Genomic DNA, 126,055 nt, shown 5'->3' on the forward strand with positions numbered 1-126,055 from the left:
AATTTAAATACATATAACTTCCTAAACCTATACCTATAATTTTTATTTATTAATTTATTATTAATTAACTGCAAGGAGTAAAGGTTCAGTAATTTCTTAAATACTTAAGTTAAAATTATTAATACAAAAACTTAATATAACTTAAACAACTAGGTAATTAAATACATACAATTTTAATTTATTATCATATTTTATTTATTGTTACAGTAAATACTAAATGTATAATGTAAACAATCTTATCCTTTTATTTTAAAACCCATGAATGTTAATAGACTATTGTATGTGAATTATATTCATAATAAATATACGCATAAGGATTCCTCTTTATTAATATAGAGTTACCTAAAATTAAAAAGAATTATTAATAGGCACCTAGCTAATAATTTGACGAATTCTAATATTACGACTTATCGACAATTTCTCTGGACTATTAAGTTAAGTAACTGTGTAACTCTTGAAAACCATGAGATATTTTTTTTAGGGGTGCTATTGCATTGAGTCGATTACTGATAGGTTTGTGATCATATTTTTAAACTGTAGAGATAATGAAAAAATAGCTGATTACTTCAAATCGAGCGTAGCCGAATTGATCCGAAATCCAGATTCCCTAAAATAATGCTCAGTACTAGTATATAATATATATATATATATGTATTAATTTTACAATGTATTTTTTCAGTTTTCTGTCTCGTCACTTTTTGGGACAGTAAAAATATTTCAATCTTGAAAAATGGGAGTTTCTGATAGGAAATTGTATTTAAATGATATTTAGAGTATCTAAAATAAATTATAATCGGGGAAAATAAAAAAATTTAAAAAAAAAAACAGTAATTTTTAGGCGTATCTAATTTTTGAAAAAAAAATTTTGGTATAACTTGAAAACAAATAACCGTAAATACTAGAATATTTTACCTGTTTATATTATCATTTTAAAAATTTTTAAAATATTTTGACTGTTTAAGTTATTCATAGACATGATAAATTTTCAATTTTTTTTAGTTTTTTTTCTGTTAATGACAATTAAAACTTATTTACTGACTCGAAATTTTTGAAAATGTAGGTATTATAGGATCTTAATAAATTAATCTTACATCTATACAAAAATATTAAAAATATATAGGCACAATTTTGTTTTATATGCATTTGAGATTTAGAATTTTGACGAAATCCTAAACTATTTTATAGTTAAAAATTCATAAAAATGTTTATTTTTATACCTTAGTTTTAAAAGTTTGATACAGACTTCCTCATAAGTAGTTTATAGTGATCCTATAAAATCTAAAAATAGCATACAAATTAAATTATTTTTAAAGACATTTAAAATTGAAATTTGGAAGAAATTACTTATTTATACGATAAATAACAATGTTAATTATTTTATTGTACTTAGTTTACAAATATATTGTTATGAATTATACTACATTGACATTTTTAATTAATTTTAAGATGTTCACATAAATAATGATATCATTATGACCGTATCCATACCGCCCGGTCGGTGTCCGAAGTTTTTATGTTGTATAACATACATTACACATTTGTCTTCTCAGTAAGGCCCAATACTCATATAATATGTATATGAAATTAAATTAAATTAGATGAATTAAAATCTTACGAACTTAGAGTTACTTAGTTTATACCCGAACTTAGTTTTCAACAAAATATTAAATAGTAAATTGTTGCATTTTAGTTTTAAAGGTTAAAGTTTATTTGATTTTTTGAATCAACGAACAATTATTAAAAGATGCAAGAGAGTACGTAATGTTGTAAGATTTATATCACTCTATTAAAAATATATAGACAGTACACACAAAGATTCTATTTGGTAAGGAATCGATCAAGATCAAAACTCAAGAGCTATAGATAATAATTTTAAAAGGGACTAGAAAATGGTTTATAAAAACAAAGTGCTTAGTACTCTACTTAATACTTAGATACTATAACTTACTATAGAACTATACTTAGAACTATCTAAATACTATTTATGGCTTATACTAGAGATAGATGGGACATCTATGACTATCGTCTATCTGATTAGAGAATAATTTTTTAGGTAAGTACTCGTCACGAGGAAATTTTTAGATTAAATTTTATTATTTTATACCAATCAGCTGTCCATCGTACACACATTGCAAATTGTCTCACAACAAGAAACCTTCGCCCCATTCAAACAGAAACCAAATAAAATTCATAAAACATCTCCAAAAGCTCCGTTAAACAAGGTTCAAGAATAGCTTACGCTTAACCTTGAACTAAATCCTATGCCGAAGCCGTACTACTGATAACTTTCGCCTAGAAATCGTCTTAACTTTGATATCGCAATTTATTTCTAATTTAAATTTTTTAATTGGTCCAATAATTTCCCTTTTACATAAACATTTTTCTCTTTAGTTAATATTTCACTTATTATCCAATTATTACTCATTATATTATATTAATATATTTTGTTATCGTATGAATAATCTTATATTTTTATTTTATACTTGTCATCATGTAAGATATATATAACTATATAAGTATTACTATGTACCTAATATTATCCACCTATATTTTTATTTTACATAATTGTCGAGCTGTAATAGTTTAGTACTGAAAACCATAAATAAATATAAAAAAAAAATTTTAATATGCTTGGATTAGGTACTTAATTAATCTGTTCTACTTAAAAGAATTTTTTAGTCACAATTATATTATTTACATAATCCAAAAATCTGAACGTATAAAAAATTCATTTTTATGAAAACAATTTTATTTTAACACTTTTTCATTTTACCATGGTACAAAACTAGCTATTGAATTAGAAAAATTTTTTTTACGTAAATCCACGACTTCAGAGTTTCTGGACGATCAATATCAATAATCATCAACATTCATACAGACTGATGATCCGTCTCCGCTCAGAATCATTTGTTCATGAACAATAAATCGTCATTGAATTAAAATTTAACACATCTATTATAGTAAGATATCTATATTGTATAGCAGAGCCGTATCAACGTGCTTGCCTATCTTTTTTGTATTATATATGTTACGGTAAATGATGTTAAATGGAAATTAACGTTATTCACCGGTTATTAACGTTATTTACCAAATATACAGGTAATTATCGTTATAAACTGGATAATCACGTTAATGACCAAATACACAGGTAATTGATGTTATAAATCAGATAAGCGCATGAATCTCAAATACTACAATTTGAAAAATTATGTAAGTACCCAGATATTTTTAAAAATAGAATAAATGCATTATTATTTTTTATTTATTTTTACAAGTTTTACTCCCATGACATTTAATATAACATAATTTTTCAGCCCCAAGGTAGGCACAATGTTTATTATTATTACAACTAGTCTTGCAATGACAACGCTGGTACCTTCGAGGGCTCGCAACCGAATTATTACTAGCTATTTCCCTCAGTGTCAACTGTCTACCATCTGCTAATTTTATCACATTGTCCATGTCTAATAGATTTTATTTGCAAACAGCTATTTTTGGCATGTGAAATAATATTTAAGAAAACTATATTCCGTACTTATAAAATAATAAAACAAATTTTAATATTAATAGTATATTTTTTCATTAAGAATTAACTTACAGAGTTTGTATAAATCATGTTCAACTTGAGTGACAACTGATAGTATATTTTGCATAGAACCACGAGCTCTATCAACGTTTGGTATAAATACACATACAGTTAAGCCTATTTCAAGCTGAGGAAACTTTTCTTTAGAAAATTTCATCATTTCCTCTCCTTGTTTTTTTAAATTTTTTTTTGAATTTTTACATGCAATACAAATATTTTCTTGACAATCATCAAAAAAATATTTAAAATAATTTTCAAATATTTATATTTTAGTTTTATTTTTGTTATATTTAAAATTCGGAAATTTATCGTTAAATAATTAAAAAATATTTAAGTACCAAGTTCTGAATTTTTTTCTGCGATTTCTATGATTTAATTTCCGATTTTGTCTTCTTTGATGATTGGTTATTTGGTTATTTTTTTAAATCTTCCGCAATAACCTCTTTTATTTTATAATCAGATCAAAATTTCCCAAATCATACGGTTATTAACGTTATTCACTAGAAAATAACGATAATTCCCACATTCGTAGGTAAATAACGTTAATAACCGGCGAATAACGTTAATTTCTGATATAACATCATTTACTGTAACATATATATATATTTATATCGAAATAATAATGATATTGCATTATAACTATAGGATTATAATCTTTAGAGTTGTTTTTTCCGTAGGTTTTCATGTTTTATTATTTTCAATTTAATAATATATATATATATATATATATTTTTTTACAGTAAGTACAAATGATGAAAATATGTTAAAGAAATAAGATTAAATAAATTAGATAAATTTAGCTACATTTTAGAGACTGAAGACTATTGAGAGAAGAAGCCGTCCAGTTATGGAACTTCGTAACTTGCCGAAATGACAAGGTTAATTAATTTACAATAGGTCACGACACAAAGTTCGTCTTATGCACCTCCTGAGGCCACCAGGAATAGTGGAGTCGCGAGCCGGGCAATTTTGAAATTATGAGGTAGCAATGGTTGTGGAGAATGAATAAGGTAGTTCATTTATAGAATAATATGTCATGGTAACGTATTGTGCTGTTGGGAAAAAGAGATCTTTGTGGAGAGTATATATCATCACTCGAGACATAGTATGGGGCTTTAGTTATTTGCATTTTTTTTTCGTTTTTCTCGATTATTTTGATAAATAGGTACTTGAAATCTTAACGTACCGATTACATTAAATTTGTAATCAGTAATCACTCTTTAACTTAAAAATCTAATCATTTTTATTTTGCCTTAAAAGATGACGACTGGCACAAAAAAAAAATATTAATAATAAACACACATCAATATAAAATCAAAACATTTATTGCTCCGCTCAGAATCTAAAGTATACAATTCCTACTACAACTCCGAAAAATGGTCATAGTATTATGCAATATAATATTGGGAATTTGAATCGATGATATCCACAAATCTATTCTTCAAAATACCAGTAGAAAGTGATGTAGGGAAAAGTATTATGAAATTTACGTTTCAAAGGTAGGTATGTATAATTTTTCATTAGGCAAATAGGTCGATACGGTAGATACCTATCTATAATATTTATGCATAATTCCCTTTTTTTCCACACGATTTCGTGACACAATTTAATAAAAATTTCAAATCATCAATAATTGAATGATCGATTATAATTAATAATAAATGCTAAGCTCATTTATCTTTATTGCTTAGTTCAAAAATTACATAGACAATAATAAAATACTGTTGAAATACACTGATTATTAATAAATTATTGTTAACGTGCGGTGTACGTACATGTATTTATTAAAAATAACAAAGAACTGAAGTGTTATAATAGTACTTACGAACTGTGAATGTTAGGGTTAATCACATAACAATTATCGTTGGAGAATCGTTTTAATTGTAAAATTAACATGTAAAAAGATAAATACCTATGTAATATATTATAATATACGACGATCGAAACTAAAATCCCGATTAAATAAATAACGATTAGCATAATTCAATCAATTAAATTTTATTGAAATGAATTATCGTCTTACATCATATTATCGCTGGACAGTAAGTCATTTCGGTAGGTACATAGTATTCATTGTTTCATTTGACGTTGATCTCTAACGGTTGATTGACGCACAACAATCCGTGTAACATCATTATTTGCAACACACATACATATTACTACGCACGAATTCCTACCGAGAACAAAAATGAAGACGTCTTTAATAATTGTATCGATCGCGCTGTTCGCGGTTTTTACTATTCCAGGTGAATATAAATATTTTTTATTTTTTGCAAATGAGACGACATGACGTACCTAACTTGTTCCCATGTATAGGTACATACAGATACGAAATAACTATTTTGTATTTTTACACATTTAGAGGACTAATGTTAAACACGTATAGGTAACAATGAGGACGTTCACTGCTGTCGTTATGTTTATTAATCGTACAATTGAAAAATTGTATTAGGCTCAGGCGTATAGGCATTTATACATAGGTATATATATTTATTTATATATTATATCAAGTAATTTAATTTACTATCCATACGGCATTCATTGATATATGTTTAAACTTTTACGTTTTGGAAATTGAGCGTACTTACCATCACTACGGTGTGTAAAAAGTACGTGCAAGAATATTTTCAATAACATTATAGCGGTATAGAATATAATATTATTATATTATTAAGTATCTATATTTAAGTGTTTTTGTGTTTTTAGCAAATGGATTAAAATATTATCTGTTTATGTAGGTACAAAGCGAGTAAATCGTTACATTTATAATAAATCAATGTTTAAATCAATTTTGAATTACTGACAGTTTCTCCAATCAGGGATATTTTCAGTGCATTTAATGGAAACTACGTCTTAATTACATTTTTTGTATTCTTCTTTCATTGAAATTGGTTGTTGATAGGTACCTCGTAACTAGTACCTATGCATTGACATTAAGACCTCGTTATTCTTACTTTAATCATGATTGACATGATTATTACTTTATTAGCAACATTGCAAGTCTCAATCAAATATTTAAATTCATCCCGAAAATCGTCTACCGAAAGCACGAGGTAAAAATTGTTTGTAGGCGGGTATCATAATAGTTGTGCACTGCATTCTTTCTTAATATTGATTCTTAAATTGTATCCATAAAACTATCTAAAATTGGCTATTTTTTTAAAGATACCTTCAAAACATTTACAATTTACCTATTTAATAAAATTGTATTACTATTTTTTTTTCTTTTTATTTAGGTAAGTAGGTATTAGAAAAAAATACCTTTAATTTAGGAAAACAATTATTTTCATTATTCATAGTTTATTTTTTAAGGTTTTGTTTGAGACTCGTGGTGAATTATAATATGTAATTAACTAATTAATATAAATAAGTAATTATGGTAAAATTAAGACCGCAGACGCATCAACGTGTCTATATGTGTGTACATCCCCTAAACCTCTATACGCGTACGGCGTACATATTACATGTCTATCGTCGTATTAGTATAATAATTTGTATTTATAAACAATTTCAGAAATAACCTGTAGCGAAAACAGATGCGCTGATTTCGGAGATAGATGTTTGGCAAACAGTGACTGTTGTTCTGACAATTGCCGTTTTACAGGCAATCCACACACCAGTTTTTGTTTGGAGAGTAAAAACATAACACAACATCCTAGAAGTATTAATTTAGAAATATCATTAATACAACACAACGGAAATAAAATTAACTGTTTTAATAATATTCGTTTTATTTTTTTTTCATGACATAAAGTTGAAAAGGGATTCTGTTTTTACAACAGTTCGCTCAACAAAAACGAATCCAATAATGCATTCGTTATGTATGGGATTAACGCAGCTCACTCTTTATTGCTACCTTACACACAAGTCGAATTAAGTTACGGGAACAAGACCATAGATGTTACAATAAATGGCTTTGAAAAAAAGAGTAATGAAACCCTTTTGGAGATATCCAGAGAAGCGGCATTACAGTTAGGTATTGAAAAAAATGGGGAATTTCCTTGTTCTATAAAAGTAAATGTGCCCGAACCTAATTATTCTTCCTTAAAAAAAATAATTGGGATAACTTCATCATTTTTTGTAGTCGTATTGGTCATAATGTATATTTTGTAAAAATGTAGATACCAACTGAATACGATAGAGTTTACACATTTATCTCGTAAAATAAATGTTTCTATCATATTATTGTTATATTGACCTTTATTTTTAAATATCCAATTGATTTAAACTATTAAAACTGTTTATAATAAGTCTATTATTAAAAGTTATTTCCACATTCTGCTACTGTAACTCTTTTCACGTGTTTATCGTACAGGATTAAATTGGAAAATGAATGTAGTGTATTTTATTTGCGAAACATTACACAACTTGACCGCGGAAATCACTTCGTAAATATTATATTCACAGCCAATAGAATACAATGTATAATATACATTAAAATAGCAATTGAAAATTCGTGTTCAATAATAATTCAATCATGCAATATAATACCTATTGAGTTATGGTGTATAAATGTAATGAATTTAGGTTATTAATCGTTGTATAGGGCCATTATAATAGGTACATATGTATATGGGCTATATGTATAATTATAATAGACTTATTTTAATACTATGGAGTTTAAACAAATAGAAAGTATATGGAGATATTTTTCCACACAAGTCATTAAAATATTAAACTGTTGACGTTTTTAATTCAAACGTAATTTGAATAGTTCTTCATAGTTCAATTATCTATGGGTATCATATTATTCACTTTAAATATACCTACTATTATTTATAATCAATGTCATTAATATAAAAATAGAATATTTATATCTAGTTTTAAAATAATTATCTTTTAATACTTTTACTTTTATTTTAATTCGCATAATTTTAAGTTTAATCAGCGTAACTAGGGGGGAGGGACTAAGTCCTCGGTATCTAAGTTTTAAATCAAGTCATTGGAAAAAAAAAACTTTGCCACAGGTTCAATGCGTTTAATAATTATGTATAATAATATATATATATATTAGATTTATGGTTAGAAGTACATTTTGATCAATGATTATTTTAGTTTTTGTAAAAATAGTTTTAACGATTCACGTCGATATTATAAAATAGTATTAGACATAAGTTATTTTGCTTTTATCATCATTTTATCAGTAAATAATAATATGCTGGGACGTTTGGCAAAGGGAATTTCAGTCATACACCGCCCCCTCCCCCCAAATGAAATCTTAAATACGCCAATGATTTGATGGATAACATTGAATTAAATCCTGGCTACTTATGTATTTGAATTGAAATCTGTTAAACTTCGCACGACGTCAACGGCTTAGTGGCATAAATACGTTCAAAATCACCAAAGATGTTTTGAATACTTTGTGAATCGTAAACACTCAATTTATTACGAGTGTGAAATCATGGAATGTATATGTGGATCAAAAACTAAAAACAATTTTAATTATTAAAAGGCTTATAAATTTCTATTTCAAAAAATGTTAAATAACGATGAGGTTCAATGGGGGACTTGTTCTAAAAAGTCTTATACTATCTAGTGTTTTTTTTTTTAATTATCTTTTGATCTATTTAATTATTTTATCATGATTAAATTTTTACTTATGTTATCTAAAAAAATTTAAACGAACACAATTGTGAAAAATGCGACGAAAGAACTTACTAGACAAAAAATTAATAACTGTGTTAAAAGGAAAGTTGTGTTTTTTTTTTTTTTATCAGTTATTATAAACGCTGTAAACTAAAACACACAATTTTTTGAAAGATTACTCAGCTAAATTTTACGTGGTGTCTCTTGGATAACTATTATAGGCTGAAGAGACAAACAGCCAAAAAATATTAGTCGGGTTCAATTTTTATAACCCAAAAGTATTCATAAAACTCAATTCAATTTTACTGCATTTGATATGTACTATTGTACTAACTTTATAGGTACAGCAGAGTGACTTAACCTTCTTTCAAATAAATATATTTACAATCTACCTGTTGAATATAGTACAGTAAGTTAATTTGACAACAGGAATAAAATTGAAATAACACAAACAGACGTAAAAAAATATTCTTTAATATTACCATTGAGTATTTTAATATATATTCTCAATGATATTACCTACTCAAAAAATAAAATTTGTTGATATAATATAAAGAATTATATTCTTTTAATTTGCACTATACATTATTTTATTAGTAAACACTATTATTATACCAAAAAATAATAGCGTTTTAGGAAATATTGTTTCGTGTATATTTTGAAAACATTTCTTTTCTGAGAATTTCAATACTTATATAATATATACTATACCTATTTATGTTACTTTTTATGGCATTAATAAAAATGATAAAAAGAAACATATATAAATATTTTCTTAAAATGTAAAATATATTATATGTATAATATAAATGTTTTTTTTTTTTATATTTATTAAAAAAATAATTTGAACTTAACCGGCCGAAAGACGACAATTATAGTTTGATACTTGAATGCTACATGCAATATTTTTTCATTCAACTAGGTAGGTACCTAAATCTAAAAATCTTATATACGGGCTACGGCATTTATTACTGGCTGACATCGAATAAACAATAATTGTGCTTTATATTACTAGCCCCACTAAGTACTACATACTGTTCTTCGGTAAATTGATCTCTCATACATGTTATGGATAATCATGCAACAGTTAACAGATAAGTAATCCATATTATCCATAATAATACTAATAACTGATTGGTATTACTGATTTAGTTTGGGCGAATCTAAACGTGTGATTTGTTTGGTAATTTGCTATGGAAAATTCATTTTCAAGTATAATTATTTATTCAAAGTACATTTATATTTTTATAAAGACAATGTTATACTCGATTTTAATTGGTTAAAAAATAACTTATTTTTATTAGCTAATGGATAGCATTATTAGTGGTGTATTAGAGATTAATACCAAATATTGTCTAATTATTTAAAATCTGTTGAATTATGATTCTTGAACATTATAATAATGTGAAACAATAATGTATTACAATTACAATTACAATATACATTAGGTATAGTATTCTATCATTCCTATCACAATCGTCCTTCATAACTAATGCAACACCGAAACCAGAATCATTAATATTATATTTATAAAAATATTTTAATAATTCACTTTAACTTCTAATTTATTTAAGACTCAATACCTAGTTAATGTAATGATCTAAAATTGTATTTACTGTAAAAATATACTTTGTAATCTAAATCATATTGTAAGAAGTATAGTAATATTAGTAATACATGTAATTTAAAATCTATTGCAAATATTAAAATGCAAGTTGCATCTACAATTGTATAGAGTGTTTTTTTCTGAGTAGGTACCTATAATACGATACAAATAATAATAATAACAAATATTTGGAATTGCGTTATGAAAAATAAATTAATAAAAATATATTTAGGAATATAACATTATGTCCCACAAGTATAAAAACAAATGTAAGATACTTAAAATTATTAACAAAAAACATATTTATAAATAATTTCAACTTTGGATTTGGTATGTAGGTAGTAGGTACTTATACATAATTAAGAGGTATATTATATCAGATCGATTTCAAAGGCGGTTTCACAGGACACGAACCTTTCATAACGTTAGTAACGTAAATAAATCGCCCTAATTTTAACGCGAACATTCTCTCAAAATTAAATACCAGAAATCTTTCGAATCGTAATATAACCGGCTTAAATGATTACGGATAGTGTTTACAATTAATGACAAAATCAATATAAAAACTATTTCAACTAAAGTGTAATAACTATTAATTTATTACAACAACCATAATTATAAAATAATAAATTAATAACAGTTGGTTTATTATTTATCAATGTGTTTAATTTGTAATATTAATAGAAACATTCACATTACATGAAATATAATAATTCCAATGGATTTTAGAAGAGGATAAAAATCCACATTTGAAGTCACTAATTGCAAGTTACAATAAAAAAAAATAAAAATATTAATCATTTTTTATAATAACATAATAATATATAGATGTAAACATTTTATATGTATATTTATCAGTGATGTATACTCGTACATTTACAATAAAGTTAAGTAATAATAATATTCATTTTATATCAATTTTTTCAGTTTGTTCAAAATCAACTATAAAGCTTATTTTCTTATATGAAAATGAAAATATTAAGTAATGTCTATATTTTTCTTCCACATATTTTAACAATAATATTTCAAAATAAAATATTCAGTAAATATTTTCGTTAAACATAACTTGTAGTATAAAAAATAATAAAATAATTTTTATTTACTTGATATAGTAAAAATTACGAACTACGCAATTGAAACAACTGGAGATTTCTTCATTATTTGAAGTCTGATTAATGATAGTGTCAATGTGATGAATATATATTATCTCAATAATGCGTAAATTAAGTATAGTGATTGACATCAAATTAAACAACAAGCACAGAAACATAATTATAGTTTATTAGGTTTATTTTATGCTGCAGCCAAAGTTAGATATAGTAAATCGATTGAATTCTACTATTATTAGTCACATACTTAATGACTTGGTTTCCTTCAACTATTATTAGTGGGCATAATATATTACATATTTGTATTAAGTCTAAAATAAATAATTTAATCTATAATTAAAGAAACAATAATCATTATTCATCAACTTAAATAACACCTTGTAATTTCATAAATAAAAGCGGCTCAGTTATCGAATCTTGACCATATCTAAACTTTTTGAAATAATTGTGATAATAATGACTTACAAACAATACAAACTATTATATTCACTCAACGACACCAAATTTTTCTGTTCTATCAAACGTCCACCAATAAAGGTTGAGGTAATTACATCTATATTTTTAGTTGTCATCCAATCGTTTGAGAAAAAGGACTTTTAATGTTTAAAGTTATTTAAAGTTTAAATTAAAAAAAAAAAAAAACGGAAACTTGTTGTGGTATATATAATAGGTAAAATAAGTGTAAAATTTAACAATAAATAATTAATAGACTATGCTTCTGAAAATATGTTATCACTTATCACATATTAATAGCTAATTTAATATAACCTAACGAATACATTAATCGATTTGTTCAGAATTAAAAATCTAAATATTTTAATAACAAATATTAAGAAGTAAGATCAATGTATCTACTTCACCCTTGCTTGATCTAAGACATTGTATATCACAACTTTTAAATTTAAATGAAGGCTTGCATTTGAAAAAAAAATTTGTTATACGTTATTTACAATTAAAATGTTTTACAAATTTTGCGTTTATCGTTCTTCAGAATTAAAGCGTTATTCAACTTTTGCGTTTTTCGTTATTCAGAATTAAAGTTTTTATTATATTTTATAATTTATTAATTGAATAATTGAAATTATTTTTTTTTTTTAACGATATACTTACTATATATAACGTTTTGCGTTATGTTTTGTTTGATGATATATCATATATTTTGTTAATCGTTATGTTTTGTTTTGTATTTTTCAATTATTTATGTTTATCATTTTCCGTTATAATTACGTTTACAAATTTCAATCGTTTTTAGTCAAATATAACGTTGTAATAATAACGTTATTATAACATTTGCAAGTCCTGATTTAAATTGTTTAAGATTACATTGAATTATTATAACAAATTTTAAGTAAAATTAACCTTTTTAAAAGAAGCACAATATTATCAACTTCTCTAAACCTCTCAAACATCCTCGATTTAAACGAGAAAAATTTAACATTTACACTTATTATACCTCAATTTAATATTACTATAATATATTATAATTATATTTTTCTTACATTGGCAAATAGCGCTTATACACTTATGCTATCATTAGAATAATAATGATTATAAATTATTATTATTATTATTATTATTATTATTAGAAACAATTACCAATAGCTATACACATGTTACTATTGTCTATTTTTAATCAATGTTAACAAATTCATAATTTATCATTGAGCTTAGACAAAAAAAATTCTAAATGATTCTTAAAGTACATTTTCTGTAGGTATGTAAAAATTCTAACACTTTGAATTACTAATAGAAATTGTCAATTTTAGTTTTTAAGTGAATTTTTCCATAACTTGTGAGAAGTATGAAAAAATACTTATTATTATCTATTATTATATAGGTTATATTAAATTAATACACAAAATAAATTAACTATAGTCAATAACACTTTTGAAAACTGTTATTATTGTTTTAAAAACATTATTTAAAACTTAATTATCAAGATAGTACCAAGTTAATTAATTGTAATATAATGCATTTACTATATTGATGGTATATAAAATATATCATTTTTTTATTTTTTTTTTTAATTACAATGGATTTAAGCGTCTCATCTATACTCATAAATCGAAATAATATATAATATGATATTAGTGTAAATCAACAAAATTAGTAACGCTTATTGCTTATATATTTTCATGTTTGTTAACTATTCATTTTTTTAGATTAACTCTGAAACGGAGCGATCAATTTATTGATTTTATAATGATGTATTGTTTTTAGTGCTTGTATACATAATTGCACGATAAGCAGTTAAATAATTACTTCATTCTTCAACTTAAAGCGTGGTTTCACATAGAAAATTGGATTTACTTAGTGCTTTGAAGGATCAGAAGTAAAAAATTCTCAGTTCTCTGTAAAATAACTGGGGAAAACGAAAGAAAATTAAGGGAAAACAAAAGTTTTTACGTAAAATTTATAATTGATAAATAAATTTTAGTTTTTTGATGTAATTAAAATACAATCAAAGACATTTAAAATTTGACAACATTTTATTATTTAAAATTATACACAAAATAAAATATTCAAAATAGTTTGATTCTTTTTAAGCTATTTTAAATTAATTTTAATATAAATACTCGAGGATCAATGTCCTAAACAATTAAAATCTCTGATAGTTATTAATAATTGTATTATTATATGACATACTTTTTCGTATATTTCCAAATTAAGTATATCATTTAGTCATTAAAAATTTATAATAGAAAATTATAAAAATTTAATTAAAACGATTGAATTATTTGATTCATTACATTATTATGTATGATTTTTAATTGTAAGCTTATTGATTTCATCATATTTGTTGTTTAACTTTTTAGTTTCGTTATAATTGCGGTTGATTCTATCTAAGTGTAGACTTATTAATTTACATGAGTATTGATTGTAAAAATTAAAATCTAAATGTTCTGCTGTTATCTTGTAATCAGTTAGTTATATTTTTCCGTGGATTGTTAGTTATTCTACTTTTAGCTTTTGATTTTATTGTTACTGGTTTCATATATACACCATATATAGTAAAAATATATGAAGATTAACGATTGCTAAATAATACTTTTATAGTTCCATGTTAAAAATTACACAAAGAAATACGAGTACATAAATTGATTGTAAAGAGGAATTTTAAAAATAGCAATAAACCTTTCTTCAAAACTATTATAATTTAAACACTAAAACGCTTTATACAAATATATAATTTAACAATAAATATGTAGCAGTAGTCTTTTTGTGATACTACACAGAACATAGCAACTATAGCGTAGTATGGAATTCTAATAGTGATCGACAGACGGTTAGATACAGTCACTTATCGGTCTGTTCAATATTCCAACTTTAAATTGACCAACTGTCCAGCTGGCAGCTATATTTATCGTTAGTTTAAGTCTACATACATTTTACTAACAGTTTAACTTTAATATATACTTCTAAACATTTCAGACTTTTGCTCAACTTCACAATAAAACTATATCAAACTCGAAGTTTATTACAATTTACAATTAAGAAAATAGACAGTCAACTTCAGTTGTTTTGTAGTACGTTGGTATAATGTTATCCAAACAAAGTTGAAAAATATGATTCATGAAAATATAAATTTAGAAAGTTGTACTTTATAGACTAGGACCTATCCCTAATATAAATATTTTCAAAATCGTATTAATATCTATCGGCCAAGTGGTATAAGAATACATCATAATATTGTTATCTATGTAAATAAAAATTAAACGCTAATTTTTGAGAACGGCTGAAATGAGTTGACTCATTCTTTTTTTTTAATATTTTGAATAGCTCGGAGTTAGTTAACAAAAAGAAAAATTGGAAAAATTTTGAAATAACTGAAAATGATTTCTATGGAATTACCTTTGTAATACTATTATAATAGAATGTATCGGTTGTTAGAAAAATCATACAAAAATCTTAACATGAGAAAAATAGTTGTATACAGATTTGACAGGTCTTTTTTTGTATTTTATAGTAACTTAATAATAATAATAATAATAATAATTTTTTATTAACGCAATGAATTCTACTTATCTAAAAATATTCTGTGAGGTGTAGTGATTATAGAGTACTCGTATATGGGGAATGTAACGATTACTAGGGGACACCTAAATAGTGTAACATAAAAATTATAAATTTGAATCTACATATATTATTATACTATGTACCTAGGTACATCCTGAATCAAAAAATATTCTCGTTAATTTTAAATGGTTTATTATTCTCTTTCTTTCCAATTATATTTTCTAGTGTTAAAGAAATTCAGGAATAAAATTTCATCAAAAAAATTTAGACTTTTTAAGCGATTTATAGATAATTTAAATTTTCGGGTTTTAGTTGTTTTTTTTTATAAGTACCGAATAAAAGTTATTCACTGGATAGAAATGAATATAAATTTAATAAGTATAAAGCTCTTCATAAGATGTTCATTTATCAGTTAAAAAATATTAAACATTTATGTCCATAATATTTTTTTACATATTTTGATAAAATTTATAAAAAATTTATTATAAGGTACTTTATAAGTTTTATTATTAATAAACTTGAAATAACATGTAATATGTTGACACATTTTAAATATAATAGAGAAAAAAAAATAAGTTTATTTACTTTTACGTTTATTATATTATTATGAATTTTAGCTTTTAGGTTTATTTTATGATGTTACCTATGGATCTTTTTTTATTAATTTATATACACATCATGTAATATCATTAGAGATATAAGCTGATAAAATGTCTCCAATCATAATCATTTTTTGTATATCATTGAATTCAAATTTAACACGCCCATAATAGTGACCCACTCAACGCCTTATATAAAATAGAGCGTTAAACCCACTTGCTTTTTTTTTTTTTTTTTAACATACATTATAGAAACATAACTATTCAGAATGAAATAATTTTCGTTGATTTAATTCTTTGCTACCCTAATAAATTTTATTTAAAATGTTTTAAATTTAAATTTATCTTTGATTATTAAAATGTAACATCAATTACCAATCTAGGCACCAACAATAAGTCTCAAAATAGCTATCTTCATTATGTAGATCATGTTCATATCTTATCAATAGTTTAATATAGCTATTAATTATTAAACCTATATCTACAATGAAAATTCGAAATTCAAAAGTAGAATAGTTTGGGAAAACAATATTTTAACGAAAATCTTTTCATATGTCTTACATGTGTGAATTCTATCTGACGAAAATTACATAGAACTGCAGGTGTCCCTTGTTTATATTTTTAAATTATTTTTTGGATTTGAAGTTGTTGATTTTGTCGTGTACAGAAAAGAATGACCAACAGATTAATGCCATTTTAAAAGTATTGATAACTGTCAATTATTTTAATAGCTAGAAAACTTAGTACATGAGTAATTTAAATAAATTAATCCGAAACAAAGTAATTGTACGTTCTAATATTTATAACTTTGCGTATTATCTACAATTATGTAGATATTAAATATAATTAGAAATGTATTATGTTTCTTAAATCAATTATTATTTGTAACATTATGATAAATAATGTTTTGAAATATATTTTTATCACATAATATAGAGCCCACTATTAGTTCAGAATCTTAGCACTTGTTTATTCAATAAAGTATGCATGTGATGAACCTTAAATTATTATACCTCGTATTTTACTATTGTGTTTGCTTATCCATTATCCAATTTAAATTTTAAAATAGAGACTAGCTATAGAAAGCGTAATAAATATGATATTTATTGTACTTAAAAAATTTTAACATTGGCTAATACCTCACTTGGTCCTTGATTTGATCATTTGAACAAACACCAATTTTATCATTTTGTTTTTTAGAAAGACCAATTTGTCAACTGTTCTATTGGTAAAAACAAATGCAGAACCGTAGTTTGAATAATGAATAAGTATCTTTAACCTATTTAATTATCAATCATTTTTGCTTAATACGATTATTTTAGGAACTAATTTTGTTTTTTTCATCATATGAAATGATATTATACGATAAACAAATATTATAGTTCATTCAAATTTTTCAAAAAATTGAAAAAATTGGATTAAAATAATTTATATTTGTATTTAATTTTTTTTTTTTTTTTGTTTAATTATTTTACTAATAATTATTATGATATTATTGATATTTATTTATTTAAATAAGTGATAAGATATTAGATAAATAAATACTTAATTAAAAATAGTTGAGTTCTTAGATTAAACACAATATGTAAACTTTTGCAATATTTGAGCTTAAAATTTAAAGTCTAGATCAAACTAACTTATTATCCTATTAGAAGTGAATTTATAATTTTGAAATAAACTTATTTATTTTTTTTGATTACATTTAATAAAAATTGAACACTATTAAGAATAAACTAATATAAGGTAAAACATATTTAATATATTTAATATATTGGCTATTCTGAAATCGGGGTACCGATAAATTGCAAGGCATTATTTTCCCGTTTTGAATATTTAATACCTTAGCTACTTCTTTGGAGAACTTCAAAAGTACTTCTTCATCTTTATGAGGATCATCGTTTATTGTGACCATTAACTTTTTATTGTCCAGATCCACTTCAACTACTGTGCCTGGAGGTAATAAAGTGTGGGCAGCATTTAAACCATATCTGCGATACATTCTTTCACTATACGCATCTGCCGGTTCGTTATATGAACACATTCCAATTTGCACTAATTTATGCACAGTAAAAACAAAACAAATTATTATTGTTATCGGTTTACATCATAATTATACATACATATAAATATGTATATTATATATACGTACCATTAGAACTGAAGAAGGATGTTATTGTACTAAATACGTTAGTGTTATCATTACAATATGAATCAAAGTAAAACAATGAGAAACTACATTTTCGATAACAACAGTCATTGTCTACTGAACAAACCTCATTTATACTTTTACATGAATCATTCCTTTCAACGCAGATTATTCCTAAAACAATTAAAGACAAGACATTTTACTCAATAATGTTTGATTTCATGCAAATGATTTTTAATAATTATTTTTAAGTTTAAATTTAGAACGAATAAATCATAAATGCATAGTTTTGGGGTCATAGGAAATCTTAATATTTACTCCTCCAAATTTTTTTGCTAAATATGGTTTCTTCGCTGTAGCCGTAAAAGTAAAGATATAAAAATTTTAATTGCCCATATGGCGATACATTATAATTATTTAATTTTATTCTTAATTTTTTTTTGAAATTAAAAAAATCTTTCCATATTTTTTACAATAAGCTTAATTTATTACAAGAGGAGTTTTACAGAAGACTTTAAAGGAGAAACTGTCCTCTGATGACACTTCTAAATTAAAACTATGAAATTAAGCTAGAGGAGTAGGTAGCAAAATCATTTTTTTTTTTTTTTTTTTTTAAAGCTTTTGGGCGGGTCCCGAGCATTGATTTAATTAAGATTTTTACTTAAATATTTGGGTGGTTAGGTCAAAGAGAAAGTTGTAGTAGCGTGAATTGAATTTGACAACAGTTTTAAAACATTTTATTCTTTTAAAAAAAAGTAACAATTCCTCAAGGATTAAAAAAATAAGTATTACCTGAAATTGTGGATATCAAATATAATGTGATAAAAACACCTGCTGATTTCTTCATTTTTCTTTTAATGTTAAAATTATTTATGAACTGATAATATATTTACTGGTATGCTCATGAGTTGTAAATACAACAATGAACAGATTAACTTCTGATTTATGTGTAAGATGTTTTTGTCCAATGGTATTTAGATTAAAATTAATTAACAAAAATTCAGAACTCTATAATGATAGCAATTTTGTAATTAATAACTAATCTTTATATACTTTTGATATGTTATATTAATGTTAATGTTTAGTTATTGTAATATCATAAAAATTATTATGTGATAAATAATAACTAAAATTTAATTGAAATAAGTATCGTTACTAAAACAATAACTTATAGTAACACTTTATAGATCAGTGGTTCTCAACCGGAGAGAAAATGAAAATCAGTTTCACTAAGGGTAAACTTTAGAAGAGTTAATACAGTAGTAATGCAGTTGCAAGTATGGAATTGATGTTATAAAATAAAGATGGAAAATTGTATAAAATATAAAATAGATCCAATATATGCTACAAAAAAATATCCGTAAGATTGAAAATCAAAAGATTTTTTTCTTCTATAAAAATTTCTTTGGAAACAAAAATAAATAAAAAAAAAGGTAGGCAAGTGGGTACCACTTTGCTGTGCATAAGATTTCGAGTGCGGAGCGTGTCACTATTATGGGTGTATTAAACTTTTAAACTTGAGTGTAATGATATAATATCATTGTATGAAAAAAACAGTTCGAGCGGAAACAGTCAGTCTATACCATAATTAGTATATTCCATATGGTTTTTTGATACAAGTAGTTATTAAAGTTAAGTATTTATTTTACTCTTAGCATTAAAGTGAGTGATATCATTTTTTCTGAAAATATTGCATTTATTATATTATAATAGTGTTTAATTATCATAGTAATAAATATTTTTACCATATTATATCAATTTATATAACTTGGAATTTAATATTATCTTTCTGTAAATACTGTAAAAAAATAAAAATAGGTTTATGCTGTTTATAGTATAAATAAGTAATTTGTATCTTAAAATAAGTTAAAAATTTCATTTTGTAAAGTAAAATTTATAATAATATAATAAACGTAAAAGATGAAGTCTCCATCTCTCCACGAATAATATTTTTGATTCATAACAAAATAATTAACATTGATGTTCATAGTTAAAATATATAATTTTGTTCACATTTCTATAATATAAATTGTGATACTACATTTTTTTTTAAATTTTTTCTACCAAAAATTATTCCAAATATCAAAATTTATCAATTATAGATATTTTTGATAAATTTATCGATGATAAACTTAATATATTTTCAAGAAAAAATAAAAAAATATGCATTATTTTAAATTATTTTGAGTTCCTGATTTCATTATAATTGGTGAAAAAATAGGATGTTCTTTAGTGATTTCAATTTTTTTTTTTTTTTTGATAAGAAATCACTAAGTCAAAAACTTGAAAATTAAATACAGGATTTCTAAATTCTAGTATGTATTGTTATTATAGTTATTTAAAAATATTGAATAAAAATTTAAAAAAAAAACAATAACTAGATTTATATTTTGTACATTAATTTACATAAATAATTTACTTAACTCCAAATATCTTACTTATTATTTACTAATGAAATAATTCATCCAAGTAAAAATTATCTCATTTAATTTTACTTAAAATTAATATCTGTTTAAAAATAAAACAATTTAATTGTATAACTTAAGTTTTTATGGTAAATTAGTATTTTGTCATCGAAATACGAATAATAAACTTCAATAATTCGCAAATAGCTTTCTATGATACATATCTAGTATATTTATTATTTATGCTATATAAATGACTTCTCATGAACTAAGTTAAGTTATAGTACTAAAATACTGAGTAAGCCATTAATAATAATATAATGCTACTTTACATTATAATAAAATATACTGTACGGAAATTACTATTAAAATACAGTAAATGTTTTTTTTTTTAATTTATAAAAAAAACTATTTAAACCTAGGAATAAAATTATTCAACTTAATTAGTATAATTATTCATTTGTTGAATATTTTCAAAAGTAAAACTATTCTTAACTATAGTATAGTAAATCATTAATTACTATTGCAAGTTTTTCTAATAGTTTATCCGATATAACTATTTTAATACATAGTCATTTTTGTAAAGATTAAAGGGTATTTAGACTAGTAATTTAAGAATAATATATAGGTTAGATTAACCCAGGAAGGGAGACGAGCCAACCTAAACAGTGGGCCTCGTGTTTGAAATCAAAAATATTAAAATTGGTTTAAAAATGTTATTATTTTCTTAAAGTTGAAAATTGTATGTTGTATATAATTAATAAATATCAATAAATCATCGGTGTTTCGTAGTGATACATAACAAACGTAACTCTCCACAATAATTTAAAAATTCAAATACTTTACAAACTTGTAAAAAAAAACACTACAAACGCGTTTGTGTTATAAAGGAAAACATTGATAATAATTAATAATATTTATTGACTAATAGTAAGTAAATCGATTTTATTAGTAGTATAATAGTTTTTTTATTTTTAGTATGTTCGTTTGTTGTTAATATTGGATCTGGATTACAATAATATTATAATGGGTTAGATATTAGTTGATAGACTAATGATATTACCTATTGAAAAGTTTTCAGAAATAAAAGCTAAACAATAGAAATAATTTTTTACTGTTTTCTTATTTTAATATATTAAAGATTATATTACTTTATTAACACAGGATCAATTTATATTTTTATTGTGTTTAACTGATTAAGATTAGGTAATAATTATTTATATCGTTTTATAAAAATCAGAGTTCTATGGTTCTATTTGTTTATTATTCTTATTTTATTGAAGTAAAACAAATTTATATAAATACTAATAAAGTAATAAATGACAAGTGACAACTAATGACCAATGAATGATTGAATAAAAAAAAAAAAATCATGTAATTTAAGTCTACTATAAAATTTTTTTATTTTCTTTATCTATGTATATTATAATATTTTATAAAAAAAACCTCTAATTGTTTATTTGATATTACTAATTATTTAGGTACCTACTCAACTTTTTGTGAAATAAAAATGATCGTGTTATCGTGATATCGTGAAATACAAATGGACTGAAATAAATAGAGAAATTTGGTAGAAGCGTGCAAAATATTTCTGTAGCCCGCATAACAGCATATAATATTAAAAATAAAATGTAAAATAAGTATATAACATAAATAAAAACAATAATTAATTTCAACAAATTTTCATTCTAAGAAATACCTTAAATAAATAAATAAATTAGTATATTTTATAAATTAACTATAACTATGAAAAATAACAATACTGGTATAGAATATAAAATCATTTTTAGAATAGGATTATGATGCATCACTTTTTCGATTTTACACGGCACAAATTCTTCATTTTTAATATGTAATCTAAGAGCCGCTTCATTGGATAAATCTAAAAGTGTTCCATTTGTTTTAGGAATGCGATCGTTTATTGAGATGACTATCGACCTTCTTTTGTATGACACTTTGATTAGTGTATATGGAGGCAAAGTATTGTGGGCTGCATTTATGATACTAAATTCATCATTCAGATAATCGTTGTCATTTTCATCAATCTGCATGTGGAATTCGCAAATTCCTTCTTGAGCTAGTCATAGTATAAAGAAATCCAAATTTTAATAAAATTATTGTTATAAATTAAAATAGATCAAATGAATTAAGTATATTATTATATACCTGTAAGGTTTGAATCTAAATCAAATTCCAATGATGATTGATCTTGATCACAAATGCCATATGACCACCAAAATGATTTTGAACAATATTGAGAACAACAATCGTCGTGATTATAACATAAGTAACCTAAATGTCCACACAAAGTAGTATTTGATGCATCGCAGGTTCTATCTAAAATTTATAATAACAGATATAATAATTTTTTTTATATCTTAGTAAAATAATTTAAAGGATAGCTACAATTGATAACAATCTGCATTTGTAACTGGGTATTTTAAAATAATATATTTTTATTTACTATTTTTGATTATTACTTATTTATTTATGAATTATGTGTAGTGAATAGTAATGATTTTTATTGTCGAACAACTCAGATAAGCGATTTCCCTCATGCGTATTTTTAGTGGAAACCTTACGATATCAAGGTCTTAACACTCTTAACTCAAAGGTTATGAGTTATGACTAATGAATTTGTAGTGGTTTACCGATTTACTTTGAGTTTGGTACTATTTTTTACTTCAATAAATAAGAGTTTTAATAATATAAAATCAAATTTTAAAACATAAAATTTGTTTACAATATCTCAATGGAATAATAATATTACACACATGTATCCATTAATGGAGTATACACAACAATTTTCAATTGAAGAGTAAAAAGGGGACCAAACTCCCATGTGTAAGCCACTATGTATCATTATGCTTTTTCTTTAACTTAATGAACAACAGTGACGCTGCGGGAATGTTTTATCAGTACATTTACGACATGATATAATAATTATGGCTAATAAAACATTTTTGCTTTTAAAACATTAATACATTTACGAAACATTGATCAAATAATTTTTAAATAACACATATTTCCGAATTCATGAGTATATATTTTAACAATCCCTGTATATAAGTTGGGTATTTTAGCAGGATTTCCTATTCATGTATTTAAATATTATAGTAAAAAAAACTAATCTAATTTTCATACCATATTATTATGTACATTGTATAAATTGTGGTTATTCAATTAAAACAAATTTATAAACCTTTAATAATTTAAGCAATATATTTGATGTGAATTCTAAGTTTTATAAGACATAAAACTCAAAATACTTTCAGCAACTCTCCTCTATTCTAGTTATACTATGAATGTAGTATATAAAAATGTATTTACCTGAAATATTGAAAATTAATATCAATACAGTCAAGAAAACTGAAGGTTTCTTCATTTTTTTTACTCACGAATTTCATTTATGGTTTTTTCGTTGGTGTTATGTTAAATTATTAACTTGTTTCAATGTGAATCAAACAGTGAATGTATGTGATAATACTTTTTTTTTGTTTCATATCAAGTCAGATAAAATAATAAATTACTATCGTCTTTTAATAAGGATAAATTAAATAGCTAATTTTGTTTATAGTATGCGCAATTCGTTTAATAATAGCTACGTTTAATAACGCAATAAATATGTTAATATTCATTTAAGTCCTCTTTCGCGGATCTCACGCGGTTTATACTTAGTGTGCAATTCAAAATTTGACAGTTGTGCATTTAGTTTTTTTAAATATCTACCTATTTAGAATATAAATTACAGTGTTTTATCAATTATTGTTTGTTAAAAATTATTATTATTAGAATTCTATAAATATGTATTTTATTATTTTGGATAGTGGATGCTAATAAAAGATATTATACTTGTATTATGTATTCAACGATAGGCAAAAATTGTTGTCGGCTAAAATAATATATTTTTATTTCTAAAATGAAGATAAACTATAATTATTTCGGAATTATAATATTTTCAAAAATTAAACTTTTTTTAGTAGATTTAATTGTATATATTTTCATAAAGAAATACTCACCACATTAATCAAATTTGTTTCGTTTTAGTTTTTACTTAGTAACAAAATATTTATTATATTCGCAAAATATATCAAAAACTTAACATGATTTAATTTGTCAATTGCTTTTCAATATTATATGCTATTTATTGGGGGGTTTCAACACATAATCGAACACTGCCTACAATATATTATTATGTATTTTTATTATTATATTTCAAAATATTTGAATAATGATAAGAATAAATTAGATACCTACTATAATATTATTGATATTTGTGATTTCATTAAAATAATGATTTACTTAGAATTAATATTTGCTAATACTATATTTCATAATTTTATTACTTTTAAAACAATTCCTTTTTTTAAAGTTAACTAATACCAAGTACTAACACTTCATTTTCTTCTTCTTCTTTGAGGTTATTGACCATTAGAATTATCCCGTGACACATGCTCAATCTTCCAATTCTCCTTTTCATGTTATCTTGCTATGTAAATTTGTACACTATCAGGTACATGATTCCTCAAACATTTTTTGCAAAAATAGAAATCGAACTTTTTTAGTTTCGGAACAAATTATTTACTATAGCATAACGAATATTGCATTCCCGAAGTAAATACTAAAAAAAAAAATTATGTGATATGAAATATAAACTTTTTGTTTATTGAAAGCACATGTAATATTTATAATTTTTTTTTTGATTAACTGTTAAAAATTATATGGTCAAACGAGGATAGTTTGAAAGAGATAATTAGAAATCTCAGGTTTAGGTATGTACTCCCGTACAAAAGAATTACGGGGACTAAAATCAAGGAATTGAGGAGTCGAAGTGTTTTCCTGTAAGATCAAGCAATCAGGGAATTATGCACTGTAAAATAAAAACGACTGAAAAAAAAAATGAAAACCACTTCCCTCTACCACCGTTTAGCGATGCCAAAGCGATAACTTGAAAAGTGAAATTCCATTATGTCGCACTATATAAATCATACGTAATATTACATTATAATGTAATCAACTAAATTATCAATATTAACAATTATCACTCTATTGTATTTATTCTATTTAATATTAATTAATTTAAGATAGTAGTGTAGTATATATTGTATATTATTATAGTAGTATTAAAATAGCATGACTTATATGTTTATTATTATATAGTACAATTATATTAAATTGTAATGTCATATAATATATACAATTTTAAATGGATGCCGATTTACTTATTAAAATATATTTACACATCTACATTAGGTTATAATTAAGTGACTATATGCTATGAGTATATTAAAAACACTAAAGGATCGATCAAACAGAAAGCGGACTGTCCGTGCGGATAGATCGCCGGTCCGCTGTGGACTCTGTTTTCTATGTAAAAACATTATCATGATTAAAAACAGACAGCGACCTACCACGGCGGACTATACCTACTATAATTCACCACGGATAACCGGCTGGTTGTATTTGTTTACAAAGTTTGTGGTAGACCGGAATAATTGTGTAAGCGTCATAAAATGAATGTATTATTACCTATTTGTCACATTAAGTCATTAAATATATTATTGTTCGTTTCAACGATAAAAGTGGGTTTTATCAGAGTTCAAATATAATAATAATTGTAATCCATATAATTACAACGATAGCGAGTAAAACTGATTTTGTTTCATGACATATTCATTTCACTGTGTTGTAGTGCTGTGTATGATATATTATACAGTTTGAATTGACAAAATTATCTGAACGTGGACGTTTTAAAGCAAAAATGAAGGAAGCCACAGTCGTTTGGGCCAAGTTATTTCTTATACTCATCATTTCAAGTAAGTACACATGCACTTAAAAAAAAAAAAATAGAAATAAAAAGTGATCAAAAACTTTAAAATAAACTATCTGTTATTCATATTCATATTCAAGTTTTTAATTTCTATAAAGTAGGAACGAATCTTATTTTGTAATTTGGTTGCGATTGATAATACGGATTTATGTTTTCACCACAACAATTTTAAATCGTTCAAAAATAAGTTGTAATTTGAGTGTTTGATAGGTGAAATTTAAATTTTATATTTGGGGCGAATAAGTTGGAGAGGGGGGGAGATAAATTAGTTTTTTAAGTAAGCCCATGGGAACTTATAAACTTCACATCCACCTTTTTTTAAATTAGAATTAAATTACTAATTTAAAAAGTAGGTAAAGGTACCGATTATATACAATTTTTTAAGCAATTTAAACATAAAGTGTACTATATAAAAAATTACTCTGCTAAACCTCAATATATAATATTTATAAACAATCTAACACAGTCAACAGGATACTTAAATGTATCTTTTATTTAAAAATACTAAAAATATGTACGATATATTTGCACGTTCTGTATAAGGTTTGTCGTTTATGTTCTTTAAATATACATAAATTTAAAACCCCCTATTATTTAGGGGTCACAGTAGTTACTAATTAATAATTATACTTTAGTCAACAATCACTGAGAAATATTGTAATATTGTTTATTAATAAGTTTATCCGTGTATACTGTATAGTCATACTGATATTATACAATATATACTATGTTTTCTTGTTTCTACAGCTAAACCTCTTGGTCTCAACGGCCTCAGTGAATGCAAGCACCTAGGAAACAATTCGTGTCTAGGCCACAATGAATGTTGTTCTGGTTATTGTTATAAGGAACCCGGTTGGGAATTGGGAGTGTGTAAAAGAGCAGAGAGTGCCGAACAATTAGAAGATGAAGAAAACGTTTGTAATTATCCTTATTTTTTTTTGAATTATTGTAAATTCTATTGATTCATTTGGTTCTTATGTAATTTTTATATATTATTATTATATATATATATAATGTAGGTAGCTATATGACATATCAAATGTGATATTATATACCGTCGTGTTTTCAATTTAGTCGAAAAAGGCGTTTGTGCGTTTTACAAAGGAGGCAATACGACTGCAAGCGGTGACGTATTCGATGAAAACGAGATGACCGCCGCTCACCGGACATTGCCGTTTAACACGATGGTTAAAGTGGAAATTATGGGCGCCAGCGTGGTGGTCAAGATCAACGATCGCACGAATAATTCGAACCCGCATACTTTGGACATGTCACTTGCGGCTGCTACGAGTATAGGCATCAATGATAGAGGCGATGTACAATGTCAGTTAATACTTGTAAACTATGTGGGTTGCACGCCAGATTTAGGAAACACGTGTGTGATGCATCACGAATGCTGTTCACAAAACTGTTTCAGGGAAATGTTTTCTGAGGTAGGGTTTTGCATACCAAAATAATAAGCTGGAATCTGAGTGCAGTTCAGTTTAACGACAATGGTCAGCTAGTGGAAATTAAATAGTATTATAATATATAATTTGTTGGTTCAATTTCCGCCTTTGAATAATACCCCTCTGTAGTAACTATAATATAGATTGTAGATAATATCATATTATTTATAAATAAATATTTGTTTGGAAATCATCATATAAAGTACATAGAGTAATTATTTCATATTTTCATTCAAAATAAAAACTTTGTATATTCAATTTTTTATTGAATACACATATGTGTTTTAAATATTTGAGTTTTACAGGAGTGATGCGTGACACATATAAACCATAATTTATAAATATATATTAATTTGACATATAGGTATCTTTAAAAATATTGATTTAATATTAGAATACTAATTAAAATTATACATTTAAAATAGTAGGTGAAACAAGTTATAACTGCAGAATTACTTTAAACCTGTACATATTCTATTCAGATAGTTTTAATAGTGAAATTAAAATACATATTAAGTTTAAAAAAAAAAACCCTTTGGTCGTCTATATCTTTGTTTTTTAAATACCTATTATTAAAATGTGAAACGATTTTTTGTCAAGTCATATCTGAAGTTCTACTGGACCGATTTTCATTGTTTTTTTTTTTTTTTTTTTTTTTTAACGCAAGTACTTGGTATGCAGATTAACCATCTAATAAGAAAATTCCAAAAATTTATCAATTAAATTGTTTTCGGAAATATTTAGTTTTCCGTGTATTTGCGTAGCGACGCGTGTTATGGTAACCTAACGTGTACACACACAATATATTTACACCCCCCCCCCCCTGACCCTCGCCACTACTTCTAAATCTAGAGCAGTCTGCAGTACTGCTACGCTGTCATTGTCGGCAAAACTCATAAATCATAATAATAACACCATAACCAAAAAGAGTTAGATCTTTTGAAAAAATAAAAATACAAATAATACCGAAAAACAAAAAAGATGCAATGAATGTAACTTATAAATAAATTTTAAATTAATAATAATACACAAATACATTAAAATGTTCATTTAATTGTCAATTTGTTTGTGTTGGGTGAAATATTTGCAGTTTTTTCCGTATGTTACGTGTATATTTATAAATGTTATATCAACTTAAGAACTTAAATTAATTTCCATTTTATATTTTTCCTAAACATTATTGTCGTGTTATTATAACTTTATATTTATTATTCATATTTATGCATCTATATATTATAATTATTCAATATTTTTTTTTTTATTTTACTGTAACTCGACAACAACGGGTAATTCAGCTAGTCTCATTTATATATTGACATGAGTCATTTCTAATCATTTTCAAAACAACATAAATAATTAACGTAATAAGCAGTAACTAAAGTTTCACATTGAATCATTTTCAAATTCAATAACGTATATTTCATAATAGCTTTCAAAATAAATTTAGAATACTCCAAAATTTTAAGTTTAGTTAGAGATGTCATCCAAGCCAGGCAAGTTTTACTTTTTAACATAAAGCGTTGAACGGCGTATTGTGTAGGCAATAAAGGTATATATAAAATAAAAATTGTTATTATTGCGAATTGCAATATTTTACATTTTGTAATAAGTACAAGTTTATTTTAAATCAAATAATATTTTATTTATTCGATATTAAGTGGCTATCTCATATCCAGTACGGTAGTTTATTTTATACATTTATTATTTTGGTTTCAATTATAATTTTTAACATAAAAACGTAAATTGATAATTGGAATGGATATAAATTAATATATTTTAATGTTTAAAGTCCATAGATTAAATTACTTACTCGATTTTTGATACTAAATAAATCATAATTTGTGCATCATGACACCAGCTATAGAGAGTATTGTGAATGTATAGAAGTTAATATTCCATTGCCCTTTGGTGCTATACTTAACCAAAGGAAAAACAATAAGATGAAACACTTCACAATATTGGTAATGTAAACCTAATCCAATGCAAATCAAGACTTTAGGTGTTGCTCACATTTATTTGGAGTAACTTAATAACAATAAAGATGAAAATATTATTTTATACACTTAAATATCTCGTAAACATTGTATACATAATTATGTCATTCATACGCTATTATTGGGTGCTGTTTGAGAATTTTATTCATGGTTCAAAGGGATACCCAAGGGATTATTTTAACATTGGTACCACTGTGGTCCCAGCTGTTATCTACAATATGATTTTCACAGAGGAGTCCATCGTCGTTTTCTTGCAGACTATAAAATTTCATACTTTCATCCCTGCACGTTTACACACTTAAAAGTACAAGTCTAGGCTAAAATATGATCGCCTCAAAGGGACTTCAGTTAATGAGAAACTTTTCAACAACAGCAGTTCGAAATAGTCATGCATATGGTGGACCTGGATCTAATTTGCCGTTTGACGTGTACAGCAAGTATAAATTTACAGCTCTACTAGCTGTGTTTTTTAGTACCGGATTTGGACTTCCATTCCTGATGGTTCGGTTTGTTAAACACAGGTCACTATAAATGATCCAAAAACAACTAAATGTAATTGACAATGTAGATTGTTTATGAAAAATAAAAATAATGCTAACACACTAGTCAGTAGTTTTAAGTAAAATGTAATTTTTATGTTTTGTTTGTATTTTGTAATAATTTCTTTAATAATGATCAATCAAAGGAAATTGTACTTAATAATTTTGTTTAATAAAATAATTAAAAGATTTTATTCGTGTAGTTATTATTTATTAGATGAAATTGTCATGAGAAAAAATAAATAAAACAATATGATTTCAATACCCCAATTTTAAATAACCAAAAAAATATTAGCCTCATTTATTTATGTTTAATGGTGACATATAAATAGTCAGATGAAAATAATTCCATGTTTTAAAGGTAATTTTAATGTACCATGTGTAATTATTATTATCTATTGTTCATTATTTATTTTTAATAATATGTAATATAATTTAAAAACGAGGTATACATATTTCACTCTAAATGTCTATTTTTAGCCAATAAATTGAGTTATTTAATTAAAAAAAAATGTTAAAATAAACAATTGGAGTATTATAGAAGTAAATATTTTTAAAGGGAAAAAATTATACAAAAATAAAAATACAAAACATTGCTTTCATGTTTAATTATAGAACGGATTATACGTAATCCAATGAGCTCGAGTTTGATTCTTGTCGTCTTCGTGACTTGTGAATAATGACTTATATACATTGGTTGCAGTTTGGTCTTTAGAAATGCTGTGTGTAAGTTTTGCTTTTTTATACACAGGGTCTTCTAATTTACGGCAGTTAGCAGAAGTAACGGAGGAACTTGATCCTGCAGCACTAGGGATTGGTCCTAAATCAAATTTAATATAATTAATATTAATAATTTTAGTGAATACAAATTATTTTTAAAAATTGTTATACTTTTTATTTGTTCTTTCTTTATTTGTTCCTTTTTTATTTCCTTCTTAATATCATTTTCAGTTTTGATAGGTAAGATTGGTGGAATGATTGGTTTTTCTTCTTCATCAACTGGTTCTTCTTTAACTACAACTTCTTGTTTGACTTTATTTTTTTTACTCTTAATCTTATCTTTGCGTTTAGCCAACTTAGTTTTCATTAACGCTATATCTTCTTCGGTTGGATTCAATACAACAATATCATCATCTTCATATTCCATTACACAATTAACACACTTGTTATCAGCACCAAGTTTAAGACCTCTTTCAGAAATAACACATCCACACTTCCATAAGAAACAGAATTTTGATCTGTCATTCATTTCAAGACCAACTAGAGGGCATATGAAAGGTGAACAATTATTATCAATATATCCTCCTACACTTTGAGCTTTTCCGTTGAATGCTGGATTGGGAGTCAATCTCAAAGCTTTAATGTCCTACAAAAAATATTAATACAATTTAAATTATTAAACATTAAACGATAGATAAACCAACATACTTTTAAACTCTTGATGTGCGCTGAAGCTTCAGGAAATGGAGTTTTATTAACTAAATACTGTAAAACTGATTCTTTATTGTACAAAAGACCCATGCCACAAGCGACTATTGGTGGTCGAAGTGGCCCTTGAGTCAAGTGACAGTTACGCCAACGGTACAACTGCATAGATGATTTGTCTTTCTAAAATTTCAATAGCAAATTAACAAAAATATAATTCAAATAGTACAATTATAATTAAAAAAAAAAAAGTATTTCACTGTATCTACTAATTTATTACATAAGATTTTGATTTAAGGGTTTTTACCTTTTTTTGGGACATGAACTTCAATAATAAATAAATTATAGCCTGAAACTCTGATTATTTTTTGTGTTTACTATTATTTAATAATTTTATGTTAATTTAAACTTCAGTGTGATACCTATTGTTATTTTAATTGTATGGTTATATTGTTTGCATGAAATCTGAAACCATCTTGGAAAAAGGATTATCATTTATCGTTATTGTCTTCCTATTTTTTTCACGATCTATTTTTTATTAATGAAGAATATTTAGACTTTCAAAGATATTTAGTGGCAAATCAAATAAAATATATCAACTTTTCAGCTTGTGTAAAGGTATTTGATATCGTACGCAAAATTCAATGTCATAAATTTTATAATTCTGAGCCAATTCTTTGACTTACTACTTGTTCATAAACCACTAGTTAAGAGTCCCAGATTAAATATGAAAAAATTAATTAATTTACGTTTCATAAATATATAATGAAATTGGTAAAATTGTTTATTAATTGGACACACATTGCTATACATTATTGAACCACAAAAAATTAATATTTAAGTATTGACTTTTATTTTATTACTTTTTTACTAGTCTAAACTAAATGGCTCATTAAATATTACCAAATTTCTATGCAGTATAAATTTCATTGTTCCTGTGTGTTTTTCTAAAACCTGTTCTCTCCTAATCTAGATTCCTGCCCAACCATATTGGCCTAAGATGTCACAGTAAATTGATGCACAGAACGCAACAGTACACTAATTCCAGAAATTTGAATTTTTAATCGTATTCTGTGGTCCTAATTTGTTAGATATGATTCAAATTGATATATTTTAGTAAACTTATTTATATGCACTATTACAATAGTATTTGTGACTTGAATATACTACACAATACTACTATAACTTATGAGTGGAGAATTAACATTGTTGGTTACAAGAACTTTTAATGATTCTACTGGAATAGCACTGACGTTTGGTAATCATAACCCTTGTGTATAACCATTAAATCATTTGTTACCATATAAAATCAATGGTTTTACATAAACATCGGCTATGGATTAATACTTGATGAAATACAGTACATACCTGTTCGGGTTTCTTTTTGGTCCGTACTAGTTCGTCCCTCTTGGGTATAGTTCCACCGTCGCATCCCATCGCAAACGATTATAATTCTTCTTGGGACAGGAAAATACACTATTACTTGCAGTTGTTAATTAATATTTAAACGTCCGAGTCGGAAACGAAACACAAAAACTATGTTAATATTCCATAATCTATACTATCACTTATCAGTTATCATAAAATAAACATAGTCTAATGTTTTCACGTCCTGCTCCCTGATTGGTCTCAGTAATGATAATGACTTGATATCAAAATAATATAATGATATCGTACAAGAAAATATTTCGAGCATAAATGCATAATATTCGTAAAACTCATAAATGCCAAAGATTCTAGAATCCTTAAACAACTTTTTTTTTGCTTAAATCTTGGTTTTTGTGATTTTAGTAGGTAAATAATTATGTTTACTAAAGACATACTTAATTTGTGAAACAATTTTGGTATTATTGTTTACTTGAATATTTTACAGATTTATAGACTATATTTTATAAATTATATACCTAAATCATTTATGTCCTTATTTTTTTTGTTTGGCTACTAAAATAGTGAAATTAACACAATTTTATAGTAATATATATATATATACTTAACAATTAATTCTTACCAAATTTATAGACACTACATTCTAGATATCCGATAGACTATCATAGTATTTTACTTGAGCTACTTTTAATTGATTAAATTTAAATTAGCTTTTTTTATTATTATGAATATTTCAACCAATCTAGTATATTTACATAATTTATATGTATATATTGATTTAAAATATTTGATTATATCATAAAGTACAAAACATCATTAAATGGAATTATGGAAGTATACAGTTTATACATTATATTTGATTAAAAAATTACAAATAATAGTATTTATAAAAAATATAATAATGTATGTCTGATATAGATAAAAAATAACAAAGTTATTATATATTTAACAATCACATTATTATGTTACGTACTGGGTGCTAATCTATTGTAGAAAGCTTGGTACTCAGGTATTAGACATTTTTTAGGATCTGGTGATGGATCTTTAATAAGAAAATCAGCCAAAAATGGAGCTGGTAATAGTAATATACCCTTGACAGCAATTTCATTTAAAGGAACAGGAATATTCCCAAACCCTTGGTCAACAATACAATGAGTAGACTGCAATAGTTCTCTAAATAAAAATAAAAGTTATCAAACAAAAAATGTAACCATAAGTTAATAGTTAGTAACTAACTTTTTATCCAATATCGTTCCACCACCTGCTTGTATAAGACGCGTTAAAGCTTGATATCTATTTTCAGAAGTCATTAAAACAGCTTTCATACCACTGAATGCTGCGGCTTTACCAGAACGAATTTTAGAACGCCATCGATAACCTGCTCCGTGTAATGGTGTTGATAAAGTTAAGTCAGATAAAGGATTTCCCCATTCATATTTATCTTCCTACAAAAATAAACAAATTAAAATACATATAATTTATTCAGCTATATTTAAAAGATTTAAATTGTACTTACTGACAGAAAACAATTTTCCTTTAAACAATCATCAATATAGCTCGGATGTAATATCCATTTTCCAGAAGCGAGTGAACATAAATATTTTTCACTTCTACTGGGTTGGTGCATAAGAACATGAGTAACATCTTCACAAAAAATTGCACTTCGCAATACTTGAGCACCAAGTTTTTCAATAGCATTTTCATACTTTTGTCGCTCCTATCGAAACAAATTAATATTTTATAACTTTTTTAATTAACTTTAAAATATTGAAAATAAAAAAATAAATATTTGATTACATTACTATTCACGCTGGTTAATATAAACTTTTTATTGCATTCGGACAGTCTTTTTAGCTGAAATGTATGAAATATTTTATAAATATTTGTATGACGTGTATGCATTAATTAATTAACTTACTCTGGCTTTTTCTTGTTGTTCAGTTGGATCTTCCCATCCAACAGAACATTGTTGAGATGATTCTACAACTCTTTCTTTAAATAGAGAATTTCCTGAAAAAATAAACATTTATTAATTATTGAAAAATTAAAAAAAAAAAAAAATTTTATAAAGGGCAAGTAAAATAGGAATACTAAACAATTTCTTGCTTACAGACATTGTAAATTTCAATGTAGGCCTGCATATGATATATTATTAACATTTTAAAGCATTCATATTGTTCTAAGCAAATGTGTTATTTTAGATTAGACATTCTAATAGAAAAACACTCAATTAATGTAATTATAAAGATCATCTCCATAGCAATATAGTTATAGTTTAACACCTTATGGCATAAACTCAAAAATTGCAACTTTTTGCTATTGATTGGCAAATAGTGTACACTAGTTTGGTTAAATTGGGCTCATGTTAAAAAAGTTGATATTTGTCTCAATCAAAGGAAACGTATCTTCATAACAATGATTAAATATACCTCTATCAAATGATTACCATTCTCAGTAACATTGCCTCTTTACAAGTGTTGATATGAAATGCATTACTCAGATAATGGATTAAACATAATAACTCCACATTATTGATTTATGATTACTACAAATTCAGTTGTGACTCACATAAGTATATACCTTGAAAACTGCTGTAGCACTCAATAATGTGCAAGTAGCGGAAAAGAAAAATGGGAATTGTCTAAGCCTAGGACATTTATTTTTTCTTGAGGATCCCATAAGTTTAATTCCTGATCACAATTTCTCTGGAAGGTAAGGTCAACTTTACACTGAATTTATATAGAAATAGAAATATTAAAATTTAATTAATATGGCAAAAATGTGGACATATCATAAATTAATTGGACAATGTTTTTAATCCAAGATGAGGCTGTGCGGTCACTCTATCTAGAATAAAGTATACATTTTACAAGAATACCTCAAGAGAAATTTTAAAGAAAACTTAGAGAAGATTATAACTGGATTTTATTTGAAGCAATCAAATGGTTAAAATCAATTTTTACATTAATTTATAATTTATACAGACATTATTTCATTCATTGTGTAAAATATTTAGTTTATTTTTTTATCACTACTGTTATTATAATTTTTAATTTGCTGTTCACGTGACATATGAATAAATTAAATAAATAGTTAAAATTCAAGATTATTAAAAGTAATCTAGTCTGGTTTACTAAATTAGGTTTTCATAGTTATTTATTTATTTAATAACTGTGATAAGTACTATAAAAGATTATGGAGTACCTACCGATAAAAATTTAAAATTAAGTATCAATTAATTTAAATAAATTCTTGAAATATTATAGAAACTAACACATTTATATGCTATATATATTTTTTTTTATGTTATTTTGATCACTGTATAAAAATTTTAAATTAAGCACTTACTTGCATAATCATCTTGACTTTCAGAATCTGATCGGGAAAGAGGAATTTCTGGTTCTCTTGATGCACATAGATCTTGTTGGAGTTCTTCTATTGTTCTAAAATACGTAAAAAACAATTTAAAAAATAATAAAATGTTATAGTTAAAAATTAATGACAAACCTCCTAAATTCTTGTTTATCTAATGATTGTTGTTTAATATCCTAAAAATTATAAATTATTTAATTAATACTGTTAAAATAAGTAAATTTTATTATTTTCTCACAATATTTGGTGATACAGTATTAGATTTATTATTTTGAACTTTTGATATTTGTGATGTGTTATGCAAGCTCTTTGACATACTTGGAGAATGGTATGACAAACTTAAACTTTTCAATGTATCATTTGAATTAGTGTTTATTGAACTTATGTCATTTGTTTCCTAAACATGAAAACAATTATAAAATTATATTTAAATAAATTACATAAATGGTTTTTGAAATTGTACTGTTTTAGAATTATACTTGGCAATTTTTGCATTTATTATAATATTTTATTAAAAGTAATTAACCTATAAAATTATAAAAATATTAATTATTATATAATTATTAATAAATATTTATATATTTAATTCTATGGGTTTACATTAAAAATTATATCATAAATAATTACTTTTTGTTGACTAGTATTAGCATGTGGATATTGTGGATGTAAAGATTTATTCCATAATTGGCGCTTAAGCTCGGTTAATGGCTAATAAAAAACGTAAAACATTTAAAATAAAAAAAATAAAAAACTTAAAAAAAACTTACTGTGCTATTTCGATTTTTTAACTTGGGTTGTGATAGTTCATCAGAACTATCTGGAAAAGTGTCTACCCATCTGAAAAAAATCAAAATATATAATTATTGTAAATAACTAAAATATATTATTGCATTAATTTTCAACAGAATTTAACTAGTAAAATTAGATAACAAATACTTTATATTTAATCAAAATAAATAGTAGAACTTCATTAATATCATGCCATAAAAAGAGAAATATTATATAAAGTAAAAACATGTTATTTCTATGTCATAAACTATAAATCACAAAATTGATAATTACAAAATATATACAGTGGCTTGGTATGGCGCGTTGATTGTTGCCAGTCGCAGAATGCGACTGAGAGTAAGTAACGGCCACAGCTACTAGTTCTCGGACATAAAGGTATATTATTATGCTGATATATTATAACTATCAAATATTGTTAAGAAAATTACAGGGGGTTGCATATAATTTTTATGAAATTTTCATAGTTTTTACAATAAGTAATTTAGATTAGTCTTTATATTCTTTAAAATATAACCTATTACAAGTGATCACTAAATAAAAGGTAGACATATATTAACATTCAACAGATAGTCTTGTGTTCCGTTTTTTAGTAGCCATCACATTAAATACAAAAATGATATACAATAACAATATTTACTAGAAAACCATTTTGTGTGGAAAAAACCACACAAGTTTAGATAAGACACCCATTTACATACATTATATAAGAAAATACAATTGCATTGTTCTTATAGATGGACATTTGGTTGAATTTATAGTGGGGGAGTTAGAATAATCAAATCATTAATACCAGTAATAATAACATTTAAAATAGATTCAATATTTTTTTTTTTGTGGAGAAGGGGAGGGTTATTGAAATTTTTGGGAAGCTAAACTATATAAATAAAATATAGCTTGTAATCTACAAGTTACAACATAATGAATGCCATCTTATAAATTAGTGGATACATATTTTGTCTTTACTAGGACTATAGAACGGTAACCATGCAGAATGAATTTTACAAACAATTCATGTGGACATCCAGTTAATAATCTAATAATCAATCACCGTCATTATATAATTTAATTTTAAATAGATGTAAATTTATTAATTAAAGTTAGTAGTTTTAGTTAGTATTAATATTAAAATGATTATTTAAAACATATTTTACATAATTAGTTGATAAAGTAACAATCAACTTTATTAGAAAGAGTACTTTTAATAATAGTTAGGTACATACTTTTTCCATTTTTTTTTTGTTTCTGGTGTAACAGGGTCATTATAAAATATTTGTCCATATGGAGTATCTGGAGTTTTTAAATTCTCAATGAAACTATTTGAAGCAACTGGCGTGGAACAACTTGATTTTAAACGAGTTATTGCTGGCTTAAATTTGTTTGAAGGCGAATCTAAAACTTGAGAGGTAGGAATCATAATTTCCATTGAACATTTTTTTTTTAGAGGTGGTTCAATATCATCCTCAGTATCTTTAAGTGGTACAGCTAATTCAGAATCAACATCATTTTCTTGTAATGCAAGTATTGTTAATTTTTGAGTAAATGATGAAGAGCTATCATTATGATTATCATTTTTAACTTTAGAAGATGGAGTAACTGTAGAATCCAGCGATGAAGATTTATTAGCTAATAGAAATTTAATCATTTTAATTAATATTTTTGAAATAATATTAAAATTTAAATAATTAAACTAATACATACCATTGGAAACAATTGGAAATTTATTTTCTGGTAAACGATGTTTGCATGAAACACATTTAAGTAGCCATTCTTTAGATACAACTGGTACGCCCCATTTTACTGAAGCTTCATATTTAGGCCCTTCTGGTGTAGAACAAATAAGATGAGTTGTCATCATAATGTTCTCATCTGGTTTTGATTTTCTTGACAATGCATCTTGAAAACTAAAATATGAGTATGTGTTGAAATTAATTTAAGATTACAAATAATTGAATTATAAATTATAATATTTTTACTTTGCTCCAAGAAGTAGTGAAACTTCTTTTAAAAAATACCGTTCAGATCCTGTATAATTGGTAATGCTAATTACGCAGTTTTTTAGAGGAGTAGACCCACTAAAATTTACTGGTTTATGATAATATTCAACAGGAATTTGTTCAACATTATTATAACAATCTTCCTAATAATAACAACAAGAAAAATAATTAATTATAATAAATTATAATTTTATAAAAGTTTAATATTTATAGATACATTAAATTTTATCTGCACCAGAATACATTTAGGTTCAAGATATAGTGCTCAGACTAAATATTGTCTCATTTTAGTATGATACATAAATATAGTTGATAATAAACTTACTATCCAAAGACAACTAACTATGGTGGCTTTAATACTTAAAGATTTTTCATTGAATACAATAGGAACAACAACATAATTAATTTTTCCTCGATAACTACGTGTATTAACTGCTACACCGCCCATAGATATTATTTTACTTTTTATGGATGGCAATTGATGAGAATCCAAATCATGCAGAAGGATAGTTAATCCTATAAAAAAAAAAAAAATAAATAAGCATATAACATAAACATATAACATAAACATTATTTTATATTGAAGTTAGTAGTTATTAATAGTAATAATAATACAACCTTCTAATACAGATTCAAGTTTACTGTCTTGAGTGGACATAGTATCTTGTGTTGTACAAGAAGATTTTTCGCTTTGAGTATCATTAAAATTAGTGTTTTCTAAAAATTATAATAATATAATAATTATTATATATTTATTTTATTGATAGAATGCATGTAAAATATTTAATAATTGAAAAACATTCAAGTGTTGAAATTTAATTTCTAGTACATTTGATTAAATAATTTTTATTAAAATAAATAAATACAATTAAAATGTTAGCATATAAATTGAAAAATATTAAACCATATGATATACTAACCAACATTTAAATATTGATCAATAAAATTATCCAATGGCGGATTACTGGTTACAGCTGAAGTTAGTAGTTTAGGTTTATCTACAACTTTTGGTTGAGAAAGTGTAGAATTTTTCATCATGTACAATCCCTAAAAAATAATTATGAATTATACATATAATTTGTAACATTATCAAAAAACTAGCCAAAACTAGTATCTATATAATAAGTTACTGAAATATTTTAGATCACTTTAGATACATTTTGAGGTGAGTAATACATTTATATATGATAATTAGGGCCCAGATTTATATGCATTTGAATGTTTTTCCTGGAGAGTCCAAAAAATAGCTAGGTAAGCTACAAGCTTGATTTGTAGTCAATAGATTTTAAATATAAAATTTTATTTTGCATATTTTGTCATTTTTTGACATGTACTGTATATTTCTGTATTTTAGGATTTTTTCATTGGTTTTTAAATGCAAATATGTAATATTTTGCTTATTTAAATTAAAATAATGTATTTATAGTTATATTTATAGTCCATGTAATTTGACAAAATAATTTTCTTATCTTATCTAACACCTATAGGGAAAAGTAGTAATCTGTTATTGAGTAGATTTTAGTGAATCATACATTCATCATGACCCGTGTGTGCATAATTTTCATTCGATTTTATTTATTTATACTTAATGAAAATAAAAGACATTTTTTAATCAATTTTTTCGCATATTTTTGTATATTTAAAGTGCATATTTGAATGATAATCAGTACATAAATGCATGTATATTTAATACATTTTTAGTGCATATAATTCCAGGTCCCAATGATAATTTATTAAAAAGATTTGAATTATAATACAATAAAAAACTAATTTAAAAAAATAATAATAGCAGAATTAACATAATGATTCCACTTCACTTGAAATTATATAAGTATCTTTTTTTTGTGTATAATGAGTATATTAGTTGATTTGTCTGTAAATATTGTAAGTATGAGTTAAAATAATACCTTTTTACTGAGAGGAGATGGAGATTCTGGTGTAAATGAATGAGATGAATCCATAGCTAAGAACTGTTCTTCTGGAGCAGTACATTTTAAATTTATACTTTCAAGTAACCAATTAAAATTCACTACATGAGGCCTTAAAATATAATATAATATGCATTTTAAATTACAATACTAAAATATAAGGTTTTTAAATTTTAATAGTGTTTATTAAGAAGACACCACACTTTTAAAAGTTTAGATATAGGTAATTATAAGAATAAATAGGAAACTTATGATTGATTTCACCCATTTACAATAGCTATTTATTGAATGATTACAAAATTATATTGAAAATCAATTTCATTAAGGAAAGAACCAAGAAGACTTTTTTATTGAATTTTTAATACTAAAATGATAAACAAACATGGATTACAATGTTGATTTTGTTTTTTTTTAATACTCCTTTAACTTAAATAATTATTTAAGTTAATAAATTATAAACACAATTCATTTTAAAACTATAATAATTTTTTATATATAAATGATATCAAGAAATAAAATATAAAAACAATTTGGTAGACCTAGTTTTTTTTCTGTTTTGATGAAAATATAGTTTTTTATAACAAGAGTTATAGCCACACTAGTTTTTTTCCTACAGATAATTTTAAATAATTATTTAGTGGGTATGCAGTGTTTTCTTAATTATAAGTAATTATTGCATTAAGCACAAAAGGTATATTTACTTTTCTTGAATAGAGTGTAATAATTTTGCAAGTGATGCAGAAAAATCACCAACTAAAATATGGGTTATAGATGCATTTAGCTCTGTATATCTAATTCCGCCAGTAGAAATTACAATACGTTTTAATTTTTCTTCTTCGCTTAAACTAAATCCACTAAAATAAATCTAATACATAAAAAAATTAATTTTTAACTAAGTATAAATTATCTAAAGAGCATTTTTATAAACTTACTTTACAACCATCCAAAATTGTGCCTGCTTTTTTAACTTCTGCCAAACTTAAATCATTTAAAATATCTTTATAATTTATTTGTTTTGAGTGATCTATAATATGATTTATGCATAGTTTTGAATTTTAGAAAAACAACAATTTGATGTACTGATTACTCATTAAAAATAATAAAATAAAATAATATACTTACATTGCCCATTATTTTTTTTTGGAGTAGTACAATTCTCTTGTGATCCATGATTATTAATTTTTTGGCGCTTTAGCAATTCACTGTTATTTATTGTTTCTTCAACTGTAGATTTTGGTTCAGCAACAATTTCACTTATGTCATTTTGAGAAAAGTTAGCTAAAAAAACATATAAATGTAAGAATTATAAATGATATCACAACAGTTTAACTTATTTTAGGTCATACGTTTAACATTTGATGAGGCAGGAGTTGAACTTAGCATTGTATTTTTGACAATATAGTCTTGAGTATCAGCTATGTAACCCTTTACAACACTGTCATAAATCCAAGATGGCTTTAAACAAAATAAACCCCATTGTTGTGCATAAGTATACTTTTGGCCTGTTGGTTTCATTATGATCAATATGTTAGTTTCATCTTTCTTCATTTGAGGGGTATATTTGCCACCTAAATGTAAAAAAAATCTATGAACATGGGATAACTCAAATGTGTATTAAACAAATTGTTGATAGCTTAAAGGAATTTCTTGATAATTTAAATAATGTTATTATTATTACCATTTGCATTAATTAGAGAAATAATTTTTTCTCTATCTTTTCCTTCTAATCCAGAAGTAGTTATTTCAAGTTTATAAAATGGAGGACATTTGTATTTATCAAACTTAGTTTCTGTGGCTACTACGTTACATATTAAACTTTCTTCCCAAACAGCATCAACCCATTCTTCAGTCATAATATTTATTCCATTTTCAATAGCTTTCTAGACAAAATCATACCATATTAAATGAATACAAATATGTCATATTATTATTGTTTACTTACAATATGTTTTTGAGATCCTGCTTTTCCAACCATTAAATGAGTAGTACTGTCTCGTAAATTATGAGAGAAAATTCCACCCATATATTCAACTTTTTCCTTTACTCTTTCCTAAACATTGTAATAATTATTAATTTAAATAAAGGAAAGCACAATAATGATTGTTTACTTTTTCTTTAGGACTTAGATTTGAAATACTAAGTACAACGTCTCGCATTGCCATCGTATATATTGGTGAATTATTTTCTGGTATGGAAATTGCTTCAATAAAACATGTTCTTAAGCATATTGGACTAACAATTCTGGAAAAAAAATAATAGTAATAAAATTAAAACATAAAGATAATGGAAGTTTTTCTTATGCTTAAAATGTAATATTTTACAAGTTATAATAAATTATTATATTCTAAAATACATTAAATTATTAAATTATTAAGGAACACATTAAAAGAATTATAAACAAAAATATTAATGTTAAAATTATTTTTAAATAACACAAATTCAATCAAAGAATAATTTTTATTACACAACATAGTATACTGGAATAAAAAGAAATACACATAAAAAGTATAAGTTTGTTGTATAATCTGAGACTAAATATGTTAACTTAAATAATAGATCAGAAAACTAATTAAGTTATACTTGTTCATAAATATTATGTTTTTTTTTTTTCAGAGAAAGCTGTACAAAGTCTTAATAAAATCTCAGTGTTTAACATTTAAGTATGGTTAGGCTAACGAGTATAAACAAATTATTTATTCATAATAGGATTAATATTATAAATAATTATGAGTTAATTTACAATATAAAAAAATTAATCAAAATGTTGTACTAACACAGCTTTATTTTGTTTAGCAGCTATTAAAATATGTCGAAAAGCAGGTCCTTCAAATTTATCATAAACAAAAACTTGACTTTTTTTCAATGATTTCATATTACAAACATCTGACTCAGTGATCACATTAGTAGTAAGTTCATGGTTAATGCAATCCTATAATATAAATAAGATCTAAATATTTTATATTCTTGATTTGTAAACCCCAAAAATATAAACGTCACCACTCACTTGCAATGCCAGCTGCATAGTTTCAGACATATTTTCAATATCTGTCCTATCTTCAGTAAGGACAAAAAACACTTGAATGGTATTTTTTTTTAATGACCACATTGTTATATGAATTTAAATAATACAGTTACATTAAATACTATTTAAAGAGACACATTGTTAGGCAATACTTGTCTCAAAACTACAATATTTAAAAATATCGGATTTTTTAAATGAACAATAAATAATATTTAGCGGGAGTGAGATTAAGTTCTTTTATCATAATACTGTATTGTGTGATAACGTTTCTGATTATTTCGAAAAATAAAATCTCCTCACCATGGTTACCATACTACTACCGCTGTACAGTAAAAAAAATGCGGTTGAAGTTTTTTTTTTAAATATCTTAGAATACGTTTTATTTTATTATTATAAAATAAAAATGTTATGTAACGCTAATAAAATTGTTAACGTTATGTGCTCATGTTAATTTCTGTTAAAAATTTAACTTCAATCATAGTTTACGACCACCTTCAAGGTTGTTACTGTATTGGTTGTACTATTACTACTGGTACTATTTCTGATATCTGTTGATGAAGTTTAATTTTCACCAAATACTATAGTATTTGACATCACCTGCGATGTGAGTTAATCGTTTTCTAATTTTTTCTCTATCAACATATTTCATTCAAAACACAATGTAAAGAATTATCAACTATGATTAGCGTTCTGCAGTTCGTACAGTTGTGTGATTTTATAATTAGGTACTTCATGAAAATACAAATTGTCTGTGTTAATAAGTAAGTATACTTACTTCCTAATAACAACTTTTAATAGTTATACTTAAAATTTTACATAATTGTGTTAAATAAAAAAATAACACATACGGTTAAACTTTAATACATTATTTATATAAAAACATCGAATTTACATTGTAGTACCTATAATGTTTTACCATATCATGGAGATTTTTTGAATGTCCATTATTTTTGTAAATAATATACCTAATAGTCCTGTAAAATAAGATACCATCGTAGTATTTAATACATCAATTAAATTTAAACTTAACAAGATGGATGCTTTATGAATACCTTAAAAACTTATCGGGGATAGGTACAGTAGTAAGCGGAGACTATATAGTCCCTGATAGCAGTTCAGTCTTATTCTATTTCTTTCTCTGTATATTGGACATTGATAAGGGATTATTAGCGCAGCATCAATTTAATTCAACCAATAGGTAACTGTTTATGACTGGTAATAGACAATAGTAGTGTAAAATGCACCTATATATAAGTATACATTATTTAGACTATACGCCTCACTACACCCTGCTATAGATTCTCAAATGCCAACACTCAATATTGTAAGAAAGATATATAGGTAATATCTGTGCATATGATATGAGACCTAAAGTGTACTTTAATAGTATATAGTTTACCTAGCTTGGTATTGTGATTTTTCCTACCCCGGCACCTTGCCACACGGGTAAGATTAAAAATATTATATTATATTTAATAATTAATGCTAATACACAAACTATACATGCAAGTCATATACTTAAAATAGTTTTCGGTGAATATTATGTTATGTAAGATTTACTGTATATTACGTATTGTTTTACAATGTTTAATAATCTGTCAGTGTCATTTCCTTATACATATATGTTTAGTAAAACAAATGGATAATTTAAAAAATGATATGATTAAACTTACATCTGGACGCTGTTTACGCAACTGACTATAAAATGAGATGAAATGAGTCTATTGAAATACTTTCAATAATACCTATTCTAATAAACTGATAATCAAATAGTACTTAATTTGAGATACATGATCGGCATACGGGATATCTTTTCCTGTTTATTTTATAGTGCATAATAAAAATATTTTTATTTTTTTTTAACTAATACGATAAAACATAACGAGTTTAATTTCAACTTAGATTTTAAAACGAGTATAAAAACAATAACAACCAGAAAACCACTCCATGCAGATTTAATATTAAATTGGTAGATATCTACCTATAACGTTACGACATATATGAAATAATATATATTTGAGCATGTAATATAAAACTGGTTTAAAATTTTATACATGTGTGATATCTATATTTCATACACATTTTAATATTTATAGGTACGTGTCTAATAAATTGTCATTGTTATGAAATTATACTGAAGCGTGAAATATGTTTTTAATCTCATTATTCATTAAACATAAGTAATAATATCATTTAATCATACAATATTTTTACTACCTTTAGGTAATAGGTTGTACTATAGATGTATAGTATGTGTGTTTTAAAATAACGGAAATTAAATCGTCTTGACAAATGCATAAAATATCGTAATGCAAAAATCGAAAGTTGTTAAGTTTGGGATTATTTTTAGTCACAGTTCGCAGTAATACAATATATTTTTAACTGTTTTACATTCAAACTCAAGGTAGTTTAATATGGATTATAATAAAGTAATTATAAATTTTATATGCTTTTATTCTTATTATACGTGGGAAAAGTGCATATTAATGTAGGTATTATTAAGTACACAGTATATTATGATTTAGAACGCTTTAGATACCTACAAGTGAACTTTAATTATCTCATCGTGAACTGAAAAACAGCATTTATTAAAAAGAGTTCAGACTTATTATACTTATATATTATTATAAATGTAGATCGGTATAAGTGTACGGCTATATAGTTGCAGCGGAAATTAATTTGCAGAGTAGTTGCTCTTAATTTTTTTCTTCTTATCGTAAACGAAGTAAATATAGAACATTTTTTGTTAACTTTAATCGTTGAAAAACTAATTCAGACAGATACAAATGTAGAAACAGTATCGATCAGTTTAAGTGTGCTTATGTATATGTGAATCATCATAATGGCTGTAGTGGTGGCGCTAATTAGCAATTAATGTCAATTTTTTTTATTGTTTTCAAGGTATCCTAAACACGTTTATTTTACAATCGCCAGCGCGCGCGCGTATATTCATAATCATAATGCATGTGTATATAATATATACACATACATAATGATGATGGCCAGTAGGGGGCAAAAAGGGCAACTGCAGGTATTATGTATACTTATACTGTCAGTTGCGAATGAAAACAAGTGGCGAGCGCTTCTAAAAAAAAAAAAAAAAAATAATAATAATAAATTATTCAAAACAATATGTGAGAATAATCTAATATACTGTACGGTTCGCGTAAAATCATGTTCGGACTTTGGATCAAATATTTTTGATTCTTTGCACAATTTCAGTTCACGTGTCATATGAATTATATTATTAATAAACCCTATATTATTATCTATACCTACATAAATTGTGATCGGGTTACGTATGTGTTGTTAAAAAATAAAAAAATAAAACTATTACAAATTCGATAATCTTGTATTTATAACTACAGTCTATACTTGTCACTATGCACGCTACTATGTATGTATATCTAGGTTGATATTATTTATCTTCGAAATTGTCGGTTATCTCGAGTGTCGCCGCCGCCATCACCGCCGTTTGCGATTTTACGTCCTACCTTTTATATCATATTATTATACCGATCTACTTCTTTATAGGTACTTATAAGTTATAATACACCGTCAACCCATCGGCTTAACAATCGCGAAACGTAAATAAAATAATTACTATAATCCTAAGAACGACCATCGTCACCGCCTCTGCCGTCATGTTAATCACGGCCGCAATCGAATTCACCATGGTGTCCGTATGCATGTTCGCGTCCAGCGCCGGTGTGGCGATTGCCGTCGTCGCCGTCATCGCGTATACGGTATATGGCAGGATCAACAGGTGAGTGCTTTTTTGAATCACATATTACACTATATAAAATGCATGATGTATCTCAAGTTAAACTTGCAGTATATGTGTGACGGTTTCCTGAAGGAAAATTTTTAAATATCTACTTTTTGTAAAATTTGAACAAATTTATAATATCATATAACTAAACTCCTATTGTGAAAACGTACGTTTTCACAAAAATAGGGATTCATGTGTTTACTGTATATATTATAATATATTATTGGATAGTGGGAACTCAATTTTTATTTAAAATTTACATCACCTATAAAAATGTATCTAGTATAGAAGACTAGAATAACTTAATAAATCTGACCAAGAGTAGATTTTTAGGAATTATTTTATAAAATCAACTCCCTAGCCCTTTCAAAAAAAAAAAATAAAAATAATAAGAAAATAATTGAAATTTGATTATCAGCTAATATTTAAATTTACAGTTTATTAGATCTCATAAACATAAAAACATGTCTATTATTAGCTGTAATAGCAATACATTAATTATTATTAATGATTAATATAAATATATATAAATGACTATAAGTGAACACAGTGGTTGATCTAAATATTACACATAATTATTATTATTGTTGTTACTTGTTGCGCATTGGACTTTAACCAATAACTTCCGAGTCTTGTATATGTACAATGTGTACATATTGTCCAAATAATAACAATAATATTGTACGCACGTATATATAGTAGATACGTGTAAATCTGCACAATTATATTTATTCAGTTATGTTCGTCTAGCACCCATCTTAATGAAATAAAATAAAATAAAATAAAAAAATTTTAATATTTAAAAAAATATATTTACATGATGTGTTAAATAACGGAAAATTAAGAATACAAAAAAAAGATTAAAGGGACTTTTTATCTTACAGAGTATATTTTTTAAAACATGGTTAATTTATGATCTGGTATAAAGCTTATATTATAAACTGTATACTTATACCGTTTTACTCAATACCGACAATATATCTATTCAAGTTCATATAAGAGGATAAACTTTTGAAAGCTGATAAGTGACTAAGAAACTGAGCGTTTTCAGGTTTTTATAAATTTTGCCGGAAATTTTGTTTATGTTGGTTCCGATGACTATTAATCCCATGTATATAAAATGGCAGAAAAAACAATAAAATATTAAATAATTATAACTACGAATAATAACTTAAATACTGATAGAGGTTATTATTTAATTATAATTTATTTTAATAAAGTGATTTAATGTCAGTCTTATAAAAAATAACCTGTCAATTTTTTTTTATAATCATTAAAAATTATTAAATACCTACATTTTTTATTTTATAATTTTTGTTTTTGCTGATTTTATGGATGATAAATCTTCTTATTTTTATATTTAAGTTAATTTATATTTTTAAATTCAATAGACGTGATAACAAAAATATATTAAAATGGGCTTTAGTAAATTGTGAGTAAAGTTTTGAATGGAACAATTTACTACTAGCTGTCGATATTTGTTTGATGATATTGAAGACGATGTTAATATTTTTGGATTAAATTTAGATATATCATCAATTTAATAATCACGTAAATAATCATACATTTTTTTCCTATCTCATTATCAATTTCTAGTGAGAGTGTATAATAATAAACGAGCTAGTGGAATCAACATATAAAAAGTTTCAGCGAGTCGATAGTCATTAACCGGTGCAATCGATAAGTTTCTTACATGTTAAAATTTAATTTTGGTAGGATAGATACCTATAATATGCCACTTTTCTATTGTTCTTACATAATATTATGTTATACCTTTATATAGATGACATTTTTCGATTGTAAACTTTAGTATTCTCTTGCACTATTGCATGTTTGTATAGTTGTCGATTTCAACGTAATTCATTGGCTTTTTTATGTCCGCGTGTCACGTATACGTACACTATCCATGCATGTTTTTTATAATATTATAATAGTATATTAATTATATGTGTAAAATTTAAAAACCTTAGAATTCGGTTTGTGTATGCATATAATATATTTTACTATACCTTCATAGTTTTTAAAAAGTACAGTTAGATTTAATGTTAATCATTTTTCCCATGTCTGTTATAAACACGATTTGATGCGACTTCAGTGGAGTACTGCAATGGCATTTTACTATTTGACGTCTCTAAACAGTCTAAACTTACTAAAATCTATAAAATATATTCAATGTATTATAATTTATTATTTTTAAGTACATCTAAATCTAAGTACCTTGCTTAAAGTACTCTTTATATTTATTAGGTATCATTAAGTATCATGAATTATAAGTACTATTTGATTTCTCAAAATTAAAATAATGATGCATATTTATAAACCTACGATTAATATAAGACAAATCAATAATTAAGTCTCAAATATTTATCATTTGTGTGCAACGAATACAAATTAATTCCATAATTTTTTACCACATCTTATAATATATACTTATTTTAACTTTTAAGTTAACATTTTTTTAGAATACCTACTTATAACAAATATAGTAAAATTAATTGATGACAAATACAGTTTTTATGTCTTTTATTTCGATATTACTTGATTGGATTTTTTTATTAACTATAAGTGGTGAATAAATATTTTGAATAGCTTAATTTTCTTTTATTCTAAGGATTATTGTTAATTCTGTGAAAAATATCTTTTTTTTCCATAAAAGTCTTACTCAATTATTGTTAATTATTTTATGTATATTATAGTAATAGCTAGATTGTAAAAATAAAATACTTTGAATGAAGAGAAGAATGTATTTTGAATTTAAATATATATTTACTACTTATAATTATGAAACTATTTAACATTTTTATTTCAATAGACTATAATTTATAACAAAATAAAACATTCAGAATTTTCAAAAATGTATATAATATTTAAATATAGAATATATAGGTATATAGCTAACTAAATATTTGATATATATGAATATTAATAGTGGTTACAACACAAAGTACAAAATATGATATTATTATTAATATTTTATTTTAATGTAATATGATTAATAGAAAAAATTGCATTTTTTTGATAACTTTATTTTGTTCAAATATATATTCGTTGTTTATATTATTTTAACTAAAATATAATCTATAATCCAATTATCTAAGTACCTACATTGAATGATGATACAAGATAAGATTAATATAATTGGGGCCATTGAGGGGACAACTTAAAATTATATAAAACTTTTTTGTATTTTATAATAATATATCTATAAAATATATGACTAGTTCTAAATAATTGTTCTTGTAAGTAACACGTCATATATTAAGCTCACGCCCGCATGTGTTGTCTCCATCAGAAATGTACAACATAGAAAATTTACGTTAAGTAGAACAAATATTATGTTGTTAGTGTTAATACTAGAGTTTACCTATTATCAAACTTAAACGTTAGAAGTTAGAACATTATCTTAGTTTGTTAATAGGTTTTATACAATATTTCAATTTCTAAGTTAATTATGAGAACCTATGTAAAATATTGTAATTTAAAATGTTCATAACTCTCCTAAAACTTCAAATACCATAAAAAACGGTGTTTTAACACATTCTAGTATTTTGTGATTTTGAAGTTTGGTAACAGATAATATTATTAAATCTAACAATATATTATAATGTGTTCAACTGAACGGATATTTGTTATGTTGTACGATTTTAAGATGGAAACTGCACATACGGCTATTGCTTTCTTTTCAGTCTGCTTGGTTTTATAATTACACGATATTATCTATTTCATATTTTTATCGATAAATATTTAAATTTTAAATAAGCAGTCATGTATTACGATGGTATTTTAGTAAATTTAAAAAAATCAATTTATAGGTGTACCTATCTAAATTACATAGTTATAGATATTAGGTGAGTTGCGTGTTCAATGTAATTTTGACGTTTTCGAGTGTAATAAGATAATACGATATGATATGTTTATTTTACGTGAAAATAAAAGATAAGTTTTGATGATATTATTCCTACTATACAAGGCTGCAGTATTGCGTTATTAATGTTACCTAACTTGTTAACGATAAGCCAAATAGGTAAAAATACAAATTAAGATCGTTTTATTTTTATATTTAGTTACTAAAACGTTTTTTGAAAATTGCATGATTCAGCAAAATTATTTTAACTTTATAAATTATGACTTATAATTATTAGTTAAAGTTTTGTTCTTGATGAGTAATTCTTTAGTTCATAGCAGGTATAATTTCAAAATTATGTGCGCTGTCGATATTGTGTCTTCAAAATGATAGGTTTGAAATCATTACCAATTAGTTTAGGTTGCAGTTTTCCAATACTCGCATAGAATTTTTAAATTGTCAAATATAAGTGTCGAAATAATTTATTTATATGTATATACTATATGTATTAATGTTATATATGTATTAATTTATACATTAAATATCTTTAATATATATCATTTTTATCATTATTTTTATTTAGAATTTTCTTTAAGAAAATAAGAATTTTTAATATAAATTATAAATACTCAATTTTGGATTTTTTACGCTTTTTAACCTTAAAATAAGAAATAGTTTTATTTTAAAATATTATTATTTTTTGTATCATTGTAATCGTAAATATATACATCACAAAAAAATAAATATATATAGGTATTACATAATATAGTTTCTAGAATGTATTTAATTTATTACTTGTAATGATAACTGATAACTATAATAATATATAAATAAATTGGTTATATAATTAAAAAATATATAGATAATATATAATAATAATAAAAATGGCCTAAACTTTAAATATTATAATGAAGATAATTTGGGAATATCAAAAACAATAATCTATTTTATAAATATTGCATGATTTGTCTTCGTATTATTTTATGCTTATTTCTTATTGTTTACGGTATTATATATTTGGTGTTTTTATAAGACATGACGTGTCTCTCATATAGTCAATATATAATTATTTATTTTAGAATATAAATATATTAAAAGTATAGTGTATATGTTTTATAAACTTATAAATGTGCTAGCATTTACTTATGTCCTATTATATATTATACGCTACTATATATTATTATGATTAATAAAGACTAAAAAGTATTCTTCGTGATATTTGACAAAATAAAAAGTGCTAAGATAAAATGTGTTTTTGTATTTACCTCGTAGCATGTGTAATACGCATGAAGCACAAATATAAAAAATATTAAATTACGGTTCGCAAACAGCGTTAGCATCTTGTATCATCGTGAAGGTTTGGTGTTACCGTTTCGTTCCGGGTATCTGGGTATCAGTAACCTTCACGGGGCCAACCGTAAAGACCCAGTAAGACAAGTTTTGTGATAGTTCCTGTAATATATTCATTTTTTTTTTTAAATATATTTATTCTGTATATTGTAACATTTAACCGGAAATTTAGCAACAAAATTAGCATATCTACTTATATTAATATTTAATCTATAAATATAAAAATTATTTTAAAACAACGAAGTAAATTTAGTGCAATTACACGAGAAAAAAATTGTCCCTTATAAGTTATAAAGATAGCTTTTTCATAAAACATTCAATATTTTTCAATATTTTATCAGTCGGTAATAATATTTAACAATATCATTTGATTGTTTTTATATTAATATTTTAGCTTTATAATTATATTGTTGTATATGTAATACGCAAGTTATATTATAATTAATAATACATGTACATTTGCTTATAATGAACATATTATTTAAATTGTATTTAAAAATATCTCATGATAGATACATAGGTACATAAAAAGATTTTTTTTTAACTTAAACATAACATAAAGTTTTATAAGGAGGGAAGTCATACTAGTATCGGAGCTCTTAAATATTGGCGAGAAAAATTTATTTTAAAATATTATTTATTAATAGTGGTAAAATGACTATATTATTTTCAAGGAGAATCTTGAAATAAATTTAATAAAATATTATTTAATAGGTACAATATTATTTTACGTATTGTCATAATACCCTTAACTTCAATTTTATTATTTAAATTTTTAAATTTAATTTTCATTGAATTTTATGTTACGAGCTTTATCTATTAAATCATTTTTTAATTCAAATGTCAACATAACATTTTTTCATGTAGGTAAAATAACTAAAAGCTTTTTACAATCTTGAAATTTTTTTTTGAAAATGTATTTAACCTTTATTTTGTTTTATACCTTCTTAGTTGTTTATTTTAAAAAATGTTACTTGATGTTACTAAATAAATGTTAATTTAATATTTGATGTAGGCATGTAAAAAATATTTATTATATAATACCGAGTACCGAAATACATTTTACAATTTTTATTATTATTCAATGAGAATTTAATTAAAACAGAAATGAATATTTATACTACCTATTTGTTCATAACTAACGATGAACTATGTAATTTGGGTTGTGATTTATCAAGGTATAACAAGGATATTAATGAAAACTGGCATTTTAAAATAATATTTATGTTTTTAATGATTATCGCAAAATATTTTATATAAATAGTATAATGTGATCAATGGAATATTGTCAATTGAATAAATTTAAACAAGAAAATTAACTATGTGATGTGGTATATATACAATAATTTTTTTCTAGAAGGTGAAAAAAAAATAAGAGTTTTCAAGTTATCAGGGAGACTCTTTTAAAGTAAAAAAAATAAAAAATTTAGAAATTTTATATGCACAATTGTCTTTTATTGGATTTTTAATATAAAACTCTAAATTCAAAGATAAAATTATTTAAGTCAAAAATGCATTTTAATATAATATTTAGTTTGTAATGCCAGTATAGTATATGTATATCATTATTCTTATTCATGTGAAAAACGCAAGTACATACAATATAGTTAGAACTTGTTAGTTATGTCACAATAAAATATTTTTAATGGAAACAAATTTATCAGTTTTTATTTTTAACTTTAAAAGTATTAAAATAATATGTCTTAATTTTAGCTTTCATTAAAAAATCAGTTAATTGTTAAATAAGTTATTATTTAAACATTAAACCATATACTGGGCACAGAGTTTAAAAAATATGGAAATGATCTTTTCTAGGAATTATATTTTTGGAAAATTTAATTGTTAGAAAATATTTAATGAAAGTATTTATCTAGAAATTATTTATCATAATTATTATTATTCATTTTTAAAAATATATTAGGTGCCTATAATATTAGAATTCATTATATTTTGCAGTTACACTCCATATTATACCTATACGTCATGATAAATTCACAAGCTGCACTTAAAAATGTAGTTGAAATTAATATGTTTTTACTATTTACAATAATTTACAATACAGTTAAACATAGATAATATTTTTTATTGATAATTTGATATACAAATAGTGGTGAAAAATATTTTGAAATAAAACTTTTTTTGACTTTCACACGTGACAATGCTATTAAATTACAGAATATAGCTTTGTTTTTTCCTGTAGTGAAGGGAATGTTAGTGTCGAAATTGCAGTTATTTCTACCACGATTTTGATAATGAAAAGTGAAAGGTGAATGTCCTGAGCACGATCATTATTGTTGCCGCATGCATGCAGTCATCAATTTTGATTTTTGATTCTGAGGGTTCTTATAAACTTTTAATCTGACACATCTTATTATTTAAATTCTCTAATAAAATTAATAGTTACGTGTATTATACATTTCATGTTATTATACATACCTACTGTAATTTTGTTTAATACTCGTGATAAACTTGAAGGAGAAGTAGGAATATCTAGTATATGCACAAGGTCAAAACAATAATAATTGTATCATTAATAGTATGTTACACAAGTAGAATATATTTTGGGGTTGTTGTGTAATATAAATAAGTACCTAAATGCAAATTAAAAAATAAAATTTAAAATCAAATAGTATAAAAATGTTTACCAAATAAAAATTGTTTTTGTAAATACGTCTTTAAATGGGTAATAATTAAATAGTTTCGGTACCATTTAATTTGAAAATGTAAGTGTTTATAATTTATTTATAACACTAATACCTGATTCACTAATACTTATTCCTGATCAATTTTATTCTACATAATATGCATATAAAAATTAATTTTGAATGTGATATTCATATTATTTAATTAAATTATTTTATATATTTTATACCTATAAGGACATAAATAATGCATCAACCTATTTAAATTTAATATAATATATGTATTAAATATAGAATGCAGTAGATTGGACATTTGTGATTCCAATAACAAATTGCTCAGGCTTTACTAAATGTTTATTGTAGATACATATTTATGATTATCAATATTAATTATAACAAATTTTAAATTTTAAATTTTTTAAGAATTTTCAATAATACTGCAATACTTAACTGTCACTATGACTATAATAATTAGCTCAAGTGGTATAATTTAATTTTACAGCTATATTTATTGATTATTTTTAAGTGTTTTTAAAACTGTACTATTAAACAAAAAAATATTTTTATCCATGGTATATTAAGCTAAAATTAATAATATTAAATAATATAATTCATTGTGAAAACTGTCTTTGAATTTTGATGTTTCATTTACATACTTTTAGCTATGATTCGTAAATTAAAAAAATATGTACTTAGAATATACTAGCAGCAGTTTACGACGCGCATTGATGGCGTTTCCACACCCATTTATTTAACATTGTTCATCAACTTAAAATCTTCTGTTCTGGATTGTAGAACGTACGTGTAAAAATAATATACTAACGGTTTATTTAGACCCACGTTTATAGCTGAGGCCTATTTGAGTACAATGACTGGAAATATTATATATATTTATATAGTGTCATACCCACGTAATAATAGTAATAGTATATTTGAGTAAGTTGAATAATATAACAATTATTTGGGTAAATAATAAATATACATATATCTAATATATTATGTGCATACAAGTACAGATAAGTTGGTCGTTATTTACTCGAAAATGTTGCGTAGCAGTGTGATGAAAACTTCCAAATGCAATAAAGTAAAATGAAGCGTAATCCGCCGTTTCATCTTACATTGACGTATATCCTGCTATATAATTTATACACATATACCTGTTGTTTTCGAATGATACGATATTATAACGAATTGAATTACAATATTGAATATACTGTTGATACTTATTGTATTATTGAGTTTATTGTTTTATTTTTACTTTTTTTTTTTTTAAATAAAATTAAATACAATATAATTAAACTAAATAAATCACGTTTTCGCTAATATCTAGGTGGAATTATGAAATATGATACCAAAATATAGTGTTAAATATATTAATACGTTATACGATATATTTTCCTATTATTTTATAATTCTATGTATAATGGAATTTCACAAATTTTTGTAAAATGTTTTAAAATTATAATTTATAATTCATTTAATAATACATTTGTTCAAATTATATTGAGTAGAATACTTAAATATACTTAAAGATCATATTTTCAAATTTTTGAGATTGTAATACTTACTTAAGAAGTGTCCTATGGTAGTAAAAACATTCTGGTTTTCAAATGAAAACCAATTTTTCACTGTTAACTATTTAGTGAATAGTATTTTTTTTTTAAATTTTGATTTGAGTAGGTACCTAATTTAAAAATTTGAACGAGAAATTTTTAAATTATTAAAGTGAATACAAAATTTTACAGATGGTTTTACAAAAATATAAAAATATTTAATGTTGGATTTAATATTTATTTTATAATTGAACCATTTTTACTAGTTATAACTGTTGATAAATTAATATTAATTATTAAAATGTTTAATTCACTATAGTTCTCAAAGTTTTCAAGCCCATTATCAAGGACCAACGCGTATTATATTTATTATATAAAGCTAAATAACTCAAACACTACTTCTTCGAATTTTGATTTTAATACGTTAACATTAAAAAAAATAAATTATTCGTTATATACAACTAACAGTAGATAAGAGGGCTTTTCATTTAAAAAGTAAAATTTCGTATCTTCACACTCCTTAAGTAGTCAAAATTCTCAAGAATTTATAAATATGGTCTCAAGTAAATTCAAAAATTTTAAAAATCAGATTTTGAAGAAAAAAGGAGATAAACATGTTTGGAAAATTGTTCTGTATAAAAAATTGCCCTAAAAGTATGAAAAAGTTTATAAGATAAGAAGTATGGTCTTATTACAGAACCAGTTTTCTCCCACAAATAATTATTTTTATTTTTAGTACCCGATGCTCACAAAATAATTTAAAAAAATTTTACTTCAATAAGTGTACTTAAGACTATAGGTACTTATATATTTTTATATTTTTTTTTTGTACATTTTAATTTAAAATGTAATAAAATAAGGTATCTATTTTTTAAATTGTTTTTGTCTTTGTCTAATACTTACAACAATATTTTTTAGCTTGGAAAAAATTTTTAACAAAATTCAATAAAAAAATATATTTTTTTTTTTTTTTAAACGCAAATTTTAGGTTCTATAATTTATAAGCTATAGAATTAATAATACTTACGTTTTACATAATATCCATGTATAAAACCAATATATTTAAATTGATATTCATGCGAACTGACACGGTACATATTAAATGTAATAATGTGTATAATTTTAACGCTAGACATTTTATATAATTTATTGTTTTGTATAAAATCATAGATTTAACTAGTTTAATGTTGATAAAATAATACGATTTTTAAAACAAAATAATATTATTATTATTATATAACAGTAAATACAGACGTGTATGTCAAAAATATCATAATATATTTTTACATTGTAATTCGTATTAACATCTTGATATCTATGAAATATTTTTAAAAGTGTCTGTTTTACAGAAATGTATAAAAAATAATCTTAGACTTTAAACATGCGTTTTGCCTCTATATCATACAATAGGTATGATATGTTTATATACATATAATATATCTGTATGCACTGTCATCATCGCATCACGCACCATTTGTTACCGTTATTATTATTATTATTCATTTTTTCCGTACTATCCCTCCGCATCGATATTATATTATTATTATGTATCGTATAACTTTACCACTGCTACTGGTCATCATTAAATGTGAATGCACTCGGCTATACATATGGCGTGTGACGGTGTAGGCACCGCAGATAGTCTGCAGTAGTCCGCATCACCACGGCCCGTTCAGAAGGAATGAGTATTCGGTCAGTTCCTGTATACAACATTATAATATCATTATATTGTGTAATCGATTACCAAATATTCTGGGCTAATTATCTTTTTGAATAAATGCGACGTGCGTGTTATAGATAATTTTATTCGCTGATCTTATTTCCATTTGGAATATCTTTTCACAAGACGTAAGTTAATTTTTAAATATTCACATTAATATCGTTTACGTATAGTATAAAATAATTAAAAAAAAACACATTAATTTGAATATGATTGTGTTGTATGTGTATTTCAAACATTTTATTAAATAAATAGGTATTTATTGGTACCATTTAAATATAAAATAATAAGTTTACATTATATTATGCGTTGTATATTATAATTAGTTATAACTTATAAGTTATAATAAAGAATATATTTCAGTGTATATCTTATTAAGTTTAAAATAATAATAAAATTATATATTTAAAAATAAATACATACTCCAATGTTTAAAAATCGAATGAAATTATTTACATATACTGTAAAATTATTGATCATATTATGTATGTATAATAATAATTATTTTTAAATGTGTACTTACCTAATTTTCAACTAAAATTGTGATTGATGTACAACTTTAAAAAGAAATACCATATAATATGATTCGTTTTTTCGTAATATTATTGTATATTACATTATTACGATTTACGAATAATCTACTAGTACCTATATTAATATAAATATCACGTTATATTAAGCTTATGCACGCGTAACAATTTAGGGTATGGTTTCCTGTATCCGGTGTTCCGGTTTCAGAGATAAAATAGTATTGGTAAATTTATTTGTTGGTTAATGTTGACTTAAGTAAAGTAAATAAAATGTACTTAGAAAAATTTGTAAGTAGCTATTCTCTGTTTTAATTTCATTACTAATAACATTTGCTAAATATAACTAATGAATAATTAATACAATCATATTTATTTTAATTATCTATAATTTATTATGTAGATGCCAATTTCAATTTATCAACAATTAAATGATATTAATAATCTACAATATTAACATTTAAAAAATAATTCACATGCAAACATTAATTGAAGAACGCCTATCATATCTAAATAATATTTTTAATAAGTTTTGTGAATAGCTTACTCTTTTTCTGATTTCTTTTTTTGATGTTGTTGCTAGTTATTAAAGTATACTGTTGTCAATTGATTTCTCGAAAACTGACCATAATTTCCATATGAGTATATGAGTGTACGTGTGTGAGAATACATGTGAGGAAATATTGGGCGATTAGTTGCGAACTACAGTAATAGTTGTACGCGGTCGCCGTCCGAAATAGAAAAAAAATATATAGGTACAAGAATAATTTCCTCTCTTGATCGGTCTGGGAAAGGAATAGTAGCGCATAACAATGAAAGTCAATTTGAGTGAATTATTATAATAATAACGATGTTTATGGATAGAAAATTTTAATAATACGTATAGGAGAATATAAATGGATATAACCGCCATGCAATTCAAAGTACGTTATTAATTGTGTTATCAAATCGCATCGATGTGGTTAGTCTGCAGGTGGAGGTTACTCAACGACGACCGACTCCTGCTATAAACTACACGCCGATTAAATCGTTTTGCATACGTCTCGATATAATTGTATTTATATATTATATTATGTTGGGGCCATAACATATCCTCACTTGCAGTTATCATCGATTTCATCAAAAAAACGAATCTTTAAAATAAATTATAAATAAATACTAACTTTTTTATTTTATTATTTCAACTAAAAATAAAATATGTATACCTAACTTATCGTTCCTAAAATTGTAAACTAATCAATATTTATATTATTTTAAATAATTAAAATTAAGCTTACTATATTATAACTTTTCCAATGGTCTATGTCACCGCAGATATTTTATTAATAAAAAAAAACTTTATGTTGGACAATATACAATATTCTTTTAAACTTTTTGTTATGTATTATTATTTTTTTAATTATACGATTAGAAAATATTTTTTTAGTCAATTTTTTGAAAGGGTTTTAAAAATGTTAGTACCTCAAAGATAATGCATATTAGTACCTCCTATTAAATACCTCCTTTTAAAATTAATTGACTTATATAAATAAATTTTAAGTCAAAAGAAAACCTATTCAATAAATTAATGAATATTCGTTTTATTTACAAACAGTTTACATGGGTGATAAGTATACAAATAAACAATTAATTTTATGTTTCAGATAAATGACAGTTCACCTTTACTTCAATATCCAATTTCATAAAATTGTAATTATCAAATATCTAAAAAATAATAAACGAGAAGAATGATATTAAATTAATAATAAATAATAAAAAAATAATTTAAAATTGCTATGAGAAAACTTATAAAAGAATCTTTAGTTACATTTTCAAGCTTTTAATTTAAGAAAAAAATAGAAGAATTCTAAAATTTTAAATACTTTTAAATAACCTCAAATTAGACAATTTATTTTGAGAATTTCATTGTGTTTATAAAATCAAATGATAATATCAGTAGGTAATAGTGGAATATTTCAAATTTCAATAATTAATATTTCTTTTTTACAACATAACAGAATTTGATTGAGAAGGAACATTAACACCTCATAAGAAATTATAAATTAAATTGTCAAAGCTAGGTATATTATTCAAATTAAAAATATTATGCATTTTAAAGTAGACACATAATAATTCGAAAAAGTTCGAGATTGAAAAAATTTCAAAAAATTATAATTTTGGAGTTTAAAAAATAGTTAAGACTAGATTTTTTGATACTTTTATTTACTGTAAGAATAACTTGTATTATATTTTAAAGTTTTTTGAAAAAGAAAAAATGATATTTTGTCTAGAATATGCTAATTTAAACGTTTGGTGAAAATTTAATATTTTTTTTAGTAATGGTTATACATTTTTTAATTACAATAAAAAACAAATTTGAAAACTAGTACAATAGAGTACTTAATTATTCATTTTTATCGTTAAATGTATGTTAGTTTTCCAATTATTTTAAAAAGTTCACGGCAATTTTTTTTTTTTTATATCTTTAGATGTAATTTATAACTAGAAAGATACAAAAGAATAATAAGAAAAACTCATCATTATAAAATTAATACGTTAATTACTCCGTTTAGAATCTATAATATTATAAATTTATAAACAATAAGAGAATATATTGCTAATAAATATTATCGTTTTTAATATTTATATTATTTTTTCTTGGTAATATATAATTTTTGTTATTTAATTTTCATTGAACAATTCGTATAATTGTATAAATATATAAAAAATTCATAATTAGCCAATTTATAGTTTTAATTATTATTAACAATTAATAAGATATATAGTGATAATAATAATTAATTTTTCATTTAACATTTTGGAACTGATTTAACACGGAGGTATTAAAATCAAATAATTTGGTAACATATTTTCATTAATGATTTACATAAAAAAATGTTATCTTTTTATCATTATTGATTATTAATATATATATACGATAAAATATTAAATTATACTTCATTTGATTGTAGTGTACCTACGTCCTACAAATTATACCTAATATTGAGAAAAAATAAATTAAGTAGGTACTTGATTTGTTGCTCTTTTTATCATTAAACATTTGTATTACTTTAAAATCCTAGAAGAGAGCTTAAAACAGTATTTGATTATGTTAGATTCAGTAATAGATACACGTTGATAAAAAAAACATTTAACTTTGTAGTTTTGTTTTAATTTTAATGTTCTAAAATTTTAATTTGTATTTAGTCAAATCATTTAAAAATTTAGTATTCGGTATATTTACTGATCTAATAATAAATTATATAGTAACAATATTTAGCATTAATCAATTTACATTTATTTACACTTATTTTATTAGTCAGTTTTAACTTAAAAGTAATAATTATAAACAATATTTTTTTGATTGTGTAACCATTTAAATTAGTAACAAATATGTGTGTATAAATAATATAAGTGTGTTAATATTATCTAATTTAAAGTGTTATCTACTTAATTAAACGTAAGTAATAATATTACTAAACATATTTAATTGCTGCGTTTTATCGACAGTCATCGATTACATAATTAGTATTTATAAAAAAAAAAAAAAAAAAACTAATAATTTTTAAACTATTATCATGTACTATTTTTCTAAACAAAATTTTAATGAATTTAAAAAAATCGTTTTTAAATAGTTATATTTTTTTTCAAATTTCAAGGTTGCTCACATTTGAAGTAAATAATTATACGTGTCTATTATAATACGCATAGCCGCATAGGTGCATTCAGGTAAAGGTGTATACACAGATGTGTAACAAATATATATATATAAACATAATATTATATTTGTGTGTAATATATGACGTATCTGTGTAGCATTAAATCCACCGACCGCCATACTGACCTATAGAAATGACCCATTGTAACGATTGTTTAGGTCGTCGTAGCCGCCGAAACAATAACCGTGTAATTAGGTATACATGTTTAAATTAACATTTGAATAAAACGTAAATATATAATATGTATATTACTATATAGGTACCCCCGTATTTATTCGTGTCCTTTTACAAACTCGTGGCTCGTGCGCAGCAGTGATCTGCAGGCTCATTCTAGCGTATTCATATTATATTTTAATATATATTAACATATATCGAATTATTTTAACGACCTGCAAGTTGCAATGATAGCGATCACGCAATATGCAATTCCAACGCATAGTGTTAATCGTGAAAATGGAAAATTTAAGGAAATAAATGTAATATATAATAAAATAATTTGTGTAAAATATAGGTATTATTATTCATGTTAATAATTTTAAACTGCAGACTACAATATAATTTTGTAGAATTTTATTCATTACGTAATTATATATTATTTATATAAAACTCTATTCTTTCGTCCATCACATTATCAAATCAGTATATCTATTTTTGTTTATACGTAGATTTATGACATATCTATAAACATATTATGGCTTATATAATGTACCTACTTAATATATATATTTTCATTATAATAGCATATGTATATCCTTTATACTAACCTTGGATTTTCTTATTAATTGATATTATAAATTATATAGTAGGTAATAAAAACTCGATAATACAATAATATCATTGACGCATTATTATTAAGATGCTCATGAAAATCGCTTAAATATTACAAAAATCTAAAAGGAATACATAAATATATTGATATTTTATAATGTATCACTATATTTAGTGAATAAGATTAATTAATAAAAAGTACTTGAGTATAGTATGGTATTATCAAATTGAACAGTCATTTAGCACTTACTTGAATTTATATTGTAGGACGATTTCTAAATTTTAAAATGGTAAAAGAGGTTACGGGATTTCGAAAGCACTCTTTATGTATAATACACTTTACGGATATGTATTGTTTTCTATACGTGTAGACTTCATAAACTAGAAGACCGATTTCATTAAAAATTTATCAATATATAAATTCCTTGAGACTCACAGAGTGTTTTCGGTATTTTTTTTCAATCTCTGTAGCCTCAATATAGGGTGATACACTCAAATATTTTATTTATTGTTTGTTATTCTATTCAAATTTAAAATAATAACAATAAGCAATTATGTTCTTGTATTTGTATGTTATATTTTTAAATATTCAAAAATTATTCAACCTAATTTGACTAAAGTTTCATAAATATTCTTAGAGATATCATGAAAGTTTAAAGAGTAGTTTTAACCAATTTTTTTTTAGTAAATCAAGTAGGTACTATATTCTTTTTTTTTACTGTTTTGGTCATATTATAGTTTACAAAATGAGATACGCTGATGTTGATTTTCCTGTGAACTAAGATACACAAAAGTTGAGATGAGATAGTGAATAACGTGGTACAATTATTTTATGTTTATTCACTATTTGGCACAAATAGGCGATCGGAAAAAAAATACCTTTTTTTATTTTGCGCAAATGGGTGATTGGAAAAAAAGTACTTTTTTTATTTTGGCGCAAATGGGCGATGCCCCTTATTAGTTATTACTTATTGACCCTGGTCACTGGTTTAACTGATTAAATAATAAAAATACTCAACAGAATTAAATAAAAAATTGGATCAACCTAATAGAAATATAATCAATCTTTAAAAAATCACTGTTTGGAACTACTAAGATCAACAGATCAGCCTATTTTTAGCTTGGTCAACCAATGTTATAAAATAACTAGATTAGAAATAAGAATAATACAATATATTTGATAGTTTTCCAAAATATCAAAAACGATCCTGTGCAGTGTCGAATTTATTATTTAATAATCATGTGTACATGGTTTGTTGAAGAAAGATTTTTCGATTTTCAAGTTGAAATATTTTTTAATGGTAGAAAAATGTTCTTATTTTATCGTAATTCAAAAACAAATAATACCATAAAGATACTTAAAATTTTCAATTATTGTTTATTTTAGTAGTTTTTATATATTATTAAACATTTTTAAATAAAATAGGTATTTTGACTCTTTTTAATTTTATTCATTGGCATTTTTTTAAAGTAGTATTTATTTTTTTTTTTTTTGTATATTAATAAAATCATTTTTGCTCGTTCAAAAAGTATGAAAATGTCATACAAGGTTTCTTATAAAATATTATTATTTAAATCAATAAAACTAAATTGATTGCCCTAGTATTGTATTAGATATTATGGAAAAACAAAAAGTACATTTTAGTTGAATTTATCAATGTAAAATTAATAAAAGACCTCTGTCTTAACTAAATAAATAAATGATTTGTTTATTAATCATAATATTATACAATAATTAAATACATAAAATAAACTAATAGCTATAATAATAAATAATAATATGTACTATATGACTTAAAAGTAGTAAATTGTGATTGTCTTAAGTTTGTATATAGTTATCTATCCTATGTGCTTAATACAACCTATGCGGTGTCTAACTTGGTTGTTGGGTCAGTTATAAAATGGTTAATTTAAGATTAAATTCTTCACGTTCCTACGGATAAATAATTGTTTTATATTACATAATTAATAATTGTAATATTGGAATTTACAACAATAGAGATTTCTAATTCGTATTTGAAAATTGAAATTAAGTATCACATAATTAATTTTATTATAATATGAATTTTATAGAAATAATATTAAAATATATTATAGATGAAACAATTAAGTGAGCATGATACGTGTCAAAAAGTTTTATTGGAAGTATGAAAAATAAAAATATTTATCATTGCTCCATTTTATAACAGTATTTCAATTTTACCAGTTTAAGTAGTTTAACCATAAAAAATTCAAGACAATTAATTTAACGTATAATACTTATTATTTCAGTAACGATTAAAATTTTTGAAAATATTTTTTTACATAATTTTGTTTTTATAAAACTATGTTTATGAAAAAAAAAAAAAATGTTCATAATATTTTTATCTTTAACCATTATTATTTTTAAATATGTTTTACTTTTTAAATGTTAATATACATTTTTAATTTTACATTCCGAAGCAGAATATTTTTATTAATATTATATATAAACGGTAATAATTAAAACTAGGATTTTTGATGACTTTTGAATTTTTTTTCTTTAAGTGCTATATAGTTCTGACCAAAAACTAAATTTCTTTTGTTACATAACAATTTAGAATGTGTAATTTTGATTTTGCAGTTTAGCATTTTACTGCATTTTTAGGGCCATTTTTACAAATATTACGCTAATTTTGTGTATTTAAACTCATTTTTGTTTGTTATAAGCTTTTTTTTTTTTAATTGTGTTGTATAGGTAATCCCAATTACTTACTCCAATCCATTCATATGGAAAAAAATAATATAATTAATTATCAACTCAAATTTGAATGTATTTGTTTAATTTACTTCTTCTAACAAATTGTTATCTATTTTGTGTAATATAAAAAATCAATAAATAATAATTATAATAGTTATTATTTTAAAATTAAATTTTTTTCTCTTATCAAAGTACATTTTTTGGTTATTTTTTTAAGTTCATTTTTTAGAGTATTTAGGTCATTTTGCAGTTTTTTTTTAGTGAATTTTAATGTATTTTTTAGGTAATTTAAATCTTATCTCTAGTAATAATGAATGTTTTTCGATAAATTAATCATTCGTACCATAGTCGGATTGCAGTTTACACATCATACGTCACACAAACATTTCTTCGTTTCCTGTGTGACCCATATAATAATTAATATGGAACCATTGAATGTATAATAGAAATCATGTTGCACAGTACTTATTATTCTTATTATGAGTGATGAGTAGGTATTATAATACTATAATGACATTATATTAATATATTAAAATATTCTATTAGTGGTAAAACTCGCATACGCGTCCATGCGACATATCACGAATGGCATTATAAAATACAATATTAAACTGTTTATTATTATATGATATTGTTAAATACTATGTAGTTAATCATTTATTACTTTAATAGACGTTTAAAAAAGAAATTTTTATATGCACTGCAGATTTCGCGCACTCCGAGTACATATTAAATATATCGACGGCATTGTTATTATATTATCAAATTATAGCGGTACTTCAAGTACTTGTATCAAACTATTTCAGTGTTATTATTATACGTATAATATTAAAACAATAAATACTCAAATCGGTAGATAGACCGACAAATCGCTATGACACTGATCATAATAAATAAAAGTTAATAGTGTTAATAACCATAATAGATAATTAGCTATACCTAATAATAATAATTATACGTGAAATGGTTGAGTGGTGCCAAGGTTATATTCATTATACCTAATCATAAAGTGTGCATAGCGATAAATATTTTATCATTTAAATGGATAATAATTAATTGTATCCATTGGTACCTACCTATTCAATATTTGATCATAAATGAAGTTAAGAAGAGCCGACGATTTCTTGCTTAGTGTGGATTTTTTTTTTACTTTCATAAGCCAACTCTATCTATTTAGGATTGTTCCCCCCCCCCTCTCAAAAAAAAAAATTAATATTGAAAATACAAAGTCTAGATTGGGCATAAAAATATTACTGTAAATATAATCGAATTCATGGATTTACTTAGTAGTTAAGACCATAGGTAGGTATTGACGAGTGGAAGGGCGGAAGTTTAAAATGTTTACTTTTAAATCATACCTATGCGTAGAAAATAAAATAATTAACCCAAACCGTAAACTGGCGAGAAAGGAAAGGGTCTAAGCCATATAACATATTTTAAGCCATTATAAAGCGATTATATGACTATCCCTTCCGTGTATGTTTGTATATGGTAGTAAATTATATAGGTATAGTTATAGTGTATATAGTAATATTAATTGCATTAAAATAAATGAAATTAGAACGACAAATGTGAAATTTTTGGTTACAATTGAATAAAGAGTTTGAAATGAATCACCTGAAATGTTTTCGATAATATATTATTTCCAGACTTTTAAGTTATAGTGTGAAGATATATACAATTTTTAATATAAATGTAAGATAACCGGTAATTAATCATGATTAAATCGTTTCACCTTCACCAATGTTCGCGAAAACATTAAGTAGGTATTTCTTATTCCATGAGTTGGTGAAATATATTGGCACGACTGGCGGGGGCTTGCGGAGCTAAACCATTTTTTGTTCAAATAAAACTTATGTTGCGTTGTAAAAAAAATATATTTACAATTGTGTCAACGTTAATTGTTTAATCACTGATCAGTATAATAATTCTTTATAGGTTACACCAATAAGTAATACCTAACTAAATATAAATTTTATGCAACGGTATGACCAATATTCGTACTAAGGATTAAAAATATGTGGTGAACTACGAGTAGTCTGGGATTGTTGCAAGATATCTTGTAACGCGGATAAAAATCATGATTTCCGAAAAACATTTTGAAGGTAACGATTTAATGGAAAAAGTCTATGATTAATTTTTTTTTTTTTTTGAAAACGTTGTTTGTTAAATCAAATGTTTTTGCAGAATATTTTGGTGTTTAAGTTTTTCTATTCATAATTCATAGTATACTCGTATAGTTCTTGATGTTAACTCGTAGATTATCGATAATACAAATAATATGTGCCCGTTAAAATATGCATATTGCATATTAATGGACGCGGGCTACGTACTCGTATTAACTGTCCCGATTCACATTGTAGTATATTGACAAACGAAAATTGGGACTTGTTAATCGACTATATTCGCACGACCTCGGTCGAGATTTAGGTTCAATGGAAAAAAAATTTGTTAAGGTCAATCGGGCGTTTATGTGAAAAATATGTTATTTTTAAATTTAAAACTAAGAAATCGATTTTTTGGTTATCACTCAAAAAAACATTGTTCTAAAAATAAACCGCACAAGTCAATAATTGTAATAGTAACTATACATATTTTTTTAAATTTTATAATACCAATCTTGTAAATTTATCCGGAACGTAAGTAAAATGCACTATTTATGTTAAGTAGATTAAAATCATCTAAAAATATATTTTAACATTCGCAAAATACTAAGTTTATAAAAAAATCTATACCATTCGATATATTTAAATATTTAATACTATATTATTAAGTATTGTAAGATCTGCAATACCAGTTCGTATCGTCTAAAACTTAGACTAGCAATTTACTTATTAAATAATAACGTAGTATATTTTTGTTCACATCTAATGTATCTATTTAAACAAACAATCATACACTTTTCTGTTCAAAATGGATAAAAAATGAGCACTTACTACTTATTATGTAGTAGTATACGTGGCACGAGCGCATGATACTATTTATGCGCCTATTCATAGTCTGATTTTGTCGTTGCAAAATTGTATTTAAGTGTGCACAAAGTTAAATTTTTTTTTTTAATAAAATATTTATGTATTTTATAAATTATAATTTTACTACTATGACATTATTATATTTAAAATAAAATGTATATATATTATAAATGTATATTATAAAATATATGCACTATTCTTAAAATTTACTATTTGATATGTATTATTAGATTGAATTAACTAAAACAGTTTTGAATATACAATTTGTAAATATAGTATTGAGGGTTAATAGATTTTTTCATGTTAAATTCCTCCTGTGAAATTTTAGCTACTGGAATATCCTCGGTTTCTTGATTAGTCCAATAATGCTCATAATTTAATACAACTGTGTACCTAAAAATTATAAAATTTGCTTAATTAATAAAAAATAATTAATAGAAATCTCAAACGTAACAAAAGTATTCTTTCATAATATATCATCTTTGATCTGTAACCTTCTATTTGTTAATTAAATATTTTTTTTTTATCCATGTGTTTTGTACTAACATTAAATTTTTAGAACTAAACATTTATAGCAGGATTTGCAAGGTACCTATCTTTGTTAATGGCCTGTGTTGAATATATATATTTTAACGATGAATAATGTTACCAAAAATAGATTAATTATTTTACATTATGTCATTTAAACTTGCATTATCATTATAAGTACTATACTTTACAAGTTATCGAGTTGGTAACACTACTATCATAATAAAATAATATTACTTATTAAAATCTTTGATAAACCGAAAATTAATTAAAGTTTATTTTTTTATAATGTAGCGTAGCGTTGTGAAAATTTTTTTTATTCTTAACCACAACGCTATAGATAATAATAACAAATAAAGACGAGTTGAGTAATGAGTATTACTATTTCAGGTAATAAAAAACAAAGGTAAAATTAATTGTTACCACTAATTAAAGCAAAAAAATTAAAAAAAAAATTTTGTCTGTGACTACCTGCGCTATCTTAAAGTGAAAAGTTGAAAACATATAAATCAATATATAAAATAGCTTGTAAAAAGTATTGATAAATCACTTTTAAATTTAATATTCTAAAAAATATGTAGGTACAAGTAGTACGTCAGAATTTATATCAAGCCAAAAAAATAAACAATTTTTTTCAATTTCTAAACTCTACTTATTAATAGGTATAATTTGAAATAGTCGGTAGATTCATTACGTTTCAGAAAAAAACATATCGCAGGCACACTAAAAAAATATTTTGAAAAATTTTTGTATATTATATTCCGAATAGAAATGATATCCTATTAATTTCTAAAATCCTATTATAAAATTATTAAATACATAAAGCGATCCTTGCACTAATTGTCTTTGAAACAGTGTACTATAAATTATTTAGTTTAATTATATTATTAAAATTATACAAAAATATAGATTATTTTTAATCAACTAATGTTTATATCATTATATTGAATTGAGTCCATGCTACTTTTATGCGTTTGAATTTAGTCCGTAAAGATAAAATGTCATAACTACTTAACATGGCAGGTGACGAATTTTTAATATTTTGTTGTCTCCAAAAATAATGAGATAAGTATGTAATTGAAATTTTCAATTTATTATTTTCAATACTTATATTATCATAACATTTTCAACAAATTTTAACTCTTTTTGAAATAATTATAAGCATGACAAATTTTCCATTTTTTTTTTTTTTAGTACTTTTCTGTAGCTGTCGATAAAAAAGTAAAATGTATTTTATTTATTATTATTTTTGATATTTTTCAATTAATTGAATCTTTATACTTTTATTACAATACAAAGAGGGACTTAACTCGAATAATTTAAGAATATTGGTCGGACTTATCTTCGATAACCCAAAAGTATTTGCGTGACTCAATTGAATGATAGCCGTTTATTTTATAAATAAAAGACTTTACTTGCATTGCGTTAGTAAATAGTGTACACAGGTAAGTGCTGAGGTCTGGATTGAAGTGAAGTAACATTCTAAGAAGTGGATGTTTATGCCCTTAGGAGCTGGTGAGTGAAATGGAACACAATGTTTATTTTATTTTTTTTTTGAGAAATAGAAAGGAAAATAGAAACAAACCAATGGGGATCTAAAACTTATTTAAGGGAGCGGGCGAAACTGGTATCACAGATACTTGCAGGCTATAACTAAAAAGTAAATCGGGATCTAAATATTTTTTATTAATTTTAAAGGATACCATAAAAAATTATGGATATAAATACGTATTGCACAGCAACATTGCAAACAAAAAGCTGGTGAGGGGATATTAAAAATTGAGCGAATGTAGGTTAAGTCATGTGATGGATGTGTTCGTTTTTTAATAGTAAGGCTGTAAAAGAAAGACAGTAGCTTAAAATTATAATGTACCTATATATTTTAAAGCTAGTATATGTAGTAGTTGTAATAGGCATATTAGTCCTAAGCTTAATTACATAATGTACGTTAAAATAACATACAATTAATTTAAGTTCTTAAAATGTACTTTTGTATAAACTTAAATCCGATTAAGGAATAAACAGATAAAAATATTTACTCACTTAAATCGAATAAATCCTTCAAGTGATAATGGAGCTACCCACGTAAAAGTTTCTTTTGATTTATATTTGTTATTTGACTGAACCGCTACATTCTAAAAAAATAAAATATTAACCGTTATACACTTAATTAAGTCTAATTGAAGTTATCATGCATATATTGATTATAATTAGATTAGAGCTGGCGATTAACTTTAGCTTCTCAATTTATATTAGTGTATATAAATACATTACTATTTGCATACGACTGACTTTGTTACAAATTATTTACTATGATAAAGAAATATAAAACTTTATTAATTTTCTTGAAATGTCATACTTCAAGCTGTATAGCTACAATATCAATAATAAATAATTAAACAACAATAAATTTCAAATCACAATTTACATAATAATTTAATATATATTGTACTAGCTGTCTCGACATGGCGTTGCCTGTGTATTAGTTTCTTTTTGGCATTTTCGTAGGTCATGTGTTAATGTTTAATATAATAGTATTGATAGTGCTAATATTATGAGGTATGCACAATTTAATTATGTGTGTGTGTGTGTTAATTGTTGTAGCACTATTAGATTGGAAGTATACGCATCGGCTCCCTCTTTTCATTTTAAGGTGGCCGTATCGGCTCCAATCCGATGCCAGTGGTATGGACGTATCGGCTCCCAATCAACAACATTTTCCTTCCCATTTACAAGCTGAGGACTGGCTACGGTGAGAAGAAATTCTCTGTAGGCATGGTTAAAAATTGTGTTGACTTAAATTTTTATTGGAGTTTTAAAAATAATGTAAAATTAAAAAAACCGAACGCAATACGGCTATTTAACGGATAGCAAGGAATAACGACCCGGAGCTGATATGGACTCATTAACGTCTAGCGGGAGCCGATATGGTATCATCCATTAGATTAGGACCGATGATCGACAGTAGAAAAATGCATCACATTTTCACCTTTTCACATTATTTTTGGACTTTGACTGTGTACCACCGATCTGTATTGTGTGTTGTAATCGTAGGTCGCCGATTACCTTCGACTGGTTTTTTTAATACCAATTATACACTGTGATTAACATTCGACAAAAAAATAGGTACATATATAGCTATATAAAATCTATACAAACTTAAAAAAAAACCTTTTTTACCTTCTTAAAGATCGAATTTTGAAAAATCCTTTCTTAGTGCGCCCCTTAATTGCTTAAGGATTGCTTAAGCGAATAGAAGCGGTCTTCTATATGTATAACGTATATAGAAGATTGGCCCTAGCCTTTTTTAATCTGATAAAATCTTGATTAATCTGATTTGATGAAACAAAAAACCGACTTACGTATGGCTCGTCGCCGTTTGGACAGCTGATCATGTGATGTCGCGTCTCGTTCCAGCATTCCGGCAGAAACGTGCCGAGCACCCGGCCGTTGACGTCCCGGGCCTGCACCATGAACCCTTTGAACGGCGTGGCCATGCCGAGGGACCAGAGCGTCAAGTTCACCATGTTGCCGGGCACCACGGGCGTTGACGGGTCCACCGTCAGCCGGAACGGGCACGGCACTCCAATTTCGTTTTCCGGCTGGTAACCCGTATGTCTGGGCGTCATATCCGAGCACGCGACCTTCAGCATATCGTCGGTGACGGCCCGGGTGCCGGGAGCCTGGACCAGGAGCGCCAACAACAATGCCGTGGTCGCCGCACCTGCGCGGCGGGTTTCTGCGGCCATCGCGATTACCACGCGGTATTAAACGGTATACACGACGGGATATTATTGGTACTGCGGTACCAATAGCGGTATACCGGCGGCAATTATGCTAATAAGAGCTATGTTCTTGTGCGATAATCACGAGTATCGACGGCAAATGTCTTAATGGTTGCAGCTGCAGTCGTCCCGAAACTCGCCGCCAACTAACAACTGCCTGCGTACACAAAAATTTGTTTTGTGCGACGATAAGTGATTTTCATTTTATTTAGTCTACGCGGTACGGGTACCTGAGGTACCTATTTATTTATCAGTCCCCCGACCAAAAGCATTTTTTTTTTCGTGGGTGTATTCTGGTACTACTGATTATAGCGCGTAGGCGTAAGCGTGAAAATCACGATAATATATTTATATATATTCATATTATAATATTTTATAAAATAATATTAATGATTTTCAACAATATTCTTCTAGCTACCATAAGTTTCAAATTTCATCAACAAAAATCAAAAATAACTAAAAAATCAATTTTAAATATCTATAAACACTAAATTTTTTAGAAAAGTGTCAAAATATTCTGAAAACTATATTCATGTATTATTATGTTTAGAAAATGCTTATATAAATATTTGAAGAAAATACCAAATACTTCGGATTGTCACTGTTATTTTACTAATTTTTGTAACTTATTTTAAAAGATACCTACCTAGAATTTTCTGCTAATGAAATCTAAAAAAAATTCAATAACATCCAATTTTATACTAATATAAAAGTTATGGATTGAAATAATTTTATGTTCCAAAATGTGATGACAAATATAAACGATTGAAAAATATTCATCATTATAAAACCAATATATTCTTTTCAATCAGTTTAGAATCTAAAAGACGTGGATATGGTATAGAAACCAGAGTTTATTCACGTATATGTAGTTTATTAATAAATTAAGAACTAACTAGTTGAAATTTAGAAATAAACTCATTCAGCTAATTTCTACTTTAGGAGCCTTTTTAATTAGTAATAATTTTCAAGAAAAAAAAAATTTGAAATCATTAAATCATTAAATCTCCGTTTTGCTCAATATTAAAAAAAACGATATGAAATTAAGATTAATGCACTTTTTTTATACAACATGTAAGATATAATTTTGGATTCTAAATAAAAATTAATATAAAATAATATTTAAATAATATATAATATGATAAACATGTTTAAATGTGAACATCTTACCTTGACGAGTATGTTATGCTACTATCCATAGCATACTATGACTAACTGCCGGTTTAACATCGAAATTTAAACTAACCTAGATTTTACAATATTTAAGATTTAATATTGATAAAATTAGAATTATTACTACTGATAAGTAACAAATAATTATGTATAATTTTACCCAATCAAAAGGAAATAATTATAAAAAATACGTTATGATAATGAATCTATTAGATATCTATAGCGTAATTATATAAGTAAATTAAAATAGATAGGAGACAGCAATTGTTTCGTTGTAATAGTATTTATTTATTAACAAAAAAAAGAAAAAAATACAAAATCGATTTTTTGAATAACTAGTTTTATACATTAGTTGTAAGCGTTTAGACCTTATTTAAAAGACCTAAAAGAATCGTATAATATATTAGATAACACAATAAACGTATGGATATTAAAGGTTTTAATCCATCTTCATAAAATTAATTAATGTATTTATTTATCAGCTATTATCGGTATTTACTTTAGTGTGAAATATAGTTATTAATAAAATAAAAATGTAAATTGTGATTATTTTTAATACTTATAGTAAAATAGTTTATACAGTGTATCATTACGTATAGGCAAAGCAATAAAAATGATAAAGCGATAATCGATTACTATTAAGTTTGGTTAAATTAATGGTGTATAATAGTGCCGTAAAATTTGATGATAAATATTATATAAACTTAATTGATTAAGAGGACGCCATATTTATATGTATCGTTTCCGTACATGTGTATAAAATAACATGTTTTCGTTCAGTAGAACACATTATAATAATATGTTCTTAGTTTTAATATTAGAGTTAATTTTACCTATTATCAAGACTAAAGATTAGAACATAACTAATGTCGTACCATTGATTTTTTTCAATATTTTAATTTTTAACCTAGATATGAGCATTTTCAATTTGTAATATTTTACACAGCTTTAATTTTGATAATAAATAAATTCACTTTAGTATTAAAGTTAACTATCCACATAACGTGTTCTACTGAACTCAAATTTGTTATGTTGTATAATATTATGTGAAAGACGAGTCTAGTCATGTGGCTGAAACGTTTCTGAATTTGAATCACATTCATTTCATTATTTCATTTCAGAGAAAAAAATGTTAGCCCATTGTTTATAAATTGAATTTTATCTGTTATTTCAATAGGCTTGATTAATGCAGTCCCTTTAATGTAGATGTAACTTTCACAAGGGAGAGTATATGACTCTGTGTTGTGTAAAGCAAAATAATTTGACTTTTGAAGATTGAAGATAATTTTACCGAAAATATTAAAAAAAAAAAAAATATTAACATAAAAAATATTATAATATTAGTTTAAGTACGTGTTAGTTTGACTGGTGATGCACATTCAGTTTTTTTGGAAATGCGAAATCAGTAAGCTCTAAAATTAGAATGAAAAAAAAAAACTATTATAATTTTTAATTTGTTTTTTAACGAACTCAAGAATAAAATGATTATAGAAAAAAACGAATCAATGTCAAAAGAAATTAATCAGCTTAAAGAAAAAAATAAACGAAGTGGAAAAACAAGCCTTACTAATCGTAGAAACCGCTAATAAGAATTATGCCAGCATTATGTTAGCCCTTACTGAAAGGCACTCGCAGATTTCTAGATTATATTATGCCATAGAACACAATTTTTCAAAAGACGAAATTCTAATTTCATGAATAATATCAATAGGTCAGCTAATGTTGTTATTTATAGAAATAACAACACGATCCATCTTAACAAAATAAGTATATAATAACCGCAACAAGATATTTAGCCAATCCTTGAACTCCTTCAGAGCCATCTAACCATAAACCTTCCGCCAAAAATATTTATTTTTTAAATTTTTTTTCGGATTCTGCGTCCCCGATGATCAATTTACCCCGTCCGTCTTAAATATTAAAAAACAAAACCTTCGGATAATGATATGTTAATATGTATTTCACTAATTTGAATAGCATGTGTTAATAGCATGTTATTATGGTTAATTACATATGGAATTGTTAAAATATAAATGTATGGGTATATAAGTAAATGAAAATAAATATCCTCCGACTAATGTCTTGTTGATAACTATTACTATTTCTTGCTAAATGTTTTTTGTTACACAATGTATATTAATGATAAAATAAACAAAATGAAATAATATAAAAGTTTATTCATAAAAAATTGTTATTTAGTACATAATATATGTTTATATTTTTATCGCATTTTATTCAGATAAAAATGTTAAGTAAAGGTCTATGACAGTTTAATGGTTTGATTTTTTTAAATGGGGTATATTTGGGTGTAATATTTAAATAAATGCGTATTTTTCCAAGGTAAAATTAATATTATAGTAAAAATATAAAATATGTGTTCATGGTATTATGCAATTGCTAAGTTCTAAATCCTACATTACCTGCAGTACGTTTATTACATATTGTGTAAAACATTATTATTATGACTACGTAGATCAGAGTACACGAGACTTGAACTATTTCCAGTCGAGAAGAGGGAACAATTCCCAAGTCGATGCGTACTAATCGCGCGTGATTTTATATCATATGGCATAAGCCATACATATTATGTACGTACATTATTATGTATTATGCACTACGCTTAGATGGAGTGGTTGGGACGTTCTATCGTTATGCGTTGTATTATGTCACTTGCGGCAATATAAATATTATATACGTATAGGCGGACACGCGGAGAAAGTTAATTTTTTCTTCCGGTTCTTCAGATAGGTAGATTCAGAATAATCTTGATTACTTATTATAAGTCTCGTCGCCGTTCGATCATGAGCGTCAACGCCATACCTATGGCCGATCGGCCTTTTCTGTCGGACTACACTGACGACCAAAACGATATGGACGTGTTTACGTTCATGTTTTTCACCTGTTGTGTCGAACTATTTTTGTTTAAGTTTTTCACCGTCTGATATAAATTATAATTAATATAATAATAATACCGGCAATTGGTAATACAGTATAATATAGTGTAGTTATGAAATTACGACAACGCCGTTAATCGAATAATAACTGAAGCAACGAAACAATAGTAATATTATCATCAATCCATTATGCGATTGTGAGAGTCGTTGGCTTTATTATTATATATTTATACGTATACTATTTCTACTTTTCGCGGTTAACCGAAAACAGCGTTATATTAATGTTATAACGTTTTTTCTTTTCGATTTTTAGGCACCAATTGCTGTACATCCAACAGCGGGACATTTTAAACACCAAATTAAAAGCGAAAGTGGCGTCCAAGGCGGAAAATGATCGTAAGTACACGCACGCATTTTTTTAAAATTGATGTAGGTATAATTTTTTTCTTTCATAAGCTTTTAGTGTACATATTTAAATTTACGAATTCATCTATACTTCGTATTATAGATGTCACGAAGCATTATGAATTGTTTTTAGGCTTTTATAACTGGTATCAGTTGTTTTAAATATTTTATGTATATTTTCTATGTTCTATAGAAGATAAGTTTTTCGAAGTCCGCGATTATTTGGAACGGCTAGTCGAAGGGCTGGTGGATGGAGGTCTAGATGACGTTTGCCTTACACCTCTGTCCACTCACCCGCTATGTATGTATCATAAACCTTATATTTACTTAATAAAGTATGCTAAAATTAATGTTGAATATTTTTTTTCTGGCCTAGACATGTCAATATGTTGGAAATACCACGAACAGTTGGCCACCACGCTGACAGCAGCCATACACTCCATCATAAACGGTAAGTATTTATTTATTAATAATAAATATGTCAAAACGGATCGTTAGGATCTATTAAAAACATATTTAGTACATTCGAAAGTGAAAAATGAATGGCCGTCTTCTTATTTAAACATTTACAGTACACGAGTATAGTCTATAGACACGACAGCCGTTATTCTTTTTTGGTTCACTGCTAATACCTCAAACGTTAATACTTCGTTTCAATATATTTTTTAATATAAACTACACTTAACCTAAATACACTTTTTTTTAGAGTCTGACGAGTTTGATGATATTCCAATAAAATTAAATACAATTTTGCAAGAAGTGTCTGACGATGTAGAAAATCTTCCAGAACTACAGGTCAGTTTTTACAGTGATTGGAATGCTTTTTCTACCACTATCTTATTTTTAATTTTTCTATTATAAACAAAGATTTATATACGTATTTAATTTTTATCTTCACTATAATATAATTTCCACGGCAACCAATAAATAAATTATTATTATTATTTAAATTATTTTAACTTGCTGTTATTAAAAAAAAGTTATATAAATTTTATTTTTCACATACTTTACTTTTAAATATTTTAAATTAAATATTATATTAAATTTAAGATGCAAAGAAAAAGAGAAACTTCTTTAGAGATCTGTGTGGGCCAACAGGGGTCTTGAAAATTTCCCCTCCTTTCAGAGATCTGATGAGCAAAGCCCTAAAATTTTTATTGAAATAATATTACAACAAAGATATATAATTAATATTAAATAGCTTTGTTTCTAGATTTCATTGAATTTTATAAATTCTTTGTATTCTACCCTCTTTAATAACTATAAATAATGTATAGATTAATAATATTTATTATATTTTCTATTGTTCAAACATATTGTATGATAATTAATTATGTATATATGTGAACAATAAGATAATATTATAATTTAATTTTTAATAACATTTTAATCAACAATCATAAGCTAAAAAATAGGTGAATAATATTAATTTTGAAAGATTTTTTTTATATTAAAACAAATAAAAAATAACTTTATTAATTCATAAAAAATTAATTTTTTACGTATGAATATGTAAGGCTGCCCAGAAAAAGTGCGCTGTTCCACTGGCTGAAGATTTAAAAGAAAAAAATTACGAAGATCTCTTGGCCACTGCTATTTTAAATAAGGTACGATATCTATTTCTGTTACGCGGTATTTACTTCCGTAGGTATTTATATTAAACACATTACATGATGTTATATGGAAACCCTTTTTCGTCCATACTATAAGCTTAGATATGGCTTCCTACCATTCCTTTATAGTTTAGAAGGCAGTTGCTTGTTAAACTGTCACGCTGAACTAATAATAACTATGTTTGTAAGTTATAAAAACTGTTTTTTATCATACGTTTAATTTTTTTTTTTTTATTTAGATTGTTGCTAATAGCCAAACGAAAAAAAATGTGCCAACCGGAAGGACTCGAATCACTAAATATCCTCCTAAACAAACGGGTATGTATTTTTTTCAACTCTATGTCAGATTCGCTATTAACCTTAATGTATTGCATTAAGTATTAATACTATGTATGCAGGTTTAAATCAGAATTTTTCAAATTCGAAAAAGACTGGAGATCCGCGGAGAACTCCTAGAGTGTCTTTAACTGTAAGTGTCATATAATTGCATAAGTAACATACTTAAAATATAAATAAATTACGTATATGCATACATATTATTACTTGTACAACAAGTAATTTCGAAAATGTTACGTTTACCTAAATATATTACATAAATTCATAAAACCAAGAAGATAAAAAATTAATATATAATTAAATTTATACTATGTTGTATAATTATTACATATTTATGAATATTATATTATTTGTATTTAGGTGGAAGAATTCACAGAAGAAGTTACAACAACTAGTTATAATACATACTCCGATATCGAAGGTGATTATGATGATGGGTTCAACGAAGGCGACGAAGAAGACGATGAAAGATCACAATCGGCTATCGGAATGTTTATGTCAAATGCGAAATTGCTTCGTGGGCATACTGTACCTTTACCAGAATTCGGATCTGATTCAGTTGAGGGTAGGTAAAGGAACGATGGATAAAAATTAATGTGAGGTTTTTCACTCTATGTACGAATTAATCATACGGAATTCGATAATAATTAAATATTATATTACAAAACCTCAAAAAGAAATATTCCTGACGTTTTTCTTATCGTGAATATTTCAGTTATTCTGAGTGTTTAGCCATAAAATATGTGCGCACAAGCAAATGACACGTTTTTACGTTTTGACGATAAATTTATAATAATGAATAATGATATATATTATATACCAAAGTTATATCTAATTTTTTTTTTAAATATACTATTATAAAATATGGTCGTTAATTTATTGTAGGATACGTTTTAGATTACTGTTGAAAAGTGTTGATAAAATATTATAATACTTTTATTATCACGTACCTATCTACATATTCTACATAGATAAATTTAGATTGACCACTATTACGTATTAAAATTGATTTCTGTGCATATTCATGTGTAATTTTTTACATAGCTTTCACTTCTGCCGACGATTCAACGTCGCGATCAGGATTCTACTCTTATAACACAGTGTGTTTATTAGTGTATATTGCATATATATATTATTACTATGATTTTATTTGTTCTATACTTATTTATATAAAACTTGTTTGTTTGTTATTTTATGTATTTTATAGCTATTCACTACACCAATCTACAATAGTAAATACTTTGGGCCCATAATTACGAATATATACGAAACGATTGTTTTCGTGAGACCTTAAAATATACCCAATATATAATTAACTCAACTTAATTTTTAGGTCTAGGTTTTTGTTAAGTACCGTAGTGGAATACCAACATATTATGATGCATTCGTCAATTGTATTTAACGAATACCTACCTATCAAATTTTTCAGACGGTAGTACCATCGATCCTGACGATCAAGGGTTAAGTGCTACGGTGGACTCGTGGGAAGACAACTGGCTGTTTCAAAAAAAAAAGTTTAATCGGATTTCCGGTTCCAACAATTATCATCATCATCCCGTTCCCGTTCCAATGTTGGTGCCGAACCCATCTGAAGTCACCAGGCCGCTAATAGGCGATCGTGATGCCGACGAAACGTCCGAATTGTCCGACTACTCAAATTCAGCACTAGACGAACTACTCGAAGAACTCTGTAACTTAATTATAATTCATTATTATCTCATACCTCGTTTTTATTTTTATCACTATATATGTATTTAATTCATACCAAGGCTTTTGATCTTATTTAATGAACGTGTCTTATGCTTTCGTAATAGCTGATTTCGAATCAGAGACGTTGCAGACGAAACATTCGGACGTCGACACGAACTCTACAGATGGTGGAATTTTACTGTTTGAAGGCCCTAGCAGCGAAGAAGACAATCCACTCAATTGGGATCCCATAGTGGAGGCTTGTAACAAGCACGTCGCGCTTTCCCAAGTAGATTCGGGTAAGCCGTTTTAGATATCAAAATATATAAATTTTAGATATCACATCGCGTGGTCATGAAGTCTACATAATATAATTTAATAAATAGACAATAATTTGTTGTAATTTTTATACACTTATAGGCCAAGGTTCAATGGACCATCAAAGAGATTTTGATCAATCTATAGAAATCATCGAAAAACCAGTGCCTAGGCCAAGGTAATGCGAAACATGTTAATTTGTGTCTGGTTTTCTTATATACTATAATATTATGTTTATATGTACTATTCAGTTTTGTGTTAGGTGTGTGGTACATATTTTAGTTAAGCGTTTGTTTAGTTATCATGTTTATGCGTCGTTTACAGGTCCAGTTTAATGTCAAATAACACCGATAGTGAAGTTAATTCAGTTTCATCCGAGGAAGTGAACGTTGCACAAGACGAATCATTACCTCCTAGGCCAGGTATGATACAATTATTATATACGTGCATAGGTGCAATTAGGGGTGATAGGGGGTGCAGTCACCCAATTTTATCTATAACCCTCCTCCGGTTTTTAAACATATTTTAGAATAATAAAATCAATTTTTAAGGTTGTTTACTTAATATTATTTTAATAAATAATAATAATTATAATCAATTATAATAAAATAGAAAAGATTTGTTCTTATCATTTTATTGATTTTAACATTAATACAAATGAATAATAGTGTTGTAAAATTTTAAGAAAATAAATAAATTATTTGCAGGAATCGAATAATTTTTTTTTAGAAGTATTTATTAAATTTAAAAATAGGTACTGATAATATTTTAGAAATTTATAGTCGGTACTAAAAATAAACAATTAAAAATCAAATATAAATTATGTAGGTATAGATTTTTTAATGTATTAAGTTTTTATATAAATTTATTTTAATTAATATTTCTTTTTACATTATTTCTGTGGTAGGATTATAGAAGTTAATATATTAACTGTTGATAAAATATAATTTAAGTATTTACAATAGATATTAAAATCCTTTTACTTGTTTATTATTTCTATAGTTATAAAAAATACTTTTTATTTTTTGTTAGATTTTGGTTAATAAACATATCATTTGTAATTTTTATTTTACTAAAAATTGTAAAAAAATATTCTATTAACTTCTGCTATATTATTACGGATTTGTAGTACTGTTAATATGTTAGTGATGTGGGGGCTGAAAACCCTGTAGGTCTCTATCTCATTTATAAAATTAACTCCCCAGAATTAGAGCTCTAGTTGCATCTATGTTAATAAACTCCTGAGTCAAGAATTCATGTATATTTTGCAAATTAATTTATAAAATAAATAAATAGAAGGAATCTGGTACAAATGTATTTCTTGATGTCTGAATTTCGAATTTCAAAATATTTAATAGATAAATTTTCATGGTAATTTTTTTTCATAAGGATTTATTGTTTTTATTAAATATTTTAAATAACGTTAAAAAAAAAAAACAATCAAATTTTGTGTACAATTAATTAACTATTTTGAAAACTGAGAAGATTAAAAGACTTTTTAAATCATACTTAATTTCATATATTATTAATGGTGCATATTTAATTGTATATTATTTCATCGTTTTAAGTATATGTTTTAATGATTTGTCTGTAAAGTCTTCTAGCTCTGGGCTCGGAGCCCTGCCGGTATATTACATAATTATAATACGTCTCGTAGGTCATTGTATCAGAACGGGTAAATCGTTAAACAGAAGGGATATTGTACTTTCATTTTAATCGACAGGTACGATAGCAGAACGAGAACATTCCAAGTGGGAAAAAGCAGTGCCACTGACAAACAATCCGTACTCCGCTGAAAACATCGAAAAGCGCAAGTACAAGTCATTATTCGGCAGCAGAAGCAGCAGCGAAGCGTCACTGTGAGTATCTTTATTTTTATTTTTAATAAACAAATAATTTTAGTTGTATCTAAATTATTTGGTTTTCTTTCGACAGTTGGTTTTATAATATTATCAATCGCATACCTACCATTTTTTGCAGGAATTTAATTAATGGGAACGACTCAGCTGGTCTTTTGAAAATAGTCTGCAGCCCCTCGTTGCCGGATACGCAGCGGTAATTATCATTCGCTAGTCCAATAAAAATAAATTATTAATAATTAAAATATCACATATTGATACTTACCATATACTACCATACTGTATTCGTTTATCTTAACAACATTATATTTATATTGTAAAATTTCACTAAGCAAATTCGAAATTATTATGTCCAATGTATGGATAAATCATTAGAGCTTTAAAATCGCCTAGTATTAAACTTGAGAAAGTGAATATTTTTGAGATAATGCAAGTCCTTTTTTAATCTATTAAATATTGCTTAATGTTAAAGTAACTGTGATTAACAATATATCATACTATTTAGTGTTTTAATAATACGTATAAACTTAACTTCAGATTTAATCATAGAAGTTTAAAATGTTTAAATTATAATATCAACCTATAGACGCTGCTATTTCTATTTTATTTAGTGAAGTTTTATTTTATTGTATACGAGTATATAGATACAATGTCCTAGAATATTATAAAATTAAATCATCTCAAATTGGTTTCATTCAGGTATGGTCGAGATTACTACATCAATCAGTCTGGGGAATTGAAAACTAGACAAAAACAGGTTAGTGTTGGCGATGTCAGTACTTTGGAAAAATCAATAGTGTACGGAACTTTGCCTAGAACCGTGTTTAGGAACAAAACAGGGACAAACAACTTTGTTAAAAATCCCATTTACAGTGAGGACGTTACCAGACAATTTGATCCATGCCTATAATAACTAAACGTGCCATATAAAATATGTTGACGTTTTGTATATTATTCATACTAATTTTATTCTTTATGATGATTGGTAGGTAAATGGTCCAAAATTGAAAACTTTGGCTTTATGTGATATTTTTTTGTAGGTAAAAAATCGAAATAAGTTACCATTTAATATGATATTGTTTTTTTACTATACTATTTCAAATAAAATGTGTTATTTGTCAAATCTTACTTTAGTTTTTATTTGCGTTAGTTGATCTACTTGGAGAACCACCGTGAAGATCCTACGTTTGTTTTTAAAAATTTATTCACCGAAATAATACTTCACAGCTTATAATAAATAAATTGAAAAAAATATTATCATAATTAAGTACAAATAATAATAATAATAATAATAATAATAATAATTTAATACACGCAAAGTGTATTGATTTTTTTGAATTTTTGGCATTCATCTAAACTCTATAGTGATCAATTCCTCTATTGTTTACATAATCGTTTTATTTAATAGCCATTCGATAATCTTACCTACTATAATATGAAAACTACATTTTAAATTATATGCTCATTTATGTAATTTATTTGTAATGAATTTTTAGGTTTTCGGTAGTTATATTAAAATTTTAAATTTTACAATACTGAGTTGGACTTTACCTAAACGAATGTTTTATTAACTCAGCACTCTCGAAATTTTATCTCTGCGATAAAACCTGAAATTAAATGAGGAACTTATGTGATAAGCTACTCTTGCAAAAATGCCATTTCATCATCAATCAATAGCATATAAACATACGTATCCGTTGGTTGATTTATATACCTTTTTTAATACACAAATCATTTTTTGATTTATAGTATTTTAGTTTGAATTCAATACTCGTATTATTTTATTGAACTACCTATTAATATTGATACTTCGATGAATCGAGCTATGTTAAAATATCTGATATAGAATCCGACTGTATATTTCTTTTATCGTGGGGGCCATCTACGTTCCTAGGTCTCTATTCTGGTAAACTCAATGCTTCTCGGCCTTAACGCCGAAACAAATTCCAATTTCACGACTATTGAATTTATTATATTGTAATGATGCGTAAACACGTGCCCGCGATGTGTGTTGTGTGTCAGACTAAGGTATCCAAACTGGTAGTACAAATCGGTGGAGACCAATACGACGGTGACGCGCGGCGAACCAGCGGCGCACTGCAAGACTCCACGCGAATCACCCCGCAATCGCCGTCCAGTGGCGACTCGTCCGCGGCATTTGGCACTTACGGCGGTCCGCAGCGCCAAGACAAACTGGTCCAGCTGTGCTCGTGGACGGACCGACGGGAGAGCGGAGTCAGTATTCGTAAGAATTCAATCGCGGAATCGGCTGACGACGTACACCACTGTATGCCTTCGGTCAGAGAATTAGCTAAACAATTTTCGTCTAACGTAAGTGCAACCGAAATTATGTATTATATAATAAATGAATAATTACTATTAGGAAACTAACAATATGTATATGATTGAATACATTTTTCTCGATAATTTCCACGTATAAAAACTATTTAAATACTCACTATAGAATAAAAAACAAACAACTAGATACTTATTAGTTATTATTACTCAGGTATATTTGATTTTTCACGATGAAGGAGAAATCTTTTGACAATACTAATCTTCCATAGTCGACACACGAAACGTAATAAAAGATGAACATTTCCATCATTTTTGTTCAAAAAATCTTTTTAATATCGAAATAAATATACCATTTTATATGAATAGTAAAAAATATTATTAACTAAGAAAATACATGTTTTTTAGGAGTTTCGCACTTATTTTCCTTAGTCGATTCAGTTTTGTTGGTGGATGGAGAATGGTGAAGTTACTTTTTGCTCTTAGATCCCATTCTTTTGTCCTTATTTATTGGATATGCGCTTATAATATATTACTATAATTTATAAATCATAATACAATTTTTCAAAATTTAACTTAGAATGTTTTTTACACTTTTAGAACGCTGAAAACACATGCAAGAACTCGAGCAAACAAGTAAGTAAACTACCTGGGTGTTACGGTGCGAAGGTGTACCGACTCCAAAGGAGATTTGATTTGTAGTAAATGTTTAGTGTGCGTGTATATATGTATATAATATATGTATAATGTATATAAATATAGGCAGATTGATAGTGACTGATTCGGTGTAAGTTCTAGTACTTGTGTACAATAGTAATATGTGTAATTATCGATATTATTCTGTATTATAATATTATTATCTGCGCCTATATGTATTTTTATTTTAGTACGATAACAACATATCAAAAAACTAAAAAAAATATGTCATGTAAATGTATTAAATTCTCATATATTTTTAAATACAGCAATATAGTTAAAGTTGTATAACATAATATTATAAACATATTGTACATTCAGCAAAACGCTGATTATTGTTATTGACTTTATTATTGATAATATTAAAATAATATAGTTACAACAACACTTTTGAGCTTTCTCGTCGCGATGATATTTAACATTAATTTTTAGTTTTCAAATATAATATACAGTATAAGTTATATAATAGGTATATTATAAGTAGAAATGTATTTAAATGACAGCGCTTATAAAAAAAAAAATCAACCAAGTAGATATACTTGCTCGTGTTGTTTTTATATTATAATTTCTGGTTTATCAAAAAACTATATTCTTTACAGTTCAAAATTAAAATATATTATTGTTATATATTTTTATGTTTATATACATATGTATAATGATGTGTTGTAACAATTAGTTTTTTATTATTTTCAGTGCACGATTCAGTGAACGTGTCCTCGAGTGTAATAACTAATAAATTAATAAACGACCGTTACAAAAAATACATACCTTTAAACTATAGAAAGGTATTTATGCTGTGCACACACAAAATGAATAGAATCCGTATCGATGATTAAACTATGTGGATAGGTAACATGTAGTAGATACTTTTACTTATGTGGAATTGAATGATAACATTTTATTTTATCGTAAGACATAAATACTTTTTTTTTAAATTTTTAAATCAATATCTAGTATAATAAAATGTATGAACGAATGTGCCTATTTATTTATTTATTATCGGGTATCTGTTGGGAATTCGAACTATTGTGAAAAGTACACGTTTAGAAAGTATATTGTGTAAAATATGAAAACGCTAGACAGTAATAATATAGTAGTAGACATTCTATAGTACCTACGAATTAAAATCTAACCATGTGATTTCGGTTATGAGTATTGTTTTTACGCGTTGTACATAAATAAAATTATATCGTTATCGTATATGAACATTTTTTCGGTATAATAATTGGATATTATATTTTATACATATTATGTTGCATCTGATATTTCATTGCAATATTAGAAAGTTCTGCAGATAACATACTAGTAAATTGAAATTACGACAAAATATAATAATGTTGAAAGTGTAAGAAAAATTAAATTCGAAACAATTCAAAACGTCACTGCTAAATCACTTTAATAGGTACTATATACAAATAAATACACACCAGCAAACATATAGTTCTGTAACTAAATTAATATACCTACACCGTTGTGTAGCCGTACATTAGTCAAACGTTTAACTACTACCATTTTCAACTATTATACAAGGATGCGATTACAAACTTCCAAAATTCGTAAAATCATAATATTATGTGTGATATGTTAAAACAACAAAAAATAATTTTTCGACAACATCACTATATGGATACGCTCCAATAACAAATCAGGTGGTGTATTAAAATAAAACTCACCATTATTATATAATATACCTCTCCTATTTCTGAAGCCTCGACTTAACCAAACAATTAGTAGTAACAAAATCGTCTGATACTAAGTCTTCGCACACAATCTGTGGTATGGTCAAAATTGTCCTTCGTACACTTCTAACATAGTGGTATTTACACAGCTGAAATTATATTAGAACTAAAAAATCTATAATAAAAACTATCAAAACGATTTTATCCGTATCCTGTCCAAAAGTTTTTTCTTTAAATTGTGATATTTTAGTGTAATTTTACATGAATTTTAATCGGGTGATTTTTCTTGAAAAAAATATATATTGTCTGTAAGATTGAAATATTAATCCAACACAACACGGATAACGCTGTTCTCAATATTTTTGTAACAAATCTAAATAAGTAATCATAGGTAGTTCGTATAAATAGGTTTTTTAGTATTATAAAAAATAATAAGTCATATTATAATAGATGTAGTGTATTACAGTTATTACATGAGAGCAATTCGGTATAAAAGACACTAATAAGACGAATAGACAACTGATTTGTGTATGAAAATATATGCAATTTAACACTGGGCGCGGCCGGTGGATAATAAAATAATGATATTATAGAAGGTATATTACATTGTAGGTATTATGTATGGATGTTATACGTCGTTCAAGGTCTATCGTTGACTCCGAAATCCACTTATTACACTTCACATATACATTATACATATTTTGTATTACACCTACATGCGCACTTTTAAATAAATATTGATAGCAGTGAGTGGGGAGGAATCATAAGGGATCACCGTGGGGCCACAATATATCTCTACATCGGATACATCCCACCCACAAAATTGTTTTCACCAACTAAGTATTAATTTATACAAATATTTATATGATTATTTATCGTATATTATTTGTGGTCATGGGGATGGCAAAAAATGCCTTTGACATAAACGTTAACCCCTCTCCACACGTAAATAAACTCTCCGATTTTCAATGTTTACCTCTTTTTATTTAAAACCAGGTGCATTCAAAATTTCAAATACGAATAGCTGAAATTAAAAACTTATAAATTCATTTTTTTTCGTCACATCACGCTACTTTGTATTATACAAAGATTTTATATACTAAATGTATTATTTATTAATTATCAAGCTAATATTCTTAACGTTAACTTAACTTAATTAATTCAAGTTAATTTTTTTTCATCAACTTCTAGTACTACTTATGGTATATATTCGTGTTAAGATAACTTCAAAAATTACGGTTGCTTATACCTTATTATTATTGTTTATATAATTGTATTTTATATATTGAACACATAATGTTACTATACCTTCACAGAGATGTCCACAAATTGGTAATTCGTTAAAAAACCATTTAAAACTATTTTTTGTCGGTGAATTGGGGCATAAATTACTGAATAATTATAGTGTAAAATAATAATTTTGTTATTATATTGACGCACCGTGTAATTTATCGTTATTTGTTTCATTGTTGTACTTTTTTTAAAGATACACAGTTTAACGGCCAGGAGCCTTAGCCGAGAGTATCGCGAAGAATTAGGATTGAAAATACGTGATAAAAACGGGCACACTATACAAGATTCGGACGATAGTGGAAACGGATCTGCTAAGTCTGAGGACGCTATCTCCACGGTCAGTCACCAGTTGTAGTAAGCTTAGTGCAGAAATTTGCTATTACAATAGGTTAAAAACTTATTATATTATTATTATTATTATTATTATTATCATCATCATCGTGATGGCTTTAATATTATAGAGATTTCTATAATTTCTATATACTATAATAATATAGTCTTTTCGTAATTATTATTTTTATATTATATTACGGTACATATCATATTACACCTATAATATAGTGTAGGATATTAATATAATATTTTAATATTAATAAATATTCCAAATATGGGGTTTGTGCTATATAGCATTGATTTTATACCTAATATTTTATAATATCAATGATTATAGGTACATATACCTAGTACCTACTATGAGGTATGAATAGAACTGCAGTTGTTGTATTGTTATAATTTATTATCGTATAATAATATTAATTAAACTGTTATTATTATTTTTTGTTAAATAATAGGAGTATAATTAAAAACTATTAAAAATATAGTTTTTTTTTTTCAATTTTAGTAATTTTATTTTTTTTAATTGAAAAACATTATACAATTATTATTTTAATTAAAAATATATATGATTTGTTATTTGTATCCTTTATAATATTTATATGAAAAATATTTTGAAATAATAAATATATATTTTATTTTATGTTTAACTTGTTTAAGTGTATATTGTTGTCAATGAATTGTATTTTGTAATATCCACTATTCAACATATATTTTTATAGTATTTTTTTGTCAAATAGATAATTTTCACTAATTATTATCTCAATACCTACTACCGCGTTTGGATTCAAATCAATCGATTAATCTTTATAGTTTAAAGTACACGGAGTACTCTGGACATATCTGAAATATGTATCAAGATCTCGTTTGTTATATTTTTAAATATTCTATGAGTATACATTATACGCACAATTAATTCCTCATAACATGCCCATTAAATATGTTAATGGTGTTTACTTATATTAAATTAATACATTTTGTTATACTTTGAAAACCATAAATCGAAAACTTTGATTTTTAACTTGACTTCCTTTTGACCAAGCACTGATGTTGATATTACGATAAAAAAAAATAATCAGTTTTTCAAAAACCAGTGTTGCGTAAAAATCAACCTTAATAATTAATATTGAAACATATTTTTTTCTCATAAAAGTGTTAAGTACCATCATTATTTTATTTAATATATTGCCACCAAATAAATAGTTTTTTTTTTTATCCAAATCTTCAGATATGGTGTAAAAGAGCCAATCATGTATGTTGTTCGTGCGTTCCCGCCCAAATAAGAATTGACAATTTGAAACTTTTCCAAAATGTTCACCAACTTTTACCGCATATAGGTACCATGTCGTCTATTGCAAGAATTATTTTAAGTCGAATATTGCACTGTAGCAGTACCAGGGCCTTGATACTGATAAACTTTAACACGGTGAAGATACTCAACATTCAAAAACGTGGCAGCCATCTTCCCGTTGGCCAATCCAGTGATATTGAATTGAGTCCATCATACTTTTATGTGTTTGGATTGAGTCCGTATAGATAAAATGTCATAACTACCTATATAACCGCAGTGACACACAATTAGTTAATACTTATTTAATTATAAAATTATTAACGAGTGAAAATGGAAAATGAAGTGTATGTTTAGATAATATTTACCCGTAAAATAATTATTACTCCTTAAAAATTTTTTAATATGCTATTATATTTCTAAAAGAAATAACATACATAAGTATATACTTGAAATTTCCAAATTATTATTTTCAATACTTATATTATAACATTTTCAACAAATTTCAACTATTTTTGAAATATTTATAGGTATGAAAAATTTTCGATTTTTTTAGTATTTTTCTATAACTGTTGATAAAAAATTATTCTCTAGGTAAAAAGTACCTTTATTAATTATTATTTTTAATATTTTTTAATTAATTGACTCTTTATAGTTATTATTTCAATTAAAGAAAAAGACTCAACTCGAATAACCTAACAATATTGGTCCGACTCAACTCCGATAGCTCAAAAGTATTTGCGGGACTCAATTCAATGTTTCCGGCTAATCAGTGTTAACTGTAGTCTGTAAGAATATGGGTTAAAACTTAAAAGTAAGAGAATAGGTTGAAATGACGTGTTGAAATAAGAAGAAATGATGAGAAAGTCAAAACAGGTGAGTCAAATTTGGAAAAAAAAGATAAAGTGGCTAGGTTATTACAGGAATATGATGGCATGTTAAGTAAAAATAAGAGTAGGTAGTTAATCTCACTTGGATAGAATAAAGACGAAGCAGAAGCAGAATGTGCAATAATTCTGAGAAATAAAACATAGATTAATATACATGATCAATATATTAGCCATGTTAAAATAATTAAATAATACTAACAAGATCACTTCACTGCCAGTGTCTTAGATAGATTTCTATCTTAGTATCTTGAATCTATACTTTGACATTGTTAATTGAAATTTGTATTCATATACCGCTTCAATTTTCAAATATTTTCCCTAACTTGGTGTCTAAAATCCCTATAAAATGTATAACATTAAATAACATGTAATCTTAAATTAGACTAAAACATTTTTATATGTGGTTTTTACATTTTTTTAAAAATAACACATTTTTTAATCTATTCTGTGACAGCATATCGGTGTGTATTATTATTATTATTATAATAGCATGTACTTACCTACCTGACACGCGCCATTCTCGACAATAGAAATACTGAATAACAATACCATAAAGCACTGAGTAGGTACCTATAGATACATCCCACGCGTCATGTCAATGAAAAAAGACAAATCGCACTTTGTTAGTTTCGTACGATAAAGCCACTACAGGACTACAGTAATATTTTACGTTCGCCTGTCGGCAATTCGGAATAACCATAATATGTGAAATAAAAATTTGTGAAACGTATATTTACGACGTGTCACGTGTGTAGTAAATTGTTAAGTTACTAAAATACCTTGTGTAGTGTGTAGAGTGTAGACACTGTGCCAAGGGCGGTCAAACAGTCAACGGCGGACGATTTCGTAGTCCGAATGCCATTTTGTTAGATTTTATTGTTATGCATTTTATAATCTCCGCTAAAGGATTCCCAAGAATTGTGTGTATAATTTGTATTCGTACGAATCGTACGGCTCTTCATAAACTTTAGAGAAAAAACGTATTTTCATTGTCGGTAGTCTGTAGGTAGATCTTTATCAAACATTAAAATTAACTTTGTTCGTTGTATACCTGTCTTTAGGTAGTACCTACTTAGGTATACCGGTTACATGGTTTTTGCTCAAAATATTCAACCACTGAAAAATCTAAATTCTGGGTAAAAATAATTAACTATATTTTATAAAGAGAATAAATCATAAATGAATTAATTTAATGTGAAAGATTATAGTGATCCCGAAATCCGAGTTTGTAAAATCATCGGGTTTCAAAAGTAGTGAGATTTATAGTGTTAGTGACTAGTGTCGTTTTTAAATTTCTTGTTGACTAATTAAATTGTATTAATCTATCTTAAATTTAAATCGCCATATTTTAAGTAACATGTTATCATTCGAAAATTTGGATTTAAGCATAAAAAAATAAAAAAAATAATAAAAATTGCAGTGATTATAATCGACGAAACCGGAATGACTTAAGAGCTGGATATTGGATACTCGTGGACAGTGGAGTATCGAAGTAGGCATTTATGAAGCAATCATACCTCAAAACTACTATGGGTGAGTAAGGGAATGGCTATCAGGCAATTGATTAAGTATGATAAAACGTTTATAATAATAATATTAATTATACTATTAAGTGAAAAAAAATGTAAATTAAAATCTATGAATGCATTACCGCTCATGGATGTGGATCTACCACAAAAAAAACAAATTATTTGTAGAACTAAAAAAGTTTCAACTATTTTGTGTGAAAACTTTGATGTCAAAAAAGCAATTAATATTACCTTAAATGCAGTTTCAAAAATTATACCATTGGATAGTTTATTTATAATATAATATAGATATACATATATTTTAATTTTTTTTTTAAATTGTTTACTATTTATACTAATGTATACAATAAGTACCTAAATTTGATAAAAAAAACATGGAACGATAAACAAACGTTTAGACGTTTCACTTTAGAAACGACTGTAAATATAATTATTTATAAAATCACAATTTAAAAACATGATATTGATAATCAAAATATCATACTTAATGCAAAAAGATACACTATGAAAAAATATATCAATTGTCAATTTTTTTTAAACATGTTATTTTTAAATGAAATATTTTTTTTGTATAATTAGTTATTAAAAATAATTTAAAACATTTTTGCGGTAAGTATCTATTGGATTTTGTAGCACTGGATTTTTTATCCAATGAATATTTTGACCTATATTCATATACACATTGGTATCTAGTATCTACCTACCTATTACTGACAACCGTTATGACGTTATGAATTATTACGACCTACTGGCAAGTCGCAATGCCAAATAACTTTTTTTTTAGTGTTGTTGTTTTAAAATTTTATTTAACTAGTAAGTAGGCACGATGCTTTTTGTATAGTTTATTGTTTCCGTAAACAGCTATATTAGTCTCGTAGGCACCTTTTATATTATGACAATACGTCGTGAACATGATTATTATGTATACTTACTGAACGCCATTGTTACGGCGTAATAATATAATAGTTTAGTATTCACTGTGGTTATTAAAAATATGTGTTCTAATCTCCAATCCCTCCTCTCTTAGTGTCATGACGATTTATACAAATGCGCCCGATGCGACGGTATTAAATATTAATAATTAAAACACGAGGAACGGCTTTTGGGTTGTAGGCAGGGCTGTATATGTATTATCAATCTTGGGTAAGCTGTTTAAGGTACCTATAACCACCAAGAATGACAAATTTGAAGTTGATGAGGCATCACAATACCAGCAACTTTTTTTATACACTAATAGGCTATCATAGACGGAAAAAACTTTATTCTGGGAATGCTTTCGGAGTGTTCATTTTTCAAATAATATAAATTTTAATTGTAAACTTAAAAAACCAACAAAAAAATTATGTGATTAAATATATAGCAGTACAGCAATTACATAGCATAGACAATATTATTGGGATTAAAACATTTTTTTTAAGAAAAATACACTCAATTTATTTTGCTTTTTTGTCAAATATACATTTTATTTTTATAACTCTTGTTAGTAAATAAATAAATAACACATTTATTATCAATTTAAACTTGTAAGAGTAGGTATACATTTTAATACAACCAATTTTCTTTACGTTACATTTTAATATTTTTCTAACGATAATAAAATAATAATACTTAGTAACATTATCAACACTGATACATAAATATTAAGACTATTGTTAACAATGTACAATAACACCACTCAAGGAAGACAAATAGGATTATACCAGACGAATGTAGGACATTTTCTCACTTAATTTTAAAATTGTTTAAATACATTAAAATTATAGACTAATAATAGAATACATAACTGCCAAGTGAAAAAAAAATTATAAATAAATAGGTATGGAACTAAAATATAGGGCAAACTGCATGTGTGCTTTTATCCAAATATCTATAACTTGTATAATTAAATCCAATATACTATCATAGTTTATCATGGCACCACTGTATACTTCTTCAAACAACTACACATTCACTTAATAGGTACTCAACAGTAATTAGGATAGTCTCAGTGTAAAATTGTAAATTATTTTATATCACTTATCAAGTATTTATATGCATATCTCACAGTCAATCCTAATCATATAAACAGTAATTATCATAAAGAACTATAAGATAGATAATAGTGAATTGCCAAATTTATACAATCATAAACAACTATGTGTAAGATATACAAGAAGAGGAAATGTCTCTTAGAACTAAAAATGGTCGGAAGAAAATGTCCATCTACCACATTACACGCCAGGCACATTTACAGAGGGAAATAGATGTTAGAACCCTCCCATTCACATCATACAAAATCATTTTTAATTTATAATTTATTATTTGTTATGATTCCTCCTTTCAGAAAAAAAAGTATGGCTTACATGCTTGGGATACTCAAGTTAAATAAGTATATAGCAAAACATCTACTTTTAAACAGATATTTTTTAAATCCCTAACAGTAACACACACAGAAGCGGATCCAGAAATTTTCCATGGGGGGAGGGCGCATAAACAGCAAAAAAAGGTCATCAGATAAAAATAAGCAAAAGCTTGGCCCAATAATATCTTTTTTATTTAATTTGAGGGGGGGGTCTAGGATCCGCCACTGAATACACATACCTTCTACTTCATGATAGTAGTTCATTAGTTTAAACTATGTTACGTATGGACTTCACAATGCAATACTATCATTTAGGTTAATACTGTTTGAGCAAACAAATTCAACTATAATTAACTTATCTAAAATCTACATAGGCACGTTGTGATGCTAGCGCAAATTTAATAAAAATATAATTTTTTCAGTCTAATTTGTCTAACCGTCTGCGGTTTTGTATTTTCATTGCTGTCAAATTTTGAATAATATTATTTATAACCTATGCTATATCGTTAATCAAAATATAACAGGTATAATATTATGGACGGATATTGTACAGACTCAACCCTGTTAATTAGTTTCTTTATATATATTATATACACGGATCCAGATTTTCCAATACCACTTTTTACTTTAATCAAAAGTAATATGAAACCTGGTCGTAAACTAAATATTTAGACTCAAAGGCCATGGCCGGGTATAAGGTTTAAACATCTTAATAATAAACCCAAAGTATTTCACATTCATTTCCAACAATAATAGATTATAGTGGTTCAGTTTGTGTGGACATATCAACGGTTTCAGTAGCAAATAAATGGCATGTGCACTTGCAACTCATAGGTGAAGTATCTAAACTATCTGTTTGGTCTGGTTCTGCATCCATAGCCATAGTCAACAATGACTCTAAACGTTCAATTTTTTCCAAACGATCCATAAGTTTATCTGATAATACATCATCCATCATTTGCATAGATTCAGTAAGACTTGGTGGTTGTTCAGATACAATAGATTGAAATTCTCCTTATTAAAACATTGATGGCTATTAATAAATAATAGAACAAAGCAAAAATTAAAAAAAGATGCATTAATATTTACCTGATGCAGAATTATCTGATGATGTTGATTTGCCACTAATATTACTGTCTAAACTGAGGAATTCGTTGGAATCACATTCCTCTCCATTATATTTCCTATAAAACATTATATAATATATTATAATTGATCAATTAAATTATTTATACTTCTTACATATTTTTTCCTTCCATTTTTTCTAACTTTTTTGCAACCTTCATGGATCCTTTTAACTTTTCTTTATCTTCATCAGTTAATTCCAAGTGCCTACAATCATAGTTAAGATTTAAAAAATATTTAAATTAAACGCATTTAATTTATATTAATACCTTAATAATCTCAATTCTCTATTACTAAGAACGACATTTTTTCCATTATCAGAAGACAATTTTTCTTTAAGAACTTGTAATTCATTATCAATTTTACGTTGGTGCTTACGCTTTTGAACATTATCTGGGACAATGTATAAAAATGCTTGTTCTTCACATAACTCTTCAAGTAATTTAGTATTGGACGGATGAATTTGACTAAAAAACAATAAAAAAAAAAAGTTAAATTAATTTAAGTAAACCAGTCATTTAAAAAAATAAAACATACAAATCTCATAGTGGGAAACTTATTTAATTACTAGCACAAAATTGATTAAACATTATACATTATACGTTATAACACTAATAAGAACAGGAATCTGAATACAATTCAAATATCAAATATTAACCAAACAGCCAAATTAATTTTTCATCAAATTCAACTAATGAATTAAGGATTTTATATATTCTTAGAAGTTGTTAGATTATTAACATAATAATCATTAAGCTAGTTATAGAGCACTAGAAGTTTAAAAATGATAGAATTAGGTTTATTTATTGAGTTAATATTAAAATTGATAAGTGATTTGTTAAAAAACAAAAATATTTTTATAATATTATTAATGAATATATTTAATTATTGATTACCAAACTATAATCATAGTTTTATAATCAACTATAATAAATTAATAAATAAAAATTTTAAATAGTGATAGATCATAATTTCAATACTTGAACATGAATATTTCTAATAGCTATAATATTTATTTATAATTACAAGGCATATTATACATTATACTATGAGAAACTATAATGACAGTGTGTCAGGTCAATTTTTTAATATAAGAAACCATATAATATTATAAACTCCCTGTGTATAATGCACCCTACAAATACTATCATTAAATTATGTAGGTATTCATTATTTAAATAATTTGTTTAAAAATAATGTTAACTATACATGGAATACTTACGCAGATATAGTTTTATATAATTTAGGCATGAGAGTTAGTACGTCACTAGCAGCATAGGCAAGCATATCTTTAGATAAAGGCCTTCGTAGCCAATACCTTTGATCTTTTTTATTTAAAGTTCTCAATTGATCCTTAGATGAGTTTATTGGTAAATCATACTTTTCACATATGGCATTTAGACTAAAATTTTTTGCCTTGTACACCGGTTGTCCAGTTTCTTGAAATTGAATAATAGCAATAGCGGCCTAAAATTGAATAACATGTCATATACTCATATATTATATTAATTTATTTATATTATGGCGAAAAAAAATAAATAGAAATTGATTACATATTCAAAAACAAATAAATTAATATCAATAATAAGATTTAAAACAAAAGCGCATCAGAAATTTTTCAGATTTATTATGAATATTGAATTATGGTACACTGATATATTATATGTAATTAAAAATTAAAATCATAACATACCACTAAAACAAAAATATTAATTTAATGATTTTTGATGATAAATATATCTAAATCAGACTTGCTTAAAAGAAAGGTATAAATATGCAAATTCCCACAAATTCGCTTCCAATCACAAGTGATAATCATTTAAAATTGTAGTTAATTACTAATTAGTAATTACACTAAATTGAGGTTCAGAAATTCTATTTTATGAATTCATTTTTTTCTAGACGGTTCGAACGACAATTTAACAAAATATTTGAATTTCGTGGCAATCATAACTATACCAATATTTGCACAAATCAAATTTAGTCACGAATATTCGTGAACATAATACAATTTAAACACTCATTTATTATACCACACGAAACAAAAAACTGTTACAGGTTGCACACAATAAATGAAACTATTTCATTTATTTTGTGCCATAAAAATATTGTACAGGAATAGAACAAAATAAATAAGACTAGGAGTGGTTAAATTGACATAAGTAAATGATAGTTTATAGTTTATATGCTACGACAACACACAACTCTACTTTAATTAAACTTATACATTATTTTTTTCAATAATAAAACTACTAAGTACTAGATACTTCAGGTAAACTTACCTGAATATCGAACACGTTTTTCATTGCAATGCCAAACTGGTTGTACAGGTTTAAGCTTTCATTTCGACAATCATTGATCACCTGTAAATACATAAAAATACTGAAAATAATATATTTATAATTTTGTAAAAGATTTTTAATTAACTAATAATTTTTTAAAGCAACTATCTATAAAACTCCTAATTTATATCAATTTTTAAACCACGTAATACACGCGTATAGGTTAAAATTAAAATTAATAAAAAACAGGTACTTATGTTTGTTAACCAGCAAAACAAGTATTATAACTCTTATTAATTATAATTTATAAATTATTAAAATCATACTTTAATCTTAAAACTTAGGATAGTTGTAGCACTGCAAATGAACAATGTTCCCCTCTTGTGATTTAAATCACATTTTTTATTATACTACTTATTTTATATTTATATTTTATGTAGATTGTATAAGTATCGAGATTTTATTTAAATATATTATAAAAAATTTGCAATTACAGAGAAAAAATAAATATTATTCCATCAACTTAATTTAATCATAAATGCGCAAAGCCAGGCCAATACTATATTACATAAAGATATAAACAAATATGATTTTTTTGATTTATGATCCTTTTGTACGAACGGAGCAGATTTTGAGTGTGAAGTACAAAATAGTTTTTCGGAGCTTATTCAATGTCCCATGACAAAAATATCTTTCAGACTAGTAGGCAGTACACATTAAAGAAAAGTGGCGTGTTTACGTGGCTTATATTTTATCTGTGTGGGCATATTTTCGGTAAAACAACGTAGTATCAATATTTATTTATACAAGATTCGAATAAATTTTAAATAACTCATAGAGGATAATCATTTTCCAACAGAAAGATATTTTTATTTTGTTAACATTTTAATATTAAAAATTTTCGGTTTTGAAAATACTTAGATTGGGAATGAATTTAAAATAATATTTAAGATTTTATCTTTAATTTCATGTTTGTAGTGTTTAAAATATATAAAAAAAAATTAAAAATTGAATATCAACATTTATTTGAATTATTATTAGGATTAATTTTACTTGGTAATACACATTTTAATGTTCTTAAATAAATTTCAATTTTTGTTCTTAAATAGTAATTTAATCACTTATTTTTCTGTAACACGTATTAAAAACACAGCGAAACTTCAAAAGGAATAAAATAAATAAATTAATTGCATACTTATGAACCTAGCTATTTTGCTAATCCTATTTATTCAAGTAAAACTGATAAATCGACATATTTTCTGAATTCTATTATCGATACGCAAAATACACAAGTTAAAAGTTATTATCAAATAAAATATGAAAGAAACTATATTTGGTGGTTGAACCAACTTATGGGTTTAAAAATATTCAAATAGTGAAAGAAATAATTACAGTGTTAAAAATAATACCAAATGCATTTAAATTCCTTTAAGTCAGATAATTTTGGATTAGAAAAACTAAATCACTGAAATTCATAAGAAAAATAATTCGTAGTCAAAAAAGGATATTGCCGTTAAAAAATAATAATACACACACACACACACATATATACAAATCTAACAAACAATAACAAATTGCATGGCTGCGTAAATGGATATTGAGTATCTTCAATTATTGGCGTTTTTACACACTGTATACAATTATTTTAATTTGACAAAAGTTCTAAGAAAACGTTTAAAATTGTATCAACTTTATTGAAGAATACACAAAAATAAAATTTTTAATTTAAAAATAGAAATTATATATTATAAGTATATATTAACTTGTTTAACATTATTAAAAAGTGAGTGATAATTAAACTTTTTAAATTGCTAGGATACAAAGAGCACAAATACGAAAAATATTTTAAACTTGTTTATTTTTAAATATAAGAATTATTATTGGTCCCAGATGTAATCTCAAAGGAATCTTACATGGGATTTCGAAGGGAGCATGTATATTTAACCAACATAAGGCATAAGCACACGTATAAGATAAATTATTTATAATTTGTTAGTTTAAAACATAACACATCAGATAAGTAGAAAAATGTTTACTTTTACATATTTTACTGTTGGTATTATCATAAGGTAAATTAAAAAATTATATAATTAACATTATTCTGAACGTTATGTTAAAAATAATATACAATATTAATTGTGTTTATAGGGTACTTACTACCTATAAATTATAACTATTAGGTTTAATAAATTAATTTAATTTAATTTTCTCACATTTTATTAAGGAGTTAGTCTTCAACTAAAGTAATTTGATTTTCTAATAATAATAGTATTTTAGTATTTTGAGATTTTTCTAGATAATTACTACATACTAAAAGAGTTGTTTAATTTTCGGAGTACCTGAGGTCTAATAGTCTAAAGCATATTGTTTGAAATTTGAATAGTTTATACATTTTGTAATCTAAAGTCAGCACACGTAACATCATAACCCACACACTCAAGCCACATATATATATATATATATGTATAAGAACTCGAGTACCCTAGACGCGTCACACGTCCTACTCTACGTTTATACCGTTTGTTGTCGATGTTTTCGTAATCAAGTCGATTGTTTTCATTAACAATAATTATCATTCCCACTGAATAATAACTAATAAGAATGCCGTTTTGGCCTGTCAGTCGTCAATGACCTCGACAAAGTTATCACATACATTTTTACCGATCCCCGCTTTAGAGTGCGAGCACGGGTGTTTGCCGCGCGACTTAACTGGACAACTTCCGCACATACCTACCACGCGAATAATAATACTATGATATATGTATACACATTACACACCCATTCGATATAGCAGGACATAATAACAGTTTCATAACATTTCTCCAACCTACTCTACACTCTACAGCAGCACGATAGATGTATACAAGTACAAGAAACGTATTTCCATTAAAATCACACTTGGTAGAAAGTACGATGATTGAAACTATAATCCAATCATTATAGATATTTAGGTGTTTAGAACTAAACGAATTGAAATATAACTATAGCAAATTTTGTCAATTCCATGATAAATAAAAAATAAATAGATTAATATTGTTTTAATTTAAAATCCCAATTTAAATAATACGCCATTTTAGATTCTAAAATGAACGTAATGATAACACAATAACTTAATGTTATTTGTCTGTTATTTCTTGTTTATGGAACAGTAATATTAATTATGCTCTAATATTAAATTTCGACTGTAGTTTATGGTAGCCAACTTGATTTAGTTAATACTTGAAGAGGTTAAAAGTAAAAAGTACACAATACTTTTTAAAGTATCAAGAAAAACCAAAAAAAAACGAAATTATTTTTTTGTAATTAAAAAAACTACTACTTAATCCTAGATATATTTGAAATTTTTGGTTTATGAATGATAAAATATATTTTTTTTAAGTAAAAAGCCATAAAAGTATAATAAAATTAATCTTAGATATAAAATAACTTCAAAATTAATTTAATAAATGCATTTTATAAAATGTTGTTTTCTAATAAAAATATATTTTTTTTTTTAAATTTAAAAAAATGATCAATGCATTTAAAACTATTATGTATTTGAAATATTTTAAAATAAATATCAATATTTAACAAAAACTCCCAAATAATCTTGTATACTTATGTTATAAAATATAAACTTAAATAAACAAATAAATACAAAATGTATTAATGCTACTAAGGTGAATAGAGTACTTGCTATACACAAAAATATAACTATGAAGTTAAGTTTGCTTCAAACCATTGTCATCTATAGCTATTTTTAAATTAAATAAAATTCAAAAAGTAATTTGAAACAATTAAGATATTTTATATAACTTAACATGCTCCACATGGATAAATTATAAGTTTATAAAGAAAGTTACTATTAACTTAATAAAATTAGGTAATATGTTTCATATTTTTATACTCATTAAAATACAAAAAAGGGTTAGATTAAAATTTTATTATGTATCAGCAGTAGACTTGACTGCCACGTAGCTTTTTACTTTACACAAAATATATAGATGTGTAAGTATAATTGAATAAAAAAATGATAATATAAGTAATCCTATCCCACCTAACTGTACCTAAGTAATTTTATTTAAATACTTAGAAAGCTTTTAAGTTATTCCCTTTATAATTGGTTATTCAATTGATAATAAAATAATTTCCAAGGTACTCTATTGTCTTTACTATCTTTAAGTATTCCTATCAGATGCATTAAATACCTAATTTAAGATAAGAAAAAAAAGAAATGGCTAATAATAAGAAATAGTAGTAATAGGTAAATATTTTTTACTACTATAGGTATAGACTTAGTTATTAATAATTGCATATATTTTGTAAACATAAAAAAGTTAGAATGTATAAATGAAGAAATATTGAGTTAGAACCACAATTTTATTATTAGGATATACATAACTTCTTTCATTACCATTATAAGACACTCCACTCAATGAAATATTTTATCACCAGTTACCTTCAAGTGACAATATACATTATACATATTGCTATATTCTGGTGATATAAATTCAGTCAGACCATTGAGAAGGATCAATAAAACCTAATTTATTAAATTTATTATTTGATATTTAGTTCTCCTAATTTATTAATTATAAGTGGTTGCATGGAAAATAAAATAATGTTCTATAAAAAATCCAGATACATTAATGATTTATTATATTCTATTAAAAAGTTTATTTGAGAAATTAATAGTGTATTTTGTGTATTTTATACGTGATAAAGAATTACTTTATAAAATTATGAGTATGTTTTGTTTTAGAACTTCATAATTTTATAACATTATGGACATATAAATAATATAATTTACACTGTCTTAGAACATAATGAATCTTTAATACTATAACTTGTATGCCTATAGTATTCTGAAAAATAATTATTTATAAAACTTTACAAGATATATATTATCATAAAACATGACAGAAACATACCAGTAATATATATTAGTGAAGGTATAGCAATAATCAAAATAGTATATCATTATTAAGCAACTTGTAAAAACATAAGTTTTTATATTATCAATAATATAGTCTAGATATTTTTTTTATAAACTGATTATAAAGAAAAACTTATAAGTCATAACATATACCAAATTTTATTTTGTTAAGTAGTTAATACTTAATTAGATAATATTGTATTAAAAGAGTTGACGTTAACTAAGTAATAGATTTATTTTACTAACCTTAAGTATTTCTTCACTTTCTAGTAAACTTTGTAATCCACCACTTTTAATTAATTGTGGACAAGCAATTAAATCAAATATAAAACATAATCCATCATCAGTTACCACTTGCATTAAACTTAATTGACCGCTGGCTCCAATAGATACACCTTCAAAATCTATACCAATAGCTGACTTTCGTGCCAAAATTTTATCGACAATATTAGTACATTCTTTAATATTTGTTACTATTGCTTTGATATTGTTTAACACTTTTCCTTTCCATGCATCACTATCATCATAGCCGTTTGGTGTTTTGCTATTTCGCTCGGTGTTTTCTGCGATCGTTTTCATAACTAAATTATTGATTCTTTGTTTAAGGGATTGATTATTATTTGATACTGGTTTGGGTAGAGGAGGGGACATAGGAGGAGTTAATGGTACGACTTCTATAGGAATTCGAGCAATTTTAACTTCTGGTTTAGGATCATTTTTTGCTAATGTTATTAAATTAGATTGTGTATTAAATTGGTCAGGATGCATTTTCAAAAATGTGAATAAATCTGATGGAGTTTTAAAAATTGAAGACCAAGTGTTTTCTGTAAAACGTAAAGAAATACTATGAAACAATTGATCAGTTAACATTGGTCCTTTGCATTCTAAGCATTGTACACAAAACGTTAAAAGACGTTTTGTGATTTCTGGATCAATTTTAATTTCACGCTGATCGCTATCATCATACATTTTACGCTCCAGTCCTGCATACTCTGTAAGTATAATAGTATCTTCACCTACAGTAAATACATCAGGATATTTCAACAGAAAATCTCTAAATTCTTTGATGTGTAGACCAGATATTAATCGAATTTCTGGTGGCGCTTGAGAACGGTGTCCAAGTAGGCATCGGATTGGTACTTCAGTTCCAACTCCATATTTCAACAATTTATCCTTAAAATAATGGACAGCTTTGTGGTTATAATTGGTATCGGATTGTACTGGTGCAACTATCTGAGATGCGGCGACTAGATCTCCATCCAACGTGAATAAAGATGGATGTTGCGACAGGAATTTCTTTAAGCCCGACTGCGATCCGCCAGCGATCTGACGCATCTCTTTAGTGAATCCTTTTGAACCAAATTGGCAGCTTAAATCGTGCAAGGATCGTGGAGTGCCCTTGTCAACCAATTTTTCAAAAAAGAACAGCAGCGTTTGGTTTCTTACCGATTCGTATTCCGAACTGTCCATTATAACGTTATGTCTGATCCCAGCGGAACTATAATTACTGTATTGTTATTGCTCCGCTATGTGGCCGCTGATAGATTTTATGATTTCAATATTTATTATTTTCATCGATAGGTAGGTAAGTAGATAGTTGCATCCTATATAGTTATGATTGTCGTGCAGGTCGTCGGGACGCCCCGAACAGCTCAGATTCGCCGAGCTGATTCATTTTTAGTTGTTTAAAGAGAGAAGAGAAAAATTAAAAATTAAAAATAAAAAACTTAAAAAAAAATTAACGTTCACCTAAACTACACAGTACACATCGGTCGCACCGGGCGACGGTACGTATACCAAAATACTACGGAGAGCGGCGGCGCTAGTGCACTGGCACGTCTGGCACAAAAAAATGTTAATACACCGTCGCCGAGTGTCGACCGCCGTCGACGACGATTATCGCGTGTAGCGATGTTTGTAGGCGGCGGGAGTGGGGTCGACCTTGAACATCATCAACTATCGACGTTGGTAACTCTATGCCGGGCAAGATAACAGTATATTAGTATGATACACGGCGACTTCAACTCATACACAACTGTAGTGACTACATCTAACTCGACATTTGGTTTGTGATCGAAACCCTTTTTTGTAGGTAGATATTTTCAATTAACTCTTGTTGGTTCACGAGTTCAAAATCGACCTTTCGTTGAATTTAATTTTTTAAGCCCCGATATTACTTATGTTAGGATAATAGGGCATAGTCGTAGTAGTTACATCGCATTTTTTGACGGCTAGTACGAGTCGGTGTCATTTCTTTTATTTTTTGGTCTTGCACGCACTGCACTTACGTTATCACTTATCAATCGCGTGCACAAGCCAAGAGTTGCAGGCCAGAATACCATTATTTTTTTTTGGCTATAGGTTGAAGGTTCACAAATCCGGAATCATTATACTTCTATATGAGTCTCAAAATACTCCATTCGGACCGATTTTATTTCATGTTGTTATGCTCCATACTTAATTTCCGCTTGATGTCCACATTACTGTGTACTTGTCTACAACTTGCGATAGGTATAATGATATATAGTACCTACTACCTACTGTACTACTTTGTACAATGATAGTAATAATTAATAGGTAAACATATTCGACCTGTAATATTTCTAAGCTGGTATCCAGTTTTCAGGTATTCGTTTTTTTGTGTTGATACAACTAAATTGGTAATTTACCCAAACTGTATTATATTAAATATGAAAGTCACATAATGGTAAAATTGTTAAAGTGAGGGAAAATGATAATATGTAGTACCATCTAACCAACACTTGACGTGTCACTGACAAGAAAATTATTATGCAAACATAGTATTTGTATGATTTCATATTATGAATTTATGGACTACGATAAACAATTTAAAAATACTTTTACATAGTTTATTGGCTAAAGCTTACAATTCGAAAATTACTTTAAATATTAACAAGTGTAATAACTAAGGTATAACAATAACATTTTTAGTTAAAAAATACTTAAGTAGGTAATATCTATATATATACATTTTTTTGTTAAGTATCTATTTATAAAAAATATAAAATGTTATAAATCTATCTAAGTTATAAACAAATAAGTAGTAATTAATGAATCATAATTCATGATTATACAATATATTATAATTTCATGAATATATTTTAAAGATTTTTTAAAAACCTATTATTTATTTCAAACTAATAATTTATTATATTATTAATTATTAAAGTTATTAATATTTAATATTAATGACCATCAAAAGTATATGCAATTCTCCATTTCTAAATTATTTAAATATCTCGATAAATATATATAGAAATGTCTTCGTTTTACCTATATCTTTATGTTCTATACAACTATTTTAACAGTGAATATAAGTACCTATTTATTATTTCAAAGTATTTATTTTATTTAACTAATTAAAAAAAAAAAAAAAAAAAATTAAGACATATCCAATTCTATAAAATTGTATACAGTCAATACTAATCTTACCCATATTAATGGGCAAGACTATATTTGTAAGGAGATCCAGATCCCTTTCAAAAAAATATTTCTTTGTATTAAATTACGATTAAAAAGTTTTATTTAGGTATATAGTTAAAAAAATATTAAAACATATATTAACTATTATGATGTAATGACTACCTTTGTATCAAAATTATATCAATTTTTGACTAACCCTCTCCAATTTTTTTTATATGATCTCACTTATGGATGGGCCAATATTTATCAATGAACTTTATACTATAATTTTTTAATTATTAATTTCATAATTTGAAGTAGAATACTTTTATAAAAATGTTGAACTAATAAAGTAGTTAAGTCATTTTAGGCATATGAAACGATAATATTTATTAGATTTATACATTTTTTTTATATAAATAGATAGTTTAGTTTAGTTGATTGGAAAGATGGATCATTGTACTTTTTTTTTTTTTTATATCCTTTATCTAATTAGGTACTCTTCTTTTATTAGTCTAAACTTTAGTCTTAAAAAGCTATAAATTCGCGGGTTTAGTTTGTTTATCGATAACAATTTAAAATACGATTAATTTTAATATTTAACGGAGATAGAATCTATAGCCATGATCTATAATAATACATCTGGATACTCAGTCACAGTCACAGAAGTTGACAACACTACTGCAGGTGAAATTACTGCTGGTCCTCCAAATGACGTTATAAAAATGTTGACAACCGTTATGAGGAATATACCAACAATGACGTAGTTTCCCAATTTAAATGCCATTCTTCGTTGGTCACAATTAGTCACATTATACCGAGCACTCAGTAAAAGCGCTACACCAACTAAAATCTAATACGACCATATTAAATAATTAGTAAATCTAAAATTAATAACTTGTAGAATTACCTGTAAAAATATGCTAATCAACAAAAGCACAATGCAAATGACGAAAAGAGCGCTACCATCACTATTTTCTAATACATATCTTAATTGATTTGCATTTGCAGAAAACAGTGCAACGTCCATCATACCATGAGATAATAACTTTTTATTTCTGTATATGTTGAACGCTCTTGGTGTATCATCGTCTATATTTCCTATCACCTGGAATAACATTTTTTTTTAAATTAATTTTAATATCATTTCAAAAATATCTGTTTCATGATATAAATATATATATATATTTATATTTATAAATTAATTTATGATTTAGTATGTTTTTTAATATTGCTATTAAGTTAAGAAATTTATTTTACTATCAGTACCTACAATAGGTATCTATATTATTTTATATTAAATTAATTTTTTTTTCTCGAAAACGCTGTTCTTAAAAATATCATTGTGTGTATTAAATATAATAATATACGTAAACATTTTATGTCCCCACGAATAATGTTTTTTAAGCTATAACAACAATACAATAAATATTGTTTTTCATAGTTAAAATTTAAAATTTTCTTCAAATTTAAACTTCAAATTACTCATAAAAATAAATTGTGCATAATATGTTTTCTAAATATTTTTACGTATCTGTAAGAACATCTTATGTGGGATCTTGTATTTAATTTTCAAGTTTTATGACTGAGTGAAATTTTTTTATCGACATCTATAAAAATAAAAATGTAAAACATCTTTGAGAAAAAAATAGTAAAAACTTAATATGCTAAAAAAAATTTAATTTGTCATGTAAGTAGAATTTTTTTTTGTTAAATAGTTTGAAAAACATATAAAGAACCTTGCATTAAATTTTAAGTCTTGAATAAAAAAATAAAATTTTTAAAAATTATAAAATTATTTACTATGAAAAAATTTGAAATTTTTTGAGATTTCACAAATTTTATCGAAATTCGAAATTCAAACGTTTATAAATTCATAAATATTATGACTGTAATTTTTTGAAATGTTTTAATTGGTAAATAAACAACTTGTAAGAAATCTTGTATCAAATTTTTAACTATTTTTATCCAGCGTATAATGAAAATTTTTATAAATAGTTTAAAAAGAGTTGAAATATTTAAAAAAATACTGGCTAATTTATCAACCGTATATTGCTCTTCCTTATAAATCGACTGAAATACTTCTAAAAAAAAACTTACTGGCCCACTATAAATTAATAACGACTGAGTCACAACATTAACGATTCAGAAATTGACTAAGAAATCAAGAAAACCCACGTAACATATACTTATTAGTACCTACAGTTTGTTACTATTGGCTAAATCTTGCCCTCAGTAGTGTTCCTTGTTTCTTAAAAAGAAATTTATACAGAGAGTCCTTATACTCTAAACTTTAATTTATGCATTTAATAATTGTACGAATTAACTATTAGATGTTCCTTAATAGATGGGTTTTCTCCATATGTCTATGTATTAAAGTGATTGCGATTAACTGTAAATAATGAATTAATCTTTGATATAATATATGCTTATTATATAAATTAAATGTATATGTAGTGCATAGGTAACATCTTAAAAATAAAAGTAATAAAACATATGGAAACATAACCACTTATTAATTTTGCATTTTATACACACCTCATTGGCTATAACAGTTTGGTTCGGTAATAAACTGTCGTCGTCCGCCGGGAGTTCTTTGTCGTTTTGATTATTTACTAATCCCATTTCAGCACCATTCGTATCGGTATGATCAGTCGAGAAATCTACTGTTGAACTACGGTTTGTTGTTACTATTTCGTTCATCTCTATTTGTTGGGTCTTAATGTCGGTCGATCTGTTAGGCGTTTGTGCTGCAGCGTGTTTTAGTTTTTGCTCGGTGGTTTCGGAGTTGTTATTGGTGTGCACTTGATCTCGATCCTTTAATACCTGTTGTTCGGTACTATAGTGAGACGGAGGACACGCAGGCATTGTCTTTGATTAACTACTGGTCGAATCTAGTTTCAACAAATGTCCATCTATCGACGTGATTTCCGATATTCAGTCTGTATTTCTAAAAAAAAAAAAATTACTATGATATATTAGTAGGGGATTCCTATATTTAGTTGTTTTATTCAAACAATATCATCATTTATTAACCTTGAGAACACGTGTACTTACTTAATTTTTATTTATAAGGATAACTTAGTGAGCATATATGATATATAGATACGTTATTACATATTAATTGTATTATTACGTATATAAATGATACAAACGATTTCTTAGTATTTTTTTAATATAAAATTACATAATTTAATAAATAACGTATAATTATTTTTTTAACTCCAGGTGTGCGTTATTATTATTTTCTTAACATATTTTACGAAATAATAAATTATTTTGTATTAAAAATTATTAAATTGTTATTTAATACATATTATTTGTAATTATCAATTAGTATTCTGAAATAAATATATATATATTTAATTTTTTTTTTTTTGTTATTTATTATATTATATTATAACTGTTAGTATTCGTCAGAAAACAAAATATTTTTTATTTTAAACAAAATTTAACAGTAGATATTTATGTATTACGTACACATGTTTGATGCATTATATGGTATAATAAATAATAATATAATGTAATATTATGTGTCAATTGAAATATTAAATGAATATAAATGTAAACAAACAACAATATTATATGATTTAAGATTTTCATGGGATCTCTTGAAAGCCTTTTTGTGTTTCCCATATAGGTTAATTGATCATTATTTGAAAATTTCAGATTGAATTTAATTATATAAAATTGAAATTGCATGACCATATTAAATTATTAAAGACTAAATACATAAATACTATTTATAATCAATAATATTGATTATTGGTAATGGATGTTTTTTATTTTTGTTAATTTATGCTAAATGTCTTTGGCGTGTATTATAACTATTATAGGTATGTGTTTGATTTGTTTGTGTTAATGTAGCATAGGAACTAATATTAGATTATTTTCTATTTTGTAATGTAAAATAATAATTTTAGTAAATAACTTTTTGATAACTGCGAGTAAGAAAGTTGGTAACTAAATGTGAATACAAGAGAGGCTACAGGAAAGATAGATTTCATAAATTTCCCAAATTTTTTAAAAAAATGTTATTATTTATTATTATTACATTTTCTAATCGTGCTGATTAACGACGTGACGTCTCGCATCCTATCGTTCTTGTCGTAATTGCTCATACTCGTATTTACATTTTTATTCATTGTAATAAACTTAATAGTAAGAATAAAGTTGTTGATAGGTTTTCTAAAACCAAAATAAAATTAGATTTCGTCTTATAATTTTGGATCTGTATGTTTATACAGTTATTTATATATTTTAATATTTTTTTATTATTTATAATATTTTAAATTTAGTAACTTTAATTAAAAATATTTTTTTAATGTACCGATAAATTTATTTTTCATATTGTTGATTGAAATATTATAATATATTTTAAACGTAAATAAATAAACAATGGACGTTGTTCAACTGTCCTAAATATACAATAATTATATAACACGACATTTATAGTATAACCTAATCCCTAGTAAAACCCTGGATTCACGTACTATGATGTATAGTAAGATATTGAATGCACATAATGATTGAGTATGTCACAATAGATATATAAAATTTGAATTTAATGATGAATCATAATTATTTAGATACTTAATAAAACAATTCTAAGAGGAAACCGTCTATGGTTTATCACCGTGTGTTTCTAAGGATATAGTACAATAATTAATAAATATTTATTAATCATTATATTATATATTATACGTATATGGTTATTAAATCAAATCTCATATATTTTTATAAGTAATTACTAATTATCATGATATTATTTCGTTCAATATTACTCAATATTATTAGCTAATACAATAAGTAATAGTGTATATAATTAATAAGCTAATAGTTTTTTAATGTTTATTTTATTCTAAAAGAAACTTATATATACTTTACTCATAGTAGAACCATGGTTCTACTATGGTTCATTATAGTAAACCAATAGTTTCTAAAAAGTAAAAAAAAATGTACATCATTTTTTATTGCTGATAAACAATATTAATGACTATTTTAAGCATAGAATATTTCTGATTTCTGCTTTTACCCTGTGAAGTACAAACTAGATTAAATTTTTTACCGAAAACCTCTAGAAGTTAATGATCTGGATATGGATATTTTTTTCCTATTAAAAATAGTGTTCTTGGACAAAAAAAAACTCATCATTGTTAAACAGTTATATTTATTCATAAGCTTAAAATTTAAAATAACTCATTGCTTGAAAACTATTATTTAACAGTGAATAATGATAATTACAAAAATATCTTTGATGAAATTTACATTTTATAACTATTTATAAATATCTTAAAACATAAGTAACATAAAAATAATGCAAGATATTAAGGTTTTAAAACGATATTATAATTAAACAAATACAATAAAAATAGTATATATTTTATCGCAATCAAATTACATTTTCTTATGACTAGATTTCATTAAATTTTTGGTTTAATATTTATTTTATTTTTGATAAATTATAACAATTAAATAGGTACAATCAATATTATGAACAATAAAATCCAACAAATAACAGTATTACACTTTCAACAATAATTGTTGCATTTTAAATAATTATACACAATTAAATTAGAGATAAAACAAATATTACTTGAATTTTGCTAAATTTAGATGTTAAAGATTGTATAAGTTGGTGAAAATATCGATTACTTCTCAAAAAAATAATTCTTAAAAAGTTTAAGCATTATGAGGTATGTATTCTTAAGTGGCTATGAAACTGAAGTTAACATGTTAAGTACAAATAAGTTACATACTTTTAAAGTTATTAGTTGAACAGTCATAAAAATAAGTCATGCGTTATGTTAATTAATTACAAATTATTTTTAACTTGCTAAATTCTAGCTTTGTAATCAATATTGTAGTATTCTTCAAGTATTAATAAAAAAAATTATTGTAACATTCTATATTTGGTGTTGTACATTTGTGTTATCAATTTAAATCATTATATTTATATATTGTATTTGTAAATATTAAACAAGATCAAATATCTTATATTACCCGTATAATTTTATGAATGATTAAAATTCATAAATTTGACTTAACCTTGAATAATGTTAAAATAAAATTAAAAGGCATAGTTTATATAAAAAAAAGAATATATATAGAAAAATTTTATTAAATTAATTAGTAATCACTATAAATGTAATTATAATAGCAGTCTTAATTATATTTATACGTACAAAATAAAAGTAAATTGTAGGTTACACATGCATAATAAAAAAAAAATATTTTCCTAATGTAAGCTTAATGATCGCTACATAAACAAATTTCAACAATACTTTTTAATCAAGAATATTGAGGTATGTGAAGATTGATATTTTTTCATGATTAGGTATAGTGTGGTAATTTTATTAAATATCGGTCATGTAGAAGTATAAAAATCAATAAGTAGATACTATATTGTAATAAGTTTAAACGTTTTCAAATAAATACAATTTTTTTTTTAAATTTTAAGTATTTTCAATATTCAAATTGATATGATCAAGTTTTATTTGGTACTTATTAATAACGATAGAAATAATTAACAATAAAAAGTAATTAGTAATAATTATGTATAAGACGTCATAATATGTTGAACATATTATACATTGGTAAAAATAGACGGGGTAGGTGGTTTGAGAAGATTTATTTCTCTTAATTTAAAAGTTAATTACACAATACTAAGAAATAAGCATGTATCATTTTTAGAAAATATTATGAAAAAGGGACAAAAAAAATGCAATAAAAGTCCATAAAAAATAAAATTTGAGTTTTTTGCGTCAAATCATGTATAAAACTGTAGTATGATTATATTGGTTTTCCAAATGCAGATATTAAAATATTAACCACAGTTACGAGGAATATTCCGACAATAACATAATTTCCGATCTTAAACGCCATCTTTCGTTCATTGCAATTAGTTACTTTGTACTGAATACTCAAAAGCATAGTCATGCCAATCAAAATCTAATAAAAAATAATACGTTAATATAGAATACAAGTATATTCAAAAATACTCGAAATTTAATTTTCTTACTTGCAGAATTATGCTTATCAATAAAAGTACTGCACAAATGTATGAAATGTATTGGCCATCAAACGTCTCTAAGACATGCCTTAATTGATTGGCATTTGCGGAAAATAACGCGATGTCCATCATACCTTGAGTTAAAAGTTTCTTTTTTCTATATAAATCAAAAGCTTTTAAAGTGTCATCATCAGATTCTCCAAGTATCTGAAAAAATAAATTATTTATATTCAATAACGTAATTTAAATATTGTATTTATTGTATTTACATTTCCGAAAATTCCATTTTTATTATTTATAATAGGTTGGAGTTCATTGTCTTCAGTAGGTTGACCAATTTGTGCCGAGGAATTGCCATTTTCTACATGAGAAGGATCAGTTATATCGTTGATATTATTTTGTATCTTAGTAAAATTTGTAGAATCGGTTTGTTCCGAAGCATTTTTTTCTTTTTGGTTTTTATTATTTTCATGTATTTGATATTGTTCTAAAATGGGTTTTTCCATGATCTACACAATTTTCTGAAACAAACAAAATATAAAGATAGTTAATATATTCGGTATTAAAATATAACTATTTATGCAGTAGTCCGGGTAGTCTATTCATTTTATTTTATTAACAAACAGGTATGTAAAATAGATTATATTTTAAAAATATAGTATTTTATGAGAATATATTATATGCAATGATTATTGTTAATTTATATCAGTTTCATAAATTATGGTAAAAAATTACATCATTATGGTGTACAGCTGTCTACCTATTTTTTACGCCTACTACATATCAAACCGTTCCAATGGTTTGAGCATATGAGTTGGGAATTTTTCTTCAATAAAATTTAAAGTGACCGTAGAAACAGCAGCTTTATCTTAGTTTTGAACTTACAGCTTAGAAAAAAGTAAAGTAAATTCTTTTTTTTCTTTTAAATATTGATTTGTTAGTACAAAATACTTGTTTTTTATACTATTAATAATTATTATATTGTTTTATTTAAAAAAATAATTTGTACCCTTACATCTTATGATCTTATGTTTTTTTACAACAACGCAATTTGTATGTATTTACAAGTTATATATATTTATTATTTATAACCTGTATATATTGGATAAAAAATAAATTTATATATATATATATTAAAATCTATACAGGCTTTAAAGTTAAACTACGTAATTTTTAATTAGGTGAATTACAATGTATAACTACCACCTATATATGACGTTTAATTAATTTTTTACAAAATATTGTATCTTATTTATCTTAATTTAAAAATGTTAACAATAATAAAATTATACTTATCTTTTATATTGATAAATATAGATATATTTATTTGTGATAACCGCCATTGATGTTTTCAGTATCCTGAACTTAAATTTGTTTTTGTTAGTTTTTTTTATTACAATTATATATCATATTTTTAGTAAAGAACTTTATCATTAAACAAATAATGTAAAATTATTTTTTATATTATTTTATGATTTTAGCAATTACTAACTTATATGTGCCAATAATGACAAAACAATGTTGTGGTTAGGAAATACGTAATAGTTTAATATTATATGTACTGCTTCATAAATATTATGCCCTTAATTATTATCTTCGTGTTTAGCATTTTTGATGAATACAAATAAAATTTAATCTGTAAATTATCAATAAAATTAAAAGTTAAATAAAAAATAGTCATAATAGGATAATTATTATACTTACCTATTAAGTATTAGAAAGTAGATAGCAATGTAATAAAATCAAACATTATTCACTAAACTATTTTTTAAATATGTTCGGAAACATTAACGTTAAATATAATACATTTGTATAATTAAAAAAAAATAGTAATGACATATTTATATTTAAATATAAATAAAGAATTTAAAATAAATTTAATAGATATTTTCTAATTTACATTAATAAACAAATATTTTGAAAAACCATATTTATAAGTTATTATTATTATTATTTTTTATCGATTTTATTAAGATTTATCAAAGACTTGTAATGTTTGTAATGCTTAAATAAGCATGAACAATTAATGTAGTTTTAATGAGTTTAATGAGTATACTATATTTTATGTGACTAGAATACTATTGATAAGAATAAGTTAAATGCAATTAACCTTAAAATATATTATTCTTAGTAAGAATATAGTCTAAAGTTTAACCCCGTTATATCTCCAGTAATACTCACAACTATTTTATAGAATTTTCTTTTATTTTTGTTTACGTCCTTAAATATTATTTAACTAAGTGCTGCCTAAGCTCATTTGCTTCGTTGGCCAAATATTACGCAACTTAAACGTTTAACTAACTGGCACATGCCACATACAATACAAGACATAAAATAAAACTGGTTGTACATTAAGTATCTCTTTATTTTACCTAAGTTAAATGTCAAACTTTCACTGCTAAATTAAATAAGATTGTATTTAGTTTTATAAACTATATAAATATTACTAAGTTACGTAAAACCAATCACAGGTCGCTGTCTTTACACCCGTGTGATTGCCGCAAAATCCAATATCAGATTTCTCATCTTTTATCCTCTTTAAACCGAGTGCTGAAAATTTTTCATTGCTCTTTAAACAGTGCCAAAAATAAAACTAAAAGTCAACAAAATAGTTCTAATTTCCAATGATTCCCAAATTATCAAACCAGACCAAACATTTTTCACTTACCGACTTCTCCAATAATGAACCTGGTTCAACAACTCATACATTTTCAATCTATATCACACTTATATTATGCAGAAACTAAAGTTTATATTCCACACATAATAATATCATTATTTTTCAATGCATAACACGTGTGTTCGTTCGACTATTCACACACATTGTAACTATAGCTCCAGCTGTATTTGATGTGAAATTGTTTATGTATCAATTATAAGTTATCCGTCTCGAGTATATCTTTAATTAAAGCCAATGTAACCAATTTGCAGGTTGAACATTTTTTATAAGGCAATATTAAAAATAACCTTAAAGTTTTAAGTAAAAGTACTTAAAAAACAATACGAATAACTTTGATACAAGAAAAAAGCGTAAATAACCTTTGTGAAATAAATTATTATTTTATTAACTTTATCGCTATGTTCCATTTTTATTATCTTGAGATTTTCAAAGAAGGCGTTATACCAATTTTATTAAATTATTTATTTAATTTTTTTTTTTCTTTAAGATATGTACAATCCGTACCTTAAGGAACTATAAGAATATGTGATGGTTAACTAAGATAGTGAAATTATTTGTTTGAAGAAGTCGTAACACTTCCTATTTTATTTTGTTTAAAATTATATTTTTTAAAACTAAATTAAACATACACCTATTCGTATTATAACCAATGCTTTTGGTTTTATAAATTACAATATTAAATATGTGGTACAATACTGATAGCTGAACTTGAACTATCTAAATAATTACTGTGATTAATGAGTTAATTTACATTTGCTGAATTAAAATAATATGTACCAAAAACATTAAAAGAATTGGCCATCATCCATCTTTAGATTTTTAAAATCAACAATTCTAAAAATAAAATAAGTTATAGTGAAGAAGTGTGAGAGATAATGTCAATCGTAAAATAAATAAACAACTTTCATACCTTAAATAATAATAATAATAAATAAAATCATAGAATTACACTCAAATAGTAATTTTAAATTATTATTCATAGGCAGATAGTTTCCTGGTTTCCATTTGTTTTTTGTTTATAATGTAGTGAAAATAGAAATTATAGAACTAATTCAACGTAGAAATTTATATTATTTAGCATTTAGTAGTAGTGACCTTTCAAAATATTGAGTCTCGGGGTATATTAAATACTTGTCATTGTTTTGGTTGAGAAAAAAGTTCAGTATAGTCTGATAAAAATAAAAAAAAGATAAGAACAACACGTCAACACCATACAAAGAATAAAAATGATTATAACAGAATACTTCATGAACAGTGTTTGGAATAAATCTAGATAATTATTTTTATATATTTTATCTTATCTAGATAAATAATCACAAGTTATTTATGTATTTGTTTTAACTAAATATTTCACTTTTCCAGATGAATTCACAAGATACATTTTTTGTAACAATTAGCTAGGTTTGTATAACTCCCCCTGTCTCGGGTGCAGCTTGTTAGCTTGTATGTAAAATAACATGACCTACAAATATATAAAGTTATAGTAAAAAGTTTATAAATTGTTCCTATTTATTAATATTCTGTATTCAGTTATAAATATAAATAAAGTATACTAATTAATTTATATTACGTAAGTTCCTATATTACTGTTGTTTGTCGCGACCGGAGTTATTACCCACAGTCTTATAAATATTCAAAAACTATAATTAAAATACCAATTAATAGAAACAGATTGCAAGTGATAATTGCATGAAATGTTATTAACGTATTTCAGGTTTTATAATATGGATCTATGAACTATCTACAGTAAAGTCGTTTTATTACGTACATGTATAAAAATATTAAAAATTATTTCTTATATACAAATACTGGTAAATATATTTTCAATGTTGTTAATTAATAATTTTAGGATTTATTCTTAGAAATAAAGCGTGCCAGAGATACTCGATGGGATTTTAAATGGTTCGTTTAAAAAATACATATATCTTTCTAGTAGGATGTTTTACAAATTCATATACATTAGTTGTCATAAGCGAGTATTTTAAAATTATTATATTACTTATCTATTGTCGCTATAAAAACTATAGCTTTAATGTTAAATTATAAAAAAAGAATCGACAATCGAAAACTGATAACAAACTTATCGTCTTTAAAATGGCATATACATTTACTATTAATCCAATGTAAAAACCACAAAACTGTGTTTTAAAACATGTCAAATATACAAATTTAGGCTGTCATTAGTGAATATACCTTGACAAAGACATTAGAGACGAAGATTGCATGTGTATCTTAAAAGTTTTGTATTGGATAGGTATTTATTATAATGACAGACTCATACGCAGTTTCGCAGCAGTATACACATTAAATAATTAAAATATTATGTTATAATAGCCACTATGAGAACTTGTAATTTATTACCGTGGGCGTAAAAAAATAAAACGAAATAAAATTTAACTAAGAAACTTTACCTGATTTACGACCGCTTTTCGTGTTACCATCCAGGTAAGCGATGCCAAACTTTCGGGGACAAATGACTGCTATTGCGACTAATTGTGTTTTAGACGGTGGCTAAAACCCAAAATAAAAAAAAAAAAAAAACTAATAACAAACAACAAACGAACAAAAAAAAGTTTTACTAAAATATTCTTAAATCGTTTATTATTACGAACTGCACGGACGCCGTACGAACGGGTTCATCAAACTTCATACAACCACTGCCACAATATTATTATTGTTATTATTATTTCATCCGAATTCATGGAGGTGGAGGTCCGATCTCGTGTAGGTTGGAGTGTGAATCGTCTGTAAAACTCGTCAGTTTTCAGTTGGAGGGGACTATACTAGCAGACTAACGGAAGATTACCAACGCAATACGCATCAAGAAAATATTCAACATAACCTATTTCTCGCTGTATAACATATTATCGTAAAAACTCTAAACTGTATCATATTATTTTAAGTACTTAACGTAATATTGATCTTTTATGGTAAAAGTTACATCTTTGCAATGTACCTGTTAAGTAGTATTTAATATTTGTGCATACGAAATATGGTATTCAAATAGTGTAAGGTTAGATGTAAAATATTTTTAGTGTTATGAGCGTTTCAGGTTTTTTTCGTTGTGTCGTAGAGGCGGATTTATCTTTTTTTCCGGCTATAGGCATCAAAAATTTGCAGTCCCTATAATAGGCGAACAACTGAACAAGTTACCACAACCGTATACCATATAAAATATAGAAAAATATAAAATATAAAATAAATACGCACATTATTAATTATTTTTCGTAAATTTAAAGTAATTTTTTTAAAATTTTTTTTTTAGAAGTTTGATGTTTTTTAATTAAACACTACAACATTTGCCGCCCTCTCAAATTTTGACGCCCTAGGCAGCTGCCTACAATGTCTAATGGGAAATCCCCTTCTGATTGTGTGAAATCGTTTTTATTTTTTTGAGTTGCTACTTACTACCTACACTGGTGTAAATACTGGTCAAGTATTATACTATAAAACTATTATTAATTATCATTTTAATGGTTATAAATTATAATTATTATTGTTTTGAATGCGAAAAGTATGAATTTGTTCGACGGAAGCATAGTCATTATTATGTTAATATTATTTATATGTAAAATTTACGTTCATGTGTGCCTCAAGTTTCATGCATGATAAGCATGTTTTTACTCGTATCGCCACTACCGTGTTGATAGTTGATGCGGCTGAAATACTAAGTTAAATTAAAACGGAGGAAAATAGGTAACCGCTTTGCTATATTACAGTAGGCGCGATCATCGTAGATACCTCGTGATTGAAGGGTAAAATACTGTAATATCTGTGTTAAATTTGAATTTAATAATGATAAATCATTGTATATGAGAAAATTTTGAGTAAAGAGTAGGTAGGTACTAGGTCAATACGAAATTGGTTCCTGGATCGAATAAAGTGTACGAATTGGTTCCCGAAAAAATTGCTTTTTAGTAGTATACAAATGTTTGAAATAGTTTTTGAATAAAATTACTTTAAGTTTATATAACTGATATACTAATATAATTAATATATATAAATTGATAATCTAATAAAAGTTAAAAAATTACTTACATAATGTTGATAGGAAGGAGGTTGCTTCATCAAAATACATAAATTTGAGGGTTGTAGATCAAAAAAGGTTGCGCAAATTTGGTATAGGAATCAGATAATACGTAATTATGTACTTATATAATATAATTATGTTTCTAAATACTATATAGCGTACCTTTAATTTTTTTAAATAACAGAGAGGGGGTTCAGACTACATGGACCCCCTTAGACACATGTCTCAATGTCTGTATACATTATTAATATTGATTATCCAATATTTTTTTATGCAAAAAATATTTATACATCGTGCTCAGGTAAGTAATATAATATTTTGGTATTATTAACTTTATTCATTTTGAACGTATATTTATCATAAATTCATAAGCTTAATAAAGATTCATAGACTATAGACATATTTTTCTTCGTTAACTGTTAACATAAAAATAGGGTGGGACGTGCTCTGCAACAGCATTACTTCCCCCATACAGCATACAGCATCGAAAATTAAAATAATTCAATCTGAATACACAACCATAAATGAAAGATTGTGCTTCGATTCACCAATCTTTTCAATGGATATCGTGGATCGTTGTTACACCCATTGTGATAAAAGTTTCAAAATTAAGAGTAAGAAAAACTGTTCGGTGACATCATTGAAAAAATCTAAGTAGCAATGTTAAGCGGTCTTTCATTATTCTTTATCTGATTCACCTTTTCGAGTTGGTCGACAACCCGTCACTCTTGAAGTCCTAAAACATTTTATTGTGATAAAATTATATTTTATAAATGTTAGATATCATCAAAGTTCTAATTTCTAATTTTCATTTTTATATTTTTTATACTCAATTTATCATAAATTAATGACAAAAACAATTATTTAAAAAAAATTAAATCTAACAAATATGTAAGTAAAATAAACTATTAGTTATAGATACATTATAAATTATAAAACACAATTCAATCTTAGACAAGATTATAAGATTAATTTTATTTACATTTTTAATTACACTATACACCGTATTTGGTAAATACTACCTTAAATCTTTATAATATCCTTGATGTAAATATTATCAGCAATAATATTCTTAGGAGTAAAATTATAAGAGTTCTAAAAAGTTGTTAGAGCTAGTTTTTCTCAAGTTTTGTCTCCGACCTAGGGTATTCACTTTTCTAACTACGGTTTTTCTCAAGTGCTGTCTCCGACCTAGAGTATTCAATTACAGCGAGTTTTACCGGTTCTGGTTAGACTGTTAGAGTATAAAATTATAATAATAATGTATATTTTATATTTATACCATATTATATCAATAATATAATATTTCTGTGAATACTGTATATTCACAGAAATGATAATTTACATTCATACTAATACCTAGAAAGTAAAAATAAATAAAAATTGTTATTATTGCGTTAAATAAAATTCATAATAACACAGAGTGAAAAACTCGAACGGCCGATTTTAAAAATAGATTTTCCCAGTAATAATTTAGATAAGAATTATTGCTAAATACTATTAATTCTAAAACAACGTGTGCCATTTATTATTTACTATTTACTATTTAGTATTCATGAAACAGTGGAGTGGTGAATGACGCGCTCGTCCAATAAAATTGTTTTACAAAAATAGCCGCACTGCGTTCATTTCGTCTTCACTTTAATCTTAAACGTCACGATTCGGTACCATCTGCTAAAGTTGTTAAATTATGGATAACTTCGAAAAATGTGTTTCCGAAAGAAACCTATACAAAAAAAAACCATTCGTCTACTTGAAAATGTACCACCTTTGGAAGCGATAAATCGTGTAGTGGAAAATATACGAAGTAGGCTTGAGAAGAGATGGCCATGCGGATTTGATTAAAAAAAAAAATAAATGGTAAGTTATTTACATGATTATAATAGATAATAGTTATTTTTATTCGTTTTTTTTTATTTTATTGTTTATCTTAGAAAATCGGTTGTTTTAGTTCCTCACTCTGCAAAAAATGCATAAAAGTTAGGAATCCACGTTTTTTTTAACTATAGAAAAATAATTATCATGTCGTCATTTATTATTTAAAAAAGTAAATTTCTCTGAGTTGGAACTTTAAAACGTCTATAAAAAAATAATTGCCTTAATACCTATACCTACATTGTTTCCCGGTAAATTAATAATTGCAATAACTTTTATTCTATTGAACATTTTCAACTTATTATATTTTTAAATTATCAATTGTTATCTGCGTTACATTTCAATTAATTTTTTGATTTTTTTTTTAAATTTTCTATGTAAAATTAAGAAATTAAAAATTTTTCTATTCGATATTTAAAAAAATGAAAAATGTTCAGCAGTTTATTTTTTACGATTTATTGAAGTTTGCATAATTTTATTTTATTTCAAATAGATTTTCTGGATAATTGATAATAATTGATAATCACTAAAACACTGATAAAGTAATGAACAAGAAATAAATTTGAATTTAAGCAAACTTTAAAAATTGCTTAAAAATTATTGAGTCAACTTTAGTAAAAGTTTATGACATCAAAAAATTAGATTTATAAAATAGCTATCTTGTTTTTTTAAATATCAGTTAGAACATTTTTTAATTTTTAATTTTGCATAAAAAAAAGTCAAAAAAATTTGAAAAATATTTTAAATGTAGCAAAAATAACAATTGCCAATTAAAAAAAAAAAAAAAATAATTGAAAACGTTCAATAGAACAAAAGTTATTGCAACGGTCAGTTCATGTTGAAACATTCTGTATTTTTATATTTTATTGTTTAAGTATGTAATATTTATGATCTTGTACTACATTTTTAAGTATTTCAACTTGCAATTTCTTATGCCAATAATAGCTTAAAAATGGTTTAAGCATTTTAAAAATTTTATCACAAAAGAAATAGAAAAATTTAAACTTTTGGTTAAAAATTTCAAGTATCTTATTTTTGAGATGCATAAATATAATGACATGCTGACATTTAATTGTATAAATTAATAGCTAAAAAAACCTAATTTAAATTGTAAATATATATATATATATATATATTAATCATAAAATGTTTATGCACGATAGCAAAAAAGACAAAAAAATAATGTAAAAAATATATAATTTAATTAAAGTAAATATAAAATAAATATTAAATGTTCAGACACAAGTTCAAAAAAAAAAAAAAAAAATAATGTAAAAAAAATATAATCTACCTAATATAAGTTATATTTAGATATCAGTTAAAAAAAAAAGAAAAAATAATGTAAAAAATAAAACTTAATTTAAGTTAATAGGTATAAGTTAAGCATAATGTTTATGCACAATTGCAAAAAGAAAAAAAA

At 25.3% G+C, this 126,055-nt stretch overlaps 11 protein-coding genes across 16 annotated transcripts; 4 read left to right on the top strand and 7 right to left on the bottom strand.

Moving 5' to 3' along the window:
* The first annotated feature begins 5,648 nt into the window (after positions 1-5,648).
* LOC112596336 lies at positions 5,649-7,777 on the top strand. The gene is made up of 3 exons (XM_025341963.1): positions 5,649-5,832; positions 7,101-7,247; positions 7,341-7,777. Exons 1-3 carry the CDS (start codon positions 5,775-5,777, stop codon positions 7,697-7,699), a joined length of 564 nt encoding a protein of 187 aa, XP_025197748.1. The 5' UTR covers positions 5,649-5,774; the 3' UTR covers positions 7,700-7,777.
* A 10,279-nt stretch (positions 7,778-18,056) lies between these two features.
* On the bottom strand, positions 18,057-19,594 carry LOC112596405. Its single transcript, XM_025342067.1, has 3 exons — positions 19,445-19,594; positions 18,656-18,826; positions 18,057-18,558 (listed from the first exon to the last, which is right to left on the bottom strand). The coding sequence occupies exons 1-3, from the start codon at positions 19,497-19,499 to the stop codon at positions 18,209-18,211; spliced, it is 576 nt and encodes a 191-aa protein (XP_025197852.1). The 5' UTR covers positions 19,500-19,594; the 3' UTR covers positions 18,057-18,208.
* Positions 19,595-22,784: 3,190 nt separating this feature from the next.
* LOC112596430 lies at positions 22,785-25,637 on the bottom strand. 2 transcript variants are annotated; one of them, XM_025342104.1, is made up of 3 exons: positions 25,452-25,637; positions 23,224-23,394; positions 22,785-23,134 (listed from the first exon to the last, which is right to left on the bottom strand). In XM_025342104.1, exons 1-3 carry the CDS (start codon positions 25,456-25,458, stop codon positions 22,785-22,787), a joined length of 528 nt encoding a protein of 175 aa, XP_025197889.1. In that variant the 5' UTR covers positions 25,459-25,637. The 2 variants fall into 2 exon arrangements, with proteins under 2 accessions (XP_025197889.1, XP_025197888.1); XM_025342103.1 differs by lacking the exon at positions 25,452-25,637 and adding an exon at positions 24,388-24,511.
* Positions 25,638-26,749: 1,112 nt separating this feature from the next.
* LOC112596429 (endolytic peptidoglycan transglycosylase RlpA-like) lies at positions 26,750-28,541 on the top strand. Its single transcript, XM_025342102.1, has 3 exons — positions 26,750-26,873; positions 27,635-27,805; positions 27,962-28,541. The coding sequence occupies exons 1-3, from the start codon at positions 26,819-26,821 to the stop codon at positions 28,342-28,344; spliced, it is 609 nt and encodes a 202-aa protein (XP_025197887.1). The 5' UTR covers positions 26,750-26,818; the 3' UTR covers positions 28,345-28,541.
* A 2,002-nt stretch (positions 28,542-30,543) lies between these two features.
* On the top strand, positions 30,544-30,968 carry LOC112596431 (cytochrome c oxidase subunit 7C, mitochondrial-like). Its single transcript, XM_025342105.1, has one exon. It carries the CDS (start codon positions 30,654-30,656, stop codon positions 30,858-30,860), a length of 207 nt encoding a protein of 68 aa, XP_025197890.1. The 5' UTR covers positions 30,544-30,653; the 3' UTR covers positions 30,861-30,968.
* A 272-nt stretch (positions 30,969-31,240) lies between these two features.
* LOC112596358 (protein RTF2 homolog) lies at positions 31,241-33,856 on the bottom strand. Its single transcript, XM_025342000.1, has 4 exons — positions 33,662-33,856; positions 32,297-32,476; positions 31,760-32,234; positions 31,241-31,688 (listed from the first exon to the last, which is right to left on the bottom strand). The coding sequence occupies exons 1-4, from the start codon at positions 33,728-33,730 to the stop codon at positions 31,474-31,476; spliced, it is 939 nt and encodes a 312-aa protein (XP_025197785.1). The 5' UTR covers positions 33,731-33,856; the 3' UTR covers positions 31,241-31,473.
* A 721-nt stretch (positions 33,857-34,577) lies between these two features.
* LOC112596381 (DNA topoisomerase 2-binding protein 1-A) lies at positions 34,578-44,988 on the bottom strand. The gene is made up of 26 exons (XM_025342036.1): positions 44,767-44,988; positions 44,537-44,691; positions 43,871-44,003; positions 43,705-43,812; positions 43,441-43,642; positions 43,109-43,330; positions 42,885-43,040; positions 42,695-42,786; positions 42,464-42,627; positions 41,742-41,874; positions 40,755-40,881; positions 40,453-40,551; positions 40,160-40,350; positions 39,814-39,977; positions 39,539-39,741; positions 39,061-39,463; positions 37,819-37,888; positions 37,679-37,759; positions 37,290-37,448; positions 37,187-37,227; positions 37,028-37,122; positions 35,598-35,689; positions 35,477-35,533; positions 35,196-35,396; positions 34,916-35,124; positions 34,578-34,852 (listed from the first exon to the last, which is right to left on the bottom strand). Exons 1-26 carry the CDS (start codon positions 44,866-44,868, stop codon positions 34,645-34,647), a joined length of 3,867 nt encoding a protein of 1,288 aa, XP_025197821.1. The 5' UTR covers positions 44,869-44,988; the 3' UTR covers positions 34,578-34,644.
* Positions 44,989-47,867: 2,879 nt separating this feature from the next.
* LOC112596463 lies at positions 47,868-91,367 on the top strand. Of its 4 annotated transcripts, XM_025342154.1 has the most exons (20): positions 47,868-48,181; positions 48,319-48,550; positions 79,043-79,125; positions 79,328-79,435; positions 79,511-79,585; positions 79,841-79,929; positions 80,652-80,741; positions 80,987-81,065; positions 81,146-81,216; positions 81,444-81,648; positions 82,513-82,773; positions 82,898-83,071; positions 83,193-83,268; positions 83,415-83,512; positions 84,814-84,949; positions 85,071-85,145; positions 85,649-85,706; positions 86,972-87,280; positions 87,845-87,880; positions 91,106-91,367. In XM_025342154.1, the coding sequence occupies exons 2-20, from the start codon at positions 48,429-48,431 to the stop codon at positions 91,265-91,267; spliced, it is 2,307 nt and encodes a 768-aa protein (XP_025197939.1). In that variant the 5' UTR covers positions 47,868-48,181; positions 48,319-48,428; the 3' UTR covers positions 91,268-91,367. The 4 variants fall into 4 exon arrangements, with proteins under 4 accessions (XP_025197939.1, XP_025197937.1, XP_025197941.1 ...); XM_025342152.1 differs by having other exon boundaries at positions 47,868-48,550; XM_025342156.1 differs by lacking the exon at positions 91,106-91,367 and adding an exon at positions 88,634-88,871 and having other exon boundaries at positions 47,868-48,550.
* On the bottom strand, positions 70,522-75,914 carry LOC112596464 (defense protein l(2)34Fc-like). The gene is made up of 4 exons (XM_025342157.1): positions 75,833-75,914; positions 74,240-74,819; positions 72,921-73,012; positions 70,522-70,742 (listed from the first exon to the last, which is right to left on the bottom strand). The coding sequence occupies exons 2-4, from the start codon at positions 74,624-74,626 to the stop codon at positions 70,586-70,588; spliced, it is 636 nt and encodes a 211-aa protein (XP_025197942.1). The 5' UTR covers positions 74,627-74,819; positions 75,833-75,914; the 3' UTR covers positions 70,522-70,585.
* A 5,156-nt stretch (positions 91,368-96,523) lies between the features above and the next one.
* Positions 96,524-107,451, bottom strand: LOC112596312 (egalitarian protein homolog). Its single transcript, XM_025341920.1, has 7 exons — positions 105,862-107,451; positions 100,701-100,781; positions 99,641-99,885; positions 98,688-98,885; positions 98,536-98,625; positions 98,383-98,477; positions 96,524-98,307 (listed from the first exon to the last, which is right to left on the bottom strand). The coding sequence occupies exons 1-7, from the start codon at positions 107,083-107,085 to the stop codon at positions 98,051-98,053; spliced, it is 2,190 nt and encodes a 729-aa protein (XP_025197705.1). The 5' UTR covers positions 107,086-107,451; the 3' UTR covers positions 96,524-98,050.
* Positions 107,452-109,501: 2,050 nt separating this feature from the next.
* LOC112596434 (ninjurin-2-like) lies at positions 109,502-121,380 on the bottom strand. Of its 2 annotated transcripts, none has more exons than XM_025342108.1 (4): positions 121,142-121,380; positions 111,577-111,988; positions 109,949-110,146; positions 109,502-109,891 (listed from the first exon to the last, which is right to left on the bottom strand). In XM_025342108.1, exons 2-4 carry the CDS (start codon positions 111,904-111,906, stop codon positions 109,667-109,669), a joined length of 753 nt encoding a protein of 250 aa, XP_025197893.1. In that variant the 5' UTR covers positions 111,907-111,988; positions 121,142-121,380; the 3' UTR covers positions 109,502-109,666. The 2 variants fall into 2 exon arrangements, with proteins under 2 accessions (XP_025197893.1, XP_025197894.1); XM_025342109.1 differs by lacking the exons at positions 109,502-109,891; positions 109,949-110,146; positions 111,577-111,988 and adding exons at positions 115,559-115,989; positions 116,060-116,257; positions 116,320-116,571.
* Between the last annotated feature and the right edge of the window lie 4,675 nt (positions 121,381-126,055).

Source organism: Melanaphis sacchari, unplaced genomic scaffold (assembly GCF_002803265.2).
Source record: "Melanaphis sacchari strain LSU unplaced genomic scaffold, SCAv2.0 Contig31_pilon_pilon, whole genome shotgun sequence".
In the NCBI taxonomy this organism is placed as follows: domain Eukaryota; kingdom Metazoa; phylum Arthropoda; class Insecta; order Hemiptera; family Aphididae; genus Melanaphis; species Melanaphis sacchari.

Bases quoted from the DNA above. Each gene is read 5' to 3' on its own strand.
- LOC112596336 (XM_025341963.1), top strand. From the start codon at position 5,775: ATGAAGACGTCTTTAATAATTGTATCGATCGCGCTGTTCGCGGTTTTT. The intron at 5,833-7,100 runs GTGAATATAAAT...AAACAATTTCAG, and splicing joins CGCGGTTTTTACTATTCCAG to AAATAACCTGTAGCGAAAAC. The intron at 7,248-7,340 runs GTATTAATTTAG...CATGACATAAAG, and splicing joins CATAACACAACATCCTAGAA to TTGAAAAGGGATTCTGTTTT.
- LOC112596405 (XM_025342067.1), bottom strand. From the start codon at position 19,499: ATGAAGAAATCAGCAGGTGTTTTTATCACATTATATTTGATATCCACA. The intron at 18,827-19,444 runs GTAATACTTATT...TAATTGTTTTAG, and splicing joins TTTGATATCCACAATTTCAG to GAATAATCTGCGTTGAAAGG. The intron at 18,559-18,655 runs GTACGTATATAT...TGCATAAATTAG, and splicing joins ATCCTTCTTCAGTTCTAATG to TGCAAATTGGAATGTGTTCA.
- LOC112596430 (XM_025342103.1), bottom strand. From the start codon at position 24,442: ATGAAGAAACCTTCAGTTTTCTTGACTGTATTGATATTAATTTTCAAT. The intron at 23,395-24,387 runs GTAAATACATTT...TATAAATTTTAG, and splicing joins ATTAATTTTCAATATTTCAG to ATAGAACCTGCGATGCATCA. The intron at 23,135-23,223 runs GTATATAATAAT...TACTATGACTAG, and splicing joins TTTAGATTCAAACCTTACAG to CTCAAGAAGGAATTTGCGAA.
- LOC112596429 (XM_025342102.1), top strand. From the start codon at position 26,819: ATGAAGGAAGCCACAGTCGTTTGGGCCAAGTTATTTCTTATACTCATC. The intron at 26,874-27,634 runs GTAAGTACACAT...TTGTTTCTACAG, and splicing joins TCTTATACTCATCATTTCAA to CTAAACCTCTTGGTCTCAAC. The intron at 27,806-27,961 runs GTAATTATCCTT...TTTTCAATTTAG, and splicing joins AGAAGATGAAGAAAACGTTT to TCGAAAAAGGCGTTTGTGCG.
- LOC112596431 (XM_025342105.1), top strand. From the start codon at position 30,654: ATGATCGCCTCAAAGGGACTTCAGTTAATGAGAAACTTTTCAACAACA.
- LOC112596358 (XM_025342000.1), bottom strand. From the start codon at position 33,730: ATGGGATGCGACGGTGGAACTATACCCAAGAGGGACGAACTAGTACGG. The intron at 32,477-33,661 runs GTATGTACTGTA...TTGAAATTTTAG, and splicing joins CCAAAAAGAAACCCGAACAG to AAAGACAAATCATCTATGCA. The intron at 32,235-32,296 runs GTATGTTGGTTT...TATTTTTTGTAG, and splicing joins CGCACATCAAGAGTTTAAAA to GACATTAAAGCTTTGAGATT.
- LOC112596381 (XM_025342036.1), bottom strand. From the start codon at position 44,868: ATGTGGTCATTAAAAAAAAATACCATTCAAGTGTTTTTTGTCCTTACT. The intron at 37,889-39,060 runs GTATGTACCTAA...GATTTTTTTCAG, and splicing joins ACAAAAAAAAAATGGAAAAA to ATGGGTAGACACTTTTCCAG. The intron at 37,123-37,186 runs GTTTGTCATTAA...TACGTATTTTAG, and splicing joins GATAAACAAGAATTTAGGAG to AACAATAGAAGAACTCCAAC.
- LOC112596463 (XM_025342152.1), top strand. From the start codon at position 48,429: ATGTTAATCACGGCCGCAATCGAATTCACCATGGTGTCCGTATGCATG. The intron at 79,930-80,651 runs GTCAGTTTTTAC...TGAATATGTAAG, and splicing joins AAAATCTTCCAGAACTACAG to GCTGCCCAGAAAAAGTGCGC. The intron at 82,774-82,897 runs GTAACTTAATTA...CTTTCGTAATAG, and splicing joins CGAACTACTCGAAGAACTCT to CTGATTTCGAATCAGAGACG.
- LOC112596464 (XM_025342157.1), bottom strand. From the start codon at position 74,626: ATGGCCGCAGAAACCCGCCGCGCAGGTGCGGCGACCACGGCATTGTTG. The intron at 73,013-74,239 runs GTAAGTCGGTTT...TTATTTTTTTAG, and splicing joins CAAACGGCGACGAGCCATAC to AATGTAGCGGTTCAGTCAAA. The intron at 70,743-72,920 runs GTGAGTAAATAT...TATAATTTTTAG, and splicing joins GAAGGATTTATTCGATTTAA to GTACACAGTTGTATTAAATT.
- LOC112596312 (XM_025341920.1), bottom strand. From the start codon at position 107,085: ATGGACAGTTCGGAATACGAATCGGTAAGAAACCAAACGCTGCTGTTC. The intron at 100,782-105,861 runs GTTAGTAAAATA...ATGTATTTACAG, and splicing joins AAAGTGAAGAAATACTTAAG to GTGATCAATGATTGTCGAAA. The intron at 98,626-98,687 runs GTATTAATATAA...CTATGATTGTAG, and splicing joins AGAGAATTGAGATTATTAAG to GCACTTGGAATTAACTGATG.
- LOC112596434 (XM_025342108.1), bottom strand. From the start codon at position 111,906: ATGCCTGCGTGTCCTCCGTCTCACTATAGTACCGAACAACAGGTATTA. The intron at 110,147-111,576 runs GTGTGTATAAAA...ATGTTATTCCAG, and splicing joins AAACTGTTATAGCCAATGAG to GTGATAGGAAATATAGACGA. The intron at 109,892-109,948 runs GTAATTCTACAA...TGGTCGTATTAG, and splicing joins TGATTAGCATATTTTTACAG to ATTTTAGTTGGTGTAGCGCT.